The sequence below is a fragment of the Excalfactoria chinensis genome, chromosome 8, assembly GCF_039878825.1.
Source record: "Excalfactoria chinensis isolate bCotChi1 chromosome 8, bCotChi1.hap2, whole genome shotgun sequence".
NCBI lineage: Eukaryota > Metazoa > Chordata > Aves > Galliformes > Phasianidae > Excalfactoria > Excalfactoria chinensis.
Window position 1 is genome coordinate 23819352 of NC_092832.1, and position 144179 is coordinate 23963530.

The window sequence follows — 144179 nt, forward strand, 5'->3', positions numbered from 1 at the left end:
GAGTAAGCCTTACTCCAGTATAGTATCTTTAGGTTTTTTAGGTTGAAAGCAGTGTAAGATGTTATCAGATGGATCTCATCCTCCATGTTGTGTTCCTTCAAAGAACACAGCTATTTTGTCCTGCTGGGGTGAGAGCCAATCTCAAATCCAAACAGGAATTTATCTCCATTTAAAATGGTTCCATCAAGTCACAAACCTTTGAATAGGGTCCTTCAAACGTTTCTTTCAAGCACGTTCTTTGAAATGCAATTCTCCCCCTTTCCTTTTCCTTGAAGTTTCTATTCCCAGGTAGCTCTAATCTCCAGCAGCTGATAAGAGCAAAGGGGGGGGGAATTGCTGGAGGGCTCTCCCGGCACACAGGCACCTGTGAAAGCAGCAGGTGTGACAGCATGGTCCCACTCTAGGATGGAAAGACCTCATCTGTGCTCCTTGCACTAAGGGGAGAAAAAGGCCTCACCTGGTGGGGGAATGGTGTGAGGGATTGGAGGGACTCAGCATTGCAAACAGGGCAGGGGGAGCCTGCTGGAACACAGTCCTTGTCCCTTATGTTTTTAGTGTATCCTGCTTAGCTCCCTAGCTAACTGCTTATTAAAACTAGACATATGGAAGTGGAGGATTACTGCTTCTTTGTGTTAATCCTGCAGATCCATGCAAATATGTCTCCATAGCACTGCTGAGCTGCAGTGTCCTGGACTGGAAGAGGGCAGCATATCCTCACAGGTCAGGAAATGCTGTCTTGAGCTGGAAGCTGCAAAATAGAACTGCACAAAGCAGCTATTGAAGGCCTCAGTTTCTCAGTCCTCCTGCAGAAAAGTGACAGCTTTCTGTAAGGCAGTTATTCAGACAGGGGCTTTAATTTAAAAATCAGGAAGAAGAAGCCAGTAAGATACTGCCTGTGTGAGAGCTGTGAGCTGGCTGCTTGTGGTGTGCTGTATTTGCTCGGCAGCCTCTGCCAAGCCATTTTTCTTTCCCTCCCATTCCTACAAATAGTAACCAACCAGGCTTGAAGGAGAAGACATACATCTCCATTCCTCAGTCTTGAAAATCCTGTTATAAAGTTGTTAGATGGACACAGTGCTGTGACATGGGTTTAATGGTTTAATTCCAGCAGACGTAGAGTGAGGAGTGCGGAGTGTACACAGCCACGTGGTGGGAACAGCAGCCTGGAAATCTAACATCGAGCACAGAGATGCAAAAAGTGGTGTGTGGATGTCTGGTATCCTCCTGTAGTGCAGCCCAGCAGGGGCTCCCCCTGCAGCACCCCACTCCAGGCCATTATTGCAGGAGAACTCAGATAGCTCTAAGATGGTCTCTGCTCCCTGAGAGCTTATCTGATCTCAACTGTTGTTTATTTTTATTGTGTGAATCCATTGGAGTTCTGTTTGCTTCCTGGATATCTGGAGACTAAAGAAAAGGAATGTGGGAAAGTCCCATCACCCATTTTTGGGTGCTGCCGAGACTTGAAATGAATTGTATTTTTTTTATGACAAAATAGCTTATTATGCTATACCCAACTTCCCCAGTTCTAGGCGGAACAACCAGACATGTCATGGGCCAAACGAGGGTCAAAGCATTACCTTTGCTTTCAAACAACATTGCCTCGTCCCTGTTGTGTTCAGTGTTTTCTTTTATTGCTCTTGAAGCTGAAACACATTCCAGATGTGATTTTGTAAGGGCTCCCGCAAGTTCATCGCCAAGTCGAGGTGCTCTGGTTGGCCTGCAGCCACCTCAAGGTGTCCTGGGGTGGGGGTCCCACTCCCTGCTGCCAGCCTGCAATGGGGACCATTGTGGCAGATAAACCCTGACTTCTGCTGAAAGGAGCTTCTTCACGTCTCTATGAGAGTGAGGACCATGGGGACTTGCCTCCTGCAGCACCTGGTTTGTTTCTTGACCAGTGTGCTGAAGGCAGGAGGTGGACAGAAGGAGAAGGGAAGCTTGTGCCTTGGAACAGGACGTCAGATAAGATAAATGATATCTGTAATCTCAATGGGAAGCGATTAGGAATCTTAGCAAAGCTCGTTTTGTATTTCTGCACAGGACTTTTTTCTTAAACTCATGAAAAAAAGTAAAGAAAGAAATGACTTCCTTGATGATATCATTCCCCTCTCAATCCTTTAAGCTTACCAGACCTAAGTAACAACACTGGTGTCTATTAAAAATAAATGGCTGTTTTTTCTGCTACTGTTCCCTCAGGACAAATTCAGGCTCAAAGCATGAAGAGAATATAAATTCCCCCTTCAATGTGAGCACTCTGATTTTCAAAGGTCCAAGTGCAAACAGGAGTGGGTACCACTGAAAACCCAGCTGCAAATCCCTACCCCTAAGAGCTCTTATGCAAATGTTGTTTCAGCCAGGCTCCTCGTGCATGCAGAGCTGTCACATCCCTGACTTGGTGGGACTGAGGTTTAATCCCTGAGCATCAGCTTTAAGGGCAACGTGTGCTTTGGTTGTATTCAACTCTCTAGCAGCTGGGTGAGCAGGTGGAATCCTCTGCTGCTGGCCAGAGTTTCTAAGCACTGCCCAATTGGGCTTTCCTACCCATGCTTGTCAGTAGGGCAGGGATGTGCTGAGCTGTCAGCCTCTTCCCACAAAGAAAGCTATTTCTGTTGTCCCAATAACCAGATGAAACAGGTTTTCAGGCACACCGTGGTTAGGAGTATTCAGTGCCCCTTAGAAGATTTCTTTTCCTAATAATTTTGCCACTTGCCCTTTGAATTTTATTTTTCTTATTGCACTTTGTGGCAATTAGTCCTTACAAGTTGTGAGCCAAGCTGCCTCCTCTTGAATCTGCCTCACACAAGTCTCCTCTGACAGCCTTCTGTTCTGGTATAGGAAGGTGGTCATACGTTTCCAAGTTCTGGACTAGATCACAAAACCTGGAGTAAATTCTGCACGTGGGATGATAGAGTCATAGAATAGCTTGGGTTGGAAAGGACTCCAAGGATCATTGAGTTCCAACCCCCCTGCCACAGGCAGGGTGCCAACCTCCATATCTAACACTAAGCTGGGCTGCCCATCCAACGTGACCTTGAACACCTCCAGGGATGGAGCATCCTTGGCTTCCTTGTGCAGCCTGTTCCAGCACCTCACCACCCTTTCTGAGACGAACTTCCCCCTGACATCCAGAAGTCAGAAGGGGAAGTCGGAGCTTGAGGTTCTTTTTGATCATCAGGCTGGATGACTAGAGGAGACAGTGAGGAGCTTCTGAGCAGGTTCCTCAGAGGGTGATTCTCTTATATTAGCAGTGGTCAGTGATATGACCACCAGCCATGTCCTGCATAGCATATGCCATCAATGTCTCCTTGGGGTCTTAACCTCCTGGGTATTTTCCAATTCATTTCACCTCCCCCTACCCTCAGGATGGCTCCCTGTGGCACATTTGTGAGCTTGCTGCACAGTTAAGGGCTGTAATGACCCAAGTGATTGGGAATGGGGGATTGCTGTGGCCTCTCAGGGGTGAAATATGGCTTTATGTCTGCAAAGAGGTTAAAGCAGCTCCCCAGCAAGAGCAACGGAAGGAAATGCCCTGTAGCTAAATTTCATTTCGATGTACAGTATGAGAACATGTGCAACCCATTACAATAAAGCTCTTGCTGGAAAATGCCTAACCTATGCACTATAAAACCTAATTAAGGGATTCCTTAAAAAACAAGGTTACCCAGCAGTATCAAGGAGTGGATAATGAGAAGCTGCTTTGTGTAATCTAATCCTTTATCTTTAGGCCTTCGAGGTGTCGGCGGCCAGAGTCTGTCCCCTTGCTGTTGGTGAGGCTGTTATTGTAATCTGAGGCTCCTCCGCTGCAAGCTCAGCTCAGCCATCACTTGTACAGGTGACCGGCCCACTTAGGTTTAGGATAGCATAGGGTCTAACACGTCCTCTTGAAGAAGAGAGAGTGAGGTCAGCCCCAAGATCCAAGGCACCAACTGATCTGAAACTTGCTTGGGGCTTCATGGATGGACGCATGCCAGAGACTCATTGCAGGTAGTGAACAAGGGCAGATTTATTTGCAGGCCAGGTAACATGCAAGTGCCCTTCTTGCCCTCAGGGCCCACAGAATTATAGAGTGTTTCCTGTTGTGGTCATGGCTGTTAACGAAAGGTCACAATGAAAAGCCCCCAATCTGTACATAGGCAAAGTACAGAGCAGAGGCTGAGCCCCCTGTTATCACTGTCTGCATCTCCCCCTTCCCCACCCAGCAGCTGAGCCTGAGAGCTAAGCTGAGTTTTACAATATCTGTAATTAGTCATTTTTATGGTGTGCTCATTTGCAGTATTCTAGGTAAGGAACTGTCAGTGTTTCCATTATATACCCTTCTGTTTGCAGTGGTTTACAACCAGGCTATAAAAACACACTCTGGGGCAAAGCTTGCCACATAAATTCTCAGCAGAGAACCTATTTTTGTTTTGGTTTTGTTTTGTTTTGCTCTGTCACTTACAAATATGACTTTTAAATGCATGGTAAATACAGAAGCAAAAAAAAAATAATATCAGGTGGCTTCTTCCAGCGTGTGTTTAACCAGGTTCCAGTTTAGCAGTGCTAAGGGGATTAATTTCTGTGGCTTTCGGGTAGCCTAAATTTACTATAATGGAACTGAAAGACTATCTGTAAACTAACATCTGGATTTAGAGCTGGATTTACCACACAAACCTTGCCGAAATCACTGGCTTGTTGGAGCTGCTGGAGGGCAGTTCCATTGCCCCGCGCTCAGCTCCAAGGGCTGCATCCAGTGCTGTTATTAGCAATGCACAGTGGGAGAAAATTGGGATGCAGACACAAGACTTTGTGGATAAACAGAAGAACGGGTGAGGATAAATAGGAAAATGGATTTTCAGTGAGAATTTTTGGTGGTGAGGGTTTGACCACGTCACACTGTCTATAGTGCTAACGATCCCCACTCACTTCTAGTGTGACTGGGAACATAAATGCAGGTAAATGTTTGAGTTTCCCTTTAAAAAACAGAGCGTGGCACGCTGCAGTTATTCCCTAAGGGATCTGATGCTGTGACAAAAGCATTGCATTCCTCCTAGGGGAAACGCCAAAGGACTCCTTGGCTTTGAGGACTCAAGATCAGTTAAGAACATTTCCTCTGTAACAAGGTCCAAGTTCTCCAACTCTTTCCCTGTGTAAAATATAAAGAACTGATTTATCTCCCTCAAGAGCAAGGGCTACAAAATCTGCTCCTCATCTTCTTTTGATGATTTTTGCGGTATGTTTCTCTGATCCTCAGTCTGATCCTTTTAATTTCCAAAGCTTTAATCAAAACCTCTTAACAATACATTCACTTACTGGTTTTGCGGTTTACATTTAATTCTGATTGATTTTTTTTTGAAAGGATGGTTGCATTAAGATGCTATGGCTTCTGTTTTGAGTGATTCATTAATATATGCCTGGGATGGCACAACCCCACTCAGACTGAAGCTTCGTGTTGACAGACCACTGAAATAATACCCTGTGTGTGACTTCCCAGGGAGCAAATAAAGAGAGCTTTTAGCAGTGGGACCTTAAACCCTTATCGTATCATGCAAGAGTGCTCAGCTAGGGCCTGGAATCCCATAGGTAAAACATAGAGCCAAATCACCCCATACAAAGCTGATGGCTTTGAGTTAGAGTTTGGGTTCCCTCAGCCTGAGCTGAAGCAGCGTATCAATTTGTACAGGAGTGCAATTAAACTGGGCCGAGCTACTGCCGGATGAATTAAAATAATAGGATCTGGTTTTCAGGTTTAATGTGGGATTAGTGAGCGAGGAACAATTTTGCAGGAGCTCTGCCTTGTCAGATGGGATAGAGTGGCTGCATGTAATTGCATTTAGCTGGGCTTTACTGGAGGCACTTGGCTGCTGTCTGGGAGCTGGTCCTCTTGCTGCCTTGCATAGAAAGAAAAGTTGGGTAACTGCCTCATTTTTATGAAGTGAAATACAGATCTGATTGCAGACATCCAAGCAGTGCAGAAGATTGATAGTCTAAGCTATCTGAAAACAGCTTCTTCCTCTCACCAGGGCACTGCAGCCACAGTGCCTCTACAAACATAGGAGTCCGCTGAGGGTGTGTTGTCTTCTCAAAACTGGTGTTCATTTCTTTAGAATCAAAAATACCACTCATTTCTTCCAAGCTTCTCTCTTAAGCCAAGAGCCATGGCTAGCACTGAGAAGTAGATTTCCTTAGGAAAAACATGCTGCGTTGCCTTGGTTGACTGGAGTTGGTGCTAAAGGGGGGGCAGAAGGGTCTGATCTATGGAAGTATCTGTCACTCACAGTGCAACTGTTGTCTTTACAGCAACACTCAGCTGTAGGCTTTTATCTCAGCTGGATGACTCTAGGGCCCTTTACAGCTCTCTTGCAAAGCTGAGTGCTATTTAAATCCATCTCTGCAATAACGATGGAGGAGGAGGAGTTTGTATTTAAGATTTTGTGGTGATTTTGGGAGAGAAACCCTTGAGTTGCTCTGGAAAGTTTCATTCTGCATTTTCTCTTAGCCCCTGGCTATGAGTACTTAGAGGTCTCTCAGCGCCTTCACACCTGAGTGTCCCCATAGTCTCTGCAGCAGGGCTGCCTGGGCTCTGTGCTGTGTGCAGGTTGTTAACAGGGAAACTCTTTCTGCCAAATCAAGACATCCCCTCCCAGCTGTAGCTGTGACAAATTCAAACATTATATATATCAATATATGTCTCTATTTTATTTATTTATTTTTTTCCCAAATGCAATCTGCTGTTAGTCCATGTAGAAGGGAGCTGGCTGGCTTGGAATGGGGCAGATCTGGGAACTGTCTTCTCTAGGTGAATTGTCTTGAATTTAGCCCACGGTGATGGAAATTCAAACCACTTTGGTGTCCTGTAAAATGAATCTATCTCAGTCCAAGCCCCATAATTGCTTTGTCTGCATCAGAAGAATGTGATCAAACTCTGGTTTCTTGCTGGGTGTCCCTAAAGAAGAGTCCTGGACTAAATGAGTTGTGAAAACTCTTCACACGGAGCTGTTTCTCTGTGCCTCATGCAGCCAAGCATTGCACCATATGATTATGAAAAACACTGAGGAAGTTTGTTCTGGATATATGCAGAGTGCTTATGTCTTCATAACTGTCCAGCAAACTCCTTTAAGGAGCCTTAAACTCAGTAATGCAAGAAAATAATTCCCTCCTGTACTGTGATGCCACAGGCCTGAAAGATGGAGGGAGGATTTCACAGTGGAAAAGAATAAAGGGATGAGAAAGCAGTGAGGAGGTGTTTGTGTAGGATCCTCTCTGATATTTCTGTCTTCATCATGTCCATTTGTAACTCACGGGTGGCTGATGGGACAGCTTCAGCTATAAGAAAGAAGAAGCCAGGGAAAACATCATGCCAGAGCCATTTTCTGCAAACAGATGAGACCTGGTGTCCTGCTTCTCAGCAACACCGGGTAGCACCGTGCAGCTGGATTGCAATCCTGCCTTCCTGCTAGGAGCGGGACAATAAGACTTCCTTGCCTCTCCCAGGCTCTGCAGCTTTCTGATGTCAACAATAGCAGCAGGAGGTTTCGGGCACGTTCCCGGCAGCTGATCATATTTATCAAGTTCATGTTCTTCTATATATTTTTTTTTTGTTTTCCTTAAATACCAAGGACCGGGAGCCACAAGATGGCCACGATCCAACTCCGGCCCCTTTGAGCATAGAGAAATGTGTGCTGGGGGCTGGAGCGGGGACATGCTTTCTCCATGTGAGCCAAAGAACAAACAGCAGAGCCCTCCTCGGGGACTGATTGTTGACATGTTTATGATGATGAAGTGGGGTAGAGCTCTCAAAGGGGGATGTTAGAAATGAAGAAGTAAAGTGTGACACTGCTGAGGGCCTATATAATGCTAAATATTGTAGGAAACTGCAGTTTCTTCCTATTTGTGACCGCTTCGTTGAGTAGTTGGAAAAGTCCCTTCCCAGCCGTCCATCACGTGTTCCCCATTTGGAGCTGTAGCTGTAACAACAACAACAACCCAGCAGGCGCCAGGAGCATGGAATGATGGGGCTGAAGTTACAGGGACTCTCACTGTAATTTATAGCCCTGCTCAAAAAGTGTGAAAGATACAATGCTATGTGCCTGGAAATCCTACCCAGAGGACAGCTAACAAATGCTAAGTGGGTATTGGAATACCCTGGCCAACCGGGGCCTGCCATTACGCCTGGGGTCACAGGCAAGAGCACTTCATCTTCCTCAGCATGTGCACATGTGTGTTCACGCCGTGGGATGGTCCTGGATCTGCTGCCCAAGGTCATACCTCCCACCTGGCATCTGAAGGAGGAAATAGGATGAGGGAGCTGGGTTAAAGTCTCCCTTGTGGTGATATGCATTCTTTTGTCCCCAGCAGCCCTAATGGGCCACTCTTTATGGCCGTACTTCCCCTCTGACCATGCTGTTGCATCGCACAGGAGCATCCGTGCACATCACACCACCTGTGTGGGGTCCTCAGTGCAGGCTCCTCATTGCAGAGCTAATTGGGACAAGCTAATTGCTTGTTTCAGTCTCCGCTGGTCTTTATCTTGCACCATGCAAGGTCTCCGGCTGAAATGTCTCTCAGACTTCAGTTGCACCCTAATGGACAGTGACTTGGAGCTACTTGCTTTTGCCTGTAAAGACGTGAGTTTAGAAAATCTCCAAATTGCAGAAATTCCTAGAAATCCCCCAAAACTCCAATTCCATCTGTTGAGTTACCCCCAAGCTGAGCAGCTCTGACCACTCCGCCTGCTCAGCACTGCAGTCGCCTTTCAAAAGCAAACCAGAAATGCGTGTTCATAGACACTGTTTTATAGGATCAATGTTATCTTTTGCAAATCCCCGCTGGCTGAGCCCGAGCACACCTTGTGTGGGGGCAGAACAGCTCTCACCCCAAGGGAAAAAAAGAGAATGTCTTTCTCAGACAATATTTCAGTGCCTCAACCTGCTGCAGGCTTCCCCCTGGGCCTCTTGGATGTATGAGGTGGGAGCTGATGGCTTTGCCTCATCTGAATGCTGCTGCTACTGTGCTGGGGCTGCATCCCCCCATGCAGGGTGATGTCTACCCGACATACCTATGAACTGTACCTGACTTTTGTGGGTGAGTTTACCTGGCAGTTTATCAGTTCCTACATGAATGCATACTGCTATCAAGATCGGACTTGAAAAGCTGTGTTGTAAAATCCAAGAGGTCCAACTACAAACTCTGTTTGCTCTCTGTGTCTACTGCTGCTCTCTTGAATTCTTCTCAATCCAGTTCATAAGGGTTTACAAAATCACTGTAGATGTTTAACAGATGGAAGATCTAGTTCATTTATGTATGCTATCTTCATCTCCATTTTAAGGAGCTGTATCCATTTCCCACAGCGCTCTGACAGGCATTTTCTCACTGAGGATGATATCCTCCTTCCTGTGCAGTAATATTTTCCCAATACTTAAATATTCAATGTGTCCCAAAGGTATCAGATTCATCCTTCAGACTTAAGTATAAGTGCATTTGTTCCAGCTTAAAACTCCAGAGTTGATCCTCGGTGTAAGCGCAGGTGGCAATTCTATCCCCTTTCTGGGCAGAAATCAGATTTTCTCACTGTGCTGAGCAACAACAGATTATTCCATATAGAAACATTTGCCCTGGTAATTAAACACTGCGGATAACCGATAAACTCACTGCCACGGAAACTTGCTGTGGAAGCCGATAGTTCAGATGGGATCAGATGAATTCTTGGAGGACTGCAGGATGAGAGAGGGATGTCAGGACCAGGATCACGCTATTGGAATTTGCTGCTGTTGGCTGCCTGGTCTTACATCTGAAGGGGCAGAGTGGTACTTGTGCTCGTTGTGTACCATGGAGCGATGCATGTTCCCTAGGAAGCAGAATAAGCAATAGAATTCTATCCTTACCGCAGTTGCAGCACCCTTGTTTCTGTATCTGTCTTTATCTGTCTTTTCATCCACTGATGTGTCACTCTTTTTTTTTCAGAGCATATCAGCCTTGCTGCAAGCTGCTGTGTTTGCATTACCACTTCCTATCTGCCAGCTTCTGGCCCCACTGCAGGGCTCCCAGTTTTCCCTTTCGTGGCTCCTTTCATCTCTTAAATATTCCCAAACTGTTTTGACTCAAGTTTCATCCTCACATCCCCAAACCCTACCTGGTATCAGCAACCACCAATTCGTTTCATTTCAGTCCAGCTGTGTCTTTCCAGGGTTGTGCATGGGAAGCACCACATGAAAAGCCATAATAAACTCACCGTTTTCTTTTCCCCCTTCCCTACTCTTTTTGTGGCATCTCCTCTTTTACGATCCTCTATGAACTGTAGCATTTCTCCCAGATCTTTTATGTAGATATTAGGGGATTTAGACTTAGATTATTTGGGTAATTCCTTCACCTTTTAAGAAACATGACTGCTGAGAACTCTGCACCCTCTGTTTATAGTCCTGTCAGGCTGAAATCCTCCCACACCTGCCTGTATGAATGAATTTTCCAGCTGTATTTCCTTGCAGTCGAAGGCCCTTGATGAGCTCCAGAGCCACACGAGTGTCGTTAACCATGTGTCCAACGTCTTGCAGAAGTGTGATGCGAGGGGAATGCAGACCTCCCTTGGGGCAGCAGGGGGTGTTTTAGCAGATCCGTGCATCAGGCCAGGAGCCTGCAAACCCCACAGAAGTGGTGCTCCAGGATGCCTGGCTTTGTTTTCTGAACCCACTGGTGCTGGTGGCTCCATGCTATTCTCTGCATGTTTTACATTGCAGACCTGATCTGCTAGATGAAAGTCGCCAAGCAGAAAGTCTGACAAGCAAACCACAGAGAACATCTGATCAGATCAGAAAATACGTAAGCCTGTTAGTGAGTGTAGGCACGGCAAGGGCTAGCATTAATGGAGAACATATTTGTTATTAAATCCCATCCACATAAACCAATCTGAAACAGATGTGGATGTTAGTGGTATTAATAAGTGGGCAAACTCCAGGGATCCTGGAGGTACTGCTGCATGGGGAGAGAATGGGCAAGGACACATCTTTACTGTGACATGGCTCTTAATGGGAAGAACTGTATTTTTACACTATGCCTTGCTTTGGATTCCTTGTTGGAACTGAGAAACACAGCATGCAGAATACAGAGAGAATGGTGCCTGCTCAGAGTGGGGACAGCTGCCTTTGGAAGGGGAAGATAGAAGGCATTCTCATCTGATCCAACTCTAGCTGGACTGGATGAGAACTCGGTTCTTTTCAGTATGTCTGGGTGCAGTGTGGTTCTGATGGGGCGCTCCTAAACAGTCCTGCCATGGCCAAGAGGGTAAAAGGCAATGTGTATGTGGGAAAGATGGAGTCGCAGAGATGTCAGTGGTGCTTGTTGGGTCTACAGAGGGCTTTCAGAGTAATTTTGCTACGTCAAATTGGACAAGGTTTTCACCTCATGCTGTTTGCGGTCCTTTCTCTAAACCAAAAGGACTCTAGACCTTTTAAAGACAAGGCTACTACGGTGATGAACACTCCAAGCCTTTCCCTATTTTCCTTGCCATCTCCTCTGAAATGGTTGAGCTTTTTTTTTTTTTTTGGCTGATGGTTTAAAAAAGGGCAAAACAGAAAACTCAGCCTGAGGCAGACACTTGGCATGGAGAATTGTAGCCCAAGTGGTTTAAGTTTGACAGAGTTATTAACAATTGAAAACAGGGCCTTATAATTGGAAATGTTTGGCAGGCTTAATAATAGGTTGTGCTACCAGCCCTTGCCTCTTAGATGTGTGCATGTATGGGGATGTGTGCACACCCGACATGAGGGCATGTGTGAATGTCGAGTTGTTTCTGGCTGGAAACATGCACACACAGTGGCACATCGACATAATGAGCCTCCAAGGCACCACTTTTTGTTCATCTCTTTCTTTTCAACCTTAGGTCTTTGACTTTTGGTTGTCCTTCCTCTTCCCACTCTAATTAAAACCAGACTGCAAATGCTTCTTGTCCTAACTGGAGCGAAACATTGACTCTTCTCATGCTCTAAGAATTATCATTAAAATGAGAATTCAGAATAAGAACTCAGTTACCAGGGTGCCAATAAAGTAGCCTAGATGCTTCATACCTCTATTTTCCCCTTGAACATCGCAGTGAAAGTGAGCTTGGCGTTTTTTTAGTGTGTGTTCTTTTGGCCCTTTGCACAGCAGCATCTCTTCAGGTGTAGATGACAGCTTTTGGGGTGGCTCACCCAGCACCTACCTGGGGTATCAGTGCCCCAGGCTGAGCTGACCAACCTCAGCTGATGTCGGCCTTCGTTAGGGTCTCTGCAGTGTGAGCTGCTGCTCCATCAGATGTCCCAGTCAAGTTTAAACTCTCGATTGCCACAAGCCCCTCTGCAGCTAGGAAACGACGTCAAGTTGAGTCGTCATATTGTTTGAATTACACCAGTATGAAAATATATGAAAGCCACGGGGAGCCAGCATTTTCCCTTCTATATAAAATGGGGTTATGACCATGTTAAAGAACACAGCAAAACCTACAAGCTTTTAACAGGAGATAGTGGTGTGGAGGGCTTAAATGATGCCGAAAAAGCCAGGCATGAAAATAATTACGTTTGAAACAAGGGCCTGCTCTTTCTTTGCTCAGCCTTATTGTGACCTCTGCTCCCATCCTCCCTGCTTGTTTTCCATTCCCTTTCATTTTGGGGAGGGGAGAAGAGCAGCCTTGAGCTGTGGCTGCTGTGTGGCAATGCAATGCTATGTGAATCAGCAGACAGGGCATGAGAAACATAAGGCATGGCTTGTAGCTAGACCAGGGACTCTCTTTTTGCCAGTGTGCATTTGTCATCACTTGCTGGCTTCAGCTGTTGATCCTTTGTCACGACCCACTGAGTTGCCATCATTTGCAAAGCTGAGATCTGGGTAGCAAAAAAGAGTTCCCAGACTTTCCTGTAATTTGCAGGGACATCTCTCCGATAAGAACAGGGACATTTCTAAAGCAGTGCAAAGCAGGTATCTGGCATGCACAAATGCACAGCTGGATTGCACAAACTCTGCTTTCCCTGGTATTGTAGTGTTGACATACAGCAGTGGGCTGAAAACAAAGCCTTTGTCCTTGTATTGAGATCATCAGAGCTGGACTGTACAAGTCCATCTCCAGGGCATGCTGTGGCCAGTGGGAAGAAGGCTTGGTTTTCTTCCTGTTTCACAAGCACAGAGGAAGCCTGGAAGCATCCTGACCACCAAAGGTGCCTTTCCAAGTGTGGACTCAACCTTCTCAGCTTGAAAATGAGTACTGGAGGATGAGCACTGTGCCCTTCTCATTCTGCTGTTCCCTGTTGACCGCTGGTCATACCCCCTTGCTGAATGTGAGCTGACTCAGGCTTTTGGATGCTGCTGAAATCCCCTGAGAGTCTTCCAACTTCTTCAGAAGCACAGCAACTTCTGCACTGAGATGTATGCTGAATATTAATAGATTGTTTTTAACTCTGTCCACAAGGCTTTGCTGGGCCCATGGCTCCAGATTTAAGGCAAACAAGCCGCACTGAAAACCAAAACAGAGCCTTCATCCCTTTCAGGCTTCTTGTTTGTTTCAGTGTTATGAATGGTGTTTGCATGCTTTTTAATCACCTCGGCTCAAGGAGTTGGAGTCCTTTTGCTGTTAGTAATTTTGATATATTGCTACCATGCTACACACTGAAAGTATTTCTGCTTTCTTACCTCCACATATGCATGCAGTCAGGAACAATTACTAATGTCAATCGTGTCTGCTTGCTAGCTTGCTTTTTTTTCCCTGTTGGTTGTGCTGTAAATCATTTTCACATTTACAACGTTAAGAAGGCGCTCTGAGCAATCATTCTTGTGGTCAACAAACTGTTACTGCTTCTCAAGTGTCATGGGTCACTACTTAATTACTGGATTTCACTCCCAGTTAAAACCATTAATCTTGTCTCCACCACCTTTCTCTGGGCCTCTCAGCCCGGTATGTTTTATGTTAGGCAGCACATACAACTCAAAGTGCTGCTTTCTTTTTGCACAGCAGCGGCGGTTCCGTAGTTGGCATTTCTGAGCTTGATAAGCAAAGTCATCCAACAGAGGTTTCTTCAAAGTGGTTTGCTATAAGCTGAGCCTTTCGGCAGTGAGCTGGGATTTTCAAACAGCTGCAGAGGTGCTGAATGCAGCAATAAGAAGTCAGTGCTGAACATGCAGCCAGTGATGCCACCTTGGCTGTGGGAAGTCCCCAAGCCTTTGCTGCCAGAGGAGAAGCTGCTTGGCTGTTGCCTGAGACAGGTACGGACATGAGCAGGCAGTGTAGCCTGGGGGAAGCAGGCATTAATTTATGAGACCTAAAGGTTCATGGAGAGTTGAACTCGGTTGTGAAAGATTACATACACCTCCCCTTTGAGAGCCGGCTGCTGCTCGCACTTACTGTGCCCTCCAGCAGGGTAGAAGCACACACTCTGTGGATGGCTGGGCAGCATCCGGCTGTACTCCAGCTGCTGCATCGCTGGGAGCTCATAGGTGTTATGTTAGATAGAGAAAGGCTCCCCTCTTGTTCCCTATGTGAAACTGCAGCGAAAACATATTTAGAATTGTATGTACGAAATTGGAACATAAGGGCTACAGAAATCAAACAAAGCTCATTTCAGAGGCCACATCCACAGTGCATTCATGCAAAGTGCCGCTTGAATCGCACTGAATTCACTGCAGAATCTGTTCTGCTATTTCAGCAAATTGAAAAAAATAAAGAAAAAAATAAAGAAAAAAAGAAAAAAGGGGAAAGAAAAAGCTGGTGGAAGGGAAGGACTTTGCTAAGAACTTTGCTGCATGTTAGCTGTAAACGTTCCATAAATATGGAGTCTATTAAAGCGATTATTTGTTTATGATGTGAAAGTGATTAGTCTGTTCCAGGCACAAAAACATGAAAACTCTACGTGTTGGGGCTTTTGGGAAGAATCACCACTGATACTTGATTATAGTGATTTATATTAAGTGAATCTTTATTATACATATTTTTACTGTAGTGTTGTTGGCTGAGCCAAAAACGGGGTCCTCTTGCCTATCATCTAGTAAACACATTCCCTGCCTTTGTCTGACTCTGAACAGATGACGGCTGTATGAAGGAGCATGAGATTACCTCTGCTTTGCAGATGGAGACCTGAGGACAGGAGCAGCACAACTTGCCCAAAGTCCTCAGCAAGCAGCTCAGGTCCTTCAGCCCAGCTCTCACCTGGGGGCTGGCAAAGCTGGAACATTTCAGCATGAGGACGGCCATGTGGCCCCAATTACAGGCCCAGCACCTCAGTTTCACTTCTTGGATTGCATGCAATAACGGGATGCTGGGATATTTGGGCTGTGTTCACTGCAGGGGATGTTTTCTCTTTAAAAACAGGAAAAAAAAAAGGACTTTCCCACTAAGATGTCAAATCATGGTAGGACGGGGATTTGGACTTGTTCTGTGCTTTGGCTTCTGACCATCTCCCTTCTCAGCACTGTTCAGTTTTGACTGTAGCAGTATGTTGGCATGAATGGATTTCATGGCTGTGGGGTGTTATGGTTGCTGTCACCCTCCCCTGATGATGCTCATTGTTCTGTTTCAGTTGCTTTACAGCCTGTGTGCACAGAGCCTCTGCTTGTTTCCTTTTGCTTGGACCACTCGTGAATGCTTTAGAAGGCTTTTTTAAAGCCAGGTCTGCAAGGCCTCTGAACTTCTCTCCCTGGATGCATGGGATGCTCCTCACAGATGGGCAGCATACAGCTGATGGCTGGTGTCAGCTGACTGCAGATGCCAGCAGTAGGAGATTCTGGCCTTTCACAGGTGGACTAATGTGTAAAACAAGTATCTTTCAACTTGGCAGCCTTCGTTATTCCCAGGCAGAACAAGACACCCTCAGAGGTTTTCTGGCCTGTGTACTTTAAACCCATGGCTCCCTTTAAACCACATTTGATTTGGGAGACAATAATTAATCAGTCATCTTTCATTACCCAGGAAGAGCCATTGTGGCTGACTACTGTTCCCTCTGCCTTAGTAACTTGCCTGCTTGCTTAATGCGTTGGTTATGATGGGTGTGGGCTCAAGAAGAACAAAATTCAGTTGGTCTCACCCTGGGAGGGAGGACTTTCCTCTCTTTTGGAGGTCTGAAGGGAAGAGAAGACTGACAAAGTAAAGGCAAACTTTTGGGGACTTTCAGTATTTAAATTAGATAGAGTTCTGACCTGCTCACATCACAGGTTTGTGTGTGACTTCTTATCTCAGGATCACCAGGTATTAATACACCCTATTTACAGTATCTTTGAATCTGGAGTCATCAGCAAGCTTTGTTAGCACATTCCTGTGTTATATGCTGTGGTCATTAATGAGAACACTGTGAATGATAAATGTCCGTGATGAAAAGCTCCACCAGTCATTCTCTTTAGTCCAAGAATTTCCTTTTCACGTAGCATGTTGCCTTCCACACAAATCACTACCTGACGTACTTTTCAGATCCTGAACTAATTCCTCTTTTCTCCTGTAAAGAGCTGTTTTCCATGTGGCCCTGCATGACACATTTTACTGAAGTCCAGACCAGTTGGATTCATTGCCTGTCCTCTAGGAAATCTCTAACAAAGAAGCCAGATGAATTAGATATCTATCTTTGGCAAATCCATCTTGTACTCTATCCCAGTTCTTGTATATACTTATGTCTTTAATTACACTTCCCTATGACTGCTGTTTTAAAGCCTTGCATACTCTTCAAAAAATGGCCAATGATGACAAAATTTACTTGCTGTTTTAAAGCAAGCTATTTATAATGCTTTCCTAGAAGTGAATCTTGGTGTCCAGGGTGTGGGTAGCACATCTTCGGTGCAGAACTTGCAAACTGGTTGGAGAGCAGCTTATCTGCCTCGTTGGATGCTGTCCACAGTGAGGAGAACCAGCAGGATTCCATGGGGATATTGCAGGATCGAGGCCTAGTGTTCAAAGTGGGTTTTTGAGTCATGGAAGGAGATAAGCTCTCATTCACCTCAGTGGTCCTCAGTTAAAGCATAGTGTGAAGATCATGTTTCCCTATGGCCCTTTGTCTCCCCTTCAAAATTCCCTGGAAAGGGAGGAATTATTTCTCCCTTTCCCCATTTTCCCATTGTGTGAGAAGAGACTGGAGCTTGCATTCAGTCTCTAAGTCATTGTTTTTTAAATGGGGTTACAGTTAAGTGGATATGAAAAGGGGAAATTTATTGTCGTGCTTTTGCTCCTGCTTGGAAATGTAAGTTTTGGCTTGTATATACATTTATATTCATAGAAACCCAGGCACGTGCGCACAGGTTTATATAAAAAATGTGAAATGTCTGTGTTTGAAATGAAAGAAATGGGTGGTTTGTCCAATCTGGAAAATAGCAGCCAGAAAAGAGGAGGGGGAAGGTAATACGGGTAAAGCATAAAAAGAATCCAAATAAACTTGTCATAAAGAGGAAGATTGAATTTGTCAGGTGGAAACCTGAATGCAACAGAAGGGAAATGGGAACCTACGTGGAGTGTGGCAGCAAGGAAAATGAATAGCTCCAACAGGAAGGTGTGGACTTGATCCGAAAAAGCAAGCAAGGAGAGAAGAAAGGGAAAGTCAGCTCTTTTCTGAGGGAAGAAAAGCCTTCTTGAATAGCTTGGCATGGAAAGAGGCCTGGAATGGATGTGAATCTGGATCTCCAAATGTATGAGATGAGTCAAGAGGAAAAGAGGGACTTAAGGAAGAGAAAGATTTACTTCTTTGTCGCAGATGGGGGGATGAGATGCTAAAATTCTTAATACTTTGGCTGTCAGGGATACATTCTCTCGAGTAAAAAGCTGGAGCTAAACATGAAGTGCCAGTCTGCCTTGTCTGTCATGAGATCTTTATTTACACCTTTTTTGCTTCAAATGGCTATCACAAGGAGTGGGTGACTGCTGCTACCGGTGATGTGAGCCCTGCTCTCAGTGTGTGTGACCATCTACTGGAGCTAGTAATGATTTTAATATACAGAGGGCTCTAGAAATACTTAAAATGATAGGAAAGGTGATATTTCTTAACGATATTGTGGTATCCCAATATTTTACATGATTTTGCTTTAGCTGAGCCCTCTTGGGGTTAACTTTCTGCTAATAACCAAGTGCTAATTTTACAGCTCTGGAAGCCCTCTGAACACTAATTTCAAGGTCACATAGCTACGTTTGGAAACAGAATTTAAAAGCTGATGAGGCAAGTATGTATTTTTAAGCAATTTGGCAGCTCCCCCAGATAGGAACAAACCCCAAACATTACGTGGATGCCGTGAGTGGTCACAACTATGTGACAAAGCTGTCTGATGCTGGGGGCAAAATCTCAACGTGTTGCTTTCAGGCCGGCCTCCATGATCGTACCATGAGCAGGAGGAAAGGTGGAAGGGACCCATAAATCATGTGTTGTGAACTACTTGTCACTACTGCAGAGGAAAGCGAGAGCTTGTTTTGGGGCTAAGTCTGTGGATCAAAGAGAAGCAACCATGCCTTTCATCTCCCCTCCTTTTGGAGGCTGCTGGAGTGGATTTGCAGAGAGAGAAGCTCAAGGGAGTCTTTAGCACTGACATGTCAAGAGGGCTGGCTTTGACAGGGCTCCTCAGAAAAGGCCTCAGCAAAGGGCTATGAGATTATTTGTACTTGTCTTCCCCATGCCTGTCTCCTTTGGTTCACCATTAATCTGTGTGTACCCTCCCTGGGGACCCAACATGGGGAGTCACTGCAGTAAGATAACTGTGGTTGTATGGGAGGGTAATGCTGCATTCACACCAGGGAGGCAGAGAAAACAAGCTTTTCTGTTCTATCTCCTCCAAACTCGCTTTATAAACACAGAGAAAAATCTGAGCCAGACCTTTGCATGTGGGAAGCTGCAGGGGCAGATTTCTTGGGCAGGGTGCTTTGTTCCACTCCATGCCTCAGTTTCCCCTGAGTGAAATGAGGCAACAGTCTTCTCTCCCAGGAGTTTTGACTGACAGAGGGTTGGGTGTGGTGACAAATATCCTGACAAATGTGTGATACTACATTTTTTTTCCCCCATAATTCTGTCAGATTTCCCTTTCCTTTCTAACTTGTCAGACTTGTGAGGTTAGCCATGACAACACAAACGGTCACTAAAATGGAAAATCCTAGTCAAGAAGAAGACAGATTGCTTTGTTGGTTTGTTTTGGGTTTTTTTTTTTTTCCTTTTAAAATGGATGTCTTAAACTGAGAAGGTTTTCTGTGGGTGGCAGAACTCTTAGGCAGAGCTGGAGATGTTGCCTGTGGAACTTGGTGGGGAAAGAAGTGTCCCCCAGCTCCTCATCCCAGATCTTTGGGTTGCACCTCGTGTGCTCACATGGAAATAGTGAGCGGTGTCCTCTGCAAGAGCACAAAATACGGGGCTCAGGGAAATGAAAAGGGCAGTGAGAAGCCCTTGGTGCAGTTCTGCAGCACCGGGCTGAACGAGCGATGTGTGCACGCGTCTGTTTGTGGGATTGAAGCAGGTTCCCTGGGCTGTGTCCATTTTATTCCAAGCAGTTCATAAATCTGGCGATTACTAACAAAGGCTATTCTGTTAAATGTAAATAATATCTGAAATATAATCTCTATAAACGTGGTTCATTTAGCCATTAATTTTATAGATTGTTGAAGTAATTAACAGTGCATAAAGAAGACTTCCTGCAATGCAAGTGTGATCTCTGGCTGAATGGGCCTTTATAATGATCTCTAAGACAATCCCTCAGAGTGGAACTGGAATTTCATCTTGCCTTTATCTCCTTGTTTTTGTATTTTAAAGTGTTTCAAGGAGGAATTTCTTTGGTATGTTGGCCCACAATTGTTTAACATGTTTGCTTTTGTGGGTCCTCCTCATGGAAACTCATTTAAATGCTCAATGTATAAACGCTGTCTTACGCAGAAAAACTGTCGGGTTATCTACAACTGGACAGAAGCTGCAGCACTATCAGGGCATATTTTAAGTCAATTTCTACCTCATTTTGTTTGATAGCAAAAAGCAGCTTAGCGCTGCATGGGAAATGAAGATCTCCATTTCTTCTTGTCATCTAAAACTCCCAGTGGGAAACTGTCCAGAGAACAGAACATCCTCTCCTATGTTGTTGCCATTTGATCTCTCCTTTTCCTGTAGGCTCCTCTACCAGTTGTACCTGCACAGATCTTTTGCAGTTTCATCAGCTGATGAAAGCCCTTTTGTGCTTGGAGATTTTGGTCCTTCTACTGCAAAGACAAAAGGGGTGGTTTTTAGTGTGGGAAAGAAGACAGGTACAGGAAAGGGAACATTAGCACAGAATGCAGGGCAGCCACCTGGCTGGGCCTGGCCTTGCTGACCCGTGTGGTTTGGGGCTGCTCCTAACAGACCTCAGCTGCTGGAGATGTGTTTCCCTCCAGCTGATGGAGGATTAAGGACCTCCAGGAGTGAAATGCAAAGTTCAAATCATGTTTCTATTCTTTCATAACAGTGTGAAACCCCCAAAGGACAGAGCAGCTTCTAGCTCTTGATTTCACATCACTGTGAGTGGGTTTTCTTGCAATGCGGATGCTGTGTCCATCCAAGATCCAGTTTTGATACCAGACAGTGAGTCTTTGCTGTCATGATATCCTCATCATTATAGGACTTAAAGGGTGCCCATTTGGCATTTACTGTGACAATGTTTCCTTCCTCATCTGAAGGAAATGGCACCTTCCTTCTCTCATTAGAGTAAAACATAACCCTTTTAATGTGTTGGTGTATCAGTGTGTAAGTTATGAGGACTTCTCTCTGTTTGTATGGAATGCAGACATTTCAAACATGGAGTTCAAGGAAAGACTGGATGTTGTGTTGAGGGACATGGTTTAGTGGGAGCTATTAGTAATAGGTGAACAGTTGGACTGGATGATCTTTTAGGTCTTTTCCAACCTTGGTGATTCTATGATTCTACAGAGATGCTAGGCTACAGAAATAAAAAGCAGATGTCTTTCTCCCTTCCTCTCAGGAGGTTAATGCTTATCTGGGTACTTTAACTCTTGAGGTCTTGTGATGGGCAACCTCTAGTGAGCAGAGAGAACTGACACTCAAGTGCTAGATGGGTATCAGTTAACATGGGTTTGCTCTTAGGTTTGGTAACCAAGCCAACAACTGTTATATTACCCATAGCCTCTAGGAGCAGGTGACACAAAACCATCTGTGCCCTGTTTGGGGTTCTCCTGGGCAGAAAGAATCCTAACATATCCCTTTAGGTCACCTTTCCAGATGGCTGGAAGCATCAGAACTGCACCTGCTGCCCAAGCCCTCAGCAACTGTGTAGTGGCAGAAAACTGTTGTAATTTCATCATGGGAAAATGAACTTAAGGCATAGATGTGCCTCTTTGTGGGCCCTGGGGCAGGTGTGGAGAAAGAGTGGCATTTAAAAAAATCTGCAGAGAGCAGATATTTCTCATGAAATACCGATTTAAACTAAGTGTGAGAACAAGGCAGATGACTCTAAAATGTGTGGCTGGCCTGTACTTCATAGTGTTGCCACAGTGGTTTATAATGTTTGGAGGGAAAGTTATGACGCAGAACAAATGAGATAAAAAGCTGGTTTAAGTGTGATTAAATGGGTCTAGAAGCTGCCCATTTTATGGCAAGGAGTTGTTGGCCTCGTGACAAGCTGTAGCATGCTGCATGGTTTGCCAGCTTGTCCTATCCATATGGGCTGTGTCAATTGAATCTGTTTTAAAGCCATCCAGACAGTTTATGGACATTTTCCTCACTGGGTCTAAGCTCATGAAGGGAAGATACACCCAACGAGGTCATAAAATAGTGCCAGGATCTTCTGCTTCTAAAGACAGCAGTTTTGATGTTCAAAATCATCATCCACTGACATCACCCCAGTAACCATTAGCACTGGTGGGGTGTTTGTTGTCTTGACATTTCCATATGGAGTTGTATTTGTTGGCAGCCAGCTTAAAGGAGAGGATCGCTTGAGGCTGGATGCTCATGCAAGGCAGTCATGTTGCAGATGAATTAGATATCCGTGTAATGAGAACGCTCCTTCAGCCAACAAGTTTCTTCTTTGAAGGTTTATCCCAGAGAATTGAGCTGGTCAGAAATGTTCCCATGAAACACCATTCCTTAAGCTTGGCTTATTTTGCTGGAACTGTGCTGAGAACAGTTGACTTCCCAATGCCTGAGGAAGAGAGCTTGAGGAAACCCACCTGTACTCATGGCAGATCTCTTCCAGGACAGGAGAAACATCGTGAGCACGAGTCGCAGGCTCTGGAAAAGATGCACCTGGTGGATTTGCCCCAGGGCCAGGGAAGGGATGCTGTGAGCTCTGCAGCTGCCCGCTGAGGCTGACAAGCTTTGACGTGCGTTTCACCGGGAGGCTCAGCAGGGTCTGGAGAGCTTCTGGCTTCCTGGAAATTGCTCTCTTTTCAGAAAAAAAACACACACAAAAAACCCCCCAAAAAACAAAACCTGAAAAAAGTTTCTGTTCAGTTTGGATCAAAACCAAATTTTATTTTATATATATATGTATTTTAAACCCTATGTTTTCAATGCACTGGAAACACTGCTTTTCAGCCAGCTCTACTTGATAGTTTTATAGGGCTTTGCCATAATAAAAGTGAAGTGAGACGAAACAGAAAAGCCCTGCTTAGTAACAACAGGGGGTGGGGGAGAGGGAAAGGAAGGCTTTAACCAGAGCCAGGCTTGCTGAGCGGCTGTTCTGCCAGCAGAGGACAAAATAGCTGAGCCAGAAGCGTGATCAAAAGCTCATGGTATCAGTCCTTGCATTTCAGTAGTCCTGCGATCCAGAATAAATCAAGGTGCCTCTTTGGTAAGTTGGGGTGCTCAATCTCAAATGGTCTCTAGTTCCCTTGGCCAGCTGAACACTGGGTTTCTCAGATGTATTTGAATTCTAGCCTCTCAGGGTTGTCATCTCACATATGGAGTCTTGCTTTGTCACCGGATCCTGCCAAAGATCCAGTCCTCCTTTTGTCAACAAAGAATTGGGTTTATTTGCTACGAAAGCCAATCTGGCATTGGTTCTTGCTTTTGTAAATTATTCATCTTGTGTGTCTAGTAGTTCTGCTCTTCTTACGTGTTAATAAGTTTATTTTCAGTAGAATCCCAAGTCCAGGGAGATAGTAAGGCAGAAGGGGCTTTTACAGCTCACCATCTTTGATAACAGTAACCAGCCAGGTGACCAGTCCCTCCTTAGATAAAGTCTCCTCCACCTCTAGCACTGGTAGTAGGATCGTAGAAGCACTAAGGTTGGAAAAGACCTCCAAGATCATCTATTCCAGCCATCCACCTACCACCACTATTTTCCCCACTAAGCTATGTCCCTTAGTACAAAATCTAAGTGTCTCCTGAATGCTGCCAAGGGCAATGGTGAGACCATCTGACTCCTTGGATGGGAGTATTCACAGCTTTCCTGTGTTACCTCTTCTTGTTGCTCCTCCACTGCTGCCTGCATCTTTCTTTCCCAAGCAGTTCTGATTTGTGCAGAGATTCGGGAGTGTGATTTGTTGGTGAAGACAGTGGGAAGAAAGATGTTTAGCACTTTGGCCTTTCAGGTCTGTCATAAGACTATCTTCCCCATGAATGACATTGTTTCAGTGACCTTATCCCGTCTGAACTGCAAATAATGGGACTACAGGGTAAGATGTTGTAATCCTGCAGAGCTAAGTAGGAGACAGAGATTTGCTTTGCTCAATATCTGCCTTCCAGCGGATCAGTATTGTATAACGTGAATCTTTGTACAACATAAGAGCCTGTATAAGGTCCTTTCAAAGATACAAGTCCCCAGCAAATAGTGTGCATATTTCATTCACCAAGAATGTAGTAAATCTTTTTCCTCTGAGGCCAATGTCCAAAGGGGGATGAATTCTCTATGCAACTTTGATACGCTTGTGTCTCCCTGCATGTTCATGGATATTCCTGCTAGTAAATCCCTTATCTCCAGCTATGCAAACAGTTTACTAAACATCTGTCAGTAGCACCAGTGCCCATCTTGCTAATCTGGAATGCCCAGATGCCTCCAAACCTTGACAAATGTTATAAAAGACCTATATCTCGGTACTAAAAATGCAGCACAACAGGGTTATGGCTGAACTGGATCTTGGAGGTCAGAGGGTTAGCAGAAAAACGGAGCAAGAGAACTCAAACAAATAGATCTGTGGCATTTAGGCACTATATTAAATTGGATTTATGGTTCTTGCTGCTTCAAGCAGTGCCAAAACTATCATGAGTGGCCTTTCTTGTTGAAAACTGGCACATCTGGTCCCAGTCCAAGCTGGAACCAGTAGGACATGAAAAAATAAACTATATTACTAGTATTTGTGTTGCGGCCTCTGTGGGAGGATTCGATCCAGGCTGGACATTCATAGTGTTATGTGACCTCTACTTTCTGCTTGTTGGGTTTGAAAAACTCGTGGTGGGTTTCCAGGCTGATGCATGGCAGGATGAGGAATGATGCCTTTTCTCATCACTGTCTGCAGCCATTCTCCTGAGCCTGGGTTTGCCGATGGCTCCTGTCCCTTTCTTCCACAAGGACTGAGCTTGAGTGCAAGTTGTTTGGTTTCCTCACTCTGGAGTCAGCTGGTGGATCCAGCCAATACCCAGACAGCAAGCCAAAGCATGACAGTATGGACAGTTAGACTGTGTTGGATCCAAATGGGATTTCCAGCCCTGAGCTAAACTAACAGCACAGGCTGAGCAGTGCTGAAGTGAATCATTCACCGTCTTGGAGAGCTTTCTGATTTTTCAGTGTTCAGCAAGACATCATTGGAGGGATTCCTCCCTCACAAGAGGGATTCAGGACCTGCCTCCATGCAATTCTGTGTGACATTTACTTCTCCCTGCTCTGACCAAACAATAAAAAGTCAAAGAGAAATGAAGTCATTGGACACACTCTTGCCTTGCTGTGTACTCTTCTACCTTGGTTTGCTTTTAGGTTCTGCATTCCTGAAATAGACAGTTGCACTGGCAGTACTGAAGTACCACCACCAGCCCTGTTTTTAGGATGGATATGGCAGAGGACCCTTTATCCAGAGGTAGCTCACCATGCACGATTCATGGTCTTCAACAGCACCTATTCCTCCTGTTTTCTCAGTCTTCCGCTGTATGTTTCTGGTGGGAAGATCAGTGTAGATCTTAGCTCAGCAGGCTTTACAGGTCCCTTGGTCACAGCCTAATAAGTGGAGTGAACTTATTAAAGGAAAGAAAACAAAATGAAACAAAACCCATTATGACATTTCTTAAAGTAATACGAATCACCTATTCAGCTGTTCACACACCACAAAGGAGAACCCAGACCCCTTCTAGAACTGAAATCTTTCTCGAAGCCCGGATCCCACTGACAATTTAAGACTGGATTCTCATTTGCACAGAGGTCTCTTAAGCCAGCAAGTACAGGATGTAAATTATTTTTACCCTCGCTTTCACATGAGAATTAGGCCTTTAGTGTCAACTTGAGTTACCTTGTGCTGGCTGCATCAGTTACTTATGTCCACCTGTTGTTTCTGGTTGTAGCTTAACAGTATTTAGTTTTCTTTGGCAGGAATGCTTCCTTTGCTGTGTGTTTTCATAGCCCTGGCCACTAGGTGCTACTGCAGCATAAACACAGTGATGGTTAAATGGAATCTGGATCGTTAAATTGTGGCCCTGGCAGCTCAGCATGGAGGGGTCTTTCTGCACACACCAGGTTCCTTAGCTCTGTGCCTGAGATGCTGTGCTGAGCCTGGGGTACAGGGGCAGCCCCAGGGCTGTTGCAGAGTTGTAGGATGCTGGGCTGAGCCCAAGCTTGTATCAGAAGGGTGTGGAGGAATCCAGGGTAAGCTTCTAGCCTGGCATCCTCAATCTGTTAGAGACAGACCCAAGGAAATGGCACGAAGCTAAATCAGGGGAGGGTTAGGTTGGATACTAGGAAAAGGCTCTTCACCAGAGGGAGGTGGGCATGGGACAAACTCACAGGGCTCAATCCAAGCTGATCACCACTCTCAGATGAAGGGTTTGGACTCTGGGTCATCCTGTGTGGAGCCAGGAGCTGGACTTGATGGTCCTTGAGGGTCCCTTCCAACTGAGGATACTCTATAATAGATTCCACATTAGATTTCCCTAATGTAGTAGGTTGCCCTCCTATGGAGACCAGCTACCTGCTATCTGCAGGATCACCTCTGGAAAAGCATCTTCTCAACCTCAAGACCTCAGGACAGGAACACTACCAACTTCCCATGGCTGTTCATGCTTTATGTCCAGCCCTGCTTGTGCTTTCCCACTCGTTAGAATTTGCCTGCCTTGGAATTTGTAAGAGGTTCTCCAAGGATGGCGATAGCCAAGGAATGAAAATGTAGGAGATGATAGATCTGCTCTGTATTTTCCATCAAAGAGTTTCATTCTGATTTATTTTTTGGGCTTTTTTTTTTCTTTTTCACCAGAAGAAAGAAGAATTCTTAGAAAAAAATGGCATTTTTAGTTAAGGCAACAAAACAAAAGTTGTTCTTATTGAAAACCTTAACATTGAAAAATCTGGTTTTTGGAAAATCCAGCTTTTTAGGCCGGCTTCATTTGATATCTTATATCCTCAGCATGATGCTGATTTTCATAAGACCTAATTTCTGTAATAGGAACTAGCAATAAAGGCAGCAAATATTCCCTCTTCCCTGCTAGTAGCTTTAGTTTATCCGAGCTGGCTCCAGCACCTCTAAGGAGGCAGCAGAGGGACAGTTTGTGCAGCTCTGCCTCAGACCAAGTATATTAACTAGAGACAGAGACTCCTCATTCTTATGGGCTCCTATTGGTCTCTCTGAGCAGCTTTCTTGCTTCAACACAGCCCAAGGACCCACTGGTCTTACAATTCCTGCCCATACTCAGTCCCTGGTGCTTCCCTGCTTCACACCATCGCAGCCTGGGGTTCTGTACACTGAAATCTTTGTGTGTTTTTTTTTCACAGTGAACGGGCCATCTGCCAGCGAGGGCAGCATGCTGTATATTTGGTAGTTCTGAATAATTCTGCTGCTGTCTTCTGGAATCTAAGCGGGAACGCTTCGATTTTTGGTGCTGCCCTATAATGCTCTGATAGTTTTACTCTTAGCATCTGGGAAAAAAAAAAAACCAACACAAAAACCCACAGCAATCTTTATCTATTGAGCTTGTAAATCTTGATTACTCTTGACATGGTCTACTGTTTTATGCTGCTTTAATTACTCCCTGGCCCCGTATCCAGTTGGAGCAGGAATTCAGAGCTCATTCAGTTTATCATGCATGTAATGCAACTTACAGAAAAGCATTTCACTAGAGAGCTTAGGCATTGTTCACTTGTGTTTGGTCCTCATTTAATGTTAAATTCTGAACACTTAACTGCTTGCTGCTGAGCAGGCATTTGTGGAAAATCTTAGCATTTATTATTATTCATTTAGTTGTTATTTCTTTATTATCTATTGCTTAAAAAGCTTGGCAGTATCCCATTTAGCAGAACAGGAGCATGCTTGCCATGCTTTATTCCCTCCTCTAACACAGAGCATCCTAGGAAAGATGAAGTTCCCAGTTAGGTGACTGCCACAGATTCACACAAGGACATCTGTCCTGTGCTTGCAGTGGGGTTTGACCTGTAAAGCTAAATCAGGAAATCAGTTCACACCTGTTCTGAAAACGATGTGTTCTTCTTCTTAATCTTGTTATTTGATTTGATCCATTTTATGCCATAGGAGGATTTCTTTGTGCTTTGTCTTTCAAGGTTTTCAGAGTTCCAAAGTCACTGGATGAGCGCTGGGGCTGGTAATCACTCATGGACAGAAATAACAATCCTTTTTGGGCATACATCTAGACTTTCTGCTCCATATCATATATTCAAATGGCAGTTTAGTAATGATTGGACTCCCTGTGCACTCAGTACCTGAGATGCTGATGTGTTTGCTTTGTGGTCACATATGAGGGTGGAGGAGGAGAGGAGAGAACGTTGGCAATGGAAGATAAAGCAGTAGCATTACACAATTGTAACGCTGTCCCTCTCTGAGACCAGGCTAAATGATTTGTAACACTCTGTGAGAAGAAATGTGCACCATCAGCACTAATCAGCTTGAGAGGGAGTTTGGCCAACACTACGAATTTTAGATTTGCATTTGGATTGAGACTAATTTACCTTCAAATATTGCATGTTTTCCTTGTACTCAAATTGCATTTCATACCAAAGCCATTAGTGCAGGCCAGTTAATTCCTGCCACACCAACAAAGTTCTGCTTGGATGTTTTCTTACCCAAAGCAAAATGCTCTATTTGCGGTCCAGTGCCGCCTCCCATTTAGCCAAATGAATCAATTCTCTTGCAAAGTAGTATCAAGATAGAGTTTCTCAGAGTGCCACATTGCTTTTCTTTTTCCCTTGAAAATCATCCTTTGTGAGTAAATGATTTAGAAGAACCATTCAATAAGTGCATTTGCAGGTCCGGATACTTGAAAAAGAGCAAGACCAAAAATACTCTGTTGGATTGTTTGCTATATTATAGTAGACTGGATGGTGAGTCCATGTGTCACAGTCTTCTCAGAGTCAGGATATGTGTCATGAACCTCACGGTGCCAAGCTTACGAGATGTTTTCTTCTACTCAAGTGATGGATTGTCCTTTTAGAATCTGACTGCAGGGCTTGGTGTGGTGACAACATGACATTTTTCATGGTCATAAAGTAGTTACAATAGATCTGAAGTCTTGTGAACCACAAGCGGTCAGGAACAAATTTTATCTGCTACTCAAAGTTTCATGTAGATTGCTACATCTTTCCTTAAAACAATTGTTATTGTGCTTGTTGTGCAAACATTTGCTTACTAGCTGAGCCTGGAGGTTGCAAGTTCAGAGTTTTCCCTGGGCAGGAAAATGGTCTTTATTGCCAAATGGCAGCGCGTCCATTAGGTCTTCATATTGGTTTTTCCCCCTGGGAATGCTGATCTTCAGCAATGCTTCCTTTAAATGAGCATGTTCCTCCCATCTCCCATCTTCATTCTGTGTCAGAGCACCCCATTTTACTCCTGCAGTTGACGTGGCCTCCTTCAGATTCCTTCTCTCACCTGAATTAGCTTCTCGTGTTGACTTTTTTCTCAGGACATGACCTTCTGTCATGAAGGTAGTTGAGATGATACCTTAAGGGACATCTGCCTTTCTGGTTCAACATGGGCAGTCCAAAGCCTGTCTTAGAGCTTCTCCCAGCTATTCATGCTACATTTTTTCCCCATCTCTGGACCTCAATTGGGAGCCTACAGGGAAGTTGTACATCAGAAAGAGAAGAAATTCATGAGTCTGAATGGGGATCTTCCTGCAGCTTTAGCCAGTGTTAAGATTGTGCCCAGTTCATTAACATTCTCTTTTCAACCTTTGGCATTTAATCTTACTAATTCCAACCAAACAGCTCCAGTAAAGTACTTCCAGCTTCTTTTCCTGGTGATGACCAAATATGTTCCTGAACTCGAACTGAAAGACGGCATGTGCTATAGCAAGCACCAAACTACCTAAAGAAGTCTGTTTACCTTGAGGGTCGCTGGTGTTCAGTATATGGAACTATTAGGCACACGCTAGCATTGTTAAACTTCATGCATCCTCCAGCTTGGATGTGACCTCATGGAAACCTCTCAAGAATTTCTAGATGCTTTCACACAAGCTTATCCCAACTAAGATGCAGAAGGCAGAAAACCTGCCTTGTAGCCAGTGAGCTTGTGTCTTATATGGGTCCTCAGTGGATGAATGGATCTGGTACTTAAGTAGGAGAAGAATTTATTTGTTCTATCCCTCCATTTCAGACATTTGGATCACATACTGCCTAATTTTGGTGATGTCTTGTTCTGCATCCAAAGGTGCTGTCCAAGCATTCTGTATATTTCAGTATTGCTCATTCGGGAGAAGCAAAGAAACCTGAGCAAGTGATGAAAAAGTGAGATGTGACCATGTTATATCAGCTCAGTTTGAAATATCACAAAGCCCCTTTTCTTCTTAGGAAGTCACAGAGGGCTTGGGCAGGCAGTTACCACGGCATGGCAGTTTCTGTGCCCCCAGCAAACCTCTGGATGTTGGTAGCCAAATTTATGGCATGTCTGTGAACTCCGAAGTGGCAAGAACAGAAAGCTTCCATCTATTTGGCCTGCACGTAGTGTTTCAGTAAAATTGCCTTGAAATCCCCCAGCCGATGCATTGGGGCCACAGTGCAAAATGCAGTTTGTGACTGGACCAAAAAAACTCCTGTTAAACATTGTTTTTAGCTAATATAAGGCCAGATTTTGCGGTCTTCTCAGCCATTTGCATTATACAAAGCTGTGCACTGAGAAAAGCGAACAAGCCAGAAGATGTAGTCCTTGTGCAGGAATAAAAAGAAAGCAATCTGAATACATTTTAAGAGTTGAATATCTACACCCAGCAAAACAGATAGGAAATGTCCTCCTGTGTGTTTCACAAGCAGAAGGAAGTCTCCCTGTTACCTGCTGGGTTACAAATATTCAAGTTTACACTCACTAACAAGATAATGTGCAGCAATTTAGGGAGCAGATGCAAACACAACTGCTGGTCTTTCTCAGTTATGGCATCGTATGAAGGATGCCAATGCTGTACAACTGCTCTCCTCTCCCTCTGGCTTGTTCTGCCTCCCATCCCATGCCACGTGCACATTCTGCTGCCCGCAGCGTGTTGCCATCTGACCTGGCCCCACATCAGTGTTAACAAGGCAAGGCTTCTGAGATCACAGATCCCTGGGCACTGTGCAGCCTGCTGGAGTGAGGAATTACCTTCAGTCTGTGTGCAGAAGCCCAGGTTATAGCTGTAGCGTGGATAAGCCTTTGTTTGCTCACAGATGTCAAGGGTCTCTGTTGTTCCTTTGGCAAGAAAGGCATTGATTGCAGCAGGGTGTTCCTTGAAAAATACAAATGTGACGGGGAAACAAATTAATTGCGAGGCTCCTAATTAAAATCACTGGGAGAGCTATTGCATTACAGCGCAAAGAAGTAGACAAATATGACCTTTTGGTGAACTTCTCAACCCTACTAGAAGCATAAATTTAAGGTCTCTTAGCGGAGAAGTGTTCTGGCTGGTGTCTACAATCAGGATTTTGTCTGCAGGTATCAATGCACAAAACCTCTGCCTCGTGGAGCTCGAAGTCCCATGAGGCTTCTTTTGTTTTGCCTTCATTTGCTATAGCCCATGGCACAGGGCTTTAGGGGCTCTGGCTTTCCCCTCTCCTCCATACGCAGGGAAAAGCTCTCACACAAAGGTGGTCGGGAAGGCCACTGGAGCAGAACGGAAAGCTCTGTGCTGCAGAAACGCTTGTCGGAGATATATAACTGTTGTCTGCTACCAATTGTCACGAGCAGTTAAGGCAAGCAATTTATGGCTCACACTTACCCTGCTAGGTTTCCGTCTCTGGCTCCTACCTGTCACATTGCAGAGATTCCTCCCACTTTTTGACTCAGGGCGCAGCAAAACAGGCATTATGGAACAGATCTACTCCCCTTCTGCAAGGAACCATTGGGATGTTTTTTTGCTCCCTCATCATTAAGCAAACGCTTTCGCTGTGGGACAGCTGTTTTGTCTTAGAAACGGGACACAAAATTTGCCTTTGTTTTAATCCTGGGATGTTTATCATGGGACCTTGACACATATACCCTTCACTTTCCCCTTCCCTATCTCTCCAAAGCTCTGGGGTTGAGAAGGAGCAGGAAGAGGAAGAGTTTTCAAAGGGATGTTTCACTGTTAAAAGTTCAGCGTCACTCTCATATGTGATTTTCCTGGTTGGCAGCTTTATGGCTCAAACCTCTGTTTGAAAACTGGTGCATACTGGTGATATCATGAACATGCCACATGGTGTCTGATGTCCCTTAGCGACGGCAGATTTATAGCATTTTCCCTCATAAAAACCCTCTCCCTTGCCAGAAGAGGTCCAGCTGGAGTTATGAAATCAGTAAACAGAGACCCTGCTGCAGTGGGGAAGGTCGCCCTTTGCAGCTCCCTTCGTCTGCAGCATGCAGTGCACACCAGAACCTCGCACTCTGGGAATCCCACAGTGATAATCCATGTGGAAACCTTGGAAAAGCTCCTTTACTCCTGCAGATCTGATAGCACCTGTGGCCCTTGTGTGCTGCTTAGAAATTAGTAGGAAATGCATCGTAAGTTACTGTAATGCTACAGATTTATTAATGTCTATGAATAGGATGTAGTTAAACCCCACCCTACTTGTGAGATACTCGCTCCCTCGAAATTTGGCTGCCTTGAAATGGACATAATCCCTTCTTGAGTGTTTGGGAAGTGATTAGTGGAGCTTGGATGTTGCCACGAGCAAACTCAAGTTCATAATTCTTTCAACTGGAAATGCCTTCTGAATCTGCCGTGACTATCTGGCCACTAATCGCTTTCATGTTGCTCACTGTGAAATTTGTAGGCAATTAGGGAATGGAGACGGATCTGGTAGTGAACTGCTGCAAAAGTCCTCCTCAGAATGGTTGGAAACCAGGAGCTGGACTCAGCAATCCTTTCCATTTGTGATATCACCACAGAATCATGGAATCATTAAGGTTGGAAAAGACCACTAAGATCATCTAGTCCCACTGTTGACCTTCCCCCACCATGCCCACTGACCACGTCCCTCAGTGCCACATCCATATGGCTCTTGAACAACTCCATGTAGCTCCACCACCTCTCTGGGCAGCCTGTGCCAGTGCATCATCACTCTTTCTGAGACAAACTTTCTTCTGATATCCAACCTGAATCATATTCTATTATTGTATAAGAGCTTTACATCCATTCCAAGCAGTCCCAGGGATATGTTACCCATTCTTTGTTGAGCGCTCCAGCAAAGAAAGCAGTCCAGCACACTTGTACGCAAGAGAGATTGGATTTTGATTCAACACACACAGAAGCAAATCAGATGGAACTGCTGATGTCATCGTTGCTGAAATACAGATGTGACGGGTGTGAGATCAGAGAGGGGCTGACGTGGTCTGGTCACTTTCTTGCTGTCATGTTTGAGAGGATGTTTCTGTTTGGAAGGCTGATATTTGAAAGGCACTTTGGAAAAGATAGGCACTGTGTCTGTAGCTGATAACCCGGCTTGGAGTCAAGGGAGTGAATAGAAAAAATGGAAAAGAAAATGAAAAAAAGGAATAATGAAGAAATAAAATGTCCCTCTGAATACAGGGAAAAAAAAAAACAGTTTAAGCGAACCCAGGGAGATCACTGTGTGTTGTAATCTGGAAAAATAAGTCTGTGAGAAAGTCAGCATTTTTCATTATAACTTTACCAAAGTGTCAGACTGACAGAACAGGAGGGCTGTTCTAGTTGGCAAACGCATCACACCTGGCCCTGCACTGTTTGTTCTGACCTCCAGCAGCCATGTAGTGTGAGGATTTGGGGATCAGATCTGGGGGGAAAAGAAAGTAAAGGAAAAAATAGAGCATGTTTGCATTTCGTCTTTGCAAAGCTGGGCTTGAAGTTGAGAAGGGACGGGCATGTTCCCCGAGGCCCCTCCAGCAGCAGGAGACAGGGAGGACTGTGTTAGTTTCCCTGCCGCTTAACATTTGTATTTATTTATGCATTGCATTTAATTCTTTATTTATTCTGCATGTGAGTGTGGATTTAATGCTCGGCTCCAGGCAGCCATGTGTTTATCTACAGGGCTGCAAATGTACAGGCTGACAATAGGTTTTAACCCCAAGTGGAACGGTCACCTCTAAGTCAGCTGCTGTACTGCTGAATCCCAGCCATTGGGATGCCAGGAACTGCTGGTTGCTTGGCCAAGGGGACCCTTGTATGTGGAACAGTACTGAGGATCACCGCATCCACATCCAGGGGCCATCTAGGGCCATTCTCTAGCTGGTTCTGGCTCCTGGAGCTCTGAGGTGCTATGCAAGCAGCCCTGTGCTCCAATTTGTCTGCAAAAGAGTTGCTCATGTGGGATAGAAGTTAACACGACATTTGCACATTGCTCTCTTCCTTGGTTTCTGCTTAATGTCCTCTCTATTCTCAGCGACAAAACAGCCCCTGAGGGGCAGATGCCACCAAGTGTAGCAAGGGAATATCCCTGTTCATGCTCTGGCTTCTTCTCTGTGCTGGACAAAAAAGGCAGGAAACCAAAATACCCTGTCCCAGAGCCATGTCCATGCCTTTGGCCCCATTCGTGCACCACATGGAGTGCAAAAGCAACGGGGAGTCAGCGTGTCACCATTGTTCATTGTTAGCAGCTTCAGATCTGAAGCAGCGGACAGGGAGCCAACATCCCACTCCCATTTGCAGAAGCCATCCAGTTCCCTCTTTATTCATTGGCAAACATGGGGATAAAAAAGGGCCCTGCTGAAATCCCGCCATGTTGCAAGATCTGTGTGCAATAGTTGCAGAGCTAGTTGGAAAGGAGGAAAAGAGGGTTTGGGGAATTAAAACTGCAGACCTTTGAGCTGCTTGTTTCCCCAGGGGTGCTGCAGCCGGAGGTGGATCCTGGAGGGGTTCGCATGTTTTTTTTGTGCACTGCAGAAGATGGAGAAACTCTGTGAAGATGTCAAAGGGAAAAAAGAAGCACTCAGAAGCTGAACAGACTGGCAACAGTGGGTTCAGTGGTGTATGGAAGGTGGGGTGGGGATGAAAGAGGAGCAGCCATCAATTAAAGATGGGCGAAAGAAAACAAAGACAAGCTTTGAAAGAGAAGTTTTTGTGATTGAAAGCAGTACTTTCTGAATCTTCTGGTTTTGGGAAAAATCTTTTGTCGGGAACAAAAAGTTGCACACAGAAATATTCTAAAAGGCTGGAACGGTTTGTGTGCAGAGTTGTACCTAATGAAGGGGATTGTTAGCCATCTCTGCATGTTCTAACCTGCTTCGGGGACAGTCCAAAGCCCCCTTCCTCTTTCAGTGCCATTGTGTTTTGCTGGATGGTCACCAAATGTGAGCTCCTCCAGCATGAGGCCACGGTCAGCAAGAGCTGACAGCTGAAGTGCATTATCTATGCTCGATGTGGTGCCACATCTTTCAGCATTTGGAGCCAGGAACTCCAGATGTGGCTCTGAACAGCCCTTTCTGGAGGACACACCATGCGCATCGCCCTCCTCCTTGCCTCTCTGTGGAGAACCAGAACCATAAGCAAATGCGAGACCTTGAATGTCACTTTTACATCTGTGGTACTGATGGATGGGTGTAAACAGAGCCTGTGGGGTGAAGGTATCTGCCAAGCCATGCAGAAATTGCACGTTGCTTTCATTTCCCTGCACCCCTGTCCCCCCTCGTCCTTCCCATCCAGATGCTCCTTTTCGTGCCGATGTGAGAGAGGTTAATTTGTCTGACATGAATCGATAATGTTGGATGTGGTGCTCGTTTCTTGGCAAATCAGTGCAAAGGAAGTAAACAGTACGTGTTTGTTTTGACTTTCTTCCCTCTTTAAGTCTGGTTTATTTTAGTAGATGCTCTTTTGATTTCATTAATTAAAATATGGCTCGATAGGGAATGAGAATGAATACAGAGGACTTACAACTGATATATACAAGATGGAAGGAATATCCTTTGTGTTCCTGTTGACGCTAAGGAAGTTGTAAGAGGTAAAGTAGACCTTCATCTCTTGGCTCCATGGCTGCACGGAGGAGAGGTTGGCAATTTTAGCTCTCCATGGTGCTTTGCCAGAATTCGAGGCTGAGATTCAGGGTCCTTGGCAAAGCTGGCTTGATTAACAGTAAATAAAAAGTAATGAAGATAAGATGTAACAAAATAAAGCAAAGTGCGGGCTGTTTTGGAATCAGTCACACTAGTTTTTCTTAGTGCTTTCACCAGAAGAGCTATGCTGTGCTGTTACATTGTCAAGACAATTTGCCCAGTTCCTACCTCACTTGCTGTGCTGAAATTGGAATTTCCAAGAGATTGGGCTGCTGGCTGCCAGGCTACTGCATCTCCACACACAGGAAAACCCAGCAGCAGTACAGCACCAGCCAACCTCATGCTTCCTGCAATGTGTGAGGTGAAGAACAAACCCACTGCTTCCAGCATGAACGTTGGAAACATCCCGTCTTCCCCCCGGATTCTCTGTCATACACGATCCGTAGGGAAGTTTTATTTTTGCTCCAGGAAGGAAATTGTTTTCTGCCCTCCCCAAATTTCCTGCAAAGTACTAAGTTGGGTTTTTACTGGCTTTCCTTGCATGCCATTCTGGGCTGGTCTTTAGCATATACATAGGCCTGAACTTGAGATGAAACACTGTGGAATGCTTACGTACACTACAGTCAGCTCAACGTGCGTTTCAATGGCAAGAACAAGATTTTATGAGCTTCACTAGCTTGGGAGCCAGCTGAACTTGCAGATCCCTTCACGATGAGATTTGCTGGGCAAGCAGACACATTTCAGAGTATTTTTCCAACTTGGGGTTTCCTGCTGAGAGCCATTAAGTGGCAGGTACGATGTGGTGATGACTGGGTGATGCACAACGCGATGCTTTGTTTGCTGCCTCTCTGGGATGATTTATGCTTTGCTAGGAAGCTCCACAGAGACCTTATGCAACTCGAGGTCTTAAACGTGTCATAAATTGCTTGAATATGAGAGGAAACTTGACTTACCATATAAAAAGAATAAGGACTGTAATTTATTACTGTAAACAAGAATAAGGAGATAAAAAAATTAATTAGAAAAGAAAATGTCAAGCTCTTTTCATTCCAAATTCGAGAGGACCTGAAGTCAATTGTTTCCTCCCGTGGAAGGTCTGGTTTCCATCAGTGAGGCAGAAGGGCTTTTGTTTCTAGCAGTCAAATCAACAGGCCAGTAAGAGAAGCTTTGAACTGCAATTTGTCTTTATGTATTTTGAAAATGTTCTCTCGATGTGTTTACACGTTGGCTGGGGCGCTTTTGCCGGAGTCAGCTCTTTCTGGGATGATTAATCAAACGATCAAACCTCTGATTAATCAAAGCCCCTCCTGACAACGCAGTCCGTTCTTTCAATCACCTGCTGAGTCTCTGTGAAAACCAAACAAGCAAATGATTAAAACTTTATTTATTTTTTTTTCTTTATTTTTTATTTTGTTTTTTCCAAAATAGGAAAGAATGAAAGAAAGAAAGAAAAAAAAAGGTTGGTGTGTCTCACAGCTTTGGCACTTTCTGAGGTGCATACCTCAAGGAGAGAGAGATCTTGGACTGCATTTGTGATGCAAACTGGAACCTTTGGCTACCAAATGCAGGATGTGGTGTATCCTGTTCAAAGAGGCACATATTTCGCATGTTTGTGTTGGCTCCTTTCAATCAAAGCATGCTGTGATTCAGCTACACTAAAAATTAACAATCTATGTTATAGCCGTGTATTACATTACGCCCCAATTTTTTTTATAAAGAGGTCTTTTCCAGAAAGACATCTTCTGAAGAGAAGGGCAGGTAACAAAACCCTTGTGAATGTTTTCATAGTAATTATTTGACGGCAATCGAATCATGGCGCTTTAGAAGATCAGCTGAAATATCTGTAAATATTTTCTCATCTCTGCCAGAGTGGTACGAACCCCTAATAAAATGCATCTGTCTCCATTTCTGCATCAAATTGGAGGTAGATTTTTATGTCCGTGGCTCTTCAGTGTCAGTGCAAACAGTGCAGAAGAAGAAAAAAGTTAGGAGTTGCTGTCCTGCAGCAATTCGGGTCTTTCATGAAGCTGTTTTTGCTTCTTAATTTTTTTAAGAAATAAAACAGGTTGCGTTGAATGAGTTGATTGCAACCAGCGATGTCAAAAATGGGAGGCTGGAGTCTCCTTCATGACTTGCAACGCCATCTGAATTTGCTGGTAGCTTTATCAGTGCTCCAATATTTTCTTCTTTTTGGCTTCTAGGAATTCAGAAAATGGCCATCCTTATGGTTATTAATATTTCACTCAAAGGTACTTTATAAACCAGTGAATGAGGTGCTAGAGGTGATACCTGAATGCAATTCACTTTGTTTCCAGGTAAAAGCAATCTCTTGGTAGGTTTGGAGAAGGCATTTGTGCAGTGCAAACCCTGACCACAAACCTGAGCTCCTCTTCCAACTGGGGAACCATGCTGTTTTCATCAAAGCAATCCCACCTGCTTCTGCAAATTGGATTACAGGGCTCCCTCACTGCGTGTGCACGTAAAACACCTTGGGTTAGCCAACTGGGCAGGAACACAGCTATTTTTGCATACTCCATTTCAATGTTATTGTTAAATCTCCAGATTTCACCCAAGTTATACCATACTTTTGACTTATGTATCCGTCAGTCAGCCCACTGTTCTGTTGCTCCTTCACACCTATTTCTACATCGCTAATTACTCTTCTTTTTTTGTGCCAATGAGCCAAATAGGTTTGTTTTTCCCATTCCCTGTGTGGCTATAAAAATACAAAGTTGGCTTTGTTTGCTGAAGTGCCCCTTGGAAAGGATCTAGCCCAGCACATCTAATGACATTGTCTCAGTATTTCATTTTCAGCAGGCTTTTCTGAAAGTAATCCCGTTTTATTTCAAGCAGAGCTGTTTCTTTCAGATAATGCGGTTCGCAGGCTTTGTAAAAACCCCAACATCATGTTTCTTTCTTCATGGCCTTTAGAACAAAGTCAACCAATGGTCATGCTTCTAGTTGCAAAACTTACCCTTAAAAATGAAAACATGTTTTTCTCTCTTCTTGAATTTATCTTGCTCTGTTTTCAATAACCTGTGCCTGGCATCTTGGGTATTTCTCACCCTAGAGATGTTTGAGGACATGAGAAAAACAACACTGCAACAAAGAAGCCAAAATACAAATTGTGAGAGAAAATGATATTCCAAGGAGTGAAGTGGCATAAAGAATTCCCTCCGTTGTCCTGGTCAAAGAAACAATTGCAGGGCAATTTGCGGGTGACAAAAGAATACAATACCTAATGTCTTAATAATAACAAATCTCTCCTAAGCTTGATCATGGAAGAGACTTCCATGGGTGGCATGTTCATACAGTCAGTTGGAGCTGTCTTCCTTATAGATGTCTCTGGCTGCACACCTAAGCTCCGATTTCAGCAGGGGATGAGATCTCAGCTACTCAACTCAGACAGAAAAAGTACAGAGATACAGATAGAGATGTATAAACCTGTGCTGCTAACATTGATCTGCCATAGTGAAAATAATGAGCAGCACTTTCTCATTCTGTACAGTTTAAATATTTAAAGAAAAGGGGAAAATTCATCTTATTGTTGGCACAGATCTTATCCATTTTATTACTCCGTACCTCCAAACATGCTGAGATGCCAAATAATTTCCAGTTTTTATCAAATTTTAACTTTGGATTATGACTTTGGGATATTATGTTCAGAAGCGCATGGAGCTTTCGAAGCAGAATTTCTCTGGATTTAATACATCCCTTTCAGAGCTTTGCTTGCAGATTGAAATTCATTCTGAGCCAGTAATACTATATGTTATTTCTAAAAGTCTAAAAGTTTATAAAGCACATAATGAAATTTAAGTCTTCAGCCCAGGTGGAATCATGAATTAGCATTGAGTTCTCTGTGAGCAGCAGGGCTGGTTGCCTTCTTCATGCTTTTGGTGGATCACGGGCTGTGGCATTAAGCAACTACATTAAGCAATTATCTCCCTGGGAAGGCAGGGAGATAATTCTCCCACTGGAAGTATGGGGGAACATTGACTGTGCCATGGAGATGTTTTCTCACAAGCCTCATAGGTCATGTCTATCTGTTAATGAAGGAACTCCTTATGGTGCAGTTATTATCTGGACCATAGCAATAGCACAACATTTATCAGAGCGATAAGTGAAAAAGGGAAGACATAAAAACACATTGGAAGTTGTTATAAGCCATTATGATTACCATTCTTTACTTAGGAAATTTGCCATCTCAGATCCTCAGGCCACTTCAGTACTCATCTAACTTTATCTGGTTCCAAAGAACCAAATAGCTTAAGTTAAACGAAGCATGCTATGACTGCCCTGCTTGTCTTGTTTTCCTGGGTGCGGGACAATGAGAGATCCTCTGTAGTTTCTGTTGCAACATATCTATTCTGCTGGATACTTTCTATCTCTGAGCTAGCTGAACGTAAGAACCTGAACTGAACTCACTCCATCCTTTTTGATAAAGACAGTGAGAGAAAGGAAGTCACAGTGGGAAGAATTAAGCTCACTTGCTCATTCTGCCCATATTGCACCAAAGAAGCAGCGTTGAGGAACAACATCCCAATGGCCATGAAGAAGAGCAGACCCACGGTCAGTTTGGACCAGCACGTGGCTGTGCATGCTGAGCATGGCTGAACTGATTGTTAAAGCAGAGTTGTTATGCAGTGCCAACTGGGCAGCCTTCAGTAGCTCCATCACACCTCTGGCTGTGTTTGCTCACACAGTTGCTGATCCTCTGTATTTCAGGTGGGTCTGGCTCTCCAGAAAGGGAAACTATTTATGTAGCATGTTATGGAGGTGACACGCTCTTTGCCCTTGTTAGGAAATGTTTGCTTTTCCCTCTGAATCTAAACCAAAAGTCACACTGGTTGAAAGAATACAAATGCTCTTTTTATATGGGAAAATGCATAGTGGGAGTCAGCTACTCACACCAGCCAGTGGCAGGTAAAGCTGGGATCTAGGCTGGCACAGCAGGGAAGCAAGCAGGAATTTCAGCTAAGCTGTGACTAATGGGCACTGCGTGCCACAGGCATCGCAGCTGCTGACCCCTGGAATAGATCTTGATCAAGGAGCTGAATTTCAGAGAAGCGAAATCCGGGTGCAGTGATCAGCAGCTTTTCAGCAATCAGCGCTTTCTGACTTGGATCAACCTGACAGCCAGAAATCTGGCCTTAGTGCTTGTTGATACAGGCAAAGTGTATTTCTTACCTATTAGGCACTTCTCCTTCCAGGAGCTCGCTTGTCCTGGAGGCTCTGCAAAGTGGTTGGCATGTAGGTCCATCGCTGATGTGCTTTCACTGAGCTGCAGCTAACCCTGAGCTGCTTTATACTCAGTTTTCACACTTGAGAGAGCAAGCACCAGGATTTTATGAGCCCAGAGCAAAAAAATTAAAACAATGGAACCGTTCAGAGCTGTTTCCTTTGGAGATGTTCGGCACTGATTAGATCTCACTGCACAGCAGGTAGCCACCTAGCAAAGTGCTCAGCAAGAGCTGCCTCCTAGCACCAGGGTGAGCAGCAGCGTGGAGGGATTTTCAATTCCATCTGTCACACACACAGCGTTCAGCAAGGCTTCCAAAAATCACATAACCCCATGCCCAGTCCCAGCTCTGGAAGCAGAGTCCTTTTGTTTATTGTCTTTGGGCCTGATATGCCTGCAGCTGTGCCCCTCCAGCCCCCACAGTGGGGTGAGCGCTGCTGGGACCTTCCCACACCCAGTATATGTCTCTTGCAGTGACAGCAGCACGAGGTTGTGAGTGTCCCTTCCCTGTGCCCGCTGTGTGCTTCACTTGGAGCCAGGTGACAGCCAGCTCCTGTGGATGTCCCCTGAGAGGGGCCAGCTGGGTCCTTCCCACACTGTGCTCACTGGTGGGCTTGCTTCGTGGACTGTTGAGTGTGATGCCATTCCTCATGGTCATGTTTTTTCCCAAATCCCACCAGCTGGTCGGTTCTGGGTGTCAGATCCCAGGACAACTGTTATGTCTTGGATTGGTGCCATCTTGTTTTGCTTGCTTGCTGCCCACCTGCTGCTCCTGGTGGCATCACATCTGTGTCACAGTGATGGGAGCTCTTTCATAGAATCACAGAATCATCAGGGTTGGAAAAGACCTCTGAGATCCCCAAGCCCAACCCCAACTCACTTCCCCCCCGCCCGCCATGGCCACTGCCTATGTCCCTCAATGCCACATCCCCGTGGTCTGGAACATCTCCAGGGATGGTGACCCCACCACTTTCCTTGCAACCTGTGCTACTGCATCACCACTCTCTCTGAGAAGAATCTTTTCCTGCCCTCTGAGCAGCATAAGTCCTTTTGAGGTCACTTCTTTCCTCTAATTGTAGAGGAAAGTCTGAAGCAGAGGATAACTGTGCATGCCATTAAACGAGTCAAAGCAGCTGAGGGGAGCAGGATCCCCTCCTGATGCTGCAGCAGGCCCACGTTTGCTGCTCTCCATCTCTCCTACCCACAGCACAGAGCTGACATGCAGCAGTGGCACACATCCACTGGAATGCATTTGGCACAGCGGGCTTTTTCAGCTTCTATTTTCCCAGCTAACCATGCCAGGAGACATATTTGTGTTTATTGCAGACACTGGGAGTTTTCTGCAGGTGCTAATTATTGGCTGTTCCTCCTCCACAAGGCACTCAGTGTGTGAGCTGCCCTTCTCCCCCCGTGTCCCATTGCTGGCCCTTTCCCTCCTAAGGGTCACCAGGATTCTCAGCCCTCCTCAGTTTGCTTTCTGTAGGACATTTTGCTTACAGTACCCCGTGTGCCAGCCCTGGTGATGACCAGTTGATCTTACACAACTTGTAGAGCCTGCAGGAATGATGGAACCCAGAACGTAAACTGGGGTTTCTCACATCTGATGGCTATCGGATGAAGAGAAACAACTTCTGGCTTTCTTCTGCCCTCGCTGTTCCCAAACAAGAAGCATTTATTATACAGTTTTAATTAAGATTTAGGCTGATATAGCAAAACCGCTGCCTCTCCCTGTACTGCCTTTGTTGGAAAGACAGCTGAATACAATTACCGAAGGAAAAGTTTTGCCTTGATGATATACTATTTATTTTTTAACTGTGGTCTTTTCTGGTGTCCAGTAAAATAATAGAATATAAATCACGGTGACCTGAAGGCTCAGGGCTTGATCCTCTGACAGGTGGCCTCAAAGAAGCAGAGAATTGAGAAGATTCCCACAGCGTGGCTGAAATTGTCACGTTTTAACTTTGTCAAATTTATGTGAAGAAGAAAGTCTCGGAGTCTTTGCACCTGAAGCTATAAATTGGCCCTTGTTCTCTTGAAACACAGCCAAGACTCGTTGGAAATTTGGTCCACCTCAGGGACCAGCATTGGAACTAAAGGATAAAAGCCAAGTTGAGACCGGTTTTCCACTTTCTGGGAGTGGATGTGCAATGTTTGTGTTGCTTTTCTCATACATATGGTGTGGTTGTATCTCATGGTTGGAAGGGCTTTCTTTCAGACTTCTTAACCATGGGTACCTGCATACTTTACCATCCAGCCACAAGGTTTTTTGCATCTATGTATGCTCCTTTTTCCTCTAGCTCAGATATGTTTCCCTAGCTTGCATCAGACTGCTACACACTGAGCTCTCCCCTACTCACAGCCCTGTTACAGACAGCACTTTTGCTTTCATACTTTAATATAACTATTTTCCTCCTGTGTTTCATGACATTGAGCAACTTCCCCCTGGCTGCTCCTGGTGCCATTGGGCATCATGGAGGAGGAATCCCAGGCACATCCCATGGATGCTTATCCTGCTCATGACCCACAGGCAGCCTTTGAGCCTCTGCACCTCTTCCCATTGTTTTTTTGAAGCAAAGCTGGATGGAAACCATTTTTCCCATCCTACAACAGTACTTGGGTTGTTTTTCTCTCTCCTTCTCACTGTGAACCTTGGGCCTCAACTGAAATGAATGAGTGGGAGAGGGAAGGGAGAACAAATACATTATGCACCCCTGGAGAGGGAAATACACTGTCAGTGCTCCAGGCTCAATTCCCAACTCTAAAAGCTGTGCTTTTCACTTCCCCACCTCAGGATGCTCTGCTTTGGGGTTGAGCACTTACTCGCTTTCTGTGCATGACTGAAAGGACGAGTCTCTTTGTCCAAGAAGAGACCTCCAAAGAGCTTCCATCTCTGTGCATTGGTATTTTTCCACCTCCAAAAACATTTTGAAAGAACTTTCCAGCCCATTCTTTTCTGTGGCTTTCAAAAGCACATCTGTCATTGTAGCTGTTTCAGTAGCTGGTCCCATCAGAGCGGGTTCAACGGTATTGATTCCAGCGGCACCTACTTCGTATGAGTGAGTGTTTTGTGTTGTACATGCAGTGGCTTGGAAGACATTTGTGTGCCCGATATAATTAAATCCAGTGGTTTTGTATTCCTTCAGATTTGGACAGTGGAGATATTGTGAGAATACCAGATCTTTCTTTATGGAAAAGCCTTACAGAATTTAATAAGAAAACAATAGCCATTCTTCAGCTTTGGAGCCTTTTGAATAGGATTTAAAAGCGAATTACATCATAGCAATTCTATAGAAAGACTTTGCAAAAGGGGATCATTCTCTATCAAGTTATAAAGATTACGCAGCCATTTCCATAGATTATTTCATTTCTCTCCAGTCCTACTGATTGCACTTCTATTAATTTCTTTGGGGTTTCCTCATATGGCGCATATCATTTTGTCCATAAAAATGCTCCCTGAGAGAAATCAGGCTATGAAAGATGTACAGCTTGAGTTCAGCCCAAGGAAATCACACCAGCTGCCTTCAGGCCTGAGTCAGGATTGCAAAACTTCAGTGCTTTCCCTGTGCTCCTGATCATGTGCTCACCCGTGTTTGGAGACCCTGGGTGGCAGCTCTCCATCCAGCCCCACTGCCCCCTGAAGCCCCTGGGGTTAAATAACATTACTTGTCCGTTAGCCTTGGGCAGGAGCAGTCTGACCTATTTACTTATCAGAAGCCAATCTCCAAAGAGCTGTATCAGCAATTGGTGCCATAGGGACTAACCCTTCTGGACACAAATGTCTTCCTTGGCCTTTGGGATACCAAGAGAGCACTTTTTGCTTGCTGCTGATGCACTGTGGTGGGTTGGTGAGATGCCTTTCTATTTTCACCTTACCATTGACCTTATGATTTATTTTGTTTAACCTAAGCCTACTGAATTCCAACCTTTCTTGTACAGCCCAGCGCAACCTGCAATATAACCTTACACCAAATTAGGTAAGCACACCGTAAGGCTTCGCTTTCACTCATTTTGTGGTGATTTATTTTTCTTCTCATACCCTTATGAAAGTGGACACCACTGGTGGATGATGGGGTCAGGCTTCACCTTCTCTTGCTTGAACTTAAGTAAGCAAATGTCTTTGAGGGAACTTCAAAGCACAGGAGTGAGAGAGGGGCAGCTTTTTAGCCTTGTAACTAATAGCCTGGCATGTTGAGATCAAACCCCAGTGCGATGCTGAATATGCAGGTCATTTGGATATAGTGGCATGTAATGTTAGCCCGAAAGAAAGCAGCATTCGGACACTGACTGGTACAGCTGCACTGCTGCCATTGGGCTGAGTTCAGTTTCCAGAACTGGAGATCTATTTCTTCGTTTGTAATTTGAGGTTTTGAAGTTATTCGGTGTGGAAAGCAGTGTATTCCAACCTGATTGCGTTGCACGTGGAGTGGCCAGGCCCTTGATTTTGACGAAGCTGTGCTGTTTTCTAATACAAGAGCATCTGCTCCCTGTGTGGACCTTTGGAAGCCTGGCTGGAAATCATATAACAGTGGGAACTTTCTTCTGTAACAGCACAAATAATTTACAGTAAGGCCTTTGCCGTCATTATTCCGCTGAACTTCTTTGACATATAAAATGATTTTATATTGCATATTTTCCCATGCCCTTTCCCCGTGTTCACTGTCTGCCTCAACTCGTTGCTAATGACGTTTGTTGACAAGCTCAGTGCATTTTGATAAGTCTTCTGCCAAAGTACCGTTAATAAAAATAAGAAGAATGACAAGTGGAACAGCGCGAAAAGGATTCCAACAGCAACAACTGAAGGTTAAGGCAGCATAAAACAGGGGGAAAGCATAACAAAAACAGAACACGGAGAGCCCAGATTGCATTTGTTAAGAACATTCAATGCTTAATTTTGTTTTATAGCCCTGGCTCTCAAGAACTCTGTGCAACTTAGATTCCCATCTTTCACAGTTGTATGAATCTGCCTTCAGTTCCCGTTGGAGCAGGGGCCATTCTGTGTATTTTATACTTCCAGTTTTTGGCCTCATCTGCATTTGGTCTTCTCAGAACAGGAGTGAAGGCATGTCTGTCCTTAGGAACACGGCTGTCCTTCACAGCCCCTAAGCTCAACTTGTATTGCTGCTGCCAAAGGGCACAGATGCTGCAGTGGTGAGGTGGGACAAATACAATGGGGGGAATGTGGCCAAGCATTTGGGACATTTCCTGCTTTGGCATACCCAGCTCTGCACCACCTTGGGGTCCTTATGTTGCATCTGCACAGCTGGGGAGAGGGGCTGGGAAGTTAATCCCAGGGTGAATTTCCCAAGCACGGCACCAGCTGTTCCCAGCATCTGAGCAAGGAGGTGGGAACAAGCCTCAGGTCTTGAACCTCTGCCTTTGTACCCCATCTTCCTTCCATTAGTACTTGCTTGTGGAAGAGACCTGAGATTTCTCAGCTCTGTGCCTCTCCCTCCCACAAACAAAAGAATAAATTCAGTCCTGAAAGCGTGACTTTTAGCTCTGTTTAGACTGCACTGAGGTGGGATGCTGCAGTTGTTAAGTGATGACCACAGGATGGTTGTGTAGGTCTTTGGGCTGCAGTCAAGGTGAAAGGTAATATAGAAAAAAAGATAGCCTGTTTGAAATTCTGAGCCTTTCTACAGAACTTAATGAAAGGTTTCAGCTGTTGCAGCATGCCTTGACAACCTTTTCGAAGACACTAAAAGACCAATGTATCTAAGTAGCTTTAAAGCCCTTGGCCCAAGAACTGGTCTGAACGCAGCTGCATCTAACCCCACCGTGAGAACCAGAAAGTGCCTGAATTCTCCATTTGTTAGTGTTGGGAAGATCTGTTTTTGGCACTTCTCCTCTGTGAAAGTCCCTCTTTGGAGCCAACCTCATTTCAGGAACTAGGGCTGAGGTTACAGGTGTCCGCAGGGCCACGAGCAGGTGGTCTGGATCAGGGAACAGCAGCAACTGCAGGAAGGGGTGGCTCTGATGGTACGTGCTGGTGTTATCCATGGGTCCGTGCTAACGTTACTATCTGAGACAATTTTAGCAGCTTGAGGGGAAACCACCACTTGGAAACATGCTGAGATGCCTTCCAGTCAGGAGGAGAGGATTAAGGGAAGATCATATCTGGATTCCTCTCCTTGGGTCATAGAAGATATTTTTGTGCCCTTGGAGTCAGCTGGAGCTTTGAGGAGGGGAAGGCTCTGCTGTCCCCTGGAGGGTATTTTCCAACATTGCCCACATCAGTGGTGCAAGCAACTCCTTCTGCTTGGCCAACAGTGCCCCTATGGGACTTCTCAAACTTGTTGAAGCAAGTTCATTGTTTTTAGGGGAATTTAGGTACTCAGTTTCTCCTCGGGACTAAGCAGTAAAACAGCTCCTCCAGCACGCTGGCACCAGCTGCCACTCCAGGCTGATGGGGCCTGTGTCCAGAAGTCTCTGGAGACGTGAAGGAATCTTCTGCCCTATTGCTGAGGTGTGGGTGGTACGATCTCATAGAAGACCAAGTATGCGTGTCATGGCTCCATCTCTCTGTGGGACCACATGCAGTTGGGATTCAACATGGTAGGCTGGAGAATTAAGCCTTGCTGATGGACGCCACATGGAAGTTGATTTTTTTTTTCAAGATGGAGATGATGTTGAGTAAAACCTTGATGATCTGGAAGGGTTTTATAGCCTAAATGTCATGCGTGGGGTCCTGGAATGGGACTGCAGGCACCCAGCAGCTTGGCAGGTAACAAATCTCTGTGCTTCCAACAGATGATGTCATTGTGGCTTGGATTGTGGCATCAGCACCTGGAAAGCTGGAAAGGGCTTATGTCTGCATTTCTTCTCCCAGCTCCTTGTGGGGACCTGATGACCGGCCTCGTTCAGGTCTCATCCCCACCCAGCAAACCCTACTGTTCTCACCTGCATTGTTCCATGCTTTCTTCTGCTTTGGGCTGCACAGATTGGCTATGATGCTCAAAGTTTTGGGCCCCAGAAATATTGTGCCATGGTGCAATACTTCTTCCCCTCAAAATGGATTGCTTTGTTGTTTTTTTAAATTGCCGTATTTCAATATGTTTGAACCAGAAAGCTTTCTCTCTCTCTCTTAAATAAACTTGAAACATCTCCTTACAAAATCCACTGAAAACTTCTGCTTTTCAATCCAAAGTTGTTGTTTTGAATTTTCCCTTGAATTTTCCCTATACAACCAAGTATCTTCCCCCACCTCCCCTCTAAAAATAGCCCGTAAAGAAAACAAATAATCTGATTTTGGGGTTGAGCAAAGCCATCGATTGGTCTCAACAGAAAACTGCACACTTCTCAGTTCTCCAAGGAAAACCTTTTTTCTTTTCTCCTTTTATTTTTTCCTCCCATGTTTTTTTCCCTTTGTTCCATGAGGTCGATTTGGGACAATTCCTCCCCTCCCCACTTTTCAGTATTACACAAGTGGACCAGAAAAAACAGCCATTCAGCCGCTCTAACCACAATCTAAATGAGAATAAGAAGATATTTCAGCTGTTTCTCTTGGTTTCCATTTTTTCTCAGTTTCTGGCTCAGTAGCTCCCAAAACCTATTAGACTAATTGTTCTTTTCCAAAATCAGACTGTCAACAAAAAGCAGGGAACCAGCCTCACATTTTCAACTGGAATTTCCACTGCGTTGGGTTGTTCCTGGCTTTGATTTTCACAGACTCTTTTGCCTTCCAAGAAGTTTGACATTTTGTGATATTTTCCCCATCTGAATTTCAGTCTTATAAAACTCCTCATCTGACAAACGCAATATTCGTTATCACAAATGGCATTTCACATCACTGCCTTGTTGTGTTACCTCCAGCCTGTGATGCTATAATTAAGGTGTATTTATGCAGAGGTAGAAGGGAAGGTCAAGCCAACCATGTGAGCTCTTTAGTGCAAAACCACCTCCTCAGGTTCACACAGGAGCTTTTCTTTCACAAATGCACCCAATGCCTGCGCAGAATGTCCCCTCTCCAGCCAGAATTAATCTTATAAATGCAATGCACATCATCAAAGGGACTGCTGGGGCTCTGCTTGAGACAGTTTTCAATCTTTTTTATTCCCAGCATTCTGATTGTAAAGATGCATCTCAGAAGAATTTTAAGTGGTTGTATCCATGTCACTGCAGCATATTGCGTGGGACTGAAACAACAAATAGTGCAAAGGTGTCTGTACGTGTCCTGATGTGAATTATCTGGGGTGAAATAAATGAAGTCCAATCAGTGTTTATCCACATTTTGCCTCACTCACTCGTAGACCAAGCTCAGAGTCTACGGGATAAATCAAGTGCTTAAAACTAAGCCCATGCTTAAGGGCTCTCTTAAAATACAGCCTAAGTGCTACTGTGGCTTGAGCAGGGACTCAGATTTCCCTAGCTGAAAGGAATGGGAACTTCTTGGGCTTTAACCCAACAGAGACCAAGCTAAGCCAAAGTGAAGCCTTTCTTAAATATTTCATTCATATTTCCCTCCTGATTTTGCTTTTTCCCTCTTTTCTCTCCACTTGTCTGGAAGCTTTGGTAAAATGGAACAACCAGAAAGTCCAGGTAATTACTTGCAGTACCATCCCTGCACCTGCATCCCTGCCAGCCTGAGTTCACTCCCAGCATGCTGGGTTCAGGCCTGGTTTTCTTTGTTCTTTCTTCTTCATTTTTCTTTCCTTTTATTTGTGTTTGCAGAATCAGTAGATTGATTTTCAAGAGCAGGAACAAGGCTGTGGATGCTCCTGGCTGCCTCTCTCCCTTTGCTACCACTCTACTCTGTGTAAGGGTAGCGGGGTGTCCATGAGCTAAAATGGAAAGCACATGTCTCTGTGACTTCACAATTGTAATGTAGAAATCTACTATGACAGAAGAATCATGTTGTTTATGGAATTATGGATTTCGGTGAAGGACATTCCTACCGAATCATAATTAAACTACCATAATGTCCTCCAAGTTTCATTTGCTGGGCTGGGAGGGAGGAAAATATAGAGTAGGTCCTGCTGAAACAGTTTATTGAGCTCCACAGCTGGTTTTAATGTGCTGATGAGCTGGGAAAACAGTCAGAATTGTACTGCAGTCAAGTGACTGTGTAATATCTGAGGGCTGAACCAGACCAAAATCTCTGCCATTTTATTTAATCTAATGAATAGTGTTTTGTAACTGAAAAACATGACTTTCCTGCGCGTACGTTACACGCACATTTCACTAATACAATCCACAGTGCCACCGGTAGAACAAATGGAAGCACTTTTGCTCTTCTGCAACGTAGTTACAGTCTGCAGGGAGGAAACCTACGTTCCTTAAAATGAAAATATGTATATATTTGTGGTTTTATTTCTTCAGGAAAAGGCATTTTAACAGTATTATTTTCTACCTTTTAAAACAACGTTTTAGTTTTTTCACTGCAGCTGCCTTTGAAGTCCAAGACACCAAAACAATCAACTTTAAAATTAGCACATAAAATTAATGATTGCTGGAGTTGGCAGAGTCCCTGGAAAACCAGGACTCTTCTGGCATTTTCATTTGGAAGAGCTTCAAAGCTGCTGCCTGTGTTTGACATTGGAAGCAAGAGCTGAAAAGTGAGGGAGAAAAGAGGAAAATGTCTCCCAAATATCAGGTGCAGAGCAAATTTCAAGGAGCAGAACACCCCGTGCTGTGTTTGCCATCACAGGCATGTGACTGAAAGCTGATTTTCTTGCAGTCCTCTGAATAGGAGATTGGTTCATTCACTTTGTGTTTTGGTTTATATTTCCCCTGAGTATTTGTGGGTTAAAAAAATGAGGGAATGAGTTCTGGGAAGAAGAAGCCTCTGATATAATCCTGTACAACAAACCAGTTCCCATCCCTACCTTTGACAAAATACACCTATATGGGAATGGCCAGCTCGGTTAAGACCTAATGGTTGGATTTGGCTGAACTTAAGCTGATCCGTCCTTAGAAGATATGAAGATATGTATTTGGTCACCTATCCTGAGACCACAATTAGCAGCGTGAGCACTTTATTGTATTTTATTGTTTTCCCAGCAACATCTACGAAGCACAAATTTCAGGGGAGTGAAAGACATGAAATTGCTGCTTTTTTCCTTTGTTAATGGAAAGTGAAGTTTTCCTTCTCCTGTGGGAAGCCATCTGGGTGTGGGGCGGGGATGGAAGACAACTGCAGACAAACATGTCAGGTGGATCAATGAATGAGCTGTGTGATGGTGGAAAAAGAGCTGAGCTCTGCAGGAAGGGTTGGTTATCAAGGGTTGAGGAGGCTGAGGAGGTTGGTGTGACCTGCTTGTAAGTCCAGCTACAAGCTGTGCGTTCCTATTTAAAAAGACAGAAAGGATGACTTGAGAGAGAGGAAAAGGAAGAAAATATGCATATAGGGGAGCAAAATTGTCAAAATCTGAGTTGCTGTAAGTTGGATTCTTGTTTTCTGGAGTGGATTTGGCTTCAGAAGTAATTAGCGTCTTGTCACATGCTTGGGCAGTCATGCCAAACAGCTCAACAACACATTATTTTTGTCATTGCACAAAAGGTGATATTGAGCCCAGAATAACTGTTTCTATTTATGACTTTGTCTTTTGGCCTAAGCTCAAAGGAAGTGAAAAAACAGTGATATCCTTTTCTGAAGGTCTCGGGGCACTCGAGTTTCAGATGTTAGTGTACAAGAAAGCTTACCAGGGTCTCAGTATCAACAACAAAGCCAGTTCCCCACCCCCCAATTTAACTGGGTTGTTTTGTTGTTTGATGGAGAGAAAACCCAGCAGAGCAACCCCCAGGATTAGCAACCAAAGCCACAGTGATTTGCTAATGCTCTATCCAAGCTTTTGTGACGTGTTTGTTAGCAGCTTCAGGAGGGAGAGGAGGACCTGATAGCCAAGACTTTGTGCGTGCCACAACTCCCAAGAGCCATTCCCCACTGGGGCCATGTCTCGGCACTGTTCCCTTAAGATCCCAGGAAAATAATTTGGTGCCTTAATGCATTGGTGAAGCACACCTAGAAGAGTGAGGGAGTTCCTTCCTGCTTGGAAGAAATTATTCTTTAACCTGTTTATTGATTAAGCCAACAAATCAAATTGGCTGGCTTCTATTAACTGGATGGCTACCATGGGGTCATACAACAGGTGGTGGGTATGGGTAGGAAATGGGTTTAATAAACACTTACTGAATCTCCTACTTCACTGCCTGTAAATATCCACTGAGGTATTTTAATCTTAACTTTTTCTTTTAATAATGCATGAAAATCTTATTAATAATTACATTTTGGAATGCTTCTGGTTACCCAACTCCAGGGCAACAGTTTAGCTTGACACAAGTGTTTGCTTTATGTTGTGTGGACTGTGCTAGTCTGCGGGGGTGATTCATCTGCTGGCTAATTAACAGATGTCTAATGTAAATTTAACATTCACTTCACCTTACATTCCTTCAGCCCAAACTCCTTTTTGATTGGGGTGGCTGCAAGTGGAAGCCAAATATTTTCATTGGTGGAGCCAAGGGGATGGCATATGCTGCTCGTTTAGATTTCCATTTCCTTTGCATCTTTTCTGGGACCAAAAGTCAGGCGTTAATGTTCCCGAACACAAAGTCTTTTTTGTGTGAATGTTTGTGAATAAATCAAATAATAGTAAGAGCTGGAGCACCAAGCCAGCCATCATTCCTGGACAAGTAGTATCCCTGTTCTTCCAGCTGCTGCTCCACTGCTTCTTTTGGACATAAGTATTTCTGGAATATGCCAACACAGACTGCGATGTAAGCAGCATCGTAGGTTTCCCGATGTATGTAAACAGGATCATTGCTTTCCTGACGGCCCACGTAACAAGATAAACAATTTAATCCTACAAACAGACAGCAGGCTCTGGCAGCTGACCAGCAACAAGCTCCCTGGTGGCTGCATCACTGGGAAATGCTAGGTAAACAACAGCCGAGATGAAAAGCAAGATACTTCTGTGTGTGTGAAGCAGCGAGGCTGAGCCCTGGGACCCCCACAACATCATGCAGATAAATAGTACAGGCTCAGATGATGTTTGCCACCAGGCTCTTTGCTTTGCACTGCGGGTGTTTGGCAATGGAAACCCAACAGGTCCCAGAGTGCACTGCACACTGGTCCTGTGCCCTGGCATGGGTAGAATGGCTCCAGGAGGTGTCTGAGGATGCCAAGCACGGCCATACACAGAGCCCACGCTGGTTGCATATAGATCTGTGTGCTCTCCTTCCATTCTCTTCTTTACATCTGCACCATACCACTGGGTTGCGCTGGGTAGGGCTGAATGAGACACTACACCAATAACTTCACCTGTGTTAAGGCAGGGAAAGCCTATGGTGAGAATCCATTTCATGATTTTATGGTGCATTTCAATATAAATATCCTCATTTTTTCTTTTTTCTTTTTTTTTCTTTTTTCTTTTTTCCCTCTTGTGAGGAAACAACGGAGCAGGATTTAGCATGCCTGTCCAGGGAGCTGAGCAAAATGAGCTCTGAGTGCCACTCTTGGTGCTTCGCTTTGCAGGTTTGCAGAAGGGACACAGCTCATTTCCTCATCTTCCAGCTCAGAAACGCAGAGCAAACACTGATAAAAGTCCATCAGGGCTGCAAGGTACAATCAAGTCACATTTCTTAAGTGCTTGGAAAGCATCTGATGTAAGCCATATGCTGATACCAGCCTCATCTAACACAGGTTTGATTTCAAGATGATCTGGAAATGACCCAAAAGAGAGAGAGAGGGCTTGGGGCTGCTCTTGAGAAATGCCTGCACAGGATCAGCCATCAGCCATCAGAGGTCCAGGCGCATCCATAGGGATTTATTTTAGAAATGGAATGGTAATCTCACAATAGCCGTCCTTCCTATGTGACTTCCAGCACCTCCTCACTACGGCCCCATTTCCGTGAGATGCAGAGATGCTGGGAAGATGGTCTTTTTCTCCCCTATTTTGTAATCTCTTTGTGCTGTAAATGCACTTTGCACCTGGTTAGGTTGAAGGTTTGGGCCAGGATGATGGGGTGAGCTTGGAAAAGGCCCAGTCTGGCTCTGTTGCTGAAGCTCTATGGAAGAAGGACACAAACCATCCACAAGGACTTTATCTTCTAAGGGATGCAAACATCCTCTTGCTTTTTTAGCCAGCAGGGCTGTGCTCTTGTATTTATCTTTGCTACTATATCGACTGGTTGTATTTCTGCTCCTAGTGCACATAGGCCCACCTTGGAGTGGCTGTAGCTGAGCAAACACAAGAGAATTGTTTTGCAGCTCACCGTGGCTTGCAAAAACAGAGTGCCCTTTCCAGCTGAAAAGTTCAGGCCATCATTAGGACAGAAGGGTGTCTTTTTGGCTCTCCTGTGCTCCTTCATGACACAGGGAAACCTATATAAAGAAAATTGGCTGGCTCCTGAAAAGCATAAAATTAGAGGAACTGGCTGGGGGAGAAGCTTCTGTGTATGTTAGGGCTCGAGAAGAAGTTCAAACGTTCCGTTCTTCAGCTGCTGGAGATAAAAGTCCTGGTACATTCAATTCCCACTTTCTGCCGCTGCCAATAAGCAGGGGGGCTTCTTCCTCAGCCTCTTACTAGTGCAGAAATAACAGAGATAAAGCAAGCTAAACAAATAAATGCTTTGTGGCTGGAATAGATAATAATTTCACCAGCTGAATATTAAAATATCAAAGCTCAAGGAAAGGATATATAATTATGGGCCTTTGAAGTTCAATAAAGGTCTGTTTCATCAATGTGGTAGCTACTATTTCAAATGCAAAGATAGAATGATAATGCTATGCTGGCATTTCTGATCCACAGAGGATATGTTAGGAGAAGAAGGAAGCCCTTTAAGACAGAAGCCGTTTAGACTGTGGCTGATTAATTATCCTACCCCAAATTTTCTCTCCCTGGCAGGAGAACACTGCTCAGCATCGCTCATTTCCACTTCACTCTTGTTGTATTCCTGATTTTCCTTTTCAAGAAGGATTTATGTGTGGCCCAGTAAGAGCGGATGACACTGGAATGAAGGAACTCTACGTGATTGGGTAGGATGGAAATATCCCCAAGTGGAACCGAGGTTCCAAATTCTCCAGCCCAGAACAGCGTGGCTGAAATTTATTAGCAGGCTGCAATCACATTTAGATGCATTTTTCCATCTTGTATTAGCATCCCATCCAATTATGTGATCGGGAGAAGATGAATAAGAGTCCTCAGCTTCATCTCATGGAAGAGGAGCTTTTGTTTACAGGTAGGGATGCTCAGTGATTCCGTGGCTTCCTATTACTGCTTTAAGAGTGGGATGTTCCCACCTGGTCTTTATGAGGTGTCTGTGCAGGCATGCAAGTATAGAACAGCCCAGCTCTGCTGGCTTTGTTGGCCAGCCTCAACCCTGGTGTGTGATGGCAGGAGCGGGTGGCTGAGGACAGCCTCTTTGCTGAGCATTTTACAGCAGAGAAATGTAATCCTTCAGATTAGTTCCACTTCACATTTGGCCTGGGTTTATATCAACACACTGAGGGGAAAAAAACATTGGCTCAGTACACAAAATGAGCTCTGTAGGAAGGATCAAGTGGGTTTTCCAGACTTGTGTCTGTGGGGATGTGCCCTCGGTTTTTATGGGGCTGATCCAGGTGTGTGTCTACTGCAGTTCATCTGTATCTCTCTTCTTTTTTTGTCTTGTCTACTTTTATTTAAACACTGGTGTCTCTTGTCATGCTGATCATCACAACAGGCCATTACTGTGGGTTGTCATGGCCTCTGGGTGCTAAGCTGAGGGAGCTGCAATAGCTTTTGTTCTGATCCCTGTGATCATATCCATTGGTGGCTCCAAGCAGCATGCCCCAATGATGGAAACCGTTAACCACTCAAGGCTGGAGGCTCTGCTGCCCCAGTGCAATAGGGATGTACTCTTCCATAGTGTTCTTCAGAGCACATCAGTAGAGTAAATGTGTGGCACGAAGAGTTCACAACGGAGTCATTCAGGAAGTATCATAAATTGAAGCCAGAGTTAATGTAATGAAATCTAAGTGAAGCCATAGTATGAGAGAAATAGCAAACAAGGATTTCCTCTCTTCTGGGGTAGAGAAAAAGATGAAATCAGCAAACGATGCACAGTTCAGTGGAGAGCCTGCTGGTGTCCTGGTTCAGCTAGACAGGCATTTGTCTGGGATTCAGCCCTGTAGGCTTGTATTTGTGCACAGAGTTTTCTGTCAGTTAGCTACTTCTACTAAACCACTTTATAGGGACCCAGGGTTTTATAGGAACCCAGGGTTTTATAGGGACCCATTTGTGGAAGAGCATCCAAATACCTGCCTTGGAGCTTGTCAGTTCTAACTGTATCCTCAGCAGATGCTGAAAACCATAAACCTCGTGCTGAGGGCTTTGAATTTTGGTTATGAACTTAAGCCACATTCTTGGAGTGAGCTGTTGGGAAAAGCCCTGAGGGACCCAGCAGTGGGGACAGGGAATTGGAGCTCCCCTTCCCTTCTGCTGGCTGGGATTGAAGTCCCATGGAGGGAGGTGGTAGAGCCTTCTGTAAACAGCACAGGAGAACTCCCAAAAGCACTGGATAGCCAAATGTCTTGGGTTAAGATCGACACGATGGAGGGATGGTCAGAGCAAGGGGGAAAACACTTTCTTCATGTGAAAACAGCTTGTTAAAGGCAAACTTATCGCTTGGCCCTCAGATTATCTAATAGCGGGTTGTCCTTTCTTTGGCTGGCTCTGTTCCCTTTCTGACACCACAGACAAGAGCAAGCATGCAGCTCCAATTTAGAAATGTCAACGTGGTTTAGGTTTAGGGAATGTTTATAATAATTATGAATTGCCTTTACGGTTTGTTTGCTTTCCATAGCAATTGCGAGAAGACAGCAGCTGACAGCTGTGGAAATTTCTAGTGTTGTTCCCTTAGTGTAGAAAAACATGGATCTAATTAGCGTGTACCAGCAGCACTGTATTATTAAATTAATAAAATTAGAAAGCTATTTGCACCTGTGCTAATGCGACACCATTTATCCTGAAGCATGTTAAATCATTAAGTGCTTCAGGTCTCTAATGACACTGCTCTACAAACAGGAGAGCAGAGGGGGGAGAGCTGGAGCCTTCAAGTTCCCAGTCAAGGAGAGAAACTGTTTCCTAATCAAAGCAATAGGAATTCGGGCTGTTTGGTTCATGCCATTTCTAGCAGATCAACCGTGACTTCTGCTGTCAAAAAATCCTTTACAAACCCACCAAGATTCCTTTTGCCCCTTAAGCAATAGCAGAACAGAGATGCCTGTTGAGCTGATACGCTGTGTTAAACTTGGCTGTTGTGGGGTGGTTATGGTTGATATTTTTTGAGGAAGTGCACCGACCATAAGGAAGCATGTTGGAGTCTAAGCTATACCACATCCACACCAAATATTTGCTGTGGTTGAATTTGTGCAACGTGAAACCTGAGACTTTCTGTTAATTCCTATTTATTTTCAGCATTGTTGATGGTAGGAGACAGCAACATCCCTCCTTAAAGCTTGTGTACCACTCTTGGAAGCACAAAGGCAACAAACTTCGGTCAGGGTGACACCATTTATTCTTATTATTACTCTTTGGATTTGTTTTGATTTTAGGGGGATGGAGAAGGGCAATCGGGGCCAAGTGCACTGTGTGAGATATCTTGTAGGGAAGATGGCCCCGTTCTCAGAAACAACTGCATCTCAGTGCCAGGGTTCAGTGAAGCAGTTAAGCACAGATTTAATTGTAACCACATGTACGGATCCCTTTGATGTCACATCATATCGGAAGCTGTGATACAAGACAACAATTAGGCACACCGAGCCATCATATGGATGGAGAGGGAGCAAAGAACTGAAAGAACACACATTTACATAGGCCAAATGGATACAAGATGATGCCCTTTCCCCCCTTGCTATGCACGGCTCTCTGTTTTATTGGCGAGGATGTCTGAGATCAAAAATAGCCCGTGTAATCTCATTAGACCTCTTGCTCAGCCCTCCAGCTGCTTGAGTTCTATCCCATGGTGGTCAAAGGAATCAGAGACACGGGTACAGATGGTGGCGTGACCACCCTGGCCACCTGTCACCGTTGTGCATCTATTGCCATTCTTAGCCCCAAAGGTGGGAGTTGAATGTCTCACCCTGGAGCTACATCTGCACCTCCAGTGAAGGCACAATGCATTCACAGGTCAACATCTTCAGCTAGCTTGCAACTCTGCAACTGCTTGCAGACCTCTGTACTCCTTTGTCCACCAGCTTCTGGTCAAAGGGACAGTGTGTGTGCACGAACCATCCGCTCTGGGAGGGGATGAGCAGCAGTGTAGCCATCTGGCATTTCCGTGCATGGAGCCAAATTGGAACAGATTGTTAACGTCTTCCACTTGTGACTCCCAGTTCTTCAACTGTCTGCGTTTGCTTGTGATGTAATGCTTCGCAGGGAGAAAGTTATTCCAATTCTGTGTGTTTTGTAACAGATATTGCTCTGCTAATAAATCACTGCAGAGTGGCTGCCTGCTCTGCTGTCAGATGGAGCTGCTGTGACTGCTCAGTGCACACAGCAGTACCTGAGCAGAACTGAAGTTTGGCCGAAGCCTCTGAGAACATCTGCCCATCGTTAGCTAAAGACTTCAGAATCCCTTTTTCCTTTCCTGCCTTTCACGTTGTACGAAGGCCGGAGGAAATGGTGATTTTCTTAGAAGCTCTTTGTCCTTTGTGAGCCCTCTCGGAGTGAACTAACATGCTTTGCTTCATGCACTTCAGCACAGTGTCATCAAAGGGAGAAATTCTGCCCTCAGTGAGTGGGTGGGCAAGGAGCTACAAGCTGTGCACATGCTGCCGATAGCCTCATGTGTCTCATCTGCAAAGCATCGAGCTCGGAGGCGTAAATCCACAGGTTCAGAGCTGAGAATCTGCCCAGCAGTATTTATGGCTGTTGTTTAACTTTAATCTCAGCCCTTCATTTGCTTCCTGGCTCTCATATAATTAGAACATATTAAACAGGAGCTAACCACAAGAAATATAAAAGGTTAACGCAGTTAGGAAATGTCAGTGGAATGAATACAGCTCCCTAATTCACAGGTTCCTTCCATAAATATTTCCACCAGCCAAAACACTGACTTTAACCTTTCCATCTCCTGCATGTAAAGCTTTGTATTCCCTTGTTGCAGCAACAAATAGCTCAGAGGGTGCGGATGGCGCGGTGCAGCTCACAGCTATGGTATTAATTAGGTGGCAGAGTCAGATTTCATGATTGTAAGGCACACCCAGGGATGCGAAACGTGGACATAATGAAAGGAGCAAAATCTTGTTGTGGGAAACACAGAAATTGCTTCGGACGACTAGTTGGATCTGGTCCAGCAAACTTCTAACCCCAAAATGTTCAGTGTGAGTAACACAGGTGTTGGGACACTGGACTAAGAGATGTCAGTGTTCTCAGCTGCTGGAGGAGCCCGCAGCTTGGATCTGTTCTCATACACTGGTCAAATCCTGTCTTAAAGTGCGAGGTGGATGGCCAAACCTTTAACTCAAATGGAGCATCAAGGCTATGGAGGCTTCATGTATGCTGGCTGTGCAGTGCTCTGTGGGGCTGCAAAGATTTTGGAGGTCCTGCTGACCACTTCTAGTCCTTCACCAGTATTTTGTGGGATTATTCCATTCAGAGAATCTTATCCCATAGTTTGTCTTTATAAGGTAAATGGGATTAAGTGTTGCTTAAAGTTAAGCCTTTGCCTAAGCAGTACATTGAGAAGCCACAGACCACAAAGAGCCGAGGAGGGTGCATTGCTCGATGCTCTCATTGCTTATCTTCTGTCTTACCTGCAAAAACGTTCCTCTCTATTGTAATCCCAGTTGCCTGGACACTGGTATTCCTTTTCCTGAGCAGGTACAGTAGTTTGGACAGGGATGTAACTGAAGAATGCAAAGCCAAGAGAGCCAGGGTGAGGAGCTTCACCTTTTAGAGCAATGGGAATTGCAGGGCTGTGGGTGGAACAGCAGTCACAAGGGCTTAGGAAGGTGTTAGCACCTGAACTGTGCATCCTTGCAGTGCCCAGAGATTAGGGCTGGAGCTGACATCTCTGAACAGGAACGAGATATGCAGCTGTGGTGCAGTGCAGCAGCACACCAACACCTTGCCTTTAAACTCATTGCAGTTTATGCTGCAGGTACACTGAATTCCACATTTAGTAGTTGTAAAGAAATGCCTGGTTTCCTGCAGTGCTGATTATTTAAATCTGGGTTCAATATGCATGTGGCTGTATGTAGGATACATTCTTTATGACTTACTGTAACTTTAGCACCAATTCACAACACTTGTGTAATAACGGGCTCCTGACAGAAATCAAGATTTGCCTTTGAGTGAATATAACTTTCATAAAAGGAACCAGAGTGAAGCAGCCCAATGAGACATACACTTGGTTTCTATAAGGTTTTATGCTGCTTTCATCCTCCTGGGATGTGTGTGCTTCCCATTAGTGTGTTCACCACCACCCCTGCCATCTGTCATGAGTGATTTGCTTGTTCTCATCTCTCTCAGAGGAGAACTGTATCTGAGTAAAATTCAGTTGTATATATACTTTTTGTTATTATTATTATTTATTGGAGTTTTTTTGGGAGGTAGTGATTCTACGTTTCTTTGGAAGTACACCATACCTGCTGCTTATAATGGGAAAAGTCAGGCTGAAGATGCATCCCTTGCCGTGGTCATGGGGACAGGTGGCATCTCTGCCCTGGGGAGATACAGGATGATGTTGGCATGTGGGGCTCTTTCCATACAGAAGCATTTCCAGGTCTTGCCAGTGCCTTGTAGAGCTGCTGGGTCTGCTGTTTGGTTCTGGCTTAGTGGTCAGGGGCAATCGAGGCTTCCTAGTGGGGATGAATCCATTCATTTCCCATTCCCTTGGGGCATGGCTGGTTGGAAGGAGTGAGCTATGGATTCCCAGCCCCAAACCCTTCAAGCAACAGCAGCAGTGGGATTCTGACCCTGAGGTGATTTTGGTTCGATCCAGGCACTGCTTGTTTGATACCCTCAGCTGTCACCTCATAGGTGCTAGTGACCAAACTCCAGTCAACCTGTCCAAATTATCTGTATGGAAAAGTTGACATCTGTGATGGCTTTTACCTTGCAAAGAGCCAGATGAAGCCTAAGGAGGAGAGCAGGTGTGTGCTGAGTGCTTGGAGGTTGGAGTTCCACCACTGCACCTATTCACAGTCACGCTCTCTAAAAATACATATTTTTTCCTTCTGGGACATCTTGGGCTCCGACTCTGAACTAGATCAGGCCAGAAAGGTGTTTCTTATTGGACCAGTTTTCATTGGGAGGCAGAGACAAACTTCTTCCTCCTGTTGTGCTGGGCTAATCTGGTGTTGGCATGGCTTCTGGGCTGGTTGGAGTGTTTCTAAAGCTGAGGTCACCGCACTCCTTCTGAATATTCCCTTCAGTGGCACTCACTGTACTGTAACTATTTCCAAGGCATCTTGGAGCTTTTCTGACTTTTCTCAAACAAAATAAAAAGAGAGTAGCTCCCTGCTGAGCTTGGAAGCCTTTGTGCATCGTGGTTAAGAGCAGATACGTGCTGTTGCTGTTGGCATGGGAATGGCTGCGAGGCTGCCTTGGGGACACCAAGCTATACTGGGGATGCTCCAATCCTTTGTGCTAATGGGAAACCCAATAGATGCCCCTAATAGTCAAGGAATAACATCTTTCTCCACGTGCTTTGAAAAACCCACACATCCTCTTCCATCCAAGAGGAGTAAAGTGGAAGCTGTGAAGCTTGGTGCCTTGATGGTTAACTGAGGGACTGAAGTCAAGATTAAAGATGCTGAACTGCATGCCAAAGGATCTTGGCCCTATTTCTAGCCGGGCTGCCAGGCTGGGGAGGATTGCTTTGATCTGTGAAGTGGGGAACGAGTCCTTATATAGAGATTTTGGGCTCTATGTGGGTGGGATATCTGGGAAATGTCCGGATGCAGGAATGATGGCATTGGTATGTTTCATAATAATATGAAATAACTTTAATATGAAATCTCCTACTTTTGCTACAACTGGCATAATATTTCTCTAAATCAAAATCCTCTGGATCTGGTTATTGTACAGCTCTTTTCATCTTCAAAAGTCTTCTCAAATTGTATCCAACCAAATTGCTTTAGAAACACATCAAAATCGAGGGCTAAATATTACCTTTCTCCATTTCCTCTTAGGTAATATATTGCAGTTTCATCCTCATTGAAATGAATGACTTCGGTTCTTTATTAAGTTTCTCTTACCATCCTGGCAAGAATGTGGGATAGTTCATCAGGGGCTGCAATGTCCATGGTAACAAGAAGGCTGTGTTGCGTTGCCCTTGAATATGGCATGCTCTGGTATGTGTAGGTGCTTCCAGTCTGTGCTCCATGAGCAGCACATGAGGCTGGGAAGCAAAGGCAATGCAATTTAGCCATCAAGTTTGCAGGGATTGAGTTGCTTGAGGTTTCCTACCTGTTGCATCTGCTGTTGGTGTGCACAGTATTCCCAACACTGCTGTTAGAGCGATTGTAAGGCAGTAAGAAAAGCCTTGAGCATTTGCAGACAGGGCTCTGAGCGTCTTTCAGAAGATGCAGGATATAATCCTATGGGTGCATGGGACAAATATTTCAGGCTTGTGAAATGTGCCAGAAGAAAGCCTGGGAGCGTGAAGGCAATGTTCATGCAAATATGGGCTCATACAGTTGTTTCTACACCACTAGAAAGCCCAGATGGCCATGGGAAGAGTGTGCACGTGTGAACTGAGTGGGAGTTATTTGTGGAGCATCACCGTGTAGTGAGCAGATTTGTAACCTAACCTCCTCACCGGCAGGGGCCAAGCTATGAGAAAATGGTTAAAGTCATGGAGAAAAAGGAGACCCAGTCCGCCTTAGAGGTAAAGTTTTTCCATCTGACTTCAGATGAAGTTTGAAGCGTTTCCTAAGTAAACAATATTCACACCCATGTGAGGGAGGAGGCCTTGGTTCTGTAATGAGTCTGCAGTTTGTTCTGTGATACCTTTTTACTCTCTGCCATCGCGTTTCTCATGCTCTGGGCAAGCTTGGATGCGTATTTATAGAGCAAGAATGTCTGACACCCTCACCTTTCAAACATGTACTCGGCCATAGGAACCGAAATGATTAATATCCGCCTCTAATCACCATTGATTACATGAGGAAAACTTAGATAAATCTTCTGAGAGGTTTGAAATGCAACATATATATAGAATCCAAAATAGCCATATGGTTGTGACTCACTTCTTTAGATGCTGTTCATAAAAATCAATTATATGGTCATTTTGGCTACCAGAAAGGATCTTTTCCGTTGGCCATTTTCCCCAATATCGTATTTTATAACTTCAAAAATCATAAAATGCTTACAAATTAGATAATATTTCTGGCAAGGAACGTCTTCCGTAGAGACGGATCTGTCATAGTTTATTCAAAAGTGGGCTGGAATCCTGGAACATGCTGAAATTTTTAGCATTGATGTGCTAGAAACACCTGGCAGGGAGCAGGGAAATGCAAAGCATCTGGAGAAGAAGCGATGCTGAGGAGGGAGGTGGCCAGAGCTCTGTTCCTTGCTCAAATCCACATTGCTTGCCAAAGCCATGTAGAGCAGTGTTTTCCAATCTGATAGCTGCAGTTAGAAAGTTCAAGCCATTGCACTGTGGCTACCTGCCGCCCTGTGCCATCCATGCCCAAACTGAATGCCAGGTGCTATGGGAGTGTTGTGAGGTCTCACTCCCAGTGCGATGACATAGGATGTTGGTGCAGAAGTGGCTCTGCTAAATCCTGTGGGTTAAAATGTTCGGAAAAGCAAGGAAGGGACTTGAGAATCTGGTTTGTCAAGCAAAATGCAACTGAGATGTGCAAACTCTTCATAAAATATAGCATTCTTTGTAGTGATCTGATACAGTTCCGTGGTAATCCCTGGGAAACGTAGGAGTCTTTGAGGCAGTGAGGTTTGCTATTCATTCTTTGGGCTACGCTGCTGGGAGAGACTGGCACTGCCTGCTTCCTAACTATGAAATATTCCAACTTTTAGTTACGGATCTTTCTGCCCTCTCTGTAGATTGTTCCTTGTTGAGAAGCATCACTGGTCGGCATTCAGCTGGCACTTCTCCGCACCTCTGATTGTGATGGCTTTCAATAGAACCATAGAATCATGATGGTTGGGCTTCCCAAGTGATGGGCTTGTCTTGGACACCTGCTTTTGAAATCACAGAATCATTAATGTTGGAAAAGGACCTCTCAGATCCCAACCCCAGCTCACCCCCACCATGTCTTCTGCCTGTGCCTGCATATGTCAAGCTGACAGGTCCACCAGCCTTTACTGAATGTCTTTTGGTGTTCTGTGCTGGTTAATGCCTTGATTAGGACTCCTTCGTGAGATTCAGGTTTGATCCTTAGATAAATCCTTGTGCAACTCTCCCTATTCTTTGCATTGCTTGTCCCACGTTCAGGACATCCATCAACAGAATCCAATCCAGAGCAAATGTTACCCTAATAAGCATAAACATATTGATAGATTTCTTTGTTTTATTTTCTAAGCAGTACATATAATTTGTTGCTGTTGTTGTTGTTTTGATGGGCATTTTTTGCCCTGGTTCATCTCTTGGAAATATTGCTCTGCTGCTCAACGAATGTATCATACATAAATATTAACATGTGTTTGTGCTTTGTAAAACACTATTTAAATTGCAGGGCTGCAAGGAGGCTGGCTGTGTGTCCCAAATGTAGCCCACATTGCCATCAAGGCTTCTGGCCAACCTCTGCCACCTTTCTGCTGCTCTCTGTGTTACTGAGCAACAGGGCTCATCCGCAGGGGAGGCTGTAGATGGGCTATAGGGTGGGCTGGCAGCTTCCAGCTGTCCCAGAACTCCACCATACAGCCGTATGTGTGGCAGCACATCACTGAGGGACACTGATTACAAAATCCTTGGCATCCCTGCCCTGACTTACGCTTTCTGAAACAACAGAAAGATGGATGCTGGGTTTTGTTATGTGTCATCTGAAAAATGTTAGAAGAAAATCTGCGAAGGCGTTGTGCTGTGATATTTGGATGCTTTCACCTAAACAGAAGCACGGATTTCAGGCAGAAGTCATTGGGTGAGGCTGTGGTCTCCAGAGGGTCCGGCTGAACATTTGTGACGGCTCCCTGACCTTAAAACGTATGAATTTGTGCATTTCCGTATTTATTAATACATTCTTGTCTATGCGTAAATCACTGGGAACTATTCAAAGTGAGTCATCTGAAGGGAAGGATGCATCACTGCTGTGAGCTCATTGGTGGCTCAGATCTGGGAGTCAGAAACGATGGGGAGGCCACTGGATCTGATGTTGGTTTTACTGCTTAACTCTTTCTTAGGCATCCTTGCTGCTCTAATAAAGTCATTAGCAATTAACTGGCCTGCCTGATGATTCAGCTTGTGGGTTTTGTGTTTGTTTGGTGTGTTTTTTAAATCCTGAAACATGAAAAGAGCGAGGGGGAAGCAGTGAGGACAAATTGGATCCATTTGATGGTCAAAGCAACTCTAAGTAGCTCTAGTGATGGGTGATGCAGTTTTTATAGAGGCCAACAAAGTTCACCGAAGCCCATTAAGGCTGCTGAGCCGGGTCAGCGGGCTGCGGATCAGGCGCTTCGTCAGGATGGCTGCGGGGTGAACTGTGCGCCTAATGCACTTTTAATGAAAACGTTATCCTCTGGAGTGGGGCCAGATACGAATAGAGCAGAAGCAAAGACCCTCCGCTCCCCAGAAATCATAGGAAAAGATATTACAGCTATTTCATAAGCCTTCATGTTTTAAAAGTCTAAGAAAGCCAGCCCACATCAACAGCGGAATGAGCCGACTTCGACGCGGACACGTCATTTAATCACAATTTAATAAGGCTCCTGTATCAGCCTTTCGTAATGAAACTTTTTGGGTAGACCCAAACAAAGGGGTCACTGTGGGAGAGAAGAATGCAGGCTTTGATTCACGGTTTCTTTTTAGGGTTCATGATGTTTCGTTTTCAGTAAGCTGCTGGCGAAGTGCAATGCTTTCTGCATGCCAACTGTTAGCTCATAAATGGTCCTTAAGAACAGCCATTTGTGATCAGTAGATGATTATCGGCCTGCTCAGCTCAGCTCCTGTGAGAAGCATGGGTTCTTCTTCCCTATGAGAAACCCTTGGGTATTCCGGCCTTGAACGAGTGCTGAGTAAAGTTGTTTAGGTGTTACTTTAATAAGACAGTTGGCTGCCAGGAGCCAGGAACTTGGCAAACACAGATTGGTGGTCTGGTCATGAGGGCAATGGGTGAGCAACCAGCACTGAGGGCTGATATCTGCTGTGCCAGGTGATGCTGGAGGACATTCCCCCCTGCTGGTGTCAACAGTCCTCCACAGTCCATGTTTTGGGAGCCTGTTGTATGAACGAGTAACTGCTGAGTGTGGTGGATGACCTGGAGATGGTCAGTGGGGAGAGGTGAGGAGGAGAAGGGTGTCTGCTGTCTGTCTGAGCTTCCTGGCAGTCTTGCTGTTGCCATGTTTCTGGCTCTAGCATGGTCTATGCCTTGTACTTCAGAACCTTGGGGAGGGTCCTGGACCCACAGGGCAGAGGCCACCCTTACTCCTGCTGTGGCTCCCCTGGATAGCGTGAGCTGAAGGTATGTTGATAGACAAAATAAGGACTCTGAGGCTATTCAGCAAATGACTTTCATTGGTGCATGCTGAGGCACAGTGTCCCTTCTTAGGATGGAGCCAGTGCTGCTTCTGTTTAGCCTTGATCAGGTCCAAACATGGGGCATTAAGGAGGAAGAGGTATCTACACCCAGCCATGACTCTCCTAAGCAACAAACTTGGTTTTCTTGGCAATCTTAAGTAGTAAATGCTTAAATTACACGATGGAGCACTGGCCAGGCAGGTGTCCTGACTCAGAGAGCATCACAGATATCTCTTTATAGCTGTTATCTCATAAAAATTAAACAAAAACAGCTTAGATTTGCTGTATTACTGCAGAAATGTTAGAATAATGAAACCATAGAGTCATAAAATCATTTAAGGTGGAAGGGATCTTTAAAGGCCATCTGATGCCATTCCCTGCACTGAACAGGGGCACCCACAGCTCCATCAGGTACTGAGAGCCCCATCCAGCCTGACCTTGGGTGTCTCCAGGATGGGGCATCCACCATCTCCCTGGGCAACTTTTGCTCACACCCTTACTGTAAAAAATGTCTTCCTTATCTCCAATCTAAATCTCCTCTTCTTTAGATTGAAAACATTTCCCCTTGCCCTATCACAATATACTCATCTAAAGAATCCGTCCTTTTTTATATTACTCCTTTAGATACTGAAAGGCTGGGAGTAGAAAAGATACAAGTGTTTTGAGAGAAAGGACTGTGGGCGTCCGGTAATGGGACAGATATTTTGTTCTTATCCACTGCTTGTTAAGCATGTGATGTTGTGCATCCTCCCCATTGCTCCCTCTCTGTCTAGAGTCCTCCTTTCTAGCAGAGCTTTGCATGTTATCCTTGGCCACCCAGAGGTCGGGTAGTGTGTCCCTGGCTCCTTCTCTTACTCATAAAATGTGGCTGAAACAAAATAAAACAGTTCTCAAACTAATCCTCGTTTTCTTATTTTCACATCAGAAGCAGGGCATTTGTCCATCAGTGGCTCCAATACAATTGCTGTGAATTAAGGTGACCCATTTGCAGGGTGTCCATAAATATGGATTGCTGCTACTCAACTTAGTTTTCCTGGCAAATTCTTCTGCTTTCTCATATGTCAGGAGATCTTCCCAAAGCTGCTGCAGAGGTGCAGCAGCCAAATGCCTCTGTACAGATTTCTGCAGGAGCTGAGGATATGAAGTATCTCGTTAAATCTGAGCTGGATTCTTTGGAGTGCTTCAGTCTCCTGATATGACCCTGTTTTCAAAAGCAGGCCTCTTTCTGGGTGCTGCAGGTCGTACCACCAGAGCTCAGGCATCCCAATGCTGTATGTTCCCCACACACCTCCACCAGTGCTGTTCTGGAGGGATCCTTACCATGCCAGCTCCCTTTGACCATGATGTTCCTCCTGTCCTTTATTTGTGAGCCATGAGTCCTTCCACCTTTGCTTCTACCTCTGACTGTTGGCTAACCTAGGCGGGAAGTGGTCTGCACTCATTGCTTAGTGTGTTGGGGGAGGAAGAAAAAAGGCTGAAATCACGCCAGCATCAAGCACAGGAAAGGTTGTTTTTCGTTTATTGTTGAGATATCAAAGATAAGGGAAACATAGAAGCAGCTCTGGAGGAGCAGGCGGAAGGCCTCGCGCTGTAGGAAGCATCAGCCAAATAAAAGTGGAGGATGTTTATGGTGTGAAATCGGGAAGTGTTTTCAGGAAGCTGCTAAGAAAATTCAGCTGAGATAGGAGAAGGGAAAACAAGAATGCGGAGAGCAAGAGGAGAGAGGCTCAGTGCTGTTTCTCAGTGCTGTTTAGCCATATTTATAGAAAATTGGACCATCGTCAAATCTGATGGCCACTGGTGAGCTGCCATCCATATTCCTGCCCCTCTTGGCCCTGAGGGTCACATGCAGGAAATGAAGCTGTTGTGTGTGCAGGGTTATTTTGGGGTTGGAGGCTATTTCAAGAGGCAACAGCAAGGCCAGCTCATCAGCACTGCTGCAGATGGGCTTTGAGGGGTTCAACTTGGCTCATGGAATTAATGTGTTTGGGCTGTCTAACGGCAAAGAGCTTTGGAGGAAAACTGACTTGGTCTTTTTTTTCTCTTCTTTTTCTCTCTATGCATCGAATGGAGGCATCTCTGTTTTACACAACAGGAAATGGATGTGGGGAAAGGTGCATCACTTGGGGTGGTTTAGCAGGAGAGAGGTGGACTGCCTACACAGGGCACTTGAGGTCATCAACAAAGCAACTATTTGGGACAAAGCTGGGCAGCTCATCTCCTTTTAAGGCTATTTCTTGTGCCAGGTTGTCACTAGGGATTATTGGCTTTGTACCTGTAATAAAAATCATGATAGGAAAGATGATCAGTGCAGAAAAAAGGGCAGACTCTCTTGCATGGAGGTGTTGACACCAAAAGTCCTCAGTTTCCCTTCTCCAACCAAGAATTCATGTTGTAACATGGGTTAGTGAAAACAGTCTGTATAATCAACAACAGCAAAGTCCTGGAATATGATCCTTAGGCAAAACATAAAGCCTGATGATGATTAAATACCTGGGACAAATGAAAGGAAATAATGCTTCGTGGATACTGCGGTCACTCCAAAACTCACTGCTGCAAGAAATCATGTAAATCAAGTGGTTATAGCGTTATTTTTAAGGACTGTTTTAGTTTCACACTCATTGATAGCGTGGTTGGGTTAGACAGGCACTACAAGGAGTATCCTTCTCATCTTCAGAGGAACTGCATGGCTCAGGGGGAGGAATTACTCATTTGTGAGCTCTAATGACTGACTGTGGGCATTGCTGGGGGGAAGAAATCACTTTCCTGAGCATTGCATTTCGCCTGCTTACAAAGAGAAGTTGTTTGACAAGATAGACTTACAGTTTGATTGCAAGTCAGGCCAATATTTCCATATACTTGATTTAAATTTTAATCAAAGTAAATTGTTTTTCAAGTGCTGATAACAGAGCAGCGGCTCCAAAAATAAAACATGAGAGAGCAAACTATCAGACGTGTCTGTCAGCAAAACAGACTCCGTCCCATAAACCTGCCAAAACAGCCCTTTGCTTGAAACAATAAAAACTGGAAGGGATTGAAAGCCTCAGCTTTAGAAATCACTCTTTGTACATTAAAATAAAAAAGGTCCCAGTTCTAAATTGGTGTAATTTGGAGTAGGTTAAGGTAAAAAAAAAAACAACACCCCAAACCATTCAATAAATCTTTTAGTGGAGTTCAAAAGCAATGGGTGTAAGAGACCAGAAAATGGATGATATGACATTTTCCAACACTCTATAATGTTCATATTATTCAGAGAACTGCCAACCACAATTGTTTGAATACTCTTTTAACCAATCTTGTTCGCTGAACTCATGAGCCAGCCACTGGTCTCCCCAGGGGGAAGCATATGAGAAGACAGTAGCTCAATTATAAGTAATATGGTGTCTGCCTCTTAATCCTTGGTTGAGTCCTTGTGCCAGAGATCTGTTAAGTAGATGCTCAAATTTAAGCCTGTGCTCAATTTTTATCTTTCATGTGTGCTTTTTGAGTGAAAAGCCCCCAAACACTCTCGAGTTTCCTTCCGTGAGAGGTTGTGCTGGCCGTGCATGGAGGTGGCACCTCCTGCCTGCTTGGTGCTTCAAGCTTTGCAAACACTGCCGGATGTTTTCTGTCATCAATTAAAGCTGGTTTCTAATTGTGAAGCCCTATTTGAATCCCGTCTCCCTCTAATGATGGGGAATCATTTGGGAGGAGGCAAATGGTGTGTTGGAGGTTTGGCATCCGAGGCTGTCTCCTATATCACTGATCAAATAGCAGACGTGCAACTCTCCCCATGACCATGCACCTCCATTGACCACCAGAGAGTGGGACTTGCAGCGGTTTTGGAAGGAGAGTGTTATTTTGTGAGCCCACAGAGCTGCTGCTGCCTTTTGGCTGATGAATTAAGTGCATTCTGGCTGGGCTGTATCTTCTGCTCCCCTGCAGGGATAAGTTCTCCATTGCGTGCTGGCGTCTGTGCTGAACGCGAGTCTGGCATCCCCACGCCTGTCCTGAAAATCAGTGACATCTGAAGAAAATGAATGATGAAAACAAGATTATGAAAAACTCGCTTGCATGGAAAGAGAACTGGAGGGACTGAGGCCCTCCTGGATGGATTGTGCAGGTTGGGTGGTCCCCTGGTGTCCTTGGGGTCCATAAGGCACGAGATCTGCCCAGCACAGAGGTGGGCACATGGGTGCGGGCAGCTGTGTTCAAAGGATGGGAACAGTGGTGAAGCAGAGCTGAAAGCCTGTTTATTTTACTTGTGTTTTATTTTCTCTCCTCTTTGATGGGGGACAATACTGCATGCACCTCGGCCGCAGGCTCACAATGGACAATGCCCAGTGGAAGATGGCCAGCCTTTTTCTTCCCATGGCACTTTAGCACTCATTAATCCTTTTGATTTTAGCCTCTTTGAAGCCCAGGCTCTGGATGCTTTTCAGCACACCCTGAATTTGGACATGAAAACACTTCAACCGGTGCAAAAGTTTAAATCCCTTATTCATACACCCTGGAAAGGCTCTCACTTGATATGTTGACAATGACCGACTTCATTATGTTTATCTTTTGGCAGTATCTCCTCTTGCAATTGATAGCGTCTCGCCTTTTCCTGGTGCCATGTTCAATTTCCAGCCCCACTAAATGAAAGGGGCTGTCGTGTTCCTCTGCCACACCGTGGTATGTTCTGTGCAGCCCTCAATCTCAGCAGTAAATATATGGAGAAGGAAAATAAACGCACAACAGAACAGCACACACAGACACACATATGATAAAAAGTCTGGTCTTTCACCTAATTTAGACCAGAAAATTGGCATCTGATTTTATTGTTCAGCCTGATTCCAAGAACACAAAAATATTTTTTCCTTCGAAACGAGAACTGCCAAAATATAAAGAATGATATCTGCTGTTTTGAACTAATTGGGATTAACTGTTTCATGGCTGCTTGATGCAAAACAAGTGTTTGAGCAGCAGGATGATTTATGGACTCTCGCAGTGTGAGGGTCCTGCTCACAACCCAGCATTTGAATCCACGTCGGAGGCGCTTTCTGACCTGCACCTTCGGGTGTCTGAAACAGAGATGAAATTATCTCCCAAACTCTCAGCCCTACGATGCTGCTGCTCAGCTCCCATTACAGCATGGAATGCTGAGCTGGGAGCAGCCAAGCCGGACAAGGGAGCTTTCAGCAGATTGGTTCCATTTTAATTAGTGTTTTCTGCACACTTCTTCATTTTGCATTTTCATGACAACTGTTGATACTACTTGCATTTTTGTAACTGTTTCCAAAAGGCAGGAAAAATAACTCGATCCCATTGAGAACTCAAGTGCTTAATTAAGATTGTTGGGATTTGAAATAACACTGCAACTAAAGTTGTGTCTGTTTGTCTTCCGGGCTTTAAGATCCATGTTTTCAAGCTTTTTGTTGTAAACGAGGGCCTGGAAATTTATCCTGGGGTTTCAAAATTGCCAAGTGTTGCAAAACCTGCCAGAAGGACTGAGAGATCTGAGCATGGGGCTTAAGAGAGGACCCGGGAACGGTCCAACCTTTGCCTGAGGCCCATTGGGATGTTGAAATAGGTGCAGAAAACCCCCCCACCAGTTTCTGTTAAGGGCTGCTCTGAAGATTCATGTAGGAGAAGCTGAGTGTAAAGCATGGCGTGTTTTATGGAGGAACCGCGTAGCATATTTTTAGCACCATTTCCTGGCACCTTCTTCATTAACTGCTTCCAGACAGAGGATCTGGAGAGCTTGGTCAGGGATGGTCTGGGCCACCAGGATTCGCGTGCAATGCATGTGCAGGACAGGGCAGTCGATACAACTGCAGAGCAGAAGACCAGGAGGAAAAAAGGGAGTATTTGTGATGCAGCTCCCAGGGGACCTCTTGAGGCAAAGATGCCTGAGCAGTGTGGCACACCACCCATCCAGGTGTTTGGGCTGCGGTGTGAGCACAGCGAGCCTGGAGACAAGCAGTGCTGGGAGTAGCCTGTAGGGATAAGCACGTGAGAACTACGTGGGGCCACCAGGTCTACCTGCCCCCTGTCTCCCTCAGCTGGCACCAGGCTGTCAGGCTGGAAAGGTGCTGTGTGCCCAGGGTGTCACCACGCAGGGTGATATTTCCTGCTTGAATAATGAATTTTCTTGTTTCTTGAGGAACACCTTGGGATGTTCCTCAGCCCTGGAGATCTGAGGTGGCCTCCAAGGAAATAGGCTGTAAAGTTTGGGATGGTCATGCTGGGCAAGGGCTGTGAGAGGAGGTGTAAAGCCCTGGGACAGGAGGAACTTCCTAGGAATGACATCTTCCCGGACAACCCTTAGGAATACCCTGAAGGAGCTGTGCAAGCAGCAGGCAGAAGGGCAGGAAACCTTGCTGCCTTAGGAAAAGGGATGTTTGCCCCCAGGTGATGGTATTTCTCCTTCCCAAAGCATGCCCACCTTTGTGAGATCTCCTCAGCCCTGCTGGTCTGCTTTTGCTGCTGGGTCACTGAAGAAACCACTAAACCGACTGAGAGAACATTGATTTGGGGTGGTTGGTTTGTTTGTTTAGTGTGGGAGTCTGCCATGAAAATCTGGGGCAAATTAAGTAAAACAATGCAAAGCTTTTTCTTGGGAAGTTGTGAGGAAAAGTCGGAAACCCGCGTTGCATTTTATAACTTGGTGGAAAGGAAGAAGTGAGCGCATAGACTCTCCATCCTGCCTGAAACTCCCCAACTCTTGAGACTACCAAATAAGCGACCCCATGAAACAAACCGACAAACAAAAAGCTCTCTGAGGTGACTGAGGGTCACAGACCATGAAAAAAAAAGAGGAATATTTATTTCCTTTTATTTCAATTTCGCGCTTTGCTGTTTTTACTCTAGAAGGCTTCACCACGTTTCCTCCATGTGATTTCTCTCTCCTTTTGCAGAGGTAAAGAGAGACATCCCCAGACCCAGCAGCCTCACACCTGGCTCTTATTCCCCACTCGCCCTTTGGAGTTGGTGATGTGCCAAGTGTCGAGGGCCTGGCTTTAATCTGAGCATCAGATGGGGAGAGCTGGCTGGGGATAGATGGTCAGCTATGGGGCAGAGCTTAGCATAGTAAAACATAGACCATGGGTGAGGGAAGCCCAAGCTGGAGAATATATGGGGTGGGAGAGAGCTGGGGAAGCCCCATGCCATGACTACAAGCAATGGGCTGGTACTTCTGGAGCTGCAGCACCCTGCATCTGAAAATACAAAGATGAAAAAGCCCTTTGGTGTCTTTCATCCATCCTGGGAGCCACGCACATGCTTCAGAAACAGCAGCTTGCTTTCTTCTTTCTATCCCTGCTTCTGATTTGTTCAGTCACCTCAGGCAAATCATTTAACCCCAGCTTCAACCTATTTTACAGGGATGTTGCAAGGCTTAATTAAGGCTTGTAAAAGGTCTCGAGTTCCTGAGAGGTGCCTGCTAGAGGGAGGTGATTAATCACATGCTGATGGGAGGGATAACATGGGGGTAAGTCCAAGCAGTCAGCAATAGGGCAGATGATATTTTTCCCTGGGGGAATGGAAACCAGGGGGGTTGTAAAAGTGTTCACATATCAGATTTATTCATTTTGGATATCGAGTTGTTGAAACTATAGAGAGACCGTGGCCAAAACCACAGAAATCTGACTGTATGGCTGTGATAAAGACATTCCCAGCTTCAACAGAAATCACTCACAGATACATAAATTAGGGTGTTTTCGCCCAGACTTTGGAGTCACAAAGGCAAGCAACTTGCAAAACGTTGAGTTTTTGAGATAAAAGTTTGGCACTTTCTCTGAACATCACCCTGACTCCCTGAACACACCAGAATCACCCCGTTAGCATTCATTACTGTTGTGCAAAAAGGGAGGAAGGAGGTGGATGTGGAGAGAAAAAATGCCATTTGCTGGTGTTTGTGTAGCTGATCACATCATTACCCACTCGCCCTTTCAAAAAGAAAAGAAGAGGAAGGGTATATCTAGTTAGCTTCAAGGTGAGCCAGGTCTTCTCTTCTGTGGAAGAAGAGGCAGAAAAGTCACCTGCTGAACTCCGTGAGTGGCTTCACTCTTTTCTTTTGTTCTGGCCCAGTTCTGCTTCCCTACAACTTCATCGATAGACTCACTCTTCAGAGCCAGAGCATAAATCAGCATTGTTTCCTGGATGGCTGGGCTGCTCGTGCTTTTTTCCCTGAGGAACATCCAGTGTGATGGGGAAGGATGGCTGTGCCCTTTGTCTCCACTTCAACATGTAACTTGGTGAAAACTGGATTGTATTCTTCCAGGAACAGAACGGAGCCAGCTGAAACCAGAGATTATCATCAGTGAGGAATCCTGCCTGGGGAGCTTCCACCAACCAGGAGAGCAGTTAGTTTGAGATTACTTAAAGCATTTTTTTTTTTATGGCATGGCAGTTTTAGTTGAGCTAAATGAAGCTTATTGCAGTGGGGAATTCATCATGCGCATGTTTAAAAATCTTTTAAGATTGGATATTTTAACTCCAGCAAATAATCAAGTCCCAGGAACAATTTAGATGAGTAATATATTAAAAACAGGCTTACACAGATCCAAGAAAAACGTTGGAGGATCCATAGGGGTCATTGTTATGCACTGCAGGCTTAAATATATTGACTTTTACAACTGCGAATGGATGGTTGCATAGTGGTTTCCACTGAAGAGCAGTTTCAGTTGTGATAACTCATACAAAGTGAAATTCAGTCTCGTGCTCAGAGCCGGCATGAGGTCTAAGAACTAAGTGAACTTAATCTTTATCTCTCTACAAACATTACATCTCTTTAATCCTTCAGGCATGCCATTCCTGGGAGGATCCTGCATAATGGATGCGATAGAGCAGAGTGGGAATCAGATTTGTTATTTATGGAAAAAACGTGAAATCAGAGAAAAACGTGTTCTGAAATTACAGGAAAGAAAACATTTTCCAAAGGGGAAGTAAATCTTGAAACCAAAAATAAACTGATTATTATTATTATTTTTTCACCAGTGGAAACATTTTTTGCTTCTCTAAAATTGCACCATTGTATTTCAAATGAAAGAGAATATTTAAGTGTGTCGGTCAGAGCAATGGCAACCATTCCATTCCAGGAAGGACAGAATGCTTTCTGCAAGCAGGATTTCCATCCGATGTCAAATTTGTAGAGCACAAAGGTTTTTATGGAATATTCTTTGTCTTCCAATGGAAAAACAAAACAGAACAATGACTTTCTCCTGGAAAACGTGCAAACCACATTGATAGAGCCATGATGTCTGTGAATGTTTGTGGCATCTGGATGTGTACTGATAGGAAGCATTCAAGATGCGAGGGCAGGTAGGATGTGTCCATGGATGCATGAGATTCTCCATGGCACTGTAATCTGGATTTTGGACTATTGGAAGAGACACTCCAATGGTTGGATCAGATGATCTTAGTGGTCTTTCTAATTTTAATGTTCCAGTGCTTCTATCTGAATTAGAACAATAAAGCAGTAAAACCCATTGACGGGGGGGTGCTGTGTACTGAGAAATGCCATCTTGCAGAACTGAGCTTCATGAAACAGAAAAGTGTTGGCCTTCACTTGTCAGAGCTATGCAGATCTCTAGGCCTTCACTGCAGTGATTTGAATTAATTTTAAGTCAGATTTATATCATGCTGCTGATGATTTCCTCCCTGAAGACAAATTTGTCATTAACAAAACCAGGAGAGGTGGCAGTGTCAGAAGCAAAGCTCGTAATCACCTCCAGTAGCAAGATATTGTGCAGGAGCCCAAACATCAGAGGGAAAATATTTTGCCTTATAGGAATTATTCATTTCTAGCCCATTGGAGGAGCTGCACCACTTGCTAATTAGGGAATTGGGGATGGGGGGTTCAGAAGTTGTAATCCTTGGTTGAGGGAAGCTCTGTATTCATTACAGCTGTCGCTTATTTCCCTCCTGTCTCATTTTCCTGATCTGTAAATTGAGGTTAATACCCTCTGTAGGCCGAAGGTGCAAGGAGGATTAATTAAATGGCATCTGTAAGCATTGCAGTCTGCTCTTCACGTCACGTCCAGAGCTCCAGAAGAAACTGCAGCGTCTCAAACTTTGTTTTCTCTTGAAAAAGGGGATATTGATGCTTCAGCTCTGAATCACCGAGGCGTTAAGTTTACAGCCAAAAATCGCCAACGAAATGACACAAAGAAAACTGTCCCTTTGGAAAGTGTTTAATGGGTTCACCTGTGAAAGGGAACAGGGAGGCTTTTCTTACTGAAACAAACAGCCCAATGCCAGCATCCCAAATACTTGGCAACGGCATAATCACAGCCTGAACAGAGCACTGAGTTTTCCTGTCGCAATAAATGAGAACTGCTCTGTGTTCAAAACAAAGCAAAGGGGAAGAAAACAAACCAAAACCCCAACCCTTAGAGCAGTCCAGGGAAACCGGTTCACTATTGGGCATATCTCGAGACCTATCCAGGAACTGTGTGTTCTCAAACCTATTAATTTTACCCACTGGTTGCTTTTTAGGCTACGTTAGCAAACAAAACAAGCTGGCTGATAATTTGTGCTGCGCTGCAAAGGAGAACAAACACCACTCCCAATGGCTTTTACAATTCCAGGGACGGGGCAGTCAACTTAACTACTTATTTACTCAGCTCTGCTCACCCAGAAAGGGCTCACTCTGATGGATGGCCCTGACCTCCCCGCTCCATGTGGCCACCAGCCAGGTTGCCACTTGGGTGTCTTCTGTGCAAACCTCCCCTCTGGCAGCAGTCCAGCCTGTTTTTGTTCCATTCCATGCTAAGAAATACTACACTTCTCCCGAATGGGTGACCTAGAAGTCACACGTGAGTTAAAGAGAAGCATAAGTTATCTGGACATGCAGCCACGGAACCATTCTCTGGGAGGAAAGGGTAAATAAACAAGTCATTTATTAGCAAGTAAAATTGTTTTTTTTCTTTGAAATGCAAAAATGTGCTCTCTTGCGAGCGGTGTTTGGAGCTTCACCCTTTGCTCTCACCAGGCAGAGTCTGAGAGTGTCATGAGCAAAACTGCTTTCAAGTCACCCATCCAGCTGTCCACTGCAGGGAAGCGTTTGTCTGGTTAGTCACTCATTGCAGCCCTCTGTTGGGGTTCAGCCACTGCCTGCAGGGGAGCGGGGGGAGCGGGGTATCCCATTGCCCTGCAGTCAGGTGTTCATTAACACCAAGGTGGATGTAGAGGCTATCCATGCAGAGCCAGTGATGGAGCAAGGGGAGAGGTCCACAAGCATTTGCTGGTCAGCATTTTTCACCAAGAAAGCATTACCACAGCATGGCGAGGGTGCATGCAGACTCCCCACCTGCACATCGGGCCCATATGCTTTAAGCCAGCTCCTTCCAGCCACCTCCCCATAATTAACTCTGTTAATTAACTCACGCATCCACATGAAGCTCCTGTGTCATATGTCTGCTCTGTGTCACAGGCACACGATGAGCAGGTCTGGAGAGTTGCTGGTGAAGAGAAACAGTGCTTGGCAGGGCAGCTTGGTGGTGGGCATGCCTTGGACACATGCTTATAGAATCATAGAATCATTACATTTGGAACAGACCTCTGAGATCACCAACCCCAACCCACCCCATTACACCCATTGGCCATGTTCCTCAGTGCCACATCCCCTCTGTTCCTGATCACCTCCAGGGACAGTGCTCCCACCACCACCCAAACTACACAGTTTCAGTCCCTTCAGAAAGGGGCTTCAGGTCCATAAGGCTGTTTGGAAATGCTGATTCAAAGCATTTGAAGCTGTTTTCCCCAAGGGTGTTGACAGGTAGAGTCAATCACTGCCACAGCTTTTCTCCATTGCAGTGCACAGCTCCGTTTGGGATTGTCACACACTCAGGAAAGAGAAGCAAACATTTTTCACACTGAAATAAGGACTCAGGCACCAACCCCTTCCCCCGGCATGTGGGTTTGAAGAGCTGTTTGTGGTGATCCTAAAGAACACTGAGGTCCTCAAATAAACTGTCCTGAGAGAGGCACAGACTGACGGGAACAGATCCGAGCACATCTCGCCACGTTTCCTGCAGCTCCTGTGTTTGGGCTGCGTCAGCTGTGATTTATATAACTGCAGGATCGTAGCATTGGGTATTTCTTAAAGGCTGCCTTTTCCCCATAGACGGGACTGTAGAAATGAGATTCCTGACATTCCTTGTGTTGTCCAGCTGAGACGTGTGGCACAGACAGCATTTTTGTGCAGCGGTTGTATGTCTGTTTTGGAAAAGCGAGCTGTGTTTGTTACTGGATCCTCTCTCTTCATCTTATTTAGACTTTTCTTCGTTCCCTGCCATTGTTATGAGCACGAACCCAGCTCTTCTGTGAGGAGGCAGATTGCTTCACGAGTAAATTTATGGGTCTTTCGTGGTCTGCTCCTTCTGGATGGGTATTTCGAGTAAATAAATGTGCTACCACCATTTCATAACTTGCCCATAGGAGGGTTAAAATAAGCTGAGGAAAACAACAAAACAAATTAATTTACTTTAGCTGGTATGACTTGAACTGACCATTGAGAAGTAAGTCTCGCTCTCTGGTTTAAATAGCAGTGATTTAATTTTAGCCCTGTGGCCAGTGTGGGAGCATTGGGTTGAAGCAGACAGAGGTGCCATGGCTCTGGTTTGGAGGAGTCACCTCAGGTCTCCTGGGCTGCCGAGCCCTTCCTGCAGCAGTCCTAATGCTCATTTCAGGTAGCAGCCGGGGTGAATGGAGCCCCAGCATGGAATGGTGGAGAAAAGTGAGAGAAGTGGGATGGGCAGGTCACGATAGCCTATCTCTCCCCAACACTCATCTCCAAGCTCTGCTGCTTCTTGGCAGTGAGGGTTTCTATCACCCAGGAAGAAGCAAGGGCGTCTTCCCCACCCAATGTATGACCACCACCATGTGGCAGCATTTTGAGCTTCAGAGGACAAGATGTCAGCTCTGGTTTTCCAAATGGATTTCATAGGATCACAATGTCGTTGAGGTTGGAAAAGACCTTTAAAATCACAAAGTCCAACCATTTCTAGGAAAGGTTCTGAATTTCAGGCACTCTGATCCATGGGGCTCTGCTGGAATCCCAGAGCTCCCTTTGTTTTGGAAGAAACCATTCCAGAAAAGTGAGCTCTCCACCAAAGCTTTCTGGGTTATGGTTTATATTTGGTATTTCTCAATGTCAACTGAAATGAAAAGGCCACAGAGACATTACCTTTGTTTATAAAATGACAGAAACAAACACTTGCATTTGCGAAAGCAAATGTCAACACCATTGATCCAGACTGGGTTGTTTATGATGAAGAAAGGTTGATATTTAATGGAAGGTTAACTCCATTTTTTTTTCAAGGTGCCTCAAATCACCAGGCTTTGCAGAGAATGTGGTTTGGATTAAGAAACATCTGAGTTAACAAAAGCAAAGTCAAAGTTAATATGTACCTAGCTTTGTATTAGCCTGCCTTTAATTTTGGAGTAAAACTCTAATGATTGCAGTAAATTTGTTCATTTAAGAAACAGAGAGGAAATGCAATACACAGAAGAGATTAGGGGCAAGAAAAACATCCCATTTGCTGGCAGAAAGATGAGTGTGTTGCTGCTATAGCCCTTGCACTGCTTCCTTCAGTTCTCCTGGAAACAGGGACTTGGATTTTTCATGGACACAAAACATATCAGAAAGGGAAAAAAAATCTGGATGGATGGAGACATTTGAGGGCAAAATCCTTGTCCTGACGTGGTGTCATGTGCTGGGGACCTGCAGAGGAGAAGCAGCTTTTCCCCATTTTCCACACTCTGGGACAGAGGCGAGTGCTGTCCCTCTGCCTGCAGGCAGGAGGTCCGTTTGATGTCGCGGCGATGGGAGGAACTGAGATGGGTTTGGAACGCGCCTGTTTTGGCGGTGGCCCTGATAACGCAGGCGGTGGCTTTGATGGTGAAAGGGGAGCTCCAGGGGGACCCTGGGCGTTCGGATGACAGCACGGGCACGGAGCTCGTAACGCACTCCCCTCGGGTTATCTAAATAGCGCATAAATCACTGTCAAGGCTGCCATTTCCTCCGACGGGGACTTGTGTAAGTGATTAATAACGCACAAACAGTGGTACTTTGTGGAACTGCAGTAAATTTTATTATAACTTCCTTCCACTCGATAAGCACTTCCACGGAGACGCCCTCTCCCACCCATCCGCCGCTTGCAGAAGACCCCATAGCCCCCAGGTTAGGGAGGGCTCCGGCCATTTAACGACCAGCTGCAAGCCATGAAAGAGAGTGTTTTGGCTTAGTTTTGTTTTCTTTGACTGGATGGAGCCTCTGGTCTCCACCGGCTGATGCTGGGTTGGATCTTACACACCTGCTGTTTTGAAAGTCCAATCAAGCGTCAAGCAGAGTGCAATGCTGTGCAGGGCTGCCCATCCATGACGTGCTGAGGGGGCTGCAGTGAGAAGAAATGCTGCTTTGCAACAGAGAAAGGCCACAACTCAATGCTTGGGGGTTGGCAAGCGATAGGAATGACTGCTAATGCTCTCAGTATTTTGTCCTGCTTTTGAGGATTCAGATATTCTCTAAATATTTACATAGACGTGTGTGTTTGTATATGTGGAATGCTGTTTTTTTAAATGATACGTAATTTGTTTCAAGTAGGTTTCAATGAGTTTCTGGTAGAGGAAGCACAGAGCATAGCAGCAATGAGCAGCAGTATTTACTAGGGTAAATACTGACTGATCTGCAGCATCGGACATGGTTGCTGTTGCATTAGGGATCTGATTTCTATCAGCTTTGTATTAGCAATCAAGTATTTAATGTGCTCAGCAAAGGAGGATGGAACAAAATCCTTGCCATGCTCACCTACTACTTTTTTAAATCACGTTGGCTTTATTTTCTATGTTCTGATGTGCCATACGGGGGTCAGCAGCAAGGTGCACTTGGTGCACCAGGAGCAGGCAGCTGAGCCAGGTGTGATGTCCCTCAGGAGCTCTGAGCCCAGAAATTTGGTTTTGCCACTGGAAGAAGCACCCATGTGTGTGCAGGAGAAATGACAGCAGCATGTGGGACAGGCTCAAGCTGGGGTTATGCCTGTTACAGGCTGAGATGCTGCTGGGGTTTCACTGTGATGCTGAGCGGGGTCCATAGCAAATGCATCTCATGCACCTCCACTTAGAACCGTGTGGTCCATGAATGAATGAACTTCCTTCCCCTTCTCTTGGCTAAGCACAATCCAAGTGAGTTTCGTGCTCCGCTGTGTGCAGATGGCTGACGGCAGCTGGCATGGTGCCCCGTGGATGCATTGCAATAACACACATTTTATGTGAAAGGAAAAGCCTCTGGAGAAACAAAGCTTTGAACCATTCAGTTCGTAATGGCACAGCGCTGGCAGCAAAAGCTGTGAATGAAAACTTGTGGGACACCGTGCGAGCCAGTTAATCTAGATGGGTTTCCTTATTTTTCTTTCCTCGTAGGCATGAAGTGTAGGTTGAATTTTATTCTGACAGCCAAATATGGGACTGATTGCAGAGTAGCACCCGTGTGCCCACACTTCTGGGCTCTGGTTGTGAATAAAATGGAAATGATGTGGCAAGGCATTTTTGCAATTCCTAGAGCAAATCCAAATGGTTTACGTGAAAGAGCGGAGGCAAACAGCACCTGAGCTTGCTGGGAACACATCTGCTGTAGGTTGTGCTTGAGCATTCCTGTCCTGAAAGAGGCCGAGCACCTGCTGAGAGCCACTGAAATGAGCTCTGTCGCTGCTGCCATGGTGAGGGTCCACATGGAGCAGGAGCCATCACCAGCAGCAAGGTGATGGTTCTGGCACCAGAACTAGGCCATGGGTGGGATATCCCTCCCAGATTCTTGACATGTCAATCCGTGGCAGTCATTGTCCACTGCAGTCATGGGTGGGATGCCCACCCACATTCTTGACATCTCAGCCCATTGCGCTTGTCAAGAGAAAATGGAAAGTTTCAAAGGAAGAAAGTAACTTGAAGTTAAAAGCAGAGAGGAAGTGGGACTCATCTGGAGGCCCAAAGGCAGGGTGGATGCCCAAGGTTTCCAATGGCATGCAGCAGTCACAGGGGAAGAGAACATTTTTTCCCGTTGCCTCCATGTAAATGGATTTATGCGTGTTCAAAACAAATGAAACTTTGGCAAGAGAGATTTCTAGCAAAGCCACAAATATGTTTCAGGGAAAAGGTAGAACATTGATTTTTTACTTTTTGAAAAATAATTTCCCAGAAAATATGAAGGAATTTTCAGCAACTTTTCTAAGCTCATTTGTGAAGCCTTTAAGATTTTTGTGGGTTTTTATCCTCCTATCCGAATCTTTACACAACTTAACAGGAACTGGCGTTTCTGATGGAGTTCTCACTCAAGAATGTCCACAGGAAGTCAACTCCTGAAGATGTATTGCAGAGCAAAAATTCCTTAGACAGTTTTATGCTCAGAATTACTCAAAGTCCCGACACAAAATACTGAAAGATCTGCTGAAATTTATTAAATAAAACAAAACAGGGAATCTGAAAGATCATGGAGAAAGAAATGTCCACTGTCCCGCAGGAAAGGCTTTATGTATGCAAACAAGGAAGATGTATCGTGGCATATTCTGACACAAAGCAAAGGAAGCAGCCACCAGATCTGCCTCTCACGCATGGAAATGCAGTCCCTCTTTCATCATTTGGTTTGGAGCCCATGTCCTGTGGTGGATCTCAAGGGCTTTGGTCAATACAGCCAGGGGACAACCCCTGTCCTTCATGGGCAAGAGACCTCAGCACATGGTGCATCCCCTACTTGACCACAGGGGTGGGAAAAGGAGAAGATTGGGGTATTTCCCAGGCAAGGATGTGATTGGAAAGCATCTACATGTGAGGAATGCGTGACCTCTCCCCAACTCCTGGTTCTTATATCCACCACACTTTGGGGTTTAAATTCAAACCTCTTCACGTTTTCACTGTTATCATGGCTTTCAGTAACTGCTCTTTTATATTGCATTGCATCATTTATATCAAAACCAGATCAGAAAAAATTCTTCTTGGCTCCTTTTTTTTTAATATGACTATGGATTTCAAAGCACTTCAGGATTACGCAGAGAAAGAAAGGTGCTGCCATCCTTTGTCTGAAATAGATTCATTCCTGTCACCAAAATGCTTTAAACAAAATAATAAATAAAAGACAAAACTAATTCCAGACAAGACAGATGGATGTGATCGTTCTGCCTTGGATGATGCTGGCAATGCTGAGCCCTTGCAATGTATTTTGAGTGGGTAAATTGCTGAACAAAATGTTACGTTCACAGAAATGCCATGGCTGTTTATGTATGTATATGTATGTATGCATGTGTGTGCGTGAATTTTTTTATGCTCCTCATAAAATATTTCATTCTCTCCCCCAAGACAAAATTCATGTGCATCCAGCTACGTCTTCAAGCAGACGTATTTACTAGAGGGAGCGGAGGATCCCCATGGGTACCAATGCAGGATGTGTTTCCTGATGTGTTGTGCTCTACTCCCACCCCATTCAGATGGGGGCTGCATCAGTCACCATGTTCCCAAGAGATCATTAAGCAATGATGACTGGCTGTGCAGAAGGGGTGATGTGTAGAAGCCCACCTGTTTGGTTTCCCATTAGAGATGATTTCTTGTATGTCTAATATGAAGGATCCTTTGTAAATGAGATGGTCTGGATACTCTTGGGGCTTCATTCTTGTCTTCATAAAGCTTTAGGTGGCAGCCAGTGGGACCGTGCACTTTTGGAAATGTGGCCTCTTGTTCAAGCAATCTTCATTAAGTCTCTTAAATTCCTGCCAGCCTCCAGGTCTAACTGTGCTTTGGAAAGGTCTTGAATCTCAAAGGAAAATGACCCCATGATTTGGATATGGGGGAGTCACTATAAAGAAAGGGCGTTTAGTCTTTCTTATTCCATTAAAGCCAATCTCCACTCATCTAGAGTGGGTTTCTGAAGAGGTTTCCATGCATTTTACTAGTACAGCTGGGGAAAAGCAGGAGGTATTTTTTTATTTCCCAAATTCATCAATTCTATGCTTCTTAAATATATACATATATATTTAAAGAAATTATTCATTTACAGGAACATTCCCTATTCTGGCTGGCCTTCTGGACCCCATTGTGGGTATTGCTGAGCACAGAATATGCTTCTTTATGGCTTTGGCTTCCTGCTTGCACCTGCTTCAGCATTTGCACTGCTGTGGTTTGCAGTCCTTGGAGAAGTAATTTGCATGAGTCTACTGCAAAGTCTTCCCTGACCCTTGTTTCTCATTGAGAATATAACCTCAGTTTACCCTTTGCTCATGCTGCCACGCTGCTAGAAAATGGACTACAGAGTCAGACCACTTTTCTTAAGCTGTTATTGTTTCTGTCTTTTTAATTGCTCTCTGGTAAAAATTGGCCACTTGCTGCAAAGTACAAGTTGACAAAGTGCACTCCTGGCTGCCAAACCAGCACAGAGTGAGCCTCGTCAGCTGTGCTCTGAGTTACCCACAGCAAATCCTCTTGCCTGGAAGATCACGTCACCTATTTGACACTGTGCAAAAAAGGAGCAAGATCTTAAGGAAGATCAGCTTAAAGATGGCTCATTTGCTTGTTGCTAACAGTTGTATTTATCATAGTTTGCTCTTGGGGAAGTATTTCTGCATGCTTGTGTGCAGGGCTGCTTGCACAAAGGGAATTATCTATGGCTGAACAAAGAGAAACAATGTGGGGAACTGGTTGAAGTTCTCTGCCCTGTGTTACACTGGAAGAAAAGACATTCATTTGTACTTGCTCTGGAAAGCCCTGTTGTACAAAGCAGACAGGAGAACCAAAAGAAACTGAAAGCCTTGTAAGGGCTGAGCCATTTCTGCTTCTCCGAGGCTTGCTCTCCTGCCTTAAATCATAGAGTTTGGGTATCTTTAACTTAACCAGGGGCTATAGGTAACATTTAGGCAATCCCCAATATTTTTATTCCCACTGAAATGCTCTCAAAGCTTTTGAAAATCAAGAGAAAACCGCATTGAATTGTATGGCATTTTAGCCACGTCTCTGAAAGCTGTGCAGAGTCTCATCCCAGGTGGTGTAAATCAGTGGGCTAACGAGGAGAAAGGAACCATGCTCATTTAGGTCTCTGCAAACACAGCCTCTGCCACATCATGACTACTGGCAGCTGGGGCTCAGAGGAGGCAAGGAGGCTGGGTCTGTTCATGGCACGGCTTGCAGGTAACGTGTTTATTTCACCTTTTATTTTTGGCCTGAATGCAGCTTGTTTCTGGTCCTAGTATCCAGCAGGATGTTTTGTGGGAGGTTTAGAGGTGCTGTTTTGTGCCTTTTCAATCTGTTGAGTGTTAGTGATTGTTTACCTGTGACCTCTGTGGTGATGGCTTTTGGTTCTTTGTGATCATAAAGCGTACGCTGCCTTATTCCTTCCACCCCTTTGGAGTGGTGTCTGGAGATGGTACCTCGGTAATGAAGACCATGTGCACTGTGGGGTTCAGGTGCTGGGAGGGAGCGGTGGTTCTGAAGCGCTGGCACAGCTCGCCCTGTTTGGATAGACCCAGTGGTTTGGACACTCCAATGACATCCATATGCAATGATTTTTCTCAATTCACAACGTTGAAACTCAAAACCCCTTGGCTTTAAACTTTAAGCCTCCCCATACGTTCCCCTGAGAATGAGCTTTTCTGGCAAACTGTAAGTTCTTAAATATCACTTCTCCAATTACATTCTCACAGGTTAGTATTTATGCAGGCCTGGCTTCTCAAATCCACGGCGCTGGTACTGGGCTGAGCCTTAATGCATCACAGGTGGCTCTCGGTGCTTTGGGCTCTCTCTGACCAAACTGGTTCCAGATGGCCACACAGTATGAGTAATAACATCAGCTCATTAAGTTGCAAAGTTTCAACTACAATCACAGAATTATCAATGAAATAAAAGCTAACGGCGTATCGGCTGCACCCTAAGCCACAAATAGGATTTACAGCAAAACAAAAAACCTCCTTTTGAACCCAGATCTCTCATCATTTCGATATGGGGTGTCCACATAATAGGTTCATTCACTAGCGATAAAGCAAAAAAGGAAATAGAATTGCCCCATGCTCTCCAAAAGGCGACTTCTGAAGGCTACTCTACTGCAGTTCTGTGAGCCTCTGATTTTGTAAGAGCTTTTGATTGGGGTCATTGGAAACACGCAGCAGTATTTATCTGTGCTGACTTAAAGAATATCTGGAATGAGGTCTTGGATCAAAGAGAGAAGTGGCAGAACGTGTTATTATTACCTTGTGTTTCATGCTATGCTTGCACGTGTTGTTATTTGTGTGAATTGTTCTCTGTCTGTAATGTGCCTGTTCTGTTCAGAAGGATGGCTCTTCTAACACATACAGGTAGCTTCTGGTACTGGTATTCATTGGTCTAGATGTTCTTTCTGTTCTGCATAACATTTCTCCTGCAGAGGCTGGGTTGATTGTGCTTCTTTATCTTGTCTCTCAAGGGGAGAATTTTGCACAAGGAATGTAAACAGAGTAGAAAAACACGTTCAAGCAATGCCTCTTTGAATTCTCGTACCTCCTCGAGCCAAGCAGGAGGTGTCAGTACGCAAATACAGCAGGGACTGAACAGCAGCTAAAGCAGATCCATTACATTCTCCTTGACTCAGATACCCTTGGCTTTTTGTTGACTTGCTGAAACCCCAGTTGCCAATTCCTGAAACCACAGTGCAACGAGCGTTTAGCATCAGGCACACCATCGGCCTCCCTGGTTCAGGGGGATTTCTCATGCATGTGAAGTGATGTGTTGTATGCGAGTGTGATGAAGTGGGCAGGCTGGAGCTGCCACGTGAGATGTGAGCAGAGCCCCTCTGCCATGGTGTGGGCTGGGAAATGCGATAGGGATGTAACACAGAGGGCTGTGCAGTCCCTTTCTTTGGTTCTGCTAAATCTGACCCCCCAGTTCTGGGAAATCAGGACTTGATTAGTAGGAGAATGTGAAAGAGAGAGATGTGCAGGTGAAATTCACATCCACTTCTACCCCAAGGTCTGTTTACCTCAAGCAGCATTTTTATATGGGTTGTGTGATGGTTCAAGAATTAGAACGTAGCAAAGGTGTGTACATGTAGCATCCTCCTATTTAGGATTTAATTGCCAACGTAAGTAATCCTATAGGTAGTTCTCTCTCCATCCTGTAATTGTGAGGGTCTCACAGATGTGCAGTATCACTGCTTCCAGATGTTGACTGCCTTTTCAGAGCACTGGGCACTGACCCAAGGAAGGATTTCATATCAGGGAATTCTGGCACCGTGTTTCCAGCGATGTGTGCACTGAGGAAATTATTGTGTGCGACTGTAATGCAGAGACACCACTGGAGGCTGAGCTTAAGTTGTGGGGCAGGCACAGTATTGATCAAAAGTCAGGACTGTGGGCAAGCATGGACAAAATAACGTGGTGATTTAGTGTATTTCCTTCTCAATGCCACTGTTATCCTTTGTGCTTCTTGAATTATGGTGCCTTCAGGTTGCATGGGTTTTTGGTGAGGGAGCTGGTGTTGCTTGGAGACTCGAGGGCTGTGTTCTGACCTACTGCTTTTGACACACAGTTTGGACAAAGCAAGACATAAGTCATGGGCTAGTATCTCCACCTTGCCCATGTGGCATCAATTGAAAGAGCACAGGTCAACCCATGAGCCCTAATCCAGGAAAGCTCTGAGGTGCCTCCTCCAAGGCCTGGGTGCTGAGCATGAGTGCCAGCATGGAACTGGGCACTGAGCTGCATCCAGGTGGTGCTTTGTAGGAGGAACCTCAGTCCTTGCTTTCGGGTTGTTTTAGGGAGCTTTGAGAGTGGAGCATGCCCTGTCAGAAGGACATCTAAATGCAGCTTGCCCCCTTGGCTCGAGGGTCTTCTGGCTGCCTCTCTGAAATGATGCCGAAATACCAGGCTTCTTGGGAATGAGATTACTGCCCACTTGTCCCACCACAGTTGAGATACCAAAAGGTCAGCACCCTGTTTTGGAACCCTGCTCTATGTAAGGATGCTTTTAGGGGCTGAAGAAGGTGGGGTTCAGCTCTACCCATTTCTTGAAGCAACCATGGGATGTGTGAGCCCAGGTCTCACCCAGGCAATGTGTGGAGCAGAGCAGTGCTGGAGCATGTCTGCAGGGTGAGGAATGCCAGATCCACCCGCTGTCTCCAGATCCGTCTCCCCAGTCAGGCTCTGGATCTGATTTGGATACGGAGAGATTTATAAGGCATTCTCTTAATTGGGGGGCCCCTGTAACGTTTCAGCTGAGGAACATGGGGAATGAGGAGACCTAACAGAGAGGCAATGGTGAACAGCGGCCTGGAAGGGAACGTAGAGGGCTAGGGAGACCGGTGGCATGTGCTGTAAAGAAGCAGGGGCAATAAAATACGCCAGTAAAAATGATGTGTATGGCCCTAGCCTCATCTAAGAAGAGGGAACAACAGCAGGTCTCTTCTGAGGGCAAATGAGAAAACCCTCCATCTGCAAGCAATTATCAGAAACACATGGGAGAGGTGGACAGGGCAGACGAATCTGAAAGCCATATGATATTGCACAGAAGAGTGAGGCTCATGTAAAGCCTGGGAGTTCATATATTTCACAGCTCACGTTGCATGGAGACTAAGACTTGCTCTGAAACCATCAACTGGGACAGATCTTATCATTTTGGCCTCAAGGTCTGTGCACAGATGCCCTGTGCTGGGATGGACTCAGGGCTGGAAGGGCTGTCATGCTGCTGGGAGGGTTGGGAGCCTGTGTGGCTTGGTGCTGCACATTATAAAACACTTGCAGCTAATCTATGCCACTGCCATGGAAACCAAAGCAGGGTGCTGAGTTGGGGCAGCAAGAGCAATATAGTTGTGACAAGTGCTACTGATGTGCTTTTGGGAATTTCCTATCAGTGCAGCATCAGGTTGATATCTGTGGCAGGGATGGGAGCTTCTGAAGCATTGTATGTGTCCTCTTGCATATGTGCATGAAGAAGAGAATCCCCTTAGCTGCAAGGACCATGGTGATGTCTGAAGAGTCTTCAGTCATTAAGAGCTCTCTAGGCCTCATTGGACAGTGACACTAAAAATACCCCAACATTCCCCCCTCAATCCCAAGCACTGAACAACTGGAAAACAAAAGCCAGCCCCTAAACCCCTGAAAACCCTGGGGTATCCATCACTGCCATGCGTAATCACAGTTAGAAATCCAAATGAAGTCTGCAGCCTGTCAGCTCTGCAGACAGATTTGGTGGTGATATGAGCAAAGCCAACATTTAAAAATGACTGAATTCTCATTATAAAGATACATGATCCTCCTTCTCGTCGAGAACAGTTGGGCTTTGCTTCCAGTGGAGAGCCGAGCCATTTATTTTATAGCTCCATTGTATGCTGCACTGGGAATTGTTCCTGCAGATAGAGGTTTCTAGCATGTTTTCCCTATGTACTTTATTCTACACGCACTGTGCCCTTTGCACATGCTGAGGGCTCTCACATGAATTACACTTTGCCTGATTTGGTTGGATGGGTTTCCTACATTTGTGTCCTATAAATTGGCATGGTGATGTATTTATTTTGGTAATCAACCAGTTCTTTGTAAATCTATGAGTTTAATCCTCCAAGCGAGAGAAATAAAAGGCTCGGTCTCTTTTTTTTTCTAACAATGAAGATAAATACCTTTTATTTTCATAACTCTTGGACATCTTTTTTTTCTTTCGTGGCCTTCTGCCAAATCTTGAGGTCCCTTTCTCAGGCAAGAGAACTCAGATGTCTTTAAGTCCTTCACCAGGCTTGTTCGGGCATGGAAAATCTCTTCAAGAGGAAAGATGGTCTGGTGGTTTTGCTATTGAGTGAGAATACAAGGCTACGTTCTTGCCTCTACTGTGTATTTCCAGCATGATCCTGCATGACCTCCCTCACTACATCTGCTCCCCAAAAATCTCCTGCTGTCAAGCATGTAAATCTGGTGCAAAGGCTGTCTCACTGCAGGTTGGTGCATGCAGGAATTCCAGCTGAGGCCATGAAGTGTATTGGAGGCAATGCAGACAGCAACGGGCCTTTGGCTCTGACTGTGGGTCAGGACCTGATTTGCACTGCTCCAGAGTGCTGAGATGTAAGCCAGAAGCCACCTGAGCTCAGTAATGCACAGCTATGTTCATGTTGTTGTCTGCTCTCACCTTGTTAGTGCTGTTACTGTTGTATGGGAACCTGGATAGTGGTTGTGGTAAAGGTAGCTCACAGTTGTGCCCCTCTGGCAACAGGCCCCTGATGGTGATGGTTTTAAGTTGCCGTGAAGGAGGTTGAGGTTGGATATTAAGAAAAAATATTCACAGAAGGAGTAGTAATAAGTTGTATAATGCATTGGAACAAACTGTCCAGGGAGTGGTGGAGTCACTGTCCCTAGAGGTGCTCAAGATCCATGGAGATGTGGCACTGAGGGACACGATTAATGGGCATGGTGGGGTGGGTTAGGGTTGGACTTGATACTGGTAATCTATCCCAACCTTATTGATTCTATGGAGAGCTGAAAGAACTGAAATGCAGCCTGTTGCTCCTTCCCAACAGCTTGTCCTTTCCCAGGTGCTCCTAATCCAGCACCATCCCTCATCTGCTGACTCTCAGTGCTTCGGTTGAGACAAGCTGTGCAAGCATCCAGGTTTCACTCATGTCAGCCTGGGTGCTCAGAAGACTTTCCTGTTGTGTTTCAAACAGTTTGGGGAAAGCAAGTGTGGAGGCTGAGTGCTTGAGCAACACAGTGTGCAGGGAGCTGGCCTCCATGTGAGAGGTGATGCTGGCCGGGGGTTGGCGGAGGCTGCAAGCTCAAGCTTGGGTCACTTGGCTCATCTCACGAGGTGGTATAATGCATCAGGCATGTCGGTTGATGTGGTGTTACTGACTGCAGTGCGATAAGGATCTCCACATCCTTCCTCCCACCTTCCATTTCTTTTTTTCCCCCTGGCTGGAGAGAAAAATCACACAGCAGTGGCCAAGGGGAGGGTGGGGGGGATAGTGCAACCCTGCTCTGCTGCCATCTGGGTCAGGAGCCTGCTGCAAGGAAAAATGTGCACAATTTCTACTTGGCAGAGTTCCTTTCCATGCATGCTCCCCCTCGTGCTCACGACTATGTTTGTTATTCTAATACGCCCACACCCAGAGTGCGAGCCACGCACTTGTAGCTGGGGAGAGAGTCCCTGTGCATGTTAAATATTCACTTAACTGAAGTGATGTTGTGTGTGTCAAGCAAGCTTTGCATCACAGTGCGGGGAGAACATGATCAAGGGCTGGAGCACAGTGAGAGCCTCCTGCTGGTCTTCGGTTGATGTCCATGTGCTTGTAGCCTGCAGATGTTCGGCTTGTCTGAATGCTATTGCTTGTGGTGGGAGCTGTGATTGAGGCTGGAGTTAGGCATAATATGGCTATGATGAGCAGGTTACAGCTTCTCTAGTCCTACTTGCTCCCTAGCTAAAGGTGCTTATTATGGTGTGCAGACTTCCATGATCAGCTAGGCTTCCATTCGACAGCTGGTTTAAAAACCAACCCTTGAGACTTGAACTGTGGCCACCATCACTCTGGCTGTAGCATATGCTTTGTCTCTGGGGGTCAAGTTCACAAACCACTAAAAGTCATCCCTTTCTCTATGCTTCTTTCAAGATTATTTTTGTGCTGCTTTATAGGAAAGCAAGTGTTTCCTGAATCACTGTTTCCATGGGCAAAAAAATCCCTTTGCAAAAAGAAATGATGTTCCTTTTTATATATACCAGGCTTTACCATGAAAGAACTATGTTGGCTGTAAATCTCAAGGCTGCTTAATTCCTATAAAATTCTGCCAGGAGGATCAAATGATTTTACTATCCTGTGTCAAGTTAATAGCTGGGTGTCAACCAGTGTCACTTCCTGCTTGAAAAATGACCTCTGCATTAAGTGGATTTTATTTATGCTTATTTTTTCCCCTGATGATCCCAAGTAGTAAAAGTGATCTGTGAATATGGGGACGAGTCAGTGCTCACTCCATTAATAGCATCACCGCTGCTTCTCTCTGGAGTCAGCCCATGGTGATGCCACACTGCAGAACTTGGTGTTCTCACTGGACAAGTGCTGACTCTGTTTCTCCTTTTATGCATGGTTGTTACCCAGGAAAGACTGTCCTACTAGGAGATCTGTGCATTCAGAAGGTAGCTATACTCTGGGTATATACCATTGGGTTGTTAGAGGCAATGACCTGACTGAAATTGCTTCTGCCTGCCTCCTTCCAGCCCATGCAAGCAGATGGAAACAGCAGCTGCCAAGCACACTACACCTCCCAGCCTGCAATAACAATCACACATCACCTCTGGCCCACAGTAAGCGTCTGGAGATCTTTTCTATTGCTAGTTGCCCCTCGTTCAAGCCTATTCTCTTTGACTTGACCCATAGCTAGGGACTTGGCTTTCAGTGCACTAGTGAAATGCATTAACAGAGGCCAGGTGAGGACGTTACGATTGGCAGCTTGAAAGAAATTTGCTTTCTGAGTCAGCTCTCAACTTCTCTAGCAGTGCCAGCACTAGGACTTGCTGCTGTTTCTCCTGTTGCCCTGGCTATAGTCCTTTTTCTCTGAGCCTGTCTATTTCCACTGTATATTTTGAGAAGAGCTGGAACGTTCCACTCAGTCTTCCAAAATCTGAGTATCATTCCTCATTGCCCTCCCTAACACTTAAGAGTCAGCCCTGGATATGCTACAGGTTATTTTTATCCATCCTAAATTGTCATGGTCCACCCAGTCTGGCCCAGGCACTTGCAGCTGGGTCAGCACAGCTGTGTCCAAGAGATGCAATAGGGAGGGTCTAAAAGTACAAGGACCCTCCTGGCTCAGCTGAATTAAGAAGGGAAACGACCAATGCACAGTGTAGAAGTGGAGTACTAGTAAAGCCTGTTGTGGTTCTTCTTACAAGGGAAAGCAAATGTTGTGGAGAAGTGACATGGAAAAGGTTTGTACGCAGTTCCGGCTGAGAGCCAGGGTTGGGACATGCTCCAGCTAGCATGTTCCTTGCTGCAACCATCAGCCATTCAGTCCTTGTTTCATCTGAGCAGGACAGCACACCCTCTCTGTCTTTTTCTGCCTTTCATCCATTGTTCCCAGGTCAACATCAGGACCATCTCAGGATCACAGCCCCTGAGAGCTAAAGACGATCATGAGATGCAACTGTGTTCTGCTTAGGTAGTTCTTCCTGCAGAACAAAGAAGGAAGAAAAACAACAAGGAGGAAGGGTGCCCTTATGGTTCAGGATTATCTGTTCTATAATCTATCTTCCTAGCTTCCTTTTCCTTTATGAGCTTTACACTCATAACTAGGGCAGTTTTGACATGCCTACCTCTTGCAATCCATCAGCCAACCACTGAGCCGAGGAGTGTCTACCATGTTACTAATCCCTAGTAATTACCAGGGGACCAGTCACAGAGTGAACCCTGAGGTTGACTCACTTTGATTTACTTCTTTGCTCTCTTCAGCCCAGATGTTCAGAGATGCACAGGTTTTTGTGCCAAAGAATAGCCCATTTGCAACAAGCGGCCATTAGGTGCTAATATCCCTTTGCCACAGGTTTGGCAATGTGAGCCACGCTTACACAGGAACTGCAGCTGCAGGATATGAACATCTGAAAGCACTGTTAGAACATAAGAAAAAGAAAACAGCTCAGACACATGACCTCAGGGCCAACGTTTTATTAAAAATATATATTAATGCTGCTCCCTCTGATAAAGAACTTATTTAGGCCTTGCTTAAATTGAAACCTAACCTATTGCTTAGAACTACTGTATCTTCCTACCCAGGGGTTTATTTTGTCACCGGGCCAAATACAAAGTCATGTAGTTAGAAGTCTTTGGCACCTGCCTGCACATTTGCATCTGGGAAGAAAATATTTTTGTCCTTTTTCTCCCTTTCTCTGCATGCAGTTGGTTTGTAGAGCCAAAGCTACCCCTAGGGCTCACTTCTCATATTTGCTCTCAGAACAAATTGATTTCCAAGCCACCAAGCGTTGGGATGGCTGCGGGGATTGGAGCCTGGTTGGCCATTTCTGATGATAGTCTGTGAAATTCAAGTGTGACAAAGCATTCAGGGGGATGCTTGATTATATTACAAGGTGTGAAGAACTTGGAACTGTAATACGGGGACTGCTGTAGAGAAGATTATTGTGCCTCACATTTTCCAGCGTGGTGAGCTTATAAAACATAAGTTTTCTTTATTTTATACCGTTTTTATGTTATAATTATGTTTTACCTCGCACTTATAAAATACTAAGACTTTTTATTCATTTAAAACCTTGCTGAATTGGAAAGTTTGAGGCATGTGTGTTTCACAGCGATGACAGTTTGATGCATTGGTTTTTATTTGGTTTTATTTCTGGGGGGTTGATCAAATGCCCTTGTCAAAATTCCTTAAGAACATCTCGCCCGTATCCAAGTTTTTTATACTCAAAGTCTTATTCAAGACCTTAAAACCGACTTTAACTCATTCACAAAAAGGTTGTGTTGGCCTTATAAGGAGTGGATTTACCCAAGCTTTGTAGCAGTAATAATAAACAATTCTTAATGACATCAAAGTGTTATTTCTGATCGCTTTCCCCTGGGATTCAACCATGTTACAAAGGAAACTGGTGTCACTCTGAAAGATAAAACACACCCAGCTTACTAGTGGGGATGTTAATTAAACTTAGGACATCCATATTTAATCTTCTGGTTTTTATCCTTTTCCTACATGTGAAATATTTAATGACATGTGGAAACAAATTAGTTGAACATCTGGTCCATGCTGGCCTCATCCATCCCACCCGTCATTCAGTGTGTGGGAGGATTTGGGGGTGAAGTTGGCTGTGAAAGGGGCAGATATAAAAATAGCACAGGGTCCTCCTCAGCTGTTGGTTCTAGACAGGGTTCATCTTCACTATAACTGGTGGGTTTGGCTTGAGATGTTCCATGTTGTTTTTTTTGATTGCTTCTCCTCCCATCCTAGCAGTGATCTGGAGAAGGATGTTGTAAACCGGAGTTGTGCTGTGGAGGTTGAAAAAGACCACTAAGGTCATCACATCCAACCATCAACTCATCACCACTAAACCACATTGCTCAGTGCCACTGTCGTCCTGGGCAGTAAAGTCATTCCCAAGTGTTTTCCATGCAGTCCTCTTCCACAGTCAGCTTCAAAAGTAAAGGTAACATGAGTCTTCCTGGATGGAGATGCTCTTGTGTGCTCTGGTGTTGGTACAGCAGTGCTGATGATGGTGTCTTCTGGACTTGAAATGAGAAGTGCTTGCATCTGGCAAGTCCTCCTGGGAATGGTAAAGCAATCATCCTGCCTGGAACAGGCTTTTGAAGTGCACTGGTCTCTCTCTTGCCAATGTATAACTTGGCATAGCTGAGCTGCTCGGGCACAAATTTCTGCTCCTCTATGGAAAGCAGGGGCCAAGTGTGATCTGCAGCCTTCCCAGCAGTGCTTGATGGCATGCTGTGCCTGGGGGTGCCTTGCCTGCCTGCCATGAGAAGCTGTAAGTCACGCACCCATAACTGCATGGAAATGGCTGGGCAAATACTTTGAAAGGCAGAAACTTTTTAGAAACCACTGCTGTGTGAGTCACACGTGCATGGAAAAAGGTGAACTGACAAGTTCTCCCTGGCAAGCCATTTGCTGACCATTCCTTGTCCTGGCAGCACCACTCCCTTTCCTCCTTCCCCCTTCTCTTATCTGCTTGCTTTTAAACCTTGCTGTTCAAAGTTTCCAAATTGATTTTTCTTTCCCTCCCACCCCCATCCCAAATTTCTAACGACAATAAATACTTCAAAGGTAGAGAGAACTTGCATGCCAGCTCCTGGCCTAGAGCTTACTTTTACAGCTCTGCAATAAACCCCTCTAAAAAAAATGTTTATAATGGCCATGACCGTGGTACTTAACTATTGCAGTGCTCTCTATCACCCTCATAATGTTAAGTGCCAATAAATCACCTGAGCTGTCATGGCATCCTGTATTTATTTACAAAGCCCTTGGAGGAGTATTCGGTTTTCTCGACTAAGGGTAACAAAAGCTGGGGGCTTTTTTCCCTCACAGAGGAAGGCAGATGAAATGCTGCTTAACCCTCCAGATGGCCTCTTTTACCCCAGGTAGGCTATTTTGCGGCTATAACCTCTCCCCTGCTATTCTTGGAGGGGTTTCACAGGGGATCCAGTGCGGAGCAGTGGCTGATTGGTAGTCATGAATGTTGCTTAAGCTGTGCTCAGGGCTGAGCCTGTGGCTGAAAATGAGCTCTGTGGGATGGCACAAGCCTGCATTAAAACATAAGGCATGAAGCAAAGGCTTCTGCTTGTAGGCACTGCCTACATTCAGGCTCTGCTTATAGTTGGATCTAGCTCTGGGTTTTGATCTGGCCCTCCTAGACTCAACCATCTCCCTCTTGTGTGGAGGATGTTTGCTCTTTAGTCTATTGAGTGTTCACAGAATTTCACCCACTGAGAAGCAGAGGAAGTGAAACCATAAAATACAAATTATCCTTCATCATAAACACTAGTTTCCTGTGTGCTACCATCTCTCTTCTAGAGGATTTTGGAGACAGCTCCCTCACCAAAACGCAGGATGGAGAAATCCAGCATTAGAGCTCTTGCTATGAGCGTGGACACACTCTTGGTTTGAAATTAGTACCTTAAAAAAAACAAACTGTTTTCTCAAAGAAAGTAAACTCGTTAAGTTTCCCAACTGTATCAATAACCCGGGGGCAAAATGGGTTTTGAGACAGAAATGGGTCAGAAAGAAAAACAAGGTTTAACTGTTGGGACTGGAAGTCAATATTAGAAATAAAAGGCCAAACAGCCTTGAAAGCCACCTGCCTCCTCTTGGGGCGTGCTGTGAAGATCCTCATGGCACACAGCATTAGAAGCTGCTGCCTCTGAGTGTATCACCTGGTTGGAATTTTTCATGGTGCTTGAACTTATTAGAAAACAGCCCCAGTCAAGCAGAACTGTGCAAATTAAATTGGATTTACATGACAAGGTGGAGCCTGAGCACGGCAGCTAGGAAATGCCTGGGAAGAAAAAAGACAAACCAGAGGGGGTTGGGGCTGCTCTGTGTAAACAGGACTTTAAAAAATAATAATAAAAAATATATATATAAGAAGTTGAACTAACAGCAGTAAAATTAAAACTCTCACTTTAGCTGCCCTGGGGGAGGGATTCAAAATGAGACACCGAGGGAGAGTTAAATATGAAAGGAAATAAACAGATTTCGGCTTATAATAAGCAGGAGGCTGGGATATTGCAGGATAAAGTGTTCTGGGATGGTGTGAGCTGACCCGGAGCGTGTTCCTGTTCTGAAGAAGGGTGAGGACTTGATCTTCAACCCTGTTGAAGCCTGTTGGGTTTAATCTATTTGCTTCAAAAGACTTTGGGTGAAGCCTGAGCTACTAGATGGTGTTAGGAGCTTTGTATTCTTTGCTCTTTATGGAATATGCCTGTCAGATTGTGTTCCTGCCTGTTATCTTATCAAAGTATGGATTCTTCATCAGTAATGTGTAGGCTTCATTCTCTGAATCTGTAAATTCAGAATTGCTTCCATATGCAAGATGTTTCACTGGAGGGACCCTCCGCTTTGGGAGCATCATTACTGCCCAATGTAATCTTCTGTGACTCATAATGTAAACTCAAAGTTATTGCAATTTATTAGCAATCACAATTTGCCAGGAAAATAGCATCAAGAGTGTATCAGAGCAAGGAGCTCAATTGCAAAATGAGCATGCCCTCTATTGCAGTCTGAACCCATTAATGTTGACTTTCCGAATCCAAAGAGTGATTTCCTCTTGGGCCTGTTAATAATGTGGTGCAGTACTCTTTCCTCTGAAGGGAGCAACAGGACTTTATTGAATATATGGAAGGGAATTGGTTTTCTGGCTTGCTACTTAACAGCTGATCCTTACTGTCAACATTTGTGATGAGTCGACCTCGAGAAATAATACAGCTGAAGGCTTAATCTGGTGCCACTGTGATTTGTGGGGTAATGCTGGAGAGAGGAGGTGGTAGCTGTGCTGGGGACCAGGCAGGAGGTGTGTGCAGGACCTCTGCCTCCAGGTCACCATGGCAGAAGCACACAGGGCTCCTCTGATCAAGGGGCTTGCAGACAGAGATAGGGTGCTGCTGTTGCCATCTGCAGAGCTTGGGACAGGGGTACAGAGGAATTGGGGTGAAATGAAGTCATGAAACAAGTGCTAAATGTGCCATTTCCTGCAGGGAGCAGTTCAGATTATGAGAAATCCTCCCTTTTGCATCCTACTGTTTGGAGTGTGGATTTGGAAGGGTGAGAAATGGCTCTTTATTGGTAACACTTTGATTCCCCTGATCCCAGTGGGCTTGCGGCTGGGATTTCCTCCAGCTAAATGCTGATGTGAGCAGCCTCAGAATCTGCTCCTATAGAAACATTGGTCTGTAGCAGGTCCAGGCATCAGCTGTATAGGGTCAACTTCTTCACATCAAGCCCAGGGCTCTGAGGTAACCCTTGCAGAGATTGCAGTGCCATGTACCTTCAAATAGAGCTGGTGCTAGAAACTACTGAGGTCCTACAGCATTGACCAGAGATGTGCCTAAGGCTGTTCCCATGTAGAGGGCAGTGGTGGCTTGGCCTTGCTCTGGTGCACAGTCACAGTGAATATCCTTGCAAGCCTCAGATCTATCCCTGCTGTTATCACAAGCTACTTGGAAAGCTCTGTTAGGTGGGGATGATGTCAGATGTCTGAATGTGGCCATGCAGCTGGGCTGAAACTGTTGGGTGGATTTGAGGAGAAGCCAATCCATCCATGCTGGTGGAAAGAACAACCTCTGTGTAGTTGGTATAAACAGACGTTGCTCTGGTGTAACAGCCAAGCTGGTCTGAAAAAGAGGGTTTGCTTACAGAGGAAAGAACAACTCTGCTGGAAACGATTGTTCTGGGACTGATTTAAAGAGCACTGGGTAATCTTATGCAGATTCCCTCAGGGCAGCCGTAAGTTAAGTGATGAAAATGTCTGCATGTTTTACACAGCTCTGCTCCAGGACTGGGGAGAAGAACACTGTGCAGGGCCCTGTGCAGCCAGAGTCACTGCCCAGGAGCTGGGATGCTTCTCTATAGGAGCAATCAGGCTATGGAGCTGGGCATGCGTTGAGCTTTTGGAGTAGCTTAGCTGCAGGTGTAGCACTAACAGCATCTTGATGCTGCAGAGGGCTTCCCCAAAGGGAATGTGTAGTCCCATCCAGGTTTTTGCTTGAATCTGACCACCTTAAGCTGGATGTACTTGATGTATTGGGACTGAGCAGGAAGAACGATGGTTCCTCTTGCTCATCTGTGGAGCTGCTATGGAGTTGCCCCTCTGTTGGTCCAGGGATTTACTCTGAAGGATGTAGTGCTTCATCTAGAGACATCTGTAGCCACCAGTCTCACTCTGAAGTCTGCAGTGCCAGGGAGAATGACTTCCAATTTACACGTGCTTCTTATTTCCATAATTTGCACGTTAATTTGCAGTGCACAGACTGAGATAAAAATAAGAGCTTGGAAGAGATGGAGGCTGCTTGTTTGCGATGCTGTGTTTGATGTGGCTGCCTTTTCGTGCTGAAGCCTTGTGTGCGTGTGTGTGACATAAGTGGTCTTAAAAATACAAGGGATTGGGTGGAAGGAAAAGAAGAATGGAAACTGCAACTCTTTTACTATGCTATACAACATAATAACCCTGGAAATTAACTATGGGAAAGCTCTGGAGTTGGGTTTTTTATGCCATACATTTGTTCTCGGTATAACAGAGACTTCCCACTTGCTGCACAGGAGCCATGCCCAAGGGGACGTGGTTATAATGAGCTCCAGAGCAGGGTGTCCCTTCTGGGGTATCTGTGTGTTTTGCCCATAAAACTTACACCCCCCCCCCCTCTAAGACAAGCAGAAAAAAAAAAAGGGAAAGTGAACTCCAAAGGCTTCTGTGATGAATGGGGTCCTTTGTTTCAAAACGGCGTCACCCAAAGTGGGGAGACTTGCAGCAAGATTTCTCGTTGCTAATGAAGAAAGGCTGCTGTGGCTGTTGAGGTGGTAAAGCAGCAGTCCATACACAACGAACAGCGTGCTGAGGGTGACCATGCATAGAAGTCTTTGGGGGTGTGTGTGTGAGGAATTAGGTATTGTCATGTTGGATGTATTGCTTGGGCAGCTCTCGCCAAAGACAGTTTGCCATATCCCAGTAGGTCCTGAGGTTTGGCTGTTGCTGAAGCAGTCCCTGGTTGCTGAAGATGCAGCAGGGAGGCTCTGAGGGTGCTGGGATATGAGCCTACATCCTTACCTCAGCCTGGTCCCAAACAGGGTTTATCCTCTGGAAGAACCTCCTTACGTTTGGTTGACTCTCTATTGTGGGAGGGCAGGTTTATGACATGCATTCACTCTGTAGTGCTTGCAGTGCTAATGAATCTGCGTAGTTAATCAATGTAGTGTGAGCACATGGAGGAAAAAAAAAGTCCATAAAACCATACAATTTATGCTTACTCTTTGCAGAATGTTTTCTATCCCATCAGTCTAAACACTGAGTAGTATTTTAAACAGATGTAGGCCATCAGTTTCTATAAACATCGTAATTGTTTGGCACCGCCGCTGCTTACATTTAAAGATGCAGTTTGTGAGGATCCACACAGACATCAGTCCATGCATGCAGGAACACCATTTATGTTCCACCGGAGGCCCGTAACTTTCCTCCTGTATGACTGGTTCAGCTCCAAGCCTGGCACCAAACTGTGGTTGTTATCCTCATGGCTTTATATAGCTCCATCCTCCACACCCAGCCTTTTTAGTGGGGTTTGATGGGAGGATGTGGTTTGGATCCCTCCCCAAAAGCTTTCTGTTCTCATTGCCCCGCTCACAAATAGATGCCACATTGCTGGCACCTTTTGTTGCTTGGGAGAAAGCATACAGCCTCCTAGAGCCCAGTGCTGCCACTCACCCACCATTTGTGTAGAGCTGTTTGATCTATGGGTGATCATTAAGCCCATGTTCGTATTGCCATCCCCAGAAAGCAGGGAGGTGTGGTCCCTGCATCGGATCCCTCAGCCTCTCGTAAAAATGATGAATGGAGCTAGAGATGGGGGGGTGAAAGGAAGGGATGGATAATATTCATGCTAATAAATCTAGTACAGCAATTAGCATCGCCTTTACAAATATGTGTGTTATCAGCACAAATGGAAAGCCAGACGAGAGCAGCGGCCAAGTGCTGCTCTGTGTTTATAATCAAACAGGATGGACCCGGCATTAGCCAGGACTGCTGGCCAAGCCCGGGGCTCTCCTGGGTTGGGATAAGCGGCTCTTGATGGGCAATCATTCATGGTGAGCTCACCCACAGCTCAGTCACTTTTACTCCATGTTATCCTGCAGCACGGTGGCTGGGGGATGGCCATCATCTTGTTGTAACTATTTCTGTTAATGATTCCTTTCATAAACCCTGGCTGGGTAGATCAAAATGTTTGCTTTTGTACTGTGGCATTGCTGAATGTGTCAGTGATGTCAGGGCTTTGTTGCTCCTGTCCCAGGAATAGCCCCGTGTGCGTTCCCCTCTTGTTCTGAAATAGTAAGTGGCAACTATGAAATGAGATCTCACTGATAGCATGTTCAACTTGCAGGCTCATTTCTTAATGTACTTTGGCTGCAGACTCTAGCTGAGCAACCAGATTGCAGCAGCACCATGAGTGTGGATAAATGTACATTTTAATCATTGCATAACTTTTGCCTCATTGAGACTTGTGGTGAAAGCTGTGAATATCACTGCAGCCCAAGAAAATGACTGCTGCTTCCCTATCTGAGCCTCTGATGTGAGTGTGTGTGTGTTTTCAGGTTGCTTTCCTATCATGTGTCAGTCCTAGGTCAGTTTGGCATTGAGAAAGATGTGGCCAGATTGTGAAGATCAGTTTCTTCCCTGCATGTGAGGTTACTTCTCGCTCTGATCTGCTCACCAAGAGAGAAATCTTTCTAAAGTGTAGTATATACAGAGATGAAAATATCAGTCAGCTGATTAATTTCTTTGTTTAGCTGTGCCAGTGATGGAGATCTCCAGGGTATCTCCATAGTGTGAGGAATAGGTCCCCGTAAAAGCCAAAAGGAACAGTCTTTCTCAGAAAGTACTGAACTTCACCCAGAGAGAAGCTTCCAAATGTATACGAGGAAACTTAAAGCTGGAGGAAAACGCTGGAGTTAATGGAAGTGGTCTGTGGTTGCGGTTGCTCAGTGGTCAAAGCAGTTTGCTCTTCCGTCTGTGCACAAGGGTTTTATTGTAGGAATTCCTGCTCATGTCACTAGAAATTCAGCTCTCTGGGTCAGAGGGGAATGGGGAGCGTGGCTCAGGAGTCAAAAATGCAACAAACTTGGCTTCAGATGGAGTTTTGCACTCTCTGACCAGGGCAGAAACTGATGTCAAACTTTCCCCAGGAGTCATACTCCTAAATGAAAAGGAGCCCAAAATGATTGCGTGTCGACTGCCTGCTCAAAGATGACTGGCCGTTACTTTAGACTGTCTTGGGAGGTTTGCTCTTGGAAAATGGACTGCCTCCCACATGCTGATTTGTCTCTGAAGAACAGGCATTTCTCAACCATAGCTGAGCCACCAGCCCTTTCCAAACTTGGGGTTAAAGGGAGCATCTGCTTTCACCTAATCTCCATCTGCACGTGGTTGGGAACTGAGCAGCAGATGCTCTGCCACTGTGCTGTCCCCTCCCTTTCAATCAGAGTTGGTGTCAGAAAAGCTGTGGAGGCTTCTGGCAGGAGGCTGTAGAAAAAGACCTTTCCTGGGTACCTCTGACCCAAACACACTTCTGGTGTGTGTTTGGGATAACAGACACTATTATGGGGGAAAAAAATCTGGTTCTTTCCTCCTATTCTTTTACTGCAGTGATTGATTTTAAAAAAACAGCAGGTTTCTTCTCATTGGATGACATGTAAATAGGTTTTCTTTTCTGCAGCAGTAAAGCTGAATTCTTAAGCAACCAAGTCACTGGTAGTTAATGCTGCATGGTTGTAGACATCTACTCATGCCATTGTTTGAGTCCTTCTTAATCATATTAGGATCCTTGCTGAGGTTTCTCAAGTCATGTTTCCATTTCTGATGAGCAGATCTTCGACTGGTGTGGGAGAACCATCCTGTGTGGTATTCCGACAGTTGCACAAATGTCTTAAAATGGTGAAAACTAAGCTAATGCATCCATTCCAGTCTCTTTTGAAGGTAGTATTCATCTTGTTTTTGTATGTGAGACCTGATCTATTTGTCTAAACTGGTTTGCCAGTTTCTGAGGAGGAGAGCTCATCTGTTAGAGCAGTGATACCTCCTGGTTCCAACATCATCAGAGCTTGAGAAACACCACATCAAGATCTGAATCACAAGACTTGGCTTCTGCCAAACGGCAACCTGAGTTCCAAATCTCAATAGCTGTTATTTAGGAAAAGCTCATTCTGAGGTAGGATTTAGCAATTCCTGAGTGTGTGTCCAGCCTGGTGGTAGGCAGGGAGCAGAGCACACGTCCCAGCTGTAGCTCCTCAGCATGTCCTCAGCGCTGTGCAAGCTGCACATCCCACTTTTCACCACCACCCCATGGTGCTTCTTCCCTGCAGCCAAGGATTTCTCCAGCAGCCATACAGAAGTCAAGCTCTGGAAACAATCCCTTCTGGACTCTAACATTTCCATCAAAACAAAAAGCCAGGAAAATGAATGAAGTGTCTATTTGTGTGACTTTCAGGACTGCAGAGTCCCTTGCCTGGTGGCTGCATGGCACATGCCTCAGGAAGAATGGGCCTCTTTGCAGCCATAGGGCAGTGGCAAAGCCTTTCTATTTGGTGTGGGTTCTCGATCCATTATGCTTTTGCCATTCCCAGTAACCCAAGATCCAGCAAGGGCTCCTTTTACATCATTTGGAACTGAAATGCAGCAGGGCTGGGTGAACTCTTCCCAGTTGAATGGGAGGAGGAAAGGTGTTTATATGTGTGTCTGGGCCCTGGTGGGCATCTTGCATCTGTGGGGAAGTCACCGAGCAGTCAAGTTAATTATTTTTAATGAACTGGGCCAAAGCTGATTGTGTTATTTTGTATACCATTAGCTTGGAAAGCAGTGAAGGTATTTGGCATCCCTCCCCAGCCATTACAGGGACCCCTTTGTGCTTTCCTTTTCCCCACTTTTCTGTCATGTGCATAGCTGGCTCCTACATCCCCACTTGCTGACGCTGATTGATTGCATTAATATCACTGTAAATATTACATAATCTTCTCTTGCAATACTAGAAGGAAGTGATGAGGTTTACGCTGCCAAGGATTTTCAGGCTGGAAAATAATAATAAAAATATTTCAAAGGAGAGAGATTTTTTATTTTTTTTTTCCTATTCTTCCCCTTCTTTTTTCCTTTTTGCCATTGGCCCTGTTGACAGCAGCCCAAGAAAATGCTGTATCTACCCTTGGTGGCCATAGCTTTGATGGGACAGTGAAAAAGAGGTAGGAAAAGGCAGACACAGAGTGACAGGTATCTCAGCCTCAGTAGATGTTATGGGGAGAAGGGATAGACAGGGGTCATTAAGGTTGGAAAGACCACTAAGATCGTCCAGTCCAACCATCAATGCATGCCTGTGATCGCTGTAGACCACGTCACTCAGTGTGGAATAGTAAAGCATGTCAGACCATTTATGGAGCAAATGCAGGTTTCACAAGAATAGAGTTCAAGTAAGTTAAGAAGGGGCCAGCCCCATTGCCTCCCCATCTCCTGCTGCAGACAGCCCCAGATCAGGTTGCATTTCGAAGCAGTCGCGCTGTTTTCAGACTCCGTAAAAAATCCATTTATCATATCAGCATTACATTAGCCGAAGTATAGGAGATAAAAATTATCTTGGAAATCTAAACAGATTCTAATCTAAGGTACAGCAGCATCTGTTTCCCATTACTTTTTATTGCTTGCGAGATTTAAGCTGCGTTCCTCCTGTGGTGAGATCTTTCTGAATGTAGAGGTCCATGCTTCACAGCGCCGTCATTCCCAGGGCTGATCTCTGCCCATCTCTTGGGGCTCATCAGCATGGGCCTTGCTGATAACTCAGTGTGCAGTGTATGCACCCTCTGGGCAGCAGGCCTGGCTGGGTTGACGTTGTGCTGACTTTGGCAGAGTTATTACTGTGGTTGGATGAAGGGGCTTAGATCAGGGACTGCTGTGGAGATGTTCGTCATGCTGGGATAAACCAGTGACTGTGGATTCAGTGTGATATGAATTCGTGGATTCAAAGCTGTGACTCCCAGCTTCCTTCCTCCAGCTGGGCTCTTTCTGAGCTGTGCTTTGGGTATGATGAGCTCCTCATAGGATGCTGCCAGCAGTGACTCAAACCTACCAGTGTTTCTCAAGGGTCAAAACCTTGCACAGCTCTGCCACTGGCTGCTGGACTTGAGATGCATGAAGGTAGAATCCAGGTGGTCACACTTTGCGGCCACCAGCTTAGTATCCTGTGGCACCAACAGCCCTCACCATCCTCACCTGGGCCCTTTGATGGGCTCCACTTGAGCTCAGCCATTTTCTGTCCATTTTGCCTGAGCTGTGCTGCAGGACTGACTGCTCCTTGCCTTGTTCCTAAGATGCTGCTTTGTTTTGCTCTTGCTTCTCCCTGATGCCAGCAAGCTCGCTGTTAGCTGTAGCACGCTGGGCACAGTGCAGGGGATGTGCTGTGAGCTCAGCCTTGCCATGCTGCTCAGAGACAAGTATGCAGCTCTGCAAACTACTGTTTGCCTCTTGAGACAAATTATGGAATACTGCAATAGCTGAGGAATAGCATAAGAGGAGTATGCAATGAATCATGATGCATATGCACACGAGGGGAAAAGTTCAACCTTCTGTTTGCCATTATCTGACTCTTGAAAGCTGAACTGTTCAATTCATGCATTTTCTTTGCAGAGTCGATTTCTGTGGCATTTCCTAAGTTTGTCTGTCTGTCGCAAGGCAAGTGAAAGAATGTGCATCACCGCTCAAAACTTTGCAGTTGTGCTGGTTTGCAACTACAACTCAAAATGAAATGGCTTGAGAGAGCAAAAGCATCATATAATATGAAATTTGGGCCCTATCAGTCAGCATTTGGCAGCTGGCTCTCCCAGTTGAAGTGCTGCAGTGCCCTGTGTGCATCACTGTGGCCTTATGCCTGTAGTGCAGGTGGGAACGAGTAGACAGGGAATCATTCTGCTGAGCATCTCAAAGTGGACTCTGCCTCTCAAGGTAGTTGATTTTTCCCAGCACTAACAATGAGGACACGTGCTGACTAATCTCTGAAATTAGCTCCCTTGGGCTGTTTGGGATTTTCAGTCTGAAATCCCATCAAATTACTGTTACCAATACAGGCAAATTAGTCTTTAATTAATTTAATTGCTAGCGTGCATAAGTAGTTCTAAAGATCTGTGCTATCCAGGACAAGTGGGGGGGATTTGTTAACCTCTGCTCAGTGCATCAGGTTTTGTCAAAACTCAACTGTGCAGTGGATACTTGTCCTTCCTCAGGCAAAGGTTTAACATGCAAAGAAAAGGCTGGGAGATTTTCAATCATCTCTTAATGACCTGTGAACGTTCACATGAGGAAGGCTTCCTATGGGGGAAAGAATAAAACCTCCTTAATATAGCAGAACAAAAAAAAAAGAGAGAGATTTAGAATAAGGAGGAAACAGAAGTTAAACACATTTAGTGTTGACATGGTATGGATTTTCAGGAATGATACTAATTGCACGTTGAAACCCAGTAGCTCGGTGCCTGGAGCAGCTTATATTCTTTCCTTCCTTCCTCTCCTTGGCTGCCTAAACACTTCTGAAGGGCACAGACAGAGGTGGTGCGGTGCAGGAGTCGGCTGGGAGGTGATGTTAACCCAGAGTGTTAACCCTGAAACCTAAGGATGGCCATCTCCACCAGCAGTACTCCAGGGCCAGCTCCTTGGCTTTGACTGGGATTGAGAGCAGCTGGAATAGTCACGCCATTTCATCCCAATTCTCCCTCCTGAACCACTTAGCTCTTCCCTATGCTTTTGTTAACACTGAAACCTAAGGATGGCCACCTCAGTCAGCAGTACTCCAGGGCTGACTCCTTGGGCAGCTGTGTGTGCTTTGACTGGGAACAGCTGCAGGAAATTCACCCTGTTTCACCCCAGTTCTCCCTCCTGGCCCACCTCCCTTTGCCCTACACTTGTTTGTGTGCACTGCTTTTGTGGCAGTGCTGTGTACACACACATGATTCATATGCCTAAAGCTGCAAGTGGGATTATGTAGCAATGAAAGGAACTAAACGAACCATTTCACTTGGATCTAACATGACAAATGAACCTGGCAAAAATACGATGACCTCTGAAGTGTTTATGCAGATCTGATTATTCCTGGACAAAAGGGAAAAAAAAAGGCAAAAAAAAGTCTTAATTTCACAGTAATATTTTCTTTCTTACTGTGCACATAAGCTGGCTGTGCAATTACTGAGCAAAGAAAACTGTTTGTGCCACTTCTCCTTTGGTTACAATAACAGCCGTTGACTTTCTGAACTGCGTGGAGCAGAGAAAGGTTGCCCTGGAGAACCAGGACTGAGACCGAAGTGCTGTGAAGAGCAGTTTGGGATCAGTGTACTTGGGTAGAATGATGCACCGTGCCTGATCTAGAAGAGCCTAAACCTCAAACTGCCCTCAAAAGGCAGCAGGTGAGGACTGCTTGCATGCGTTTTCCATCCCATGCACTGGAGGAAGTACTGCTGCACTCTTCCTGCACCCACCCCCTCGGGAGCCAGAAGAGAATTTAGGTCAAAGTACAGAGGATGGCGTTACCAGCATTAGCACTTATTAACCAGTTTGATTCTATTAGAGGAAACCTACAGTGAATAATGAGCACTGAGTCGGCCCTTTCCACAAGTGCTTTAACAGCTGGTGGCCTGAGAGCTGTTTTGATGAAATAAATCACCCCGATGGAAAAATCTCCAAAGCCGCAGACTGTGGAAAGTTGACCAGATCTTTACTGGCAGTATTTAGGGATGCTCCAAACAATGAGACAGTTGTTTTTCTGTTACTTTGAGTACTGTGCCTGGAAAAATGTGATAGCCCTTATCTGGGCTGCCCATTGGGGTTTAGGATGCGAAGCACCATTAACCTGATGGCAGGGCTCTTAGAGGGGGCTGCAGTGCTCGTAAAGATTTTAGTGTATGCAATAATGGATGGGATTGTCTTGTCTTCAGCTGGGCCTGCAAACAAGCAGGGCTGGAGGGATTTTTCTCCTGATGAGCATCTTCCACAGTGCTGCACCTGCTGTGCGTTTCTGGGTAAAGACCCAGAGTTGTGGCAATGCACAGCACTGCTGTAGCAGTGGTGGGAAGCAAACACAGTACATAGCAATTTCTCCTCCTGGAGCCACCTGGCCTCTGGATGGCATCACATTTAGGTGAGGCCAAGTCTGTACAAGTTCTACAATAGAAAACAAGGCCCGAAGTGTCTGGCTCAGGTGCAGGTAGGGGAGGATAACAGCAGACAGTAGGAATTCCTTTTCACCTCCTCATCCTGACCTCTTCCTTTGCACCTTTGAGTACAGCTGCTTCCTCAGCAGCCTGCATACAGGAAAACAAAGCTAATGGAGGAGAAATGAGAAGTGCAGTCAAATGATGGTTAGCAAAAAGAGGTTGTGCATCCGTGTTCTGATCTTGGGAAATTCTTCAGTTCAACCTGTGGGACGAGTTGTCCTTTCAGCATAGGATGGGCTTAGAAATGCTGAGGCTGCACCTCCAGTACTATGTTCAGTTTTGGGCCCCTCACTACAAATCATAGTATCATAGAATGCCTGGGTTGAAAGGGACTACAGTGATCATCCAGTTTCAGTCCCCCTGTTATGTGCAGGGTCACCAACCAGGCTGCCCAGAGCCACATCCAGTCTGGCCTTGAATGCCTGCAGGGATGGGGCATCCACAGCCTCCTTGGGCAACCTGTTCCAGTGCATCACCACCCTGTGGGTGAAAAACTTCCTCCTCATATCCAACCTAAACCTCCCCTGCCTCAGTTTAAGCAGAACAAAACTGGATTAAGGACATACCAGAGTGGTGTCTGGCGTTAGCAGTTTCTGAGCTCAGTTCAGCCTTGCACAAACACCTGTGCACTGCAGAGGAACTCAACCCTGGTGTTAAACAGTGAGGAAGTAAAATAAAGGGATCTGTCAAATTCTATTTAATGAGGTCTTTCTCTTTAATTGGGTGTTTGTGGATGTGGAAATGGTGGTTTGCATACCGCAAAGGACATCAAACCGACAGGAAGGTGCTGGTTGGCTCTCTTGGGTTGCCCTCCATGAAATGCTGTGTTCTGTGCCTCCCTGTTGTCTTGGCCTCTCCACCCACACTGCTGTCCTCCTTACTCCTTTAACTTAGGCAGAAGATCCACTGTGTTTATGCATCATCAAATGCAACTTTTTCTTCATATTCCCTTTGTTGGGGGCAACCCAGAGAAGCTTTTATTGAGATCAGTTCTCCGTCATGAAGCGTAAAGAGGAAAATAAGTTGGTGCAGTAAGAAAGTCTTCACAGTTTACATGGTAAAAAATAGAGTGAACCCAGCTTGTGAATAAAGCAGCTGTGGGAGAAAAGATGTAATTGTTGTCTGTGCTTAACACAAATCTAAACAGGATCACAAGTAATCAGCTATTTAATAGGTGACTAAAGTAAACAGTGCAATTAAAAAAGCCCGTTAAAGATATTTTAAAGAAAGAAACCTCACAAGAAACATAACTTTGTCCTGGTTTACCAGTCAACAAAATCAACCAACCATTGAAAAAAAAGAAGTGTCCACACATGCCCAAATCAGTAAAACACATAATAATTACTTGGCACATTTTATCTTCAAAGCCCTTTGCAAGCACTGAGTAATTAATCCTCCCAACACCTCTGTGTGGTATGCACAGCAGGCTCTGCTGAAAAGCGAGCTTGTGTTGCAGCCAGGTATAAATACCTTGTTGTGGGGCACATTCCTGGTGGAGGAAATGCCACTCAAAGGTCAACAACGGAGGGGAGCATGCTTATCTCTTCAATGGCACTCATTGTGAGGTCCCCCTGCTTTTGTTTGAGGGAGGGAAATAGAGGTATGTATAGCAGGGCTACTGGAGGTGGTGGGAGGCTGCCCTTGGTTTCCCCAACAGCGTCTGTGAGGAGGAAGGGTGGCCGTGGTGGAGCCTCCAAACCTGTATGAAGGTTTTATCACTGGGTCACTGTCCTTGGAGGTGTTCAAGAACCATGGGGATGTGACACTGAAGGACATGATTAGTGAGCATGGTGGGCATCTTCTTGACTCAGATGACCCCATGCTGGTCTCTGTCCCCATGCCTGGTTTTGCTTTGTCTCTTGGCCTGTTGTTTGGGGAAAATGCTGCCTTTGGGGATGCTTGCCCATCCACATTGGCCTGATTTCCATTTTTCTAGGAATTAAACCAGAAGTAGAAAAGGCAGAGTTCCGAATCTCAAAAGGATTTAATAATGCATGAGACATTTCCCAAAGCATCACATTGCCTAGGCATAAGTCACACAGTGCTTTTCATGTGCGCACAAATCCTATCTTAAACCCAGAATGAATTGCCAAGTTATTTCCCCACAGGACACGCTCCATGACGTATATCAGCTGGATCATCAGGATGGTCTGTCCCTGCAAACAGCATTTAAACACATGCTGAGGTTTAAACAAGGAACTTAAGCACGTACTTTAAGATTGAGTGCTATCCTGATTTTCAAATTAGACTTCTAGCTCTGGCTGAGACCTGTGTCTCAGTTCACCTGTGCTTTCAGAGAAGGGTTGCCTAATGCAAATAGTCACACACATCTTTCAGCCAAATCCTAACTGCACAAGCAAGAACCAGTAAGGTGACATGCCTTGCCTCTCTAGTTTCTATTGGAAGACCATCTAGGACAAAAAAGTATGCAAAACCATTGTCCCCAAAGGGTGATGGACCGCTAATAATCCAGCCCAGCTCCCAGGAGAGAAGAGCATCCAAAATGAACTGCATCTTTAAAAGCACAACTAGAGCATGCAGAGGGAGCACAGGTGAAGTATTGGAAATGACACCTGGTAGCAAAGGACAGCAATAGTGGTGGTGAGCAGCACAGAGTGAGGGGCTGGGATGCATGAGCTGTACTGTGCTGGCCCAGGTGCAGTGATGTGATAACATCTCCATGCCCTGCATCCACTGCCCTTGGAGGTGCCTCCACTGGGGAGGGATGGACCATGGGCTGTGGTGGCTGCAGCTTTCCTTCCTGCCATGGCTGAAAGCTCTGTGCCAGAGCACTGGGAGCACCTGAGCCAGCACACGTCAGGATCCCTCAGCATCAGGCAGGGCTTGGCCTAATTTCTGCATGCTCTGTTTCTGAGCAGATGTCCCAAGCACAGAACTTTCTTCTCCCATTTAGGGGATGGGAGGCAGCATTCCCAGCCCCCAGTGTGACATTTTCCTGCTCCCTCCCTGTTTATCCCACGAGGTCTCTCGGATCAAACCCTCTGCCATCCGTCATCCCTTCAAAGATACAGATTTCACTAATGGCCACAGTGTAAATATTTGTAGTAAACAGTTTGAACAGCTGACTTTTGGTAGCCACTGTGCATATGGAATTGCATAAACAGGAAGAACAATTAGAGGGATGGAGAAATTGGCACAGGAGGAGGGGGGGAGAGTAAGAAATGAAATGCTGAATTCCTACAGGAAGGTAGGAATCGTAACCTGTGTAATAATTAATTTGCAATGAGCCTTCTCTTCAGAAGACCCACAATGCAGGCATGAAATGACATGTAGAATTATTTCATCCTACAAAATAATATATAGTGCTGAAATTCACATTATGTTACTTTTTTTGACCCAAGTGATTAGCCAGGATGTGGGGTCTCATGGCTTGTTTCCACTAGAAGTAGAAATTAATGATGGTCTCAAGTATTTCTTTAACACAATCCTGTTTATTTCAAAGACTGTGCAAAATCCTTGTTCCCTGAACTCATTAGGAATTAAATAGCAGGAGGCAGTTTCCTTGGGCAGTGGTCCAAGCCCTCTTTTCCAGCCAGCACTCAACCCAAAAAGCTCACTTCATCAGTCTCATTTCAAGGTCATGCTTCATGTGCTTCTTTAGTTATCCTTGACTTTTTCAGCCCTCTTTGCTACTGTGATATTTCTCATGATGTTTTTCCTACTTTTTTTTTTTCTTCCCTCCTCCTTTACCCCACCTCCTCCTTCCCACCTTCCTCCCCAAACCCTGCATGAATTCATTCACTTCTTTACAGGAAACTTAAGCCCTTAGCGCTGAGCACCTGGCTAACCGTGCTGTGTGCTTTAGGCAAAGGCTTCTGTTGCTTCAGAGAACTAATTCCCCCTCCGAAAGTAGCCACTTTTTCTTTTCATTATCTGCAAAAGTAGCTTTCAGGCATTTGAGCTTCAGTGAAGCATCCCCTTCTGCCTCTGACAATGGCTTTATTCCTTCAGCCGCCGTCACTTGATCTTGCCAGATGCCTCTTATTCTTACTACCTTTTCCCCCCCTTTTTCTTATATCCCCAAGAGTCTTTCCAGAGGGAAGGGCAGAATTTCGTTCTGGTCTTTAAGTCAGGCTTCACTCCTGCATGGGGTTTTGTTTTTGCTTTCCACTTGAGCTGGTAAATCCTTGTTGCAAGGTAGAACACCAACCCGTGACAAATTCCCATGCACACTTTATCTGTACATAGACACACAGGCACAAAGCTTTGGGCCTTGGCAAGAAGATGCATTAGCTCTTACTCCAGCACCACCCTTGCCAGACTAACTCCTGCTTCATGTATGTTTATTTAACATACCAGTGCTAGAGCTACTTGCTCTTTGCATAGCGAAAGCAGTATAATGCGTTCAATAGTTTGGTCAAAATCTGGGCTCCGTGGATGTACTTTTCATTCCTTTACAATGTTGTTCTTTCCTTTTTTATTTAGCTGGACATAAGCAGTGGGGTATTTATGAGGATATTTTCAGCTATCCAAATTATTTCAACGGGTTTTTGCAGGGATGACCTTCAAACTAGGACTGAGAATGAGGCTTAAGCTTGGGTTTATACATCCCCAGTGCCAAGATAGTTCAGATATAAGCTCTGTATTCCCTTGCTTGGCTCTGTTTTATCCTGCAGAAGGTGGGAGGAGGAAGGTTATTTGACTTGGAGCTGGGCAGACGTCTGACAAAATAATGTGAGCAAATGAAGACAGATGAAAAGTAGGAACACAGAGGGAGAGAAAAGTGAATTTCTTTTCCTCTTCTGGAAAATCCAAACAGTCCAATATCTGCTGCAGCCCAGGTGGCATTCATTTCCCCTATTTAACTAATTGGGGAGACTGGGATTTTTATTTTATTTAATTTATTTTCTTTTTACCAGTTTCTTGAAGCTTTCTTTTTTCGTCTCTGTTTTGATTTTCTTTGGAACCACACGTCTTCCTGCTATATGGAAAGGAATCAGTAAGCCATCACTTCCACTTCCTAAAACACTTTTATTGCTGAGCCTTTATTTTAATGGATTTTTTTTTAAAGCCTGCTGTTACCTTAAAAGAAGAAAGCAAAAGTGAAATGAAACAAGCAGTAGAAGAGTAAGAATGGTAAGAACACTGTGGAAAAGATGGAGCCCACAATGCCTGATTGAATGCAAGGGAAAATGAGGCCAGATCCTCCCTTGGAGGATCTGCACAGGTGAATAGGAGATGCAAGGTGAAATTGGCAGGTCCTTCTTCAGGAGCCATGTGCCCAGCCCCATGTGGGGATGCTGGACAAACCAACATCTTCAGCCATAGGGGCAACCACAAGGAATAAGTGACTTTGGGCCTTTTTGTCATCTCTCTGCACCAGCCTTGTGTTTGTACATATGTGCAGAGGGCACTAGGGCAAAACTTTTCTGTTGTCCATGGCAAAACATTTATACAAACCTAAATGCCACGTGAAATCTGCACAAAGCAGCAACACAGTGGCACCACCACTGGATCCAGCCTGCTGGATCTCACCATTTCTTAGTAATTTGACTCCTGATCTTTGTGAGGGATGGAAGTTTTCAGCTCTGCTGGGTTCCTATTCAATGGGAGGCCCAAGTGCAGACATTACTAGCCTATAATCTTCAATTAATGCTCAGATCATTAAATAATTTTAGTCTAAGGCATGCTGCCAAAGCAAACAGCACGAAGATTGTGCTATCATAAACTGATTAACAAACTGTGAAAGAGTAACTTTCCCTGACTCCGAGGAAAGATGGAAATATCAAAGAGAGCAGGAGAGGTAACGTAATTAATCTGAAGCTGCAATATAAATACAAGAGTATACCCTCTTAGTCAGCCATGTTCCTAAATACAGGTAATTTTAAAGTCACGGAATTAGCTCATTCAATTACATACATGAGCTGCATGCTTGAAGTTGGGTGTATGCATAACTCCTGTGCTGAGCTTGAGGCCAGGTAAGACACATGCCTAAATGCTGCTGACATTTTATTCTCAACAAACTGTGCTCCAAGTTGCTTCTAGCTTGCCTGTAACAAGCCTGACGTAGTTTGCGTTACTCTTGTCGCCGCTGTTGAGTTTTCCATTCTCTGTTGTTATTGTTCATAACTGTAATGTAATTTCCACTCACATCTTGAGTCTTTAGGCAAGAAAGTTAGAAACTGAAGAGCACTAGAAGATACTCTTGGGCTTTCATTACTCACATCCTACATTACAGTACATGCCTGATACAAGAGAACAGACAAATCCCAAGGCTGGCCCTAATATTCACACCTCCCTGAAGACCAGGGATCAGTAATACAGATCTCCCAGAGATCCTCAGCGTATGCTTGGGCACATGCATGTCATCTCTCTGGTATGCACTGGAAGAGAGGAGTTTAGCACGCCACTCATTTTACAGCTGGCTAATGAGGCTAATTGTGCCTGCACCTGCTCACTCAAAGGCTTTGCTTAAATGAAGCGGCCTAATCTGGGTAAGGAAATGAGGGGCTGGGACTGTGGCTGGTGTTAGTCCACTAGTGCCCATGAGCATTGCATTGGGTCTGCACAGAGAGCCTCTTTTTTTCCCAGGATTAACCACCTGCACCATGCTTTTTCTCGTTGGTTTCTTGTAGCAAACAAACAAAAAGCAAGGTGAGAAGAGGTATAATAGACAATGGGAAGCATTTCTGCCTTCATAGTTAATTGTACAGTGATGAGGGTGGAAACACCATGGTGCAGGATTGAAGGGGAACACATCTGGAGCCAAATTTCCCCAGGTAACCCTTATAAAGAGGATCCAGCCAGAATGAGGTTGCAGTCTTGATGAAGGGAAATGTGCTGTTCCTGAAAGGTGTGATTGGGCTCCATGCAGTGCTGGGAAAATGAGTCTGTATTTATTAGTCTGATTTCCTAAATGCAGCTGCACAGGAATTTCATTCATTTATTAATGAAATCTATAACTCCATCAAAACCCAAACCAGGTACAAAAAGGAATGTTGTTGTTTTCAGAGCATAGAAGAGATCAAGGGAGAAGCTTACAGCAGGCTTCATGGTGATGCTCTAGTTTTAAAGGTGTAGTTTACTCATGTAAACAAAAATGGAGCTAAAGACATGAGAGAGAGGGAATATCGGAGTGTTTTGGGGCAATGTGAAAGCTTGGTCAGCTACATCCTGATTCTAAGACGAAGGAATAATCTCCAGCTTTCCTTCTGTTCCTAGATCTCTTTGCTCTTTGCATTTCTTCCCACTGTTGCATGCAACCATCAGATTTCCAGTCTCAAGCTGTATAAATGATCACAGAAGAAATTTTATTCTCATTTCCCACCTCCTCCCTGACAAATCCAGCAGCCACGTTCTCCATCTGCAGCCTAACAGAGGATGGCTCAGGTCTGAGATGCGATTTTCCTCCCTGACTTAAAAAGTGACAGCTGAAAGGTCTCTGCAGGGCAACTGCAATGTATCGTTCCAGTTGGTTGGAAAGCTCTTTAATAAATACTTTGAGTTCCTGCAGTCTTACTGATAACTTCGGCCACAAAGACTAATTGCCAGTGAAAAAAGACTGGTATGGTTCTGCTCCAAAGCTCAGATAATGAACAGTTCAGGCAGTGAATAGATTCCTGTTAGTTTTAGCAGGGTTTGGCTCAGACCTTGTCTGTATGAAACCGTATTTTGTCCCGTTGTTATAAAGGAGAAGAAGAAACGTACAACTTGTCTGGGTTACCCTTTAACAAATGGTTATAGTGTTATTAAAATTCTGCCTGTGGGATGTTCATGCATCACCGAGCGCTGCTAAAATAGGCTTTGACATCGGTATTCATGGCAATACTAAGAAAACTGCCTTTCTTTATAAGAAAAAAAACAAACCCCAAACACACATAACCCTAAAAGGAACATTAAACATAAATAACACGAAACATGGCTGTTTCCACAATAATTTGAATGATTCATTTATTTGTTTTTAGTCCAGGGCTTTTAAGATAAAGATTCATCATATGAATTATTTTTCTAGGTAATGCACAGTATAAACATATTTCTTCCCCCCCCCCCATTTCTCTCAAGATCCAATCTTTTTTTCTCTCTCTGAGGAAAGCAAGACCTTTTTTCCAAGCTTTTCGTGAATAAGTGATGACGACTGGAAGTTCTCTAATCTCTTGCCATTTACAAGTGAGTCCACGTGGAGTATTTGGACGGAAAGCTGTAGCAGAAGGTTCCAAGAGCTGCAGGGCTCTCTAGCTGTGAACCGGGATGAGTGTACAGAGATGTAACCCAGGCAGCAAAATCCAGCCTTCCTGAGTACACTTATTTATTTGTTCACTCTCATCCTTGCTCTCTAATGAGCAAGGCAGCTTTTTCTTGCCTGCAAATTCCTTACTACCTATGTAGCCACATCCTCCTAGAGCTGGAAGAGGAGGATTTAGCTGCTGCAGGATTAGGGTGCCTTGTTCTGGGCCAGCCTTGGGGCCTGTGCTCTGACTGTGTGCTTGGAGGAGTTAGTTTGGAGGCAGCCCAGTCTTCCGTCCTGGGTTTAACTCCTCTTGTTCCTCTCTGAGAGAGGAGCAGTACTGTCTATACAGGGGGTTAGGGCCGTGGAATGGCTCTGCCCATGACCTCTGGTTGTTTAAGAGGGAGGTTTATTCCATTTGTGTATTACATACATGGGCATGGCTCCTTGGAGATGGCAAGAATCTTTCCAGTTGGTTTCCATTAACTAAATACAAGATGGAGCTACAGCTTCAGAGGGACTTAGGTGTGGAAAGGCACCAGGACAGCAGAACCTGAAACTTTCTCTTTGGTTTCAGGTAAACCAGACCATGTCCTTAGGTGGTGGATGACCATTAGCACTTGGCTGTAAATCATGTCACACAGCAGGGCCACATGTTCTGCAAGCTTCATGCCAACGTTAGAGGATGCTTGCTTGTCTTCTGCAGTGTTTTATGGACCAAAAGAGCTGCTCCAGGGGTGTGAAGGTAGCTTGGAATGAAAGCTTGCATTGCACTCTTAATGCAGACATATTTGCAATACTTCTAGTTTGTGGACTTTTTGTTTCTAGAGCCTTTTTGTATGAATATGGAAATATGGAGTAACTGAATGCTACAGAAAAGGTCACTGAATGCTACAGAAAAGGTCAACTGTGTACAGGTCTAAGATTTGCTGTAAGACAAGACTTGGGCTAAAATGTGAAAGGCTTGCAGTATTTCATTTCCACAGAAAGAACTGCTGTCTAACTATGTGGAAATACTATCTATTATGCCACATAGTAAAGCACATATTTTCCCTCTTTTGCAAAAAGTGGTCGGAAGCCAGCTTGCTTCTTATTTATCCAGCGTTTGTCATCCCACAGGGAAAGGACTGGAGATTTAGTAATATCTTGAAAAAAGGTTTGCCAATACAAATGCAATCATTCCTTGCAAAGGCCTGTTAAGAAGGCAACACTCAGTGCTTCCAAAAAGGATAAACAAAGCTGAATGGCAAATAGTTTGAGAGGAATTTGTAAGAAATCAGCGAGGAATGAGTCTATTCCTGCTGAGATGGTAGATCATTAAAATACTACGTGATTTATTTCTACAGAAAGCAGATAATTCACTTTAGTATCTCATGATTCTCCAGAGAAGGAGCTGTTGGTGGGGTTTAGACTCTTGGGTGATGTGTTTATGGTACAGGCTTAGCAGGAATCCGAGCTCTTCCCAGTGCAGAGCCATCTGCACCTTTGAACCATCAACTACAGCTGCCCAGCTGGGCCAGTGGGTCTTATAGGTACAGCTGATAAAACATGGATCAAATACTGGGACATTAACCCATGAACCAAAGAGGGATCCCCTGTGCATGGCGCTTGATGACTTCGGCTCTGTGGTGACAACTGGCAAATGGACGATTCAAACTTAGTTCAGCTACAAAAGCAAACACACCTCCACTTTCCCAGCCTCCCTAAGAGCTGGTTAAACCATATTAGTTTTACTAAAAACAGGATGCGTTTTGTATTTATACGTGACTCTGGCTAGAGTTGCTGTCCTGAACCAGAGCTGTGACGGATGAACGTCTCATCTCCAGCCTTGTTTTTGTTTTGCTGGTTATGCTTTACAGCAAACAACCGTGTCTGAGAAGCCTGGGGTCTGTGGGATCAACTGTTTAATCAGCTGTAGCAAGAATGTAATTGTCTTTGTTGTTAACCATTCAGCTATGAAAAGCTTGAACGCTATATGTACATTTGGAAGCACTGTGCGAGTAGTTTTGTCCCTGCTTTGCTCCCTCCTACTGGTCAAATACTCAAAATAACTTAAATAGTTTAAAAGTTAAGCGATTTACTGTTTTCTCTGAAGTTTGTGTTTTCAGTTCACAGAGATGTTTTCTTCCCTTGGCTCAGTTGACATCATTAAACACCTGCTAGGGGTGAACTGCTTTGAGCTCTGAAATGTTCCTTTTTAATGACTCTTTCAAGTAATATGAATGTACCGTAGTATCTCCAAACGTATTTGCTTGAAAAATTGTGGAAAACCTTCCTTCCCACTAAGCACATAGACTCACTTTCTCTTTTTCATTTTGTTTCTTGACCCCATAGAGCATAAATATTTTCCTGTTGGGGTGGAAATTGGAAATAGACCATCCACCCATGGCCACTCTACTCTGGGTTTGGGTCCTCCGTAAACCATGGAGCAGCCAACAGTGCTCTTGGTTCCTGTAGGGTTCTAAAGCCAGACTTGTGCTGAGTTGAGTAGAAAACCATTTTGCGTGGGTGATTGCTTCACTCTGCCAAGAGGTTGGATGTTGCAAGACCACTCAAGGTTTCAGCTGTTGTCCCGTGCTCTGGAATGCATCTTTGGTCAGGCACTGAGTCATTTCTCCAAGCAGAATGATTCTGGCTCTGGGCACTTTGAACATCTCCAGTGCACTGGGGCAGCCCGTGGGGCAGTGCCCATTCCAGTACACAGCAATCGTGTGTCGCAATGGTTTTTAAATGGGAAGTTAACGGAGGGCTAAGCTCAGAAACGCTGGGAGCTACCTAAAGGGTTACATCACCCTGCCACCCACAAGCATTTCTTACGAACTGTTCCTGATTTCACTCGAACTTCTCAGCTGTCATCTCCTCTGCATATGGACAGGCAGCAGCATTTGGGATTGGTTTCAATCCTCTGCAAAAGGCATTTTTTAAGGTGTTGCTGAGAGCAGAGTGCGGAGGCTGAGGCAATATCCCATGTCACTGAGTGCAGCAGAGGCACGCTGGGTGCCCCGCTCCCATGCTGAGCCCTGACTGTATCGATGTTAATACCACGGAGCTGTGGGGTGGGAGAGGGTCTACCCCTTTTCCCTCACTATTGTCATATCTGAATCTCCCTTGAAAATAATCCGAGGGGAGCAGACCACAGGCTCCTTCTAAATCGTTTCCAGGACCGTTGTGTCCATGCCATGCTTTTGAAATAAGAACCCAAGAAAGGAGGAGCCCCTGTTTGCTCTCCCCTCTCACCCCAGCACTCCCCTCTTCAGCTCTCAGTTCCAATTTCAGAGAAAAAAAAAAGAAAACTCCACAAACAGGACCGATAAACATCTCCCATGTTGCATAAGTCCTGCCCTAAGGAGCATTTTCCATGCTCCTGAGCCAGGCAGGTTATTCATTCTGACATTTCAGTTTATGTCTCGCCCTCTAACTGCTCTATCACAAAATCTCTATCTTCCCTTTCCTAAACCTGTAGCTATTTATTGTCTGTCCTGCTCGGTCCCTCGCTATGCTGGAGATACTCAGGAGAGCAGGCTCTGGCTGTGGGATGTGGAGGGGTGGGTGGTCTATAGGGGGGCTCAGCCCAAGGTGTCCCATGAATGCACTTTAATACACGACACAAAATGGTGCTGTGGATCTGAAAGGATCCTGCATTTTCCATGCAGAAGAGGACAGGTTTCTGGCAGTCAGAGCACACAGAGGCATAAAACACCTCTGGGTTTCATAGAGATGCTCAGTGGACTTATGAAAGGTGATGTATGGTGAGAAGTTGGGTGCAGAGCTGCAGTTCTAGATGCCTGCTCTGCCTGTGTATGAGGTCCAGGCACCATTTCTGGGTTGTATCACTTCCCTAATCCTCCCTGTGCTGCTGGGTGTTATTATATGCTCACACTACAAGACTGTCTCTGCCTTGTTTTCATGGTGCTATTTTCCCCACTCAGTAGTAATTTACACCAATGTCTGGTGGTTTAATACAGCCTGAAGCTTTTTGTTCTATTGCTTGAAACTTAATTTTTGTTTCTTTTTTCTTCTCCCCTGCTCCCTGCTGATTTCTCCCCTCAGTTTCCATCTCCCAAGGCCACGTCTAAAGCAGATTATCACCCATCATAACTGAGCCAGCAAACCTCCTGATGTCGTGATAAAGCAACACCTCTCTCAAGCTGTTTTCTAGTCAACCCATCCAAGCAGTTCCCCCTGACTTGCTCTTTCTATCTCTTATTGGCCTGCCTTTTTTTTTTTTTACTAGCATAATTGTTTTTGTCATGATGGTAGCAGTGCTCTGTGTGCCAGAAACATCTCCCCAGAGCAGCAGTGATGGAAAACACAGTAGCAGCTTTTGCAAGTCGTTATTAGTCATTTGCCAAAAACGAGTGGCAGCTCAAAGCACGCTACCCAAACGATGCCCAGGCAAGCAACACCCATGCTGTGTGCTGGGGGATTTCTGCTTCCCACATGGACACAGCAGACTTTCACTGAGGGTGGTCGGAGTGACTCACGTCCTGCCAGGAGAGAACTGGGACCCGTTCCTTGGAAGGAACCTGAGCAGAGGCAGAGCCTGATTCACAAAGTCTAATTTTTCTTGCAAAACTGCTTTAGAAGGCTCCCCGTGCTGTCAGTTCAGATTCAGCAGTCTGCTGGTGCCTAAATTGCTCTTTCCTCTTATTTCTTTCCCTAAACGCAGTTACTACATATTACAAATCTGTGCTTCTGACTTGAAATTCCTTACATCTATTCTTTTCAGACCCCGGGATGGAGAATTCCCAGTCCCTCTGATTTCCCTACGTGAAGTTATGGCTGTGATTTTGTCCCAGCTCCAACATTTCCACTTTCGGTCCTGCCTTGACCCCATGCACTGCAGCCATCCTTGCTGAACGCCGCCCGCTATGCTGCTTGGAGCAACCCTCAGTGCTCCTATTTTTGCTCCGTTTTTACTGCACCACAACCCTTTTCCCTTCTCCACGGTCTAAATGTTTGTGGCTGGAAAACATCTGAGGCATTTTTCCACATTAGAAATAAGAGTCTAGATAGGGTAATTTGACAGTTCTCCTTTTACCTCTCCTCTCCCCAACCTCAGAGACGCTTCCTTCGTTGCTCTTGTGTCCCACTTGCACCTATGGCAAGACTCCTACTATTTTTGCCACTGTAAGACATCCATGCAAATCAGTGAGGAGGCCTTCCTCAGGCATATATATTTGAAGGTGCTTTTGGTGTTGCTCCCCAACAGAAATTCCAGCCTCCTTCGTTATGGCAGTCATTGAGTCTTTGAGTCCCTCTGGCTCCTATAGTTCCATTTCCTTTTTGATATGGAAGCTGTAGTCACGCTTAAAGTTGTGATCACTCAATCCAAGACTATTTTCTATATCTTCTGCGCTTAACTGCACAAAACAACTGAAAGTGGGTCAGAAGTAGCAGCCAGCGAGGAAGCCTGTCCAGAAATAACTGAGCTCCACCAAGATAGTAGAATGATTTCCCCAGTTTCCCCAAAGGAAATCTCCTTCAAGAGCACAATTCCCGGCAGCTTTCCTCTATCTAACCCCATGTGGAGCTCACTGCCAAGGTCAAACTTTGCATTGAAAAGTCTTGGTCAGATTCTAGGTGTCACAGCCTCACATCTCAACATCTTTCTGTCCCAGATAGATGCCGGCTGGTCCCTGATGAACCTCATTCCTCAGCATCAGCAGTGCAGGAGTTGTTTGTGATTTATCAGAGCACCACTCCATCACTCCTGCTGCTCTGTGGAAATCCTGCCAGGGAGTCTGGACCAACCTGCACGATAATCTTAAGGGCTTTTTTTGGTCTTGCAGGGGGAACGTGCTTTTCTGAGTGTAATACATCTTCCATTTCTGAAGGCCCTGTGTGGATTTCATGGTCTTATTTGGCTTTTCAAATGTTACATGTGAGCTCATGGACGGCCGTGCTCTGTCTGGCTTTCCATGAGAGCCTGCCTTCTTGGTCACAGCTCTCTGAAATCTGCCTTTATCCTCTGCCACGTTTGATTTGTTGGTGTTTCTTCTCCCACTAGTATTTTCTGAAGCCTGGTTTTAAGTCCAAGTGAAGTTCACATATATTATGTTGTTTATAGCAGATATTTCATCTTTAGTTTAACTTGAAGCACCACCTCAAGGGTGGTCCTTCCTTCACTTCAAATCACTTTTTAATCTGACCAGTGAGTGCTATGTGGGCAGGGTGAGCTTGGCTTTGCTTGATGGCCAAGGGCTTGGCTACCTGGCCCTACTTCTAGGGTGGAATTTCCTTCAAAGAAAGAAACCTCTCCACTCCTAGCCTGGGAAAAAAAGTACCAAGACAATCTAATCTCATCAGGTATGACAAATTCTACTAGGGACGGATATTTGGCATTGTCATTTCAGCCTAATGAGCCAACACCCTCTTCCAATCAGTCCCAGTGGGACTTCAGATTTGGCATTCTCTAGCAGATGACAGGCTGCTCACCAGAGCACTTTCAGACCATCTCAACCAGAAGGAATCGTTTCACTTCCTTACACCCTTACGTGTCCTTACACCCACTTCTTCTGTCTGGGATTTCTTCCTGCTAATGTCCTTTTAGCAGAGGGCAGTCATCTTAGAAAGGATGGGAAAAAAATTATCTTCCTGTGATGGGAACTGCCTTGTTGGATAAATCATACGTTTTCCTTTGTTTTGTCATGGAAATACATTAAAAAATGAAAGCTATCACAATATGACATTATTATCTGTGAACGCTCTTTGGGGAAACCATACTTTTCTGTTTCTTTTCCATACACTTATTTGTTTGGTTTGGTTTAATTTGGTTTGTTTGTTTGTTTGGCTGCTTTTCTCTTACATAGGCTGTAAAGTTCAGACAATTGTGGATTTGGAGATTTGAGTTCAGCTTCACTTGCAGAAGAAGTTGGAACTTGATAAAATAGCCACTAGTGGGGGTGGAAAGGCTCCCATTGACTGTAAGGAACTGCAACTTGTGTGTCAGAGAACACCCAAGGAACTTCTTATTTTGTGTTAATTTCAGAGTTAATAAAGTGGTGATTCCTTGAACCAGGAAAATTCCTGTGCTCCATGTTGCTACAGCATCATTATTTCATTTTGGATTGAGTATTACTGGGGATAAATGAGTAGGCAAACATGGCGTGTTGCCTTTTTCCACAGTGTCAATTATAGACTGGTCAATAAGTTAAATTTGATATAAAATGGTCTTGTCCTGACCACCTGAAATGTGGAGAAAAAGAATTTGGTTATGGGATCTTCATTGCACATGGAAGTGATACAACAAGATACAATGTCTTGAAAAATCTGTGTTAGAAACATGATAAAATACCTTAAAAATATTTGATTTGCAGGTGGGATGTGGGATTCTTCATCAGTAAAAGCCATGGTTGGGTTCCTTCCTTGTAGATTCTCAGTGTGACTCATGGGGACCTGATGGAGGAACTCATTCAGGACAAGATTCGTGCCAGAAGGTGAGAACAGGACAAGGTTTATGCCTGGGTTAGGCAGGAGGTGACAGCAGTTATTACAGCCTCCCTTGCCCTTAACTCTAGTAATAGGTGTTCATGAAGTGGGCTGTTATTGATGGTATTCATTTCTCATCTCAGGGCTCAGTAGGTGACAAATGAGAGAAGTTTAACTCCATAGGGATATGGCCTGGAAAAAAAGAGGGAGGCCTCAACGTACTGATGGGGATGCTGTGGGTTCTCAGGCTCTGGGAACTTCAGCTACTCTGGGAGAAAAGAAACTGCGAAGGTAATGTTAAGAACTAAAAAAAACAAGAGGAGAGGGAAGAAAAGCAGCCCGTGTTTTGTGGTTAAAAATCAGCGAGTGTCACGGCACTCTCCGAAGAGATTTTTGCTTCTGTCTCGTTTAATTAAGCTCAAAGGGCAATACTTAACAGCTTCAGGAAAGGGAGTCGGACCTTTACAACAAAGGACACAAAGTGCATTTGTGAGTGCCACAGCTGGTCTTGTGCACAGCCAGATGCTCTCAGAGTGTCTTAATAAAGACGTTTCTGATGGCAGTTTAATCAGGTTGTCCATTTTCTTGTCCTGGATAGAAAACTTGGAAGAAACGAGCAGCAAATGGGATGTAATTGAAGTGGTGCTGAGCTCAGGCTGGGATACTGAATGCCAAAAGTTCTCAGGGAAGGAGATGGGTAAACAAATATGTCAGGCCATTTATCAAAAACAAATCTTCCTCCAGCATTTTGCTTCTGTAAATAAAGTTCCGACCGATATTCGTTTACAGTTTGGATATATGCTGTGACATGTTTGACGTACGGTTAACTTCATGCTGCTAATTGTTTGAGGCTTTCTAGAAGTTTGATGTGGGATTTGGTGCGGAGCTGCATGGATCAACAGAACTTGTGCAGGATGGATGGCATCTCCTCCTGCCCCTTCTCTGTAGCGATGGCTGCTCACAGGCTGTGTCGTCTCATCAGCTGGGGAAGCCCATCCATGCTTGTAACTCAGTGGGCACAGGATGCACATATTTGGGAAGAGAGATTGCGTCAGGGCGCGAGGCCAGCAGGTGGTTTAACTCAGTGCTGTGAGAACTGGCTTGCGGAGCTCTGCCTTTCCCATGAGCATGGTGAGGAGATGCTCAGTGCTCAGCTGAGTCCTCTGACATCCTGGTGGCCCAGCGCTGAGTTCTGACCATGTGCTTCTTCAGATCCCCTTTTTTATCAAACCAAACCCAGTCTTTGAGCAAACTGGAAACGTTTTTGTGCGCACACGAGAGGTGAAGCTCAGGCTGAGACACGGAGCAGCAAGAAGCTTTAACTTCAAGCCCTGCTTTGTTCCCTGAGCAGCCAGCAGACATTAGATTCTCCTGCTTGCAGGGGAGGCAGGAAAGATAGGAATTTCAAAACTTCATTCCTGCAATTCGCCTTTCCCTCAAAAATGCCGCTCTTCCTTTAACTTCTTCTCTGCTCCCTGGCCTAAGCCAAGTTTTCATAACTCCTTTTTCCCTCCCTCTCTGGTTTGAATTAGTGCAGTATCTGTCATTTTTAGCCGACTTTGTGAATAAGCCCTTACAACGCAGAGAACGTCTTGCTTTCTGTATGACTCAAGTGCTAATCACATCTAGCGGGATGAATTAGAGCCCAGGAAGTTCAGGGGAGTGTATTTATTTTACTGTAGCTTCTTTTACGTGTAAGTGACCATCCTGCTGACTGTCCATGTGAGGAAACCCTCGTGGGAAATACTGTCTGTTTCACTTTTCCTTGCTTTACACTTTTGCTGTAATCTGATGGTTTGGAGGGTGCTAAAATCACAGCTATACACTTTTCTTGCCTGGGATGGACTAACATTAAAAACTCCCAAGAAGGAAAAGTGCTTCCATCCAAGCAGAGGTCAGACAGCCCATTGATGCTGCATGCTTGAAACTAATAATGAGTTAAACAATAACATCAACAGCTGTTGGAAAGTGAAAGAATACCAGGAAATAACTCCTCAGGCATCTTCTAATTAGCTCTTGGAACTCATTGCTCAGGAGATCATTGTGGTGACTGTTGTTGTCCAAATGCCATGGCATTATTCAAGAAAACCTGTCACTTTTCTGTGTCAGGAACTTCAGAAGGAGGCTTCTGGCAGTATGGTGGGATGAGAATGACACCATGCTTTGCTTTGTGAGATGACTGCTCACATGGTTTTGGAAACTGTCAAGGCTTCCTGAGAAGTCTGGCTAGCTTAAAATAGACAACCTGGGAATAGCCGTTCCTGGAATCATAATGCTTAATCTACCATGTTTCCTCATTTCCCCTTACCCCCTCTGTTCCCTCAAATTAGCTGCCAATTGAATAGAAAGGGGTTTCTGTGTGCAACAGCTGTCAGGTTTCCATTGCAGAATCACTTGTCAACCATACCTGCTTCCCATCTGATTCTATAGAAAAAAATATTTTCTGACCTCTTTTTAGGTCTTTATAAATGCTGGTGAAGAAAATGCTGGAGTGCCACGGAAACATGTCCATGCACTCAGCAACAGCGTGAGGGTCAGCAGCCCATCCCCAGCCTCACATTTCCATCTCTGCACTGACACGCTCTGCCTCAGGCCTCTCTAATTAGATGTAAGATTGTGCAAGGACCCGGATAAATGTATTCAGTTATTTTGCATACCTTGACACCAGCAAAGTTTTCTCCAGGGCCTGCACGTTAATTTTGACATTGAATTTCCTTTGTAGGCTTGTGAGTTTATACTTCTAACAAGCTTAGCCTGTATGTTTTCAACTGATGCTCACAATGTGCTTCATTTTATGACCAACTGGACAAGCTGGGATTTCTACTTATTTCATTTCCAGAATAGGGTCTGGAATTATTACACAATGAGCTAAAACATAGCCGTGAACCTCTTATCATCATAATCAGATATATATCACACTGCTCCATAGGAAGGGCTGTCCATGCAACCACTGGGAAAAGGTGTGAGTCATCGCTTCTTACTCCATAGACGTAAGTGGAATATCACACCACAGCTCGTAAGATGAGATTACATGTGAAACAGGAGATTTGAATGATCAAGGGTTATCACTTGAGATTTTGCAATAGAAATGGCCTGTGATTCACTTCTGATTTCTGAAGGTTTAGCAGTTTTTTGGAGCTAATGTAAAGCAACAAAGAGTGCTTCCCGTAACATCCAGCGCCGTTCCCTGTACGAAGGCACTGACACGCCATTTTGGACACATAAAGGGCAAAGGGCTTGCCAAACAATTGTGTCCCAACACCTCACTATTGGCTGAAAATTGACATCCACATGTTGTTCCATATCAGCTCAGCTGTGTTTTGTACTTATTATATTGGCTCAGGAGCTGCTTTTCTGCAGCCAGGAATACACACGTTACTTGTGTGTGCCATTCAAGCTGTCTTGCTGGAGATGTGCCATCAGCCAGAGAGGTCACATGGATCTGATGGCTAGAAGGACAAATGAATCTGAGAAAATCAATAGAACCTCTACAGAGTAGCACGAGGCTTCTTCCAAATGATGGGGCACTGCCGCAAGCCCTCCCTTTTTAAGCATTTGGTGTGATTTCAGAAGGCTCAGCCCATCGAAAACAACTGTTTTGCCAAATAAATTAAAGTATTCTATCTCTTTCCTGTCTCTTAAGAGTAAAACCCATTCAAAGCAGTACTGAATGCAGCAGAAAAACTTCTTTCCTCTCTTGTCTGTGCTGTTCCTTTCTGCCTGGAAAAAAAAAACTTTCATCGCAGTCCTTTTGTGAAGTCCCATTTTCCACAGTGAACAGCCAAGCAGCAGCCAACGTGTGTCGTGGGAACTTGACCAGTAAGAGACACTTAGAAGAAAGAAGACTCCAGGACTACACAATATCTTGATAGTTCAGTTGATTGGAGTGATCAGTACTAACACAAATGAGAACAAAATACAAAGTTTTGGGAGCTTTTGGGCAAAAGCAAACATTGCAGTTTCCCACGAACTCTTTTGCTCTCTGACGGAGCTTGAGTTATACCCTAAATGTTCACATTGCTTCCCCTTTTAAAGACCTGGGTAGCGACGTTGACCAAATATTGGTTTTATGATTATAATGAATTTTTTGTTCTTTTTGCTCAGGACAAGGAAAGGGTGATGATAGAGGAAGAAACCTACCTGAAGTCATGGGTGCCCTTGGAATTAATTATTACTGTTAAGACTTTCGCAGGAGGGCAGCTGGGTACTTATAACAATGCTTTCTGGCATTCAAACCCATGACTGTATGTAACCTTTCATTAAAAATGACTTTTCCTCAGCATTTGAAGAAGAAACTAAACTTTAGGTGCTGATTCCTAGATGGAAGGACAGCTTCCAGTTATCATGAACTATAGAACTCCTCCATCACTGTAGCTTTTAACCAAAGGCCACTGAAATCTTTAGCTCTTCATGACTGTGGCTAGCCCTGGGCTCTACAATATGTGTATGTAGAAAACCTTGCCTTGACATTTTCTTTGAGGCTTGGGTTTTGCTACCATTTTACATATTGAACATGACTGAGGTTTTGGTAATTGTTCCAATGGTGAAAAGCAGAAGAAATTTAGCTCACCCAAACAATCACTGTTGTCTGATGATCTGGATTTGATTTGGGGACTTTGTAAATCATTGACAATCAGTTCATATCCTTTACTTCAGAAGCAAACCCTATAAAACTCATTTAATGTCCCGCTGGGTATTGCTCACATTTAATTCTGTGCTTATTTTTGGTTACAAACTCAGTAGGAATCTGCATAAACAAAGCTGCAATGAGCATGCACGTGTACACACAAAAAGGTTGCCAAGCAAACGGTGCCAATCTGGGTAAGTCTGATGTAAACATCAAGTCTAGAGAAAACGATGTAAAGACAGAAACCAACTCTGATGTCAAAGGAGATCAAATGGTGATAAAATTGCTAGAACCAGGAAGCCAAAAAGAGTTTGTGTTAAACTTGGATAGTGGTTGACAGCGATATTGCTTCTTGAGGCTGTATTACTACTATACATCATGCAAGTTGCAAAGGAGCATGCCCAGAGCATCCAAGGGTGCCTAACAATCTCCTCCCTGTGCTTCACTGTTTTTCTTGTTAGATTTTGAATGCCTTATCTGAGATCTCTGTCACACACTCCGGTGGCCCATTGTGTTGATCGCTCTGGTTGCAGGAGCGCTTGGTTGGATCCTAATTTGTCTTGAGGTTGCACTGCCAACGTCTGCATGTGCTCTGTTCTAGATGGGAAACACTTAGCCTTATTTCTGGAATATAGCAACAAAACCAAAATAACTTCTCTTTTTTTTTTGAGCAGAAAGTGAACTAACAAGAAAAGTTATTCATGGGAAATGATTTAGAGCGCAGAACAATATGTCAGTTCCTAAACAGGTTAAGGTCAGTGGCATGAAGGAAATAAGTACCATGAGAGAGCAAATCTGCTCTGTGGTTCCTGTGGTGGGACAGATCTCCCACAGCTTGTGTCCTTAGCTGCCTCTCTCTGTTCCCAGAGCACTGTCTCATTCCACTTGACTTCCAGGACTGGCTGCAAACCTCTTCCAGAAGACAACCTTCATCTACCCCAGCTTAAGCTGCCGGATGCTTCTCCTCTGGCTCTGTGGCCAACTATGTGTTAATGAATGTGTAAGATGAAGTTGTGGCTCTGTGCGCCTGGAGATCTACCCAGAGGAATGGACAGAGATGCTGCAGTCCTGATGTTACCATACAAGGGCAACCACCAATTCTGGTCCCTCTGCAGACCCCCTTCCATTTTCCCCACCTTGGATCATTCAAAGGTGGGGGCTGCTTCCCCCAGCTCTCACCACAGAAAACTCTAGGGTGGATGTTCTTTCATATTTCCCCCAGCTGCCCCTCAAGGCACAGAAAAGCTCTGAAATGAAGGAAGTTATATAATCTGTGTTTTGAATTTTGCTTAAAAGCTTATTAACCCTCCTCCCTTTTTCTTTCTTTTGGGGGTATTTCCTTTGTTTTACTGAGCAGCTGCAGGCTGAAAGGTCCCAGAATTGTAATTTTGGCCTGCAATAGCACCATATACTGTCACAGTGTGTATTACATATCCAATAAAGGCTGACTATTGTGTCCTCTGGGCACACTTTAAAATAATTGCTTGTAAAAGGACATACTTATCTCAGCTGCACTTGGCTGAGAGACCAGAATCAGAAAAGGTTCCCTGACTTCCCAGACCACAAAGTCTCCTTGTCCTCCTCCATCACTTTCACCCTCCATCATCCCCCAAATCAACTTTTCCTGGAGAACTGCTCAAAGGCTGTATCTGCCCCTTCAGCCTTGCTCAATGGCTGCATGAAGGTGGTCCAGCATGTAGAGGAGGAAACAGCTTGGGGATAAAGGGGTGGCAGAAGAAAGAGTGGGATTGTCCCACCTCCTGTCCCACTGGAGATGGAGAGATCTCTTATTCAGCCTCCTCCTCCATAAGGCACCACTGTTCCATGCATGGAGAAGGAGCAGGGCCAGACCACAGTGATTGTTGCTGAGTTGCCTACGAAGACAACAACCCACCATGATAGCTCTCCATTTGGGCATACGCTGTTGTTCAGATATAAAACTCCAGCATGACACCAAAGAAAAGCAATTTCTCCAATCAGCAAGGCCTACAAGCACCAGAGACTGTTCTTTTCCCCTTTCCTGTCTTAAATTCTCTGTGCAAACAAGGAACCCATAACCCTTTCTTGGCTATTTCACCCTGTCTCAGAGTGACTATTAAAAATTAGTGACGAGTGAACATCCAGTGCTTTGCAGTCTGGGGTCGCTTCACTTTAAATAAGCATCCAAACGTTCACAGCTGAGTTAGCCAAAGCTCATTTGTCTCAACATTTTCTCACACAGTTTCAGGCACAATTTCTTCTGACCACAGCTGGGAGTATCAGGAGAATGTTCCTCTATGCACTGGTGTATGTTGTTTGGCTCAAGTGATAGCCAGAACTGGAGGTTAGAGGGGAAAACTGAATCTATCTATCTATCTATCTGTCTATCTATCTATCTATCTATCTATCTATCTATCTATCTATCTATCTATCTATCTATCTGTCTGTCTGTCTGTCTGTCTGTCTTTCCATCTATCTGTCTGTCTGTCTCTCTGTCTATCTGTCTACCTGTTTATCTGCTTATCTAATCTACTCTCGAGATCAGTACGTGTTTGAGAGCTGAAAATCTTCAGAACCCAAACTAAAGGTTGGATTGAGTTGGAAATGATGTTTAGGAAAAGAATCTTTATTTTTAACCTAACATGCGTAAACTTATTAGAAATTCAGTCCATTTTGAAAGAGAAATTGTGAATTTCTGCTGTTTTGCGGGTGCGTGTGTGTTTTCAAGGCTATCCATTTACATAAAGTAACAGCAAAAGTTTATCTGCTGGCAGCTCATTGCCAGAATTCCAGGCAAAGGCTTACAATATTTACAAAAGGTGTTTCATTGTGAGCTTTCTGTACGCACACATATTAAAACTCAAGAAATGCACATAGCAACTTGCGGAAAATTAATTCTCCTGCTTTCATTCCTGTACTTGCAAGCAATCTTTGCCAGTCCTCTTTCCGTTCCAGAGCACAATAATGCCCATAAAAGACCAGAGAGTGTCTGCTCTGTGCAACGTTTCTGCTTGTTTATAGCAGCAGGGGAGAAAAAATGGATCGAATTTATTACAGCTGGTGGGGGAAATCTGGTTTTGTCCATTTTACCTGATTGTTGCTGAAACCATGTGTACAAAATAAGTGGAAAGAAACGTACCTGGACAGACATTCTGCTGCTGAGCTTTCTGCAGGGTTTTCCTGAAGTCTGACCTTTGGCAATCATGGCTTTGCTGTGCTTTACAGAGATCTAATTGTTCCTAATTTCCTGTCAATAAATGGTACAAGGTGTGGAGCTGCGCTTTGAATGTTAAATTTCAATCATTTGTCTGACTTAATAGACCTGAGTAGCTCTTTCAAATGTAAGTACTTTTGGTGCATGTCGGACGTATTTGTATTGAAAATCTATTTTGAGTGGGTGAAGTGATTATTCAGGATGTAGGAAAACATTTCCTACCTATTCCAGTCAATCTCTGGGGAAGCTGAGGGCTCAGGAAATGGACTCCATAGTCGGGTTGGTTTTCCCTTCAGTGAAAGTTGCAACAGATTGCCATTTGCCACGCAGTCACAGGCATCTCAATGGCACGCAGATGTCCTCCCGCCATTGGGCATGAGGCTGATAAGTCTTAGAAATATTAGGGTTCCATCGGCAGCATCCTTCTCATCCTTCCCAGGATTCTGGTAATTAGTTCTTGAGCAGCTTGCTCATTCATGTGTACCTCGGAGGTGGGCAGTATAGACTCTGCAGTGAGCTTATGCCCCAAGTTCACTGAGGTAATGGCCAGTATTACATCTAGCTCTGCAAAGGGAGCATCGGTGGCCTGCCTTGAAGCCTCTATCAGGGCCCATCTGAATGTCTTCCTTTGAAATGCACAGCAGTATTTCTGCTGGACCCTGTTTCTGGCTAGATGTGATGCGAAGTGTTTCTTCAGGCTGATACTTCAGAGGGGTAATAAAGTCCCAAGGAAAACTGCTTTAGACCCATGACGATGCAATTAAACATTAGCAAGCATTTTCTAACAGAATGCAGGAGAACTTGGCAAAGAACTGTTAGTGATAAGTGATAAATCAGGTCAGATAAAGCAGTTTGTGTGTAGAGTAGCATTTAATGAAGTAACATTTCAGTAAATAACCATTTATTGAAATCTTCAAGGCAGCGGCCATTAATCCTGCAATGCTTCCACAGATGTACTTGTGGCCAAGGTTGGTAAACACTATTTGGGAGCAGATATTAAATAATATGTTACCATATAGTTTTCCCATCCAATCGTGACTCTGACTCAGAGCATTTCTTCCAGTTACAATGTCCTCGCATTTGGTATTTTTCATTCAGTTTTACATGCTGTTCTGAGCACTTCAGGCAGGATCCTAAATTCTGCCTGTCCTTTCTCCTGTCCTGAAGCATTCAATTCCATGAGGAAGTCCATTCATTGCACTCAATATGTTCACTGCAACTCTATATGTTGTGGACGATACTGCTTTTCTAGTACTGAAAAGTGGCTGTATTTTTCTTAGGAATAAAAGATGTGTATCATAACTTTTCCTTAACGTAGGTTGTGTTTTAATATAATTCAGCTCATAACTAATCCCCTCCTGCACAGATAACATTTTATACTTGAGTTTTGCTCTTTGAGCTTTTCAGCCTTTCAATTCCAGCCCTGGATTCGTATCAGGTTTCCTCTCTTAAATAGTTCTCCTGTCTGTTTTGTATAACTTCCAGTGGTTTGCACAGTATCTTTGTTTCAAAATCTGTTGGTCTGCTCTGTTGGGACTACGTACGTCTCTGTTGTGTTTAGTTATCCCCCTGCAACCTGTTAATATAGCATAATGGGTTTGGGAAGATAAAAACCTTACCAACAAAATAATGCTCCTTTCATTACAAAATGGGCCATGGAAAGGGGGGGGAAAAAAAAAAAAGGAGACTCTTGAAATGAAAAATATTTCAGGAGAAGAAATATCTAGGTCACAGCTTTTCTCAATTTTTGTAATTTAATGCAGCCTGGAATAATTGCTGCATGCATTCCTTTGAAATCAAGTCCTATAATGCTCTTGTTGCTCAATCTCTGTTTTCAAATGTTCTTGGTACCGTACGTTGTTCTGTTTTCCAAATAATTATGTTGTAAAAACAATAAGCTAAAATAAAATAAGTTGAATCAGAGTTTACCCAAACGCTGTAAAGAAACGTAGCCAGCCCCAACAGCCTCTTGGTTTCTTCGAGGGAAACCAACTCCGCTTCTGAAGACTTCGCTGCCACAAAACCCCAAACTATGGAGGAAAACACAACATGGGAGGAGATGGGGGAGGTAAAAGACTGATGGAGTCTCAGGTAATCCTGAGGAAATCTGAGGAAATTCAGTAGTGCTAAAAAGACTCACAGGCTTTCTGCATTGCAAGGGAGATCCCTTTGGAGCAAACGGTGGGATCATGCACTATTTCCTATTCAGGACTGTGACTTTTGCATTCTGAGAGCATTGTAAAGTGGTTAAAAACCATCTGATGGAGGTTAAAATGTTAAAGTCTAAGATTCCTCAGAATTATCAGCTCCCATTGATGCTAACTCAGACATTGGAATGTTCTGGACAGGGAATAGCAGGAGATCAATTGCACCCTGGGCTGTTGGGCTTGGAAAATAGAAGGTGGGCAGTGAATGCCTTCAGTTTGGCATAAATGTATTTTCCTTTCCCTTTAGCTTGGACTTCTGCTGCTGCTGCATGACAAACCACTGCACACCACCACCTCTTGTGTCCCTGGCTCAGCAGAAAGATAAGGTAAGAACTGAAGAAAAGTAGCTGATCATCTGTTACAGGAGAAAATGCTGGCAGATTTTCAGGTCAGGCATTAATATTTGAAGAGGAAGTCTATTAATCTAAAAGATTATTTTCCTCTCCGTAGCTTAGAATAAAGCACTTGAAAAAAATCCCAATATTTCATGAATCCTACATGAAAACAGTTGGCTATAAGTAAAAAGTGGAGCTCATAAATTGCTGCTATGTATTCTGCAGTATCTTTGCAAAAGTGCCCTTTGAAATGAGTGGATTTAACCTCTTTTCACTTTGTTGCACCTAAGATAATCACTTTTGAAATTGGAAGAGCACTTAAACTGCTCTGTGGAATGGTTACTTATCTTCCCTCTCAAACACTGCTCTCCTCCATCACCATCTGTTTGCATAAAGCCAAGAAGCCTGCTGTTGAAGCCCATAACCTGGGGCTTGGAACTGAGATCTGGGCCATTTCTGGTGCTGTGCTTCCCATCAGTAGAATCATTAAGGTTGGAATGACCACTAAGATCAAGTTCTGTACAAATATAATTATTTACTTTTTTTACTTCTTTGAGGAGTCACCACTGTGTCCATATTAAAAAGGTATAAATCTGGGTCACCTTCAAAGGTGTTAAAGTCTTAGGTTTTATTCTTTGTGATGGCTGTTGCAATTGGATTGCACTTCTGGCTTTTTTTGGTTGGTTTAGTGGGCTATTTTCTTTCCTATTCAGGTAAATAATCAAAATGACCACAAATAACTATATTTCCATTTGAAGCAGCAGAGACATACTGACTAGTGCAGGAATTCTTATGTGGCAGCAGAACTCTTCTGGTGCATTAGATAGCTCAGCATTGATTAACCAGCTTTCAGTTGGATCAAAGCCCCCATCCTTTTACATTCAGCATAGCTGTGCACTGCTGCCTGTGTCTGTTCATTTCCAGCAGCAGTGGTTTCACAGAGCGTGGCTGATATGTAGAATCACAGAGTCATTACGGTTGGAAAAGACCACTAAGATCATCTAGACCCCAAAGGTATCTTCATAAGATGCAAGTAACATCAAAGAAATCGATGCTGTCCCCTCTTTATTAGCTATTAGATTTACAGGAGAAAGTAATACAACTTTATTCCATGATCAAAAGAACATATCCTTTGGTGCCAAGTTTCCAGTGTGAATATTTGCATTATATAATTTCTTCCTATTTATTTGTTGTTTTTTTTTTTATGCTGCTATAATTGTTCTTGTCAGTAAATGTGTTTGTTACTGGAAAGAGAAACTTAAAACGAATGTAAGCACAGCTACAGAACATTCAGTAAGGCATTAAAGTGAGTATTCCTGGGAACTGTTTTTGTAGCACTTTCCCAGCAGTGCATCTTCCAATGGACAGCTCTACAGAATGCTCAGGGAGAGAAGGACCCTAGGTCATTTTCCATGGAAATCCTTGTTCATTTAGCCCCACAACCTGCAAGACTGAATGATGTTTGGCAAGAGATAATTCAATACCAGGGTCTTCCCTGCTAAGGAATATAATTTGGTTGCTTGGTTTATCGGAGAAGCTTTGCCTATCTTTTTAAGCTTTGAAATAAGTGGTGATTAAGAGGAGGATCTGAAGCAATTTTGCTTGAAAAAGTGGCCCTTTTCTAAGAGTTAAGCTGCGCTGCCTCTGGGCCTTTGGAAACCTGAGATGACTGCTTACTTAAATGTGCACCTATTCTTGGTGGTAAGCCCTGCATTTTCATTTACATTCTTCTGATGAAAAAGAAACGTGAGCCCAGTTGCAAAGAAGGGCTCTTTCCTCCATTTGCAGAGGGAAGCCAGCAAGGCGAAGAGAGCCCAGACTTTTTATGGGGTGGCCACTTCCTCTCTTCAGCACTGCGGTATCCCTTTGTGTTCCTAAAGAACAAAGCCCCTTCTCTTTCTCTCACCATCACCTGACGTCCGTGTAGCAGCCACAACTGCTCTGATAGGAAATGTATTTTCAGCTTTGTTACATGCTGAACCAAAGATGTTAAAATGGAGAAGTCATCAGTATTTGGTCCTCCAAGGAGATATTAAATAGATGCTTAAAATTAGATTAGGAAGCCCTGATTCTAACTCAAATTTCTTTGGTTTAGGCCTATTTGGAGGGTTTGGCAGTGAAGGAGTGCAGGCATAGAACAAAGGAACGTACTTACAGCAAGTAAAATCACATCTTAAACATCTGAGAGGCTTCATTCCAGCCCGGTGTCATAAATTTAAACAAACAATGTTGTTACAGATTCATGCATTAAATCAGTTTGGCGATCAGAGACCAATACATCTTCTGTCACCTGTATAATCACACAGACAATTTATAGTTGCACACAGTACTTTACCAAGAAAGGCAATGACTTACTGAGCTTTATTATATTTCATTCCTACCAAAGCTCAGACATTCTTTTTTTGTTCTTTTTGTCATGTTTTATGTTATCACCCCACTCATCATGGAGAGATACCACTACGTTCTTGTGTCATTCCCCATGGTATGGAAGAGTTGGCACACTTTGCTCCAGCCAAATCTGTGTTGATCAGGCAGAAGACTTTTTTTTTTCCAGCACACAACCTACTCACTGACCTGAAAACAGCATGTTTTACCTGACCCAGTGTGTGCCCTGATGTCAAAATAGGATCTAGGCACCCTTAGAGTGAGCAAAGAGAAATAGACTAGTGCAAAGAGAAACAGACTCCCGAAGAACCTCAACCACCTCACCCTGCAGTGGCACTTAAATATACCTTTTCCCCTCCACTGACTCATGAGGGACCCCACATTTGCTGTCCACCACACAGATGTCTTCATATATGGCTAAAGTAGGGGGAGGTGAATCCATTTTAAAGGATCTGCCTCATTCATCACGTCTTCCAGTTTTAGTTGTGTTTCCTCCAAATATTAATTCTTCTGTCTGCTAGTGGGTTAAATGGAAATGCACACACTGCTAAGGCCGCAGGTTAGTGCTCTGAGATTTGGCAGGATCTTGCACTCTTCTTATGTTATTCTGTAGAAATAACTTCACTGTTTGCTGGAAAAGGAAAACAAAACAAAACATCTGTTTTACTCTTCCTACCAAGAACTCCATTCATTAAACCCTGCTAAAGCTACTGAAGTGGGAGACCATCACAATGGGAGAACTGCTGTAATGTCTGAAAGGAATTCACAGCTTTGCTGTACCTGGGAAGAATATGAGTCAGCGTATTTGGAAAGCACAGAGACACTGGGGAATAAGATTTGCAAAAGGCAGTAAAGAGATGTCAAAGAGAACAGATGGATTACACTGAGTTTTGCAGATGGAAGCTGCTCCTCTGTTATCTCCTGAACTCAAGCTGTTGCTCTGAGATGTGTCTTCTAGCACATATTCTGCTGATGCAGTGGTCATTCACATGGGAAGCATTTTGGTCCCCTTGTAACATGTCCAGCATTAAGCCTGAGCATCCTCATGGCACTTTCCTCAGAGGCAGTGCATGTGAAGGCCGGCAGTGAGATGGTGAAGGTATCTGATAACCCGTGACTCCGAGTACAGTTAGATGACCAGTGGCAATGAATCAGGGGATGTAGATCCTACAGATGTTGAGAAGAACTGTCAGGTTTGTTTTCTTTATTGAGGTTTGGGTTGTTTTCTTTTTACACAGAATTAATAAAAGTAACTGTGTGGAGCAGGATCTTTTGCAATGCAATGCAGATAGCTGTTTCTTTTGTTGAAACTCAGATGCAGCGATGCTCCCACTGACCCCAAAGCAGCAGAGCTCAGGTCCTCCCCAGCACAGTGCCACCAGGAGCACGAAGACACCTCTGAGCTGCCTCTCTCAGTGATGTTTAACAGGACACGACCCAGCCAAAATATTTCTCCCATTCCCTTTGCTTAGTACTGAAGTGCCATGCCCCTAGAAATCACATGGGAAGATTACAACCAGATTTTCACATTGCAGTGTGTTCTGTTTACAAATGGAGACCAAACTACACTACTAAATCACAACCCCTTATTAGAGGGAAAGGGCTGAGATGACTAAGTGCCGTGCACTGTGTGGATGAGCTGGACTCACCATGCTGTGCCTCAGCTAACTGGCACAAGACCCAGGAGCGTGGGTATCCACTGTCATTCCATACATAGAAACTTGCAATTGTGTGAGTATTTATTTCCCCTCACTTCTTATTAAGCTGGTGAAAATGCACAGATGAGAGGGTAAAAGGTTGTGTGAGTTTCGGGATGTTTCCAGCTCCTTGTAACACGCCTCTCTGGCCTGATCAAATGTTATTTTAATAACAACAATAATAGTAATCTTAGCTTATTATAAATTGAAAAGGAGTTAAAGCAAAGGAAGGATGTACCAGGATCCTCCAGGAAAGACAAGACACTGAGAGGATCCTCTCTTCTTCTCCAAACAGAAAAGGCACACTGGGTTAAGCAGGGGCTGCTCACTCATCCTGCCCACCTTGACCCTTCCATGTCCATTTGCATGGCCATGGCCAGTACTGGGGTTGTAGCAGCCACCTCTGTAGGACACTGGGGGTTGGAGATGGTTAACCAGGTCACCTTGCTGCACCAACCTCTGTCCACCTGGCTTGGCAATTTGTTAGGTTCTCCACTGAATCTTCCCAGTCTATTCTTGGACTAAGTGTCACGCTTACCCTCAGGAGGCTTTGTTTGGGCTTCCTTTTCCTACTTGCCAACACATCGCATGGGCATTTGAGCAGTTACTCAACCATAAAATAAACATAAATGTTTTCTCAACAAGAGGAAGAGGAACGTGTGACCCACTCCAAGCTTTCCTTAAAGTGAAGATTGTGTCTGTGGGCAGTAATCATATTAGCATACCAGGAAATGAGAGAAAAATGAAAAAAAACATTGTTGTGTTGCTCACACACTGCTGGGTTTGTCCCTTTCTTGACACACATGATTAGACTCCATTACTGGTTTGTAGATACCTTAAATCTAGCAGGGAATGACTGCAGTATGGACATATGGTTAAGAGAGTAAAACAGTCCAAACCTTTCCAAGCATTAGCTGAATTTCATCCAAAATTCCATTAAGATACATACTGAAATAATGTGGAAAAAGAGGAGGCTTTTTTTTTTCCATAGCCATTTATGTGTTCTTTGGTGTCTTAGTGTCATCACGATCCTTAGCTCAAATCCCTCCAGTTCACACACTCAGCACAAACTCTGCGTTGACTTGGTGCCACAACTGAGATCTATTCAGGGAACTTTAATTTCATGGACCCTCAAACCTAACACTTCCAAATTAACACCAATTGTGGTTAGTCTCTTCATATGCACTCTCTTTAGATATCCATTTCTGGCTGCGTGCAACTGCCGACAGGAAAAATGTGTTAGAATGATTTAACTCTAACCTCACCCAAGTGAAAGATGTTTCAGATCATTGGTACATTGATGGGGGCCTGGACACTGATGAGTAAATAGGGGCAATTTGGAGAAAAGCCTCTAGTGCTGTCATCCCTCAAGCCCAAGCCCTGATCACCAGGGCTGCGGTGACTGGGCTACATCACAAACCAGCTTCACTTCCCCAGATCCTATTCTGGCACCTTTAAAATGCCAAAAGGATGCACCCTTCCTCCTAAGCACCTCAGTGGAAATTACACAAAGCAGTTCGCTATGGGCTGTGACGTCTTCAGAGAAAACTAGGAGGTAGCTGAGTCATTGCTTATGTTGTTAACTTCCAAGAAATCCTCATTGGGTGAGCTGGTAGTGGTTCAGAATTAGTTGATTTCAAGAGTCTATTTTTCCTGTTTTCCTCTAAGATGCACCGCTTGGACAACAAGAAGAATAACTCCAAGAGAGGCAGATGGCATTTGGTCATCATGCAGATACACAAAGATTTAAGTATCAAACTTGTTTTGAAAATGAGGTGAGCTGGGAAAATGCATTGCAATCAGTCTCTGCTCCCCACCTGGAAGGCGAGGAGACGTTGCTGCATCTGTGTCTGATTTGTGTGTGCCCCAAGAAGGAAATTGTGTTTCTGAAGGGTTTTGCATTCAGGTCAAGTTTGCTTTTTTGTTAATTCCAAGCTAGTGAGATTTTGCTGGAGATCCTTTACCAGCCTTGAATGCTGGGTGCTTCCAAATAGTTTCACCTGCAGGCCAGGGAGAAAATGGAGTAACTGTAACTTATTTGTTTTGTATTTATTTGTTTCTATTTTTTAAACCTATTTTGTTCTCCCTTTAATTTGGAGATGGCATTTATTTTGTTTTTTTGTGTTGTTTTTTTTGCCTGATAGAAGTGACTTCAACCTTCTTTTCCCTTTTCTTAAAGACTCTGAAAATGGCAATCAAAATCTGAACGTTTTAGCGGAGCCGTTAACTTACAGTCATATGAAAGAGATCAGCCGATCTGAAATGGATGTTTTTTTTTCTCTGGTTTGGCAGCTAAATTAGAAAAGAAAAACGGAATCATCCTTTGCACAGCTCTAGATAATGTGTTTCAAAAATAGTCCGAGGGGATACGCTCACACAGAAACAGATTCTCTTTCATTTTTTTTGAGCCATCCAATAGTGAGGGGAAAAAAACTCCTCCAAGTTTCCTCTGCTGCTCCTCTTTGAACAAGGGGAAACACATTTCTGACCACATTACATGTTTTAGTTGGACACCACTAAATGCAAGGCTTCTGCTGAAATGCAGGACGCCACCCCACCAACGTTCAAACTCAGGCAACCAGCCATGATTATTTGTAAAATAAAACGAATCTGAAAAATGTCATAAAAGCAAATACAATAGTAACTTGGAGCATCTGCCTGGTTGGAAAGACCCTTCTGCATCATTTACCCTAAGATTTGCCTTCCCATTGTACAACGGCTGGAATGTAGGTGCATGAGGACTTTGGCTAGGGATGCTGGGTGTGCTGCCTTTCCTTCATCTTCCCTGCATGCACCACACTGTGTCCCATTGAGATCGAGTCTCTGGGGGAAAATCATGGCCCTGATGCCTCTTAAAGTAGGGACGGTTAACTACAGGTTGTGCATTAATTCTTCAATTCTTCCTTTCCAGTGTTCTGTTCCACTTCATTTGGATGTAGGAATCTGATATTTTATATATTTCTTCTTCTTTTGACTTGTGTGGACATTTCTGCCAAGCCCACGGCAGATTCTGTGTGCTGTGTAATACTTAATTGCATTCACACTCTCTGGTTGAAGCAAGCTACTGTCCGCCTGTGATGTTCCCATATCTATCAAGGTAGATCTATTCAACTAGCAGAGCACCTAGGGATGCTGGAGCAGAGATTTGAACACCCTGGAGGCATTCAAGGCCAGGCTGGATGGGGCCCTGGGCAGCCTGATCCGCTGGGTGGCAACCAGCCCTCAGCAGGGGTTGGAACTGGATGTTCTTTAAGGTCACTTCCAATCCAAGACATTGCATGATTCTATGGTTCCATGATTTCCTGCTTTCCCTGCCTCACATCATCGTCTGCCACCACATCAGTCAAGCATGGATGTGTAACTGGGTGGAAAAAAAAAAAAAAAAAAAAAAACATTTTAAAAAAGGCAACAGCAAATATTTGTACTTTATTCCATGCCCGGGAGTTGGTTGTACCTGAAACTTTCTACCCAGGTCTGGTTTGGACAACAGAGCATGTTTTGTGCCATGCAAACCTCCCTGAGACAGGGAAACCATCTGCTGAGGCCAAGAGGATCTGGGAGAGCAGTGCTGCATCACCTGCAGCTGCCCAGATGCCAACCACTGTGACTACAACTGGTGTGAGGCCAGCACTGGTCCAAATGAAGTGTGTGAACCGTCCCACCCCACACCTCCTCACAGTCAGTCCTACAAAACCCTCCTTAGGTTTGAACTCAAATGATGGTTTGCTCTGTAACCAGAGCTGAAGCAGCGTTGCCAAAATGCAAGGCTTAGCGCTTAAAAAAATGTTTCATCCCTCTTATCTTTCTCCATCTGGCTGGTGGGAGGAGAACCGCCTGGCTGCTGTTAGTGCTGGCAGCAATGAGGGGCAGTTTCTTCATGGGCTGTGTGAAGCCCCGCTTCCCCCAACACGCTGGGTATCAAAGAACCGGAAAAGCTCTGGTGCTGCCAGAGCCAACCCACGCACGGCCTTCCCTTTGGAGTTGCTCAGTTCCTGTGCTTTTTTTGGCCCCATCCTCTGCTCCTTGCTGATGCTCGTATGCTGTGGGCACGCTCCAGGATCTCTATCCACAACCATGACCACCAGGCTCTTGTCATCACCTCCCTGATGGGCCAGGGCTTGTGGTCCTCATGTGAGAAGGTCATAGAAGCATAGAATGACTTAGGTTGGAAGGAAGCTTAAAGATCATCGAGCTCCAACACTCACGGCGACAAAATCCCAATGCAGAACTATAGTGCAGAACTTATGAAGTGATGGGTGGAAGCATGCTGAATCCCTGGTGCTTGCACTGATGTGCACCAAATCATGCACAATGTTATTCTGCATCATGAAGATTGCTTCCAAATATGCCAGTCCTTGTTATAGCTGTGACTACAAGCCTGTGTGTGGGAGGGACTGGCAAAAGAGCAGCTTTTGGATAAAACCTCAGCAATCTCACTGTAGGATAAAGTAGGGTAAGATCATTCTTATAGGCCACATTTTGCAATATGTGACTTCTGGATCAATTCAGACGCGCATGTATTTCCATGACAGCCAACATAACTACATCCCGCATGTATCAGTGGGACATTTAACTATTGGCAACAGATGCCAACAAGAAAAAGCAGTGCTGCGGTGCACTCATAATACACAGGCTCAGAGAGTCCATTGACCATGGAATGCTTTGCTCCTGGCACTAAGCTTTGGCAGCAGGGATGGGGGATTGGCACCTAAGGCTCAGTTAGGCAAGTCATGCTGTCACCTTCACAGCACTGTACCTTCAGTAAGACTCATTCTGTCGTAACTGGTGAACCAACTGTTCCATGGGTGTCATGCTGCACGTTTTTAAGAATAATAACATTTGTATGGCTTGGGACTTCCTCTCTGAAGGAAACAGATCCAACATAATTCTGTGTATATATGGCTGCTTTAAAAAATATGCTTATGTATGCTGTAAAAATAGAACATTTTTCCTGGCCTTAAAGATGTGGATTTGTCTGAAAATGTTGCTGTTACATGAAATTTCAGAATCCTTTTCTGCAGTGGAAAACAAGGAGATTTTAATAAGCTCTTGATTAAAAAAAATATATCACCAGAGTTGTCTGCAACACAAAGCTTTGCAACTGTTGTTATTCACATCACCAAAAGTTTGAAAGAAGTGGTGTGCAGGGGTGTGGGAAAAAGAGCTTTGTGGTTTTTGGTTTCATCTCTGCCTGTGAATCACTTTGCAGTCTTGGGCAAGTGGCTTAACCTCTTTGGGACTCTATCTGTTCAGCTGTGCAGTGAAATGAGCAATGTTCCATGGACCTCGTTCAAAGAGGTGCTTGAAAATACAATGGGAGCTGAGAATTCCCTGAGGGAGAATGGTACATAGTTGTAATACATATTTTAAGAGTATTGTAGGCCTGGAGCAAGTGGTGTTCCTCAGGGGT